The sequence below is a fragment of the Leuresthes tenuis genome, unplaced genomic scaffold (genome assembly GCF_036924035.1).
Source record: "Leuresthes tenuis unplaced genomic scaffold, fLeuTen1.0.hap1 SCAF_12, whole genome shotgun sequence".
Classification (NCBI taxonomy): Eukaryota; Metazoa; Chordata; class Actinopteri; order Atheriniformes; family Atherinopsidae; genus Leuresthes; species Leuresthes tenuis.
Window position 1 is genome coordinate 18,452,520 of NW_027325366.1, and position 131,313 is coordinate 18,583,832.

At 41.1% G+C, this 131,313-nt stretch overlaps 3 protein-coding genes across 6 annotated transcripts; all 3 read right to left on the minus strand.

Annotated features, from left to right (window-relative positions):
* Nucleotides 1-837: 837 nt before the first annotated feature.
* myo16 (myosin XVI) lies at nucleotides 838-98,372 on the minus strand. 3 transcript variants are annotated; one of them, XR_011917948.1, is made up of 36 exons: nucleotides 79,901-80,311; nucleotides 73,871-74,140; nucleotides 63,838-63,908; nucleotides 63,319-63,462; nucleotides 57,906-58,014; nucleotides 56,226-56,350; nucleotides 55,986-56,111; nucleotides 53,202-53,277; nucleotides 50,989-51,139; nucleotides 50,676-50,826; nucleotides 50,370-50,480; nucleotides 45,926-45,991; nucleotides 44,706-44,833; nucleotides 43,163-43,268; nucleotides 41,694-41,811; nucleotides 41,107-41,254; nucleotides 40,749-40,866; nucleotides 38,341-38,458; nucleotides 37,562-37,633; nucleotides 36,676-36,817; nucleotides 35,884-35,956; nucleotides 32,610-32,762; nucleotides 31,911-32,111; nucleotides 31,415-31,490; nucleotides 28,097-28,293; nucleotides 26,995-27,075; nucleotides 25,639-25,844; nucleotides 18,319-18,421; nucleotides 17,549-17,645; nucleotides 17,173-17,446; nucleotides 15,189-15,571; nucleotides 13,814-15,058; nucleotides 11,289-11,441; nucleotides 10,742-10,824; nucleotides 8,519-8,625; nucleotides 4,457-4,546 (listed from the first exon to the last, which is right to left on the minus strand). XR_011917948.1 is itself a non-coding variant. In XM_072396898.1 (35 exons), exons 2-35 carry the CDS (start codon nucleotides 74,103-74,105, stop codon nucleotides 4,376-4,378), a joined length of 5,811 nt encoding a protein of 1,936 aa, XP_072252999.1. In that variant the 5' UTR covers nucleotides 74,106-74,140; nucleotides 98,225-98,372; the 3' UTR covers nucleotides 838-4,375. The 3 variants fall into 3 exon arrangements, 2 of the variants coding, with proteins under 2 accessions (XP_072252999.1, XP_072252998.1); XM_072396898.1 differs by lacking the exons at nucleotides 8,519-8,625; nucleotides 79,901-80,311 and adding an exon at nucleotides 98,225-98,372 and having other exon boundaries at nucleotides 838-4,546; XM_072396897.1 differs by lacking the exon at nucleotides 8,519-8,625 and having other exon boundaries at nucleotides 838-4,546.
* A 5,720-nt stretch (nucleotides 98,373-104,092) lies between these two features.
* Nucleotides 104,093-107,524, minus strand: tnfsf13b (TNF superfamily member 13b). Of its 2 annotated transcripts, none has more exons than XM_072396902.1 (6): nucleotides 106,833-107,524; nucleotides 106,616-106,751; nucleotides 105,754-105,810; nucleotides 105,438-105,562; nucleotides 105,009-105,159; nucleotides 104,093-104,879 (listed from the first exon to the last, which is right to left on the minus strand). In XM_072396902.1, the coding sequence occupies exons 1-6, from the start codon at nucleotides 107,052-107,054 to the stop codon at nucleotides 104,767-104,769; spliced, it is 804 nt and encodes a 267-aa protein (XP_072253003.1). In that variant the 5' UTR covers nucleotides 107,055-107,524; the 3' UTR covers nucleotides 104,093-104,766. The 2 variants fall into 2 exon arrangements, with proteins under 2 accessions (XP_072253003.1, XP_072253004.1); XM_072396903.1 differs by having other exon boundaries at nucleotides 106,616-106,730; nucleotides 106,833-107,523.
* Nucleotides 107,525-108,367: 843 nt separating this feature from the next.
* abhd13 (abhydrolase domain containing 13) lies at nucleotides 108,368-112,704 on the minus strand. The gene is made up of 2 exons (XM_072396904.1): nucleotides 112,492-112,704; nucleotides 108,368-111,129 (listed from the first exon to the last, which is right to left on the minus strand). The coding sequence occupies exon 2, from the start codon at nucleotides 111,093-111,095 to the stop codon at nucleotides 110,040-110,042; it is 1,056 nt and encodes a 351-aa protein (XP_072253005.1). The 5' UTR covers nucleotides 111,096-111,129; nucleotides 112,492-112,704; the 3' UTR covers nucleotides 108,368-110,039.
* Nucleotides 112,705-131,313: the final 18,609 nt, after the last annotated feature.

The window sequence follows — 131,313 nt, forward strand, 5'->3', positions numbered from 1 at the left end:
ATACTTACTCAACAGGCGCCAGTCTCAAGCAAACAGAGTGGGAAAAGTGTGTGTAGAGGCACACAGAACTATGACAGTCTGTATAGGGCAAATCATCAGTCATCTACGGGTCAATATCTTCATAAATCAATCAGTCAATCAGGCAGGAATTCCAATTTTCCTCACTCAGTAATACCAGCCACAGGATCAGGTCCTGTTGATCCTGAGTGGATTAGGAGCTGGTGGTCATGGTGGTGGTTGATGTCCTGTTAAGGGACAAATATTCCTCTCAAATAAGTAGCCTAGAGGTAGCAATTTGACTGCTAAAGTTGGTTAAGTTCCTATTTAAAAGGTCCAATACGTGGCTTTAGACAACCAGTGGGTGTTGCACAACAGTTCAAAACAACTTCAAAACAAAGAGCCAAAATAGAAAGTGGAACCTAATTTAGATCCCCTCAAGCAACTCCTAGATCTTATTATCTCAGGAACATCAGAGCAATGTAGACTCCAGTCTAACCTGTCTTTGTGTGGTGTGCTTTGGGTAGAAAATATAGTTTATTCAGTGGAAACACAACTGAAAATCTGCTCTGGAAAGACTTGTGCGCCAACATGAATATGTGGCCAGTTGGACAGTTACAACACAGAACACATGAGGATGGATTACAAAGCACACAGAGGGAAAAACATCAGAACACCACACAGAAAGTAGCCCTTCGCTGATGTACAGTATTAAGGTTTAACATGTGGAATATCAAGTTTAGAAAAAAAAATAAGCTAAAGATTATTCTGTTCTGAACTCTTTACCCCCCCCCCCCCCCCCCCCCCCCACCCTCTTTCACACATACAGAAGGACTGGCATTGACACAATTGTGCTTTATTGCTGTACAGGTACAGTATTATAAAACATTAGGATCATCATAATTATGAAATATCATCTTTTTTCTTTGCACAAACACATACATATGCAGATTAAAATAGTGTATGTCATGTACAAAAGAAAGACTAGAAAAAAAAAAGACAATGAAAGGCAGTGACATACCTCTTTTTCTTTTTTTAGGTGCAGAAATATCGTGTCTCTCTAAAAAAAAGTATACATGAACTGGTGACAACAGAATGGCCATCCTACACTGGGCTAGAGCACCAGAGAAGCTGATTGCAGAGCAGAGGATTTATAGATTCATGACTTACAAAGATGAATGGCAGTAATCTGCGTACGAGAGTTTGGTATGCTTATGAGAGACTGAGCTAATTCATCAAGGTTTTGTGTTGGCGGGCAGTTTAAGGTGGACAATAAGAAGACAAAGGGGACAGTGCAGTGATTCACAGTGTGGTGGGAAACAGTTCTTCACATTTCATAGCCATGATCTTTTTCCAACACGGGCATGTTATGGAGAGGCCCAACATATTGATCATGCAAGATAAAAAGCACTGATATGTCTTCATTTATGACTTATGGGCATACGAAAAACTGCACGACGAACCAGAACGCTGATCATAATGAATAGCACATGTCGTTTTTTTGAATGGCATCAGCCAGGCTGACTATCTTATATAATCTTTAATCACAGATGAGTTTAAATCCTTCCTTAAAAATGCTTGACATACTTCTCGATTGCAGCTTTCATGCAGTGCTAATCAGAGCACACAAGGCATGAATCATGAAGCAAATCAGTACTTAACCATTAATAAGTTTCTTTGAAATGAACTGTATACATAACTTCTGAAGACATTATTCACATTATGCAGTTAGGTACTTTCTAGATACAAGCGCATGTTCCAGTAAGAAGCTACAAAGTGATTCAATGATACCGACAGGTAGTGGAATAAAAGTTTGCATTTATACATTCAGGCAAAAATTCAGCTCAGCTCGTGCACCATGAATTCTGTTCATATCCTAATTCCTCTCGAGTATTTGTGCATCTTCACGCACAGACACACCGGCTGAGATTGATTCTGTGATAGTGTTGCTAATTTGCAGGGCTCAATCAATCAGACACATCGTGGGTGATCAGTGGGAATGAGAAATCAATTAGAGCCATTGATACTTTGTGGCTCTAACAATTTAGACCAATCTTCAAAGATCAAACAGCTTGCCGTGACACACCCAGCCATTACAGAGGTCAACACAACACCACGTAAACATTGTGCAATAAAACAACCGTATACATTAAAAACATCTGGTTTGCATCAGGAGAACGATACAACGGGGTTGAAAGGGAGATCAGCAAATAATATTAAATAGAATATAAAGAATTTCAAAGCTGTGGACAGTCAATCTGAAAAAAAAAAAAATCAAAACATTCACATTTAAAATAAACCTCTTCTCTTCTCCATCATTGCATCAAACCCAAAAAACATTCTTAAATCTCGTTTTCACCATCACAGACAGTATTATCTCACCTCTTCTTCGTCCTTTGTCTCTCATTTCAATCTCATGTGCTCTTCTGCTATAATGAAACCCAGGACTTACAACACCAGTAACTATTTACATCGTGGTTACCATGGAAACACCCGTAAAGCCGGTTTTATCCATTGGGGCAGAGGGGCGACGGACCAGGTGGGGAAAAAGGTCTTTTTGTTGGGGTCAAACGAGGAAAAGGAGAGATGACTGTGAGGACACGCCCACAATGGAAGAGTCTGTACAAGAGTCAAGTTCATCTGTGTGTGAGCTCTTCTGAGCAACAAGCACACACACCAGTTCAGACACAATGAGTTAAATTGCTACTTTCTAAGTTTAGTGTGTTTTCCTTATTTGCAACATATACTTCTGATCTATTCAGAAATAGTCCATAGAATCACCACTGAAGTGAAGTAACAGCTATGATTTGGTCATTTATATCAGCCTCTACACAAGAAGACCACTGTATACATCAGTTTTATAACTAGTTTTGTTGTATCACTTTGGCACAGAGTTTCATTTTCACCACGTCAACTTACGATATTTCCTCAAATAAAAACCAGGTTTCATTTAAAAGCTCATTTGAATGTGGGGCTGACAAAGCCGTGATTCATGCTCGCCCAATTGGCCACTGGGCGAGCAAATGGAGCCACCACTTTATTCAACTTTCTAACACAGTGCAGTTTCTCTCTGCAACCAACAGCAAAAGCTAAGCTTTTCCAACGTCCTCCAGGCAAATTCTGGAGGCAAAATAAGCAAAAACAAAACAATGGTGAGGTTTTTCCTACCTACCTGGATTAAATGGACTTCGGTTGACTCAAAGTCCATTCAATCACATACACAAAGGTATGAGGAAACATTAAAATCAGCCACTGTAAGAAAATATGATGTCATTCTTATAATGATGCTCATTAGCAATAAATGCCTGCCTCTAACACAGGCCTAGTACCCTAAGTGGTTGAAGTAAATAAAGACCTTGGCTTCTATTTGAGGAAATACGGTACACATCTGTTTAGATAAAGCTTTGTTAATTTAGCTTTACATTTGTACCTTCGACCAAAGCAGGCTTGTTTGTTGGATTCGTTAGATCCCCTTCTCATTGTAAAGGTATGTGCAGTAGTTTGGAATTTGGCCAGAGGGTTTTGTTCCTCAAAGGCTGGTGGTAACAAGGAGGAAGAGAAGTGCACCTTGGGATGATACTGAGGTTACCCTGACCCCTGGTTGCTCGTTGCCAGGGCTGCGGTAGCACTTAGAGCCTAGAGATGAGTGGTTAAAGTAACCGCTGGGTCATAGCCAGTACACTAATGCTAAAACCTGGAGGATTCCAAAGGCGTTGGTTTGCTTGTAAACTTCAAAAGTCTGAGACTCCGGTGTGAACATGTAAGAACTTGTGGGAACATCACAGGACAACATGTCAAGTATTATCAGCACCATGTTTTCAAGGGGAGACTCGTACGTGTGCAGCAGCACATCATAACTGGCTTGATAAGAAGTCCAGTCAATATCTGATGACCATAAAACGCTGCTGTTTTACTCTTAAATTCAGCCTCCCATTAAACGACATCATATATCTTTATCTCAGAAGCACTGAAAATAAATAGTCATGTGATATACATTAATCATATATTTGTCTCTTTTTGTTAATAAAATATTTGACCACAAAATAACGCCCACCTCCACAGGAACCTCTGTCAGCTTTTCACACATTCTTCACATGTCAGTGTCACATTGTGCACATTGAGATTCTTTCATATAGGTTGGGACATCTTTCACAGTCAAGTGCAAAGCAGAGAGGCAGGATCCTCAGCCCAGGGACTAGGCTCATCCTTCAGGGCTCGGAGAGTCAATGTAGCCAAAGGATGACGAGATCATTGGCCTACATTCAAAATAAGAAGAAAACAAAACAAATGCATTAAAAAGCAAATGCGAGTGTGGCTGAGGACAGGAGGGGGAACTTAGAACATAGTTCCTTAATTTGAGGGTAACACAGAAGCTCTGTCACGGAGAGGCCTTTCTGTTGGTCCAGAGCAGTGTGGGGGGCAGGGGTGGGGACTGAGGCGGACGGTGCTTCCAGTCACTCCTCCCCTCACACTGCATTCGCCGCCAGCGCAGAAGCTCTCCCAGGGCAGCGCTCTCCTCCCCGTTAGACAGACGTAACCGCTGGAAGACCTGGGGTGTCGATGGAAAAAAAAAAAAAAGGAGGAAGGATTAGAAAGAAAAGTGGAGAAACACACATGGAATAATCACATTTGCCTTCAGTGACACTAATATGATGAAGCTATGACTCATGAAATGAAGCGATGAAAAACAGGGTTTTTTTTATGAGGTAAACCACGCTAAATTCAAACTTGTTCTGACTTAGCAACATAAAAATGGCAGGGAAAATCTTAAAATATGTTCTTATGTTCCCTTTAGGGATGACCACTTGCAGTTTTGTCTGAGTCATCAACTACTCTAAGATCTTGTGAATTACAGTGCGCAGGAAGCAGCTTTTAGAGGCTCTTCCATTTTCTCAGACTCACAGTTTAAAACCACAGAGCTTTTCACACATGCACAACAGCCTGTATAGAGGACATCAGTCATCTGCGAGTCAATAACCGAGTAAATCAATCAGACAGGATTTCCAATCAGAAGAGGGCTGAGCCTTGATGATCCAGACCAGATTAGAAAAGGAAGGAAGATATTTAACTTTCTGCCTGCTAAATTATTCTGCATACATATACAACATAATTAACATTCTGGTTGTAGAAACCAGATTGCTCAGGTAAAGGCACATCGGTTGACTGGCTGGTCACTCAGAATGGCTCATAGGGCACATCTGCCCTCACACTGCTAAAAGCAAAGTCATCCACCAATCAGAAGGTTGGTGGTTTAATCCTTGACTTTCTCCAGTCCACAAGTGTCCCTGAGAAAGATACTGAAAAGATACTTAGGTCCCTACTCCAATGTGCTCAACACTCATAAATACACTTAATCCTTTAAAGTGCTTTTTTAATGGTCAGACTAGAAAAGGGCTATTCGAATGCAGTTTCACGTTAAATCCCCTCACTAAAAATGCATGTTGATGTAGACAAAAGTGAAGCCAACGGCCTCTCATTGCACAGAATTTCCTACATTATACATGTATTACCATAAAAATAAGAAATAGTTATTCAACATTATTCATTATGATTTTCAAACAAGGACATGTTGTGTCCCAGCTGTCATCTAACATTTTCAGCACTGACATGGACAGTGGCCACGCAGCAGGCTTAAGCCAGGGGGACACTTCGTTCTAATCACATGTTCACATGCATATCATGGCTGCCGCATGTAAGCTGCATCTGTCAATAGCATTGGTTGTTGAAATTAATGCTCCACATTAACAAGAATCAGTACATAAGTGAACAGTAGGGGCAAGTAAGACTGAATGTTCAATGTTTTTGAACAAATTCGGCTCAAAAGAGTCCCAGAAAATTGTGTTTGGGACTGCTCTACCATATCTAACTGAGTGGCTTGTTGATGCACTTTCCATAACATTTCGGATACCAACGGAGGATTAAACCAAATTTCTGTTTGTTTTAATCTATGCCGAATTGCAGTTCCTTCACCTGCCCACAGTCCAAAACAAAAACACACACAATTCACCCATGACATAATAACATAAATGGAGTACGTGCATTTATGTGGAGAAACCGATACCTGTGAGCAACTGCATGCTCGCTCTCACACATTACATACACACACACCCACACACACACACACACACACGCACACACACAGACTGATTGCCTGCCCAAGCACAATACTCTAGAATCTAATCCATAATTTACACCTCCCTGCCAAGCTATTCTCTGCACTGGCGCCAGCCAAGAACACCAGCTACTAGAACTGTAGACAAGAGGGAACGCCATGTCCTTCTGCAATGCATGACTGTACATGGACAGACAAACACACACACACACACACACACCCACACACACCCAAACATAAAGTGCAGTGAGCACCAGATACAGTCTGACGATTAATACGTTTGAGAGACTCATAGTGTATGGCTTTTATGCCGAAATGTACAACTTTTGAATGAATCATCTTAAAAAGGTCATTATGATAATATATGATGGAGCATTTAGAAGCCGCGGAAAAAAAAAAAAAAATCTGATAGGAAACCAAACCAAACACTGAGCTTGAACACACCGGGAAACAATCCATATCCTTATCAGGATTGTTGGATTGGTAACATTGTGGTGATCATAAAATAATATAAAATAATCAGGGGTCTTTTTACACTGTCACTCACAGAATAGCTTTCCTGAGACACAAGATGTGTCAACAATCTCAAAGGTTTTTTTTTTTTTTTCTACATTTTACACAAAAACAACATGTCTTTCTCATTGATCCCTTTGATAATGCCTATAAATTTGGCTATTGTCCATTTTTACAAACACTTCCAAGAACCAAACAAAAAAAGTGTTTTTCCAATCAACAGCTTGGATTTTTAGAGTTTTTTTTTCCTCCAGACTGATGGAGGTTAGATGGAGTACAAAGAGAAGAAAAAGAGCGAAGAAAGAGAAGAACAGCTCATATGACCACTGACGACCTATGCATGAGCTTTTTTTCCACGACATTTTCTTTAATAGATGGATTCTTGCACACACAGTCTTTTTCTGTCTTTCATTCTGATACATGTAAATAATGAAGAGTGTGACTGAGAAGCACTCCTACTTTAAATGTCATCGCCTCTGCTTAGACATTGTCTGAGGGGATAAACAGAACTATCAATCTTTGGATGATTCAGTCATTTAACTGTCTGTCAATTTGTTATATAATTAGTCTAGACTGCTGTTGTCTGCTCACTACAGGGAAAACAAACAAACCACTCCATTCATTCCTTAACCAGCTGGTTTCTTCATCTTCCATCATTTGTTCATTTATCCCAATAATTCCCAGAATCCTATAAAAACAGAATCTGGAATGTAGAAAATTGAAACACATGTCGCATTTCATGGTAATAAATAAACCCCATGATGATGAAGCTGCTACAAAGTAAAGAGCAAAGATAAATGTCTTATCTTTGCCAGTAGTAACACTTTGCCTGTAAGACCTCTGTGGCGATGATCTTAGACGGCACAAGGATCTGAAATGTATGGGTGTATGAGGCGGGATTCCTGGAAACGCAGGCTTTTCATGCATTTGAATGGCATAGTGCTCTGTACAGCTGAACTGGATTGTACGTAATTTTTTCAGCACTCCTTTGTGGTGATCAAACTCATAAAAGTCTGAAACTTTTCAAGCAACGATGGAGGTGACAGCCAATCAAACCATGTGGCTTTTGCTAAGATTCCAAATGTCAGCGACGGTCACAAAAAGAAGTTAAAACATTGCGCACACGTAAATCCTGCCTAACCAATAATTGCATGTAACAGCAGTGACGATGATGCTGGTAAAAGAGAGTAAAGACGGTAAGGAAGAGAGATCAAATGATAGCTTCAACATAAAATCTCAGCAGATGAAAAAGCAAGAACGAAAAACTGCAGCTTGAGTACCAGTGACTCTTCGCAGTAAATACAAATGTTTAAATATCAGTATCCATGCTTATCTGTTACATTTGCTGAACCAATGACAGCATCACATAAAAAAATTGTTAATTACCATCCATACACAATATATGTGTGTACGGATGAAGAGAGTCCTCCCCAAGCCAAGAGCTGCAGTTTCTTTTCAGAAATAAGGATAAAAATGGTGGAAAGCGTCGATGACCGTCTCAGCAGGTGGAGCAGATCAATTGGAGATGATGTCCTGTAAAAGCAGTGCTTTTCAGAAATTCTTCCGCAGTGGCCCATGGTTTCAGAGGAATTGACGCTTTTGATTAAAACTATTTTTTTGGCATAAAAACGCCTCTGTCTTTTTTTTCTGCCATGAATACTTGTAAATACATATTTTGATCTCCGTAAAGAAGCAAAAGAGAGATTCTTTAAAGCCATCTGCATCAGAAAGTCTGTCCCAACCCCAAAAGTTACTTTTGGGTTGTTTTAAATTAGACTTGAATTCAGACAAACTTACAAACTGGGTATCACTGCTGTCATGACTGTACACAGCGTCTATGAAAAACACTGCTACCTCTATAAGGGTGGAGAGCAACATGGCATGACATACACTCACCACATCCCTATATATGGAAAGGGCTTCCAGTGAGCCCCCCCAGCCCCCCCCTCACTGTTTTAGAGGGCAGCCCCTGCACCAAATGGAGAAAAGTTGAGATGCCCCCTCTGGAAAATAAGGGAGGGAAGGAGAGAGAGTAAAAGGCAAGCTCATTAAAATAAAAGAAGTGAGAATAACGTCATTAGGTGCTAGCATGTGCATAAGACTTGTGTAATTGCTGTGATGAAGAAGTCCGGCACATATGTATTTAATTCACATCCACAAACAAGCTTCAAAAGGGAGCATAAAGTGAACTCAACCAAGCTGCGAATGCAGGGGCAAAACATTTTATGGACCTGAGGATTACAAAGAGGGAACACAGCATGCTCTCGGATCTCTTTTAAAAGGTGTGCTCCAAGCTCCTTCCGGAACACCGTGTCCTTTGCTCTTTCTTTTCCTCAATTCCCCACTGACAGTGACAATCACTCACTAAAACAGTCTGTGATGAATCTCAATTACTTTCCATGCACAGGGGAGAACATCCTGGAATATGAACTCTAGTGTGCACTGCACCCCTTTAATTGAAAACTTTCACCTCATAGAATAAAATGGCTAAAATGGCAATAACCGTTAAAAAGTTCACATTTTGCATCTCTGTGGAAACTTTAGCTCTGTGAATTGGAGCCTTAGGAATGCAGTTTGCATGTCCTCCTCGGTTTGCATGTGGCTTTTCTTCATGTTCTACAGTATAGCTGATAGATGGATGCTATAACTCCTTTTAAATGTCAGTTTAGCCAATCACACGGCACAGCTGCTGCCATTGCCTTATATTTGTGCCTGACAATGTTGTGATAAGAAAATTATGCTTTAATTTATGGCCTATCAGCTTAGTGACTGCAGGTCAGCATAGCATCTATGACCCGCTTTTCTTAATCTATGTTGTTAGTTACAAAAGTAAAACAATAGTCTTGAACAAATCAAATACAAAATTAAAAGTTGATGCAGAAATTCAGAGGTAAATTTCATACTTTGGAGACAAAAGCTAATTTTGCAAAAAACATTCCTCATACTGAGGTGAACAAGTAAAAGGGGTTGCATGATGTTCAGAGTCTATAGAACCTGGACTCATGTCTCCTGCAGGTGTCATGAATCTGGATGTGAATAAACCACAGTGAGATACAGCTGAATGCAGTGGACCTTAGTAATTAGTGAAAAGTGTGTTTATCATTGATAATCAAATCTTATGCTCCCCAGGGCCTGTGGATTTCTTATCAGATTGTAAAATTCAGTGTGAATTGCTTGAAACCATTTAGAAAGGAAATTCTGGGGAGTTACTGGGTGGATGAATAGTATTCTCAGAATGTTGTGGCTCTTGAATTATTTCTGATTAAATCTCTCCATTAACCACAGGGTCAGTTTTCCATTTAATGATTGATAATTAAGATGAAAGATGGCACAGATCACAAGATAATTTGACTTTGGTCATGAAAGATAAAAGGAAGATTTTACTGGGTGTTTTTGCCTGAGGTGACGGTACAAGCACATGATAACCATTATGAAGGCTGGCTCTCCTTGTGGACATCTTGTATGCTGTGTTGATCATCATGTGAGTGTGACTGCACTTGGTAAGCATTTTTATTGCTGTATTTGTAGGCTCTCAAACATATATGCCATCAGTTTGTGGTGCGTGTCGGTTTTCAAGAATCTTTCAATCAAAATAGCCTTAAGTTTGTCATTGGAGATTTATCAGTTTCATATGCTGTGTGTGCATCTGTGTAGGTGTGTGCATACAAGCACGTGCGTGAGCTTGGGTGCAAGCGCACAGGACGATAAATTCAATCCTGTAACCGAACACCTGCCTGGAGAGCTAGAAAAAGCTCATGTGTCACGAGGGATACAATGTTGTTCAAAAGAGGTCACTTTCTTCCTCCACTTTGTCAACTAACCCAAACACAATACAGTCCTTATATATGGAGTTGTGCTGTAATTATGCGCAAGTGCATGAGTGTGAGAATATGTGTGTTAACCTACGTGTCCAGTCCAGTTGCGGGTTTTAAGCAAACAGATCTCAAACAGAAGGCCAGCGTTTCACAAAGTTGGTATAAAATATCTAACAATTGCAACATATATCTAAGTGAATTCAAGATTAGTACATTACTCACATACTCTATGTATATTTACTGCATTTGCACTTAACACAACAGACGTATGTTAATGTATTTAAAGGTTTGTCTGTGTGAATACCTGGGTGTGATGGCTGTCCATGTGCCTGTGCAGAGAGGTGGTGCTGGAGTTTGGCTTGCTGTGACTCTCATCCTCCAGTGACCCTGACCACACAAAGTCAGAAACATTTGGCAAAACATATGTGTATACTTCTACTTTTTTTTTTCCCCTAAACATGAGGCCTTTTAGCGGTTTCCAGTTAAACTGTGAATTATAAAACAGATGCCCATTGCCCAAAGCTGGTTCTCAACATAGCAGCACTCCGCTGCATACTTGAACCATCCGAAACATTTTGTACGAGTTCTCCTGGAAATATTACTCTGATACAGAATCAGCTTCACAGCAGATGGGTTCCACATCCTCAAGGCAAGAAATGCAGAGGTAAAACATTGATATATCATTGGATAAGTATGCATCAATATCTGTAAAACAAGACTTAATGTCCTCAAATTATTACGACTCTCTGTTGGACATTTTCCTAACCGTGTTCTCAAAAAAAAGTGTTCTTGAAAACTGCATGTTCAGGACTTGAACTCCGAGTGCAAAATGTAGAGTGTTGGGTTGTTACCATTGGAGATCTGGTTGCCGTTCTCTACAGAGACAGGGCTTGGGGAGTGTAGAGAGTGGTTGTTGGCATTTTTATCTTGCAGCTGTAGAGATGGAGAGGTGGGAGCAGAGCCACAGTCTTCCCTTCCTGGCAGATTGATATTAGAATTGAATCCTGGAAGGAATATAATCAGAGGAAAAGCACACCACATATCTGTACATGTTCTATGAAAGAAAATAAGATACTTTTGGATTCCATCATGTGCAATATTACTGGAGTACTTCTGGGGTAGAGCAAACTTTAAGGCATCTTGTTTTGACATATGCATAAAAGAAGATTTTAATATTTTCAAATCTTAAAGAAAATTTTGTGGGTTTTTTTTCTGCTCATGTGAATTTCCAGTATCTTTACACCACTTGGTGCCACCCCTATTGGTATGTATATTCTGGCCTTTCAGACAATTTTCATTCAGACCTCTTGTAGAGTGACTCCACAAGGCGCTGCCTCTGCAGCTCCTCCGGGTTCACATGCTTTCGCATACTGCATGAGTTAGTGACTGTGTTCAGATATGTGTGTGGCAGTGTGAATGGGAATTCACCAGCTGCTGTCCCACACTTAGAATGTGCGCCTTCTGGTTTCCCCCATGGTCACAAGATGCCCAAATATAAGCTTAGCAAACTCTACTATGTTATATGTCCCATGTAATAGGTTCAGATTTAAGAGGGACAAAAGACCAGGTACCGAAACAGAGCCAAGTGAGACTGTATGGACTAAAATTTTAAAAAACTGCTCTTTAGTTTTAGAGTTTTGTATGTTGCCGTTGAAGTATGAGATGTCTTGTGACACTGATTTGCTGGACCCTGCCAAGACCACCTGCCCTCTTTCCCTGGCATTCCTGTGGTTTTGTCATTCCCAAAAGATGAGGAAGGGTGGTGGGGAGCAGTCAGCTGCTCTTCACAGAGATGTCTGGGATAGCAACTGTAACCTCTGGCCACTCCCCAAGCGTCAGGTATCACATTCAGTCACTAAGCCACCAAGAGGGAACGGAAGTGGGTTGTCCTGTTAAGCCCATCGGCATCCCTCTGTGCTGAGATCTAAGAGGACCGCCTTGGTTTGCCTGCTCAAAATACCCTGGTGCCTGCCCCCCCCCCCCGTCACACACATCGTTTCCATGATGCCAGCGCTTTCCTGCGCAGGTCCAGGTGCTGACGCAGAGTCAAGTGCGCTATGTCACGTGGGGTAAATGCGTAAGCATACGGACTTGCTTGCATACCGTCTCATATAAGGAGTTCAGTCCCCTGCCCCTGTCATACTTCTATAATTATTACAATTATAGAAGTATGACACAATAGTCTGTTACACAAATCGAGCGGCTCCACAATATGGCTCTAAGATGACAAATTATTGACAGTAATGCTTTCACTAAATATTACTAATACTTTGTAATTTCATAACTTGTCCACTAGCTAGTTGGTCCAGGTTGAGCTGTTCACTGAAGCTGGGCAGTCACATTACCTTCAGTAGAACATGAGTGAGTTGTTTAATATTTGATGCCTAATCCTCATCGTTCTACTGCTTATGTATTATTAACCGAGCCACAAGTAATACACTTTGAGGAAACAGAGACTGAGATAAAAACACAGAGGGATAACAGAGTTTCTGAGAGGCTCATGCATTGCCAAGATGGCCTGTCAATTGAATATTTACTGTCATAAGAGCACTGCAAAGTGATCTCTTTGTGGGTTTGAAAACTCTGACCTAGGAACCCCCCATGTCACTGCTTGTGTGTGACAAATATGTTTGACCTGGTTTTGCAAAGGTCAGTGTTTGCATCAGTGTCACGTGCTTTGCACTAAATGGAGTGCACTAAGCTACAGCACATAATAACCCAGTGAGAACATACTTACAGTGCAGGTAATATCACTAGCCTGCTTATTAGCCAACATGCTAGCAAGCAGTTGCAGCAGCCAAAGGGCACCACACTGGAGACTGTAACAAATGGGCGGTGGCAAGTAGGCCAGCAACGGTGGCAAGTTACAACAGCTGAATTGATATGACAGGCTGTAGCTTCTGGTGAATCTCAACCCTTACTATTCAAATACACGATATGTATCGCACAGATCTATATCAACATATAAGACAAGGTAATTACATGTACATAGCCCACTTTACCCCAGTTGTACAAAAGCTAATCAACCTGAATACAATTAATCAACCAGGACAGACCAGGGTGAGCCTTTGATCATTAACCATTACAATCGACAACACATAATGAGCATTTGATCTTCTGCAAAAATGGAATCAAACACAGATAAAGCGCATCTGCACCATTTACAAAACAACAAAAAGGAATAGTTATCTTCCCAATTCCAACAAACAAAAAGATCATGTGGTGGTTGGGCTCGGCCTATCAAGATTATCTCTACAGAGAGAAGATAAACCATTAATGTAGATGCACCGAGAAACAATGATTGGATTAAAAGGCAAAAACTATTGAGGGATTATACTTGACTGGGTGGATATGTGTGTGAGCAATACTGACAGACCTCCATCTTTCATCTTCCGGCCAGATGTCGACTTCCTCAGCAGGCTGCGACCAGAGCTGAACAGAGTGTTGAGCTCATCCAGGGGACTGGTCAGGGGTCTACCATTGGCTGGGTTAAACAGCAAGGGAGATGATGAGCATGAATGGGCTCTACGTGGTTCAGGACGTGACATCCTCACAGGTGAGTATGGAGGTGGCTTTCCAAGTGGTTCCCCACCTGCCCTTTGTGAGGATGTTTTGGGGGAATCTGAACTCCCAGTAACAGATGCCGCTCGAGTAAGAGCCAAGAAGTTGGCCTCAGGTGGGAAGGGGAAGTGTGATGGGGGTCTGTAGGGAGGAGGCGGGGCACTTGGGGGAGGAGGTGGAGGTGGAGGAGTGAGTGGAGGTGTAGACTTCTTTTCTGGCATGAGGACAGTGAGGCTAGGAGAAGAGTCAGCCCTCTGGCGGGCAAACTGTGGGGACAGAGGGCTGTCTGGGCCAGTGGCATAGTTTAGGTTTGTCTCAAACACCGGCAGCTTCTTGACCTCTAGAGGGGTGAGGGGTGACTCATCTGAAGCAGGAGAACAGGTGACAGGGGAGGGGGGAAACACTAGGAGAGGTGGGCGGTGTGGGAGCAAGTTAGGGAAGGGAGCAGGAATGTCACAGCTTCCATCTTTGCCAGGCTGAGTTTTGAGAGCTCCACTATTACACATATTCTGTGACTGAGCTATATCCAGAGCAGCAGTCAACCCCATAGTTATTCGTTTGGTGTCCCCACTTCGAGATGTCTCAAACCCCACCAGGCCCAATGTTAGAGCCTCCAGTCTGGCTGCCTTGGTGATAGCAGCAGGAGTTCCACCATCTTCATGAGGGAGGTACTTCATCTCCTCATAAACAGCTTCCAAGTCTGCCTGCTCAGGGCTATCAGGGGGCTCCTGGAGACTCCGAGCCCGTGGCTGGGACCCCATCATCTCAATGTATACGTCTTCTTCATCGCGACCCTTATATAGGCTTAATGCTACCCCTTGTGGAGCATCTATAGAGGCTGCTCTCTGCATCAAGCCTCCAAACCCTCCAAATACCCCACCGCGGGAAAGCAAGGCCAGCTTTACATCAGCGGGGCGCAGCTGGTGGAGATGGGGTGCTGCGGCATTAATCTCCTCATACGAGCCTGTCAGCTTAGTGTTGGGGCTGCGCTTAGGTTTGGGGGGTGGTACCTTTCTCATGGTTGTGTAGTCATCACTGTGGGGACGAGGCTTGGACGAGGCTGAGAAAATGAAAAAATAAAAAAACGCAGTAAACACAGAGGAATACAATGAAATATGTAAAAGCAGTAAGGCACAAAAAAATAGAAAACAGTCCCTTGGATACTCTGAAGATAAGAAGAGGAGATGTACCTGCTGGGTCAGTGGGGGACAGTTGGGATTTAGGGGGACTTCCAGCTGGTGAACTGTACCCCTCTGGTGTAGAGCTCTCTTTGACAGCCATTGCTAACCCTGCACTAACTGCTTCATAAGATGCACTCAGGCGGGTGTTAGGGTCCCTCTTTGGTTTGGGAGGAGGTTGTTTCCGAGGAGAGGACAGATTTCCGCTGCCTGCTCCGTCTTCATTGGTTTGGGCTACCTGCTGCAAGGCTGGTTTGATGGATGGACTGGCAGAGAACTTCACCATGTTCTCCACAGCGAGGGGGATGGGTACGGAGCTGGAACGAAAGTGGCGAATAACTCGACTCCCCCCGTTGACAGGGCCCTCGTGGACTTTTCCACTTTTCTCCACCATCCTAAAAAAAAATAAAGCAAATAGTTATAAGGAATGATTTGGTCTGAGAAATGTTTATTTCAAACAAAGACTTTCTTGTGTCTGACCATGTGTACAATCTCCAACATTTGTGTTTGAAAAATTCTTCTTCCCAAAGACGGATAAATGCCCTTTTTCATCAAAATATTTGTCTGATCCAGACCGAGTTGATGATATGTTTATATCATCAGTAAACTGAAAACCATATGCTCGCTTCATGGATCATGCCAAAAAAATTTGAGCTGAAGGGGGCAGTGTGACGAACACAACCAAAGAGATTATGCTTTAAATATAATCTCCTTGCAGTAATTGGATAACATCCAGTTTGATATTTCCTTGGATAATCTGGGTTACCCATCTGTTACTTCCGTGAAAGCAGGCGGGGGGTAACTGAGCATGTGTGGAGGGGATCAGGGAATGCATTTAAGAAACAAGCAAAGTAACTGGCTGAGTAGAAGAGAATGCAGGCATGCCATTGCCTTTTAATTCCCATTTACAATTCTTAAATAGTTAAAATGTTGATTCCTATCCCAGTATAAATCAACACAAATAATTTGGTCATGTTTTGTCTGCAAAGGGAGCAAGGTAACATTGAAATAATAAATGCATTTATGATGCATTAGAATAGGCATAGAATAGGCACACACTTTTGGACTTACTGGTTGTGAAATTAGAAGTTTACCTTTCAAAATGAAGGTCATTTATATCGCACCATCTCCGAATGAGCTTCTTATTACCCCATTTTTACATTCTTTTTTTTTTTTTTCCAATTCAGACCCTCGGGCCTATTCCATTTCCTCCAAGGGTAATATGCTATATTAGAATGAGGTGGAGACTGAAACTGTATTCCATAGGTGCAACACTATACAATCTGATAACGCAGCTCATTATCTGACTATCCATCATGAAGCTTACAATTAAAAGTCCCCAGCACACAGGTATAGAATGACATCATTAATCACGAAACGCATGCTGCGTAGACACTGGCACACGCATGTTTAGAAAGGCAAATGATTCTTTCATATAGTCATAAATCTTGTGAATGACAGAAATTGTCGGTTGCTTGTTACTCTCCAAGGCCGAATGATAGTACAGTTACCTTAAGGTCATAGCATTTACAAATACCACAATGTAAGTCAGTATCAAAAGCGCTATTCAAGGAGGAGTGTGGTTTTGACTCATTATAGATTTATAACATTTTATTACAGCTTAAAGATGAGTTTGCCTGTTATTTGCTTAATAATCAGATTTCTTTGTGTGTAAAATGTCAGAAAACAGCAAATGAGGCGGGCTTGAAATTTTTCAAAACCAAAGATAAGTTATTCAAATTGGTTTTACTCAACCAAGAGACAAACTTTTGATCAGCTCATTTTTTTTAATCTAATTTCTCGATTATCAAAGTTTTTTTCTTATCAATTTTCTGTTGGCTGACTACTTGATTTATGGACAATTTGATGCAGCCCTACTTATTGAAATGATGGAAATCTATTTTTAATCAATTAAAAAAACTTGACAAAAGCTACCTAAAACCTAAAGAGTTATTACAGCAAATCATGAATTTCTGCGGTGGATTTTCTAATTTACCTCCTGACCGGCTGATCCTCCTCCTTGCCCACTGGTTCGGGCCTCTCCCCGAGCGGTGGGCTGCTACCGAGGGTGTTGAGCAGGCTGTTGCCATAGCAGCGCAGACGGTCGCTCTCTCTCGCAATGTCAGATGCATTTTGGATGACCAGCTGGTCGTAGGTTCGCAGCCCCATGTCTTCCGCTCCCTGCAGGAAACGCTGCACACTACACTCCTCTTTGTGCTGTGACGACAACCTGCGATGGACCCGCTGTCTGGCCAGCCAGCCGCGAACCACTGAGTCGTCAGAAGTAGATGAAGACGAAAGCATCATCAGTGTCAGAAAACAAGACAAACCATAAAAGAACACGCTGGCTGTTGGTTTACTTTGGATATTACCTTTCTGACAAGTGATGATCTTTTTATGAAGCTGGTAGCAGCGGTCGTTGAGTTGGTCTGCCTGCCAGTATCTTAGAAACACTTTACTGCTCCCCATCTAACCATTCACGCACAAACAAAAAAGTAATCTGTTCAACATATGTATACATATGATTTTTCATTACACTTCCATTATCATCAGTTTCAACAAGTAGAAATCAGGCCCCGTGAAGATGTCTTCAGTTGGAAATCTCAGAAGTGTGTGGTGGTTTAGGCGTGCGAGGCTAATGATGTAGAAATAATTTATGATAATAGGTGGGTGTGGAGTTTTAACAGGGTGTGGATTTGCATATTGGCAATCCATTCATTTTCTGGGCTTAAAGGTCATTTGGGGGGTGGGCAACAGAGGTCACGCTAAACAAGGTGCATGGAACTGTGAAGGTGACATACCTCTACTGATTGCACCATTCACAGCAACAGAAGCTACATGTGGAGGGAGAGTGTGTGTAAAACAGGGCTGCGTGAAAACTGTCTGCAGGGCATTGTGTGGGAGTGTGTATGCGTGTGTGACCTGCAGGGTCATGCATTCAGACACAACAGCAGTCGGGCAGACAGGACAGAAAGGGGGGTGGAGGGGTCCATGCTGTGTGTGTGTGTTTGTGTGAGCAGAATTATGATGAAGCTGGACAGCTGGAACGAGCTGTCAAGATTCCATGGGATCTTTCAAACAGAAGGTCAGGGATTATTTCATTTGGCAAATCTTTTGTTACTGATGGAGGAAACAAACACACCTGCCATCCTTGGAGTTTTGACTGCTGAAGAACTGAGCGACATTTCTCCTCTGCTGACAATTTCTTCTTGTCTCCTAAAGTCGGGACCACAAGGTCTTTATATCTGAGGACAACAAAGAAAACAAACAGACATTAGAGTTGCAGAGATAAACCTGCTGAGTTGAGAAATTCAGATGAGACGCCTCTTTTGGAAACAATGGGTTCAAAGGTCGCTGGGGTTATATAGCCAAACAGCATCTGTTCCTATTGGCGTTGTTCTGGGCAATGCTTGCTATGAATAGTCAGCTGGATTGAGTCGGAGGTTTGTTTGTGATTGGATGATGGAAGAGAAGCAAATGATGAGGTACATAGCTTTTTATATCCCGAACTGCGGATGTTTTTGTGCCAAATGTTAGCGCTGATGGGTATTCATGGACAAATGAAGAGTGTCAGTGTGACAGCAGATGGCTTTTGAGGAAAAAACTTCCTTACTTACTTTCCTTATTTGAACACCTTGACTGGTTAAAGAAAATGTAACTGAAGTATAGAAAAATAAAAAATAGAATAAAATTCTCTCACTCAAAAGTGCATCATTTTAAAGGGCTGGTTGATTAACCACATACCTGTAAGTGTAATTATAACGGCCGAAAATTCAGCAGATGAAATCAATATGACAAATGTGCTAAAATGGAATGTAATTAGGAGCCAAAAACATTGTTTGGTTGGTGGAACTGATGTGGGTGTGTTGTAAATGTTCAACCGTGATCGCTTAAAGCATTACTACAACCAGCTGCCAAATCTTTTGTTCAGAGATCAACAGCTGTAATTATAATTGTGAAAAGAAAATACAAACGAAAGAATTGTGCAGTGCCTACATTACTATTAATACTATAACCTTTATTAGTGATTTAAACAAAGATGGAGTCGGAGTTGCCATATAAATAGACAATTTTTTATTTTTTTCCCCTCAGCTTGACCTGCCTGCCTGCATTACTGATATCATTAATGGCTTCTCATTACACCTGTAAGCCATGAAAGTGAGCTGCACGAAAACAACAGGACTGTGTAGCTGAAATGGAATAGTGAAATGTATTTTTTTCCATCATGGACACCTGTGGTTCTGCTATTGTGAGAATGTTCGTACGTAAAATGGCTTTACACTATGTATGAAGAAATATAACATAGAAATGCACGGAAATGCTTTCATCCATAAAATATTAGACGTGATCAAGTGCTCCTGAATGTTACTACAATTATATACTTATACTTTTCATGAAAGGTAGAAGTATATGGGTATGCATGAAAGGCACACATATGAAAGATCATTCAGAAAGGGGGGATGGAAACATACTGAGGGGTGTTTGGGAAAGGTAACAGTTTATTCTGAAAGATCGCCAGTAATAATGACCTTTTCTAAATTAGACTGAAATATCGGAGAAAAACAAAACACTGTTCACAAATCCCATTTTGTCGACGAGTGCTCCGTGCGCTCTGCTGTCCACGAGGCAGAGCCAGCTGATGATGTCACACATGTGATGAGGCAAACATAACAAGCAGGTGGCTGGAAACATAAACCACTTGTGTTGTCAATAGTGAGTAAGTGAGCTCACGTGAATGCTGGATATGTTTGATTTGCTGAACTGGGGTCTGTCTGAACTCTGCCTAACCCTTTTTTCTTTATGGTAATACCAGCCCAGCAGACAACTCACGCTGTCCCCTTGAGCCCATAAAACACAAAAGAACTCTGTAAACCCGTGGCCTCTCCTATGAGGATATGAAAACTATCGATGGTCCCTCGTTTTACAAGACCCAAGGGGCTTCGTGTGGACTCAAGGAAGCGAAATAACCCTTTTGATACAAGTTTAAATGGAGGGCTACGCAGCGCCAACATCATTCACTGTGACCAAATAGCCATCATTGGTCACTATATTGGTCACTATAACTGAACAAATGTGGTATTGGCAATATAGCTGCGATTCAAACACTCACTTCCTTTCTGAAGATGCTCTCGGACAAACCCATATGTGCTATTTCCTTATAACCTATAAGCATTGTTTAGTCATGGGTTTTAAGACAGAGTAGTCAGGACTGAATTATGCATACAATCTACAGATAATTTAATAACCCCAAAATCAAATGAACATAATAAGAACTCGCAAATAAAAAAGGCAAATAAAAATATGACCTATATGCATGTGATTGATGTTGCTGACATGCTCTTCAAATACAGTCTTTCGCAAACTTCCGTTTCATTGAGGACACACACCGGAAGGCTTGGATTTGAAGAAAAACTAAGTTCAAGTGGCTGTATTTGACCTTACACATTGGCAGAAAGATAAACCCGGTCACAAAACACATAGAGTATCATAAAAGCAACAGTGAAATAGACTTCCACATAAATCACTCTGGTTACCAGGACACTAATGTAATTCGCTTCAGGCAGCCACTATGACTTACTGAAGAGGCCTGCGTGGCTCCCGGGTGCAAGTGTATTTGTGTACACACACTGGTGTACTCACTTTTATGTTCAAGAGCATATAGCAACGTCAAAGATTAATAGTTGATATATAGGCCTGTCATTTCGATTAGTCAAGGGCCAGGACCTGTTTTGAATGAGTGACAAGATGAAAGACAGAACAAAAAGGAAGAAAAAAAAATTCAATCGGTCTGTCCACGTGAGGGAAAAAATACACGGGGGAGAAAAACTGAAATAAAAAAAAAAAGTGAAAGAAACGGAGAATAACAGGATCTGAAAGAGATGCAAAGCAAGGGAGATGAAAGAGAAGAAAAAAAACGGTAGTTCAGAAAAGAGGATGTGAGGAAGGGATCCAAATTTAAGCGTGAAAGAGCTCTGTGAGGACAGCAGAGGAGTCCAGCCCCGCTCCCTTGGCTAAAGCTTTGTTGGTTTATTGGCTCTGTCTGTGCTGAGCCCAGTGGAGGAGAGACAGAGAGAGATGTATGACACTTGGACCGGGTGTTACTGGTGTCTCTGTGAGCTGTAGTCACTTAATGTACAGGCAGCAGTGCAGAGGCTCCCAACAGTCCCTCCCAAAAGCCTCATATTTGATGCACAATGACATTAAAACGGCCTTGAATTGATGTCATGTCATCTTGGCTGGCTCAAACTGGACAGAAAAATGTGTTGACCTGAGAGTTGCCAAGTGATAGCCTAACTAGTCATTTCTGCAACTGAACTACCAGCAATTTAAATATTTTTCATCATACAATGAAACAATAAAATGTATTTATTTATTAATAATAATAAATTATTAAGACCGATACATAAAGTGAGGTATATTTCCTTCTTTGAGTGATAGAAATGGAAAGCATATAATTGCAGCATTATGTCACATATAACATAACGCTTTCTCAAATCAAAACAGGAGACTTTTGAACAAAAGTAACTTGATTTGTTTACATCACTATGGGGTTTATATTGAGTTTAGGGTCTTATTAACCAATTCTGATATAGTTTTTATAATAAAAACAAGTCTTTGCAGCTTTAGGAGGGGGATGAGTGGAGGCCAGTACTCACCACTTCAGATCGGCTGTTATCCAAAGTGCATTTTGGGCTATGGTGAATAATATTCTTCATGAAATTCTAGGTTAATCTTTGTCCTGATTGCTAAAGCAGTCACTACTTCCATATTACTTCCTTTAACACCCCTCTCACATTTTCTCCGAGTTGCATTTTGCATCCATGTCCGTTTGTTATGTATGTTGTCATAAGTAGCATGTGAAGACTTGGAGTTAAAACATATTTTGTGAGGTTGTTTGAGCCAGACTAAATCAAATTTATTTAAGTGTCACATTTATGAGAGCGGGATTAATGTGAACCCTTGACAACTCATCCTTGAACCCAAATGGACATTTGTGCCAAGTATGTAGAAATTTCAGTTAAGGACAAAAATGTGTACAGTGACTATTAAAATCTAATCAGTTTATCCTCAAATTTGAGTGATTATTTGCATCAGACCAGATTAAATTTTGTGGCATACTAAAATATCAAGTTTCATCGATGTATGATTCAAACTTTTGGCAATGACTTTCGGCCTGTGCATTGCAATAGTGTAATTAAATTCACCTCAACCCATTTCTGACTGGTTCATAGAAAAAACACACATTCTCTCATATTGGTGTCACGCCGTCAGCATTCCCCCTCACCCATCGAGTACAGAAACGTTTGCATTTCTTGCTGGAAAACCATTGGCCTTTTTGATGATAGATTATCTGATTGTCACACATGCTACTAGAGGAGATGATCCTCCAACACATGGTTGCCTGAAACTGTATCAAAGACTCGCATACAGTACTGGACAGGCACAACCATATGCCCACATCCACATGAGTCTCAAGAAATGGGGCCAAAAAATTTTACCCAGGCATCTCTCAAATACAGCTTAGAATAAATACATAAATAACTTGTTTAATTTCTGATTGGGCTGTCTCTCTTAGGAGAGCACATTAGGCTTTTATAGTGTATATGTTTAAATAAAGAGAGTATAGACATTATTTGCACATTATAATGTGTCTGGGTAGCTACTTTCAACAACTGCCAAGTCCTCTCATTGAAAACGACTTGGAAACCAACTTGTCCAACTCTATCTGTCTCCCTTGAGCACAGATGGCATTTAACAAGTTGCCAGAAAAACTAAATGGAATACATTTTGTTTCTCTAACCAATGATCACTTTATGGGTGGAGGATGTAGTTTGACCTGTAGGATCATTGATAGAATGAAGCAGGTCAAAATAAAACAGCACCACAACCTGAAGCCGCCTGAATGAACACACATTTGAGTCAGTAAGTTATGCAGAACTAAGGTTATAAATCAGATAGGCCATTTAATTGGACTACTCTCTTTGCCCCGATATACAAGCACAGGAGTTTTGGATTTATTGACTTAAGTTTATGAATCTCTGCTGTGACAGATGGCAAAATGTCCCCTTTCAGCTTGTTAGCGTTGAACTTGTTCCGGTTGATCCTTCCAGATTGCTACAGACCAAACAAACTTACAAACAATTCAGCCGGTGACGAATCGGTACTGTGGTGAGCAGCAAATTGGTTACATTGGTTAAAATTAGTTACATCCCTATACATTTTTTGCGTTCCTCCGTCAAAGTCGGGGACAGGAACTGTGGAGTATTCACAGAGCACCTAGACCAGTTTGAGTCCAACACACACACGCAGGAGTAATTTCTCAACCACATTATGTGGGTGGTAGTCCGACTATGAGGAATTCCTTTTAGCATGATGTCGTGTTTACATGTATCTTAAAAGTCCGGTTTTAGTTGAACGAACACAATAGTTTTCTAACATCTAAGTTAGTTTAGAGGTATTTAAAAAAAAATTGACTATCAGTTTAAAAAGTGAAATATTATGACCTTCATGAAGCTAAGATTTACTCCTAGTTACTCCTACTAGTTTCAACTTGTTCCAAACAAACAATATGTTTGGTAAGGCCGATGGGTTTTTTATTTCTTAGTGTCACGTCAGTTCATTTGGACTTCCTTTCGTAAATCAGCTCACTTGTTTCCCCCAAAGGTTGGGCACAAAGCTGGTTTCTTTTTAATCCATTAACTTATTAAGTATTACTTACAAGTCCACTTCAAAAATAATTCAGGACTACATACCAAATAAGAATGTGAATTATAGTCTTTGTTTAGAAGCAACACTTCCCCACCTTAAAAATCTTTAGTAGTGAAACATCCTTGTCTTCTTTTCACTGAACTTTGGTAGATGAGGAAGTGGCATTTAGAGGCCAGTTATGATGTGTGTGTGCGCGTGTGTGTGTGAGTGCGTGCGTGTGTGTGGTGATGTGATAATATTTACAGCAGAGTAGTGGAAACTTTTGGGGGATTGAGGGGGTCATTTGACCAGCTTTGTCCTCTCTTATTATCTTGCAGGAATGTTCATGTTAATCCCTTTATCCTCAAAAAGAGAGGGACTGAAAAAGAGAGACACAAAAGAGACTTAAAGTGAAATCCTGTCAGTGCTGCACTGGTTCTCAGAAACACTAGAACAAGGAGCGAAAAACCAAGAGTCGCCATTTTCACACACGCACTGGAGCCTTGAAATGTTGTAAAGACGCTCCGATGCAGCAGCTTGAAGTAGAACGCAAACGTCCACAGCATTTGCTCCAGACCCCTTGATGACATTTTCCACCCAGTCCACAAGTAAAATCTCTGGAACATCAGTTGGGGAGACAATGTATGAGCGTGTCAGGGAAAAATCGGACAGGTTTGCTATAGAGATTTATTTTTTTGAGAGTTTGTCCTTTTACTGCTGCCCTGCACACTGCTTTCCTCTCGCTCCCCACTTTGTGGATACGTGCAGATGCGTGCAGTAGTCAAAACAACTCAAGAAGGATCCTCACCTGCTGTTCCCAACTTTTTAATCAAAGAGAACACAACTATTTCCTCGGCTTCATTTCTGTTTCACGTACGGTCTCCTGCGTCTTATAAACAGCCGTTTCCCCACACTCACTCTGTCGCAATTCCAGGGAAGGAGAGCGCTTCTCCAGCAGAAAGCCCCCACTGGGCTTTGTGATGTGCGAGTATGAAAAGCAAGTGTGGAAAAAGTCTGGACCAAAGAAAAATCTCCAATATTCACATGTACAAATAGATTGTGAGGGGCTGTAAGTGAGATAGAAAAATGGTGGAAAAGTGAATTGACAAAAAAAAAAAGAGAGAGGACAACCAGACACACCAAATGGGCTACATGGGATTGTGCTCTTAGCCAAAGATGCAGTAAGATAGTAAACCTATTAAGAAAGCAGCTCATGGGGAGTAAGAGTTTCAAAAACTCAAGTCTAGAACATCGTGACCTTACACACAACTGAATGGTAAACTCTTGTGTGTCAGGCTGCCTTAGGAAATGTGAGACTGACATTTATCAGAAGTAATGGTCTCGCATAATAGTCAAAAAAGACATTCTAAGTCAAACTGCACCTCGAAATGAAAAAGGCTGCTGTAACTTTTCATTGTATCCGTCTGCGTGCGAGTGCTTGGTCCTGTATAATATGCTCACGCATTCAACGGTAGATGGAGAGACGGCACATGCTGTCAAACATTCAGCTTGCTTTGACCCCGCTGGCCCTGTCATACCTAACGTGACAGAGACCACAGTGACCTGCTGGGAGCATAATGTATCTGAATGACTGAGAGGAGGGGGACAGACCAAATGAAGAAGCAGTGCAATCAATCATCTTTAAGACTGTTTCTTTAAAGAAGGTGCCAGGAGAGAGGACGCGATGAATCACACAGAGACAGAACTGGACTTTAAGAGGACAAGTTTTGACAGTTGCTGCACTCTTTATTACGCGACATGTTCAGGGACTCACCTGCTGAGGAAGCCTGGAAAGGACAGGCGGACAGGGTATCCATAACGGATCACGCGCACCATCTCAAGTACTCCAATGTACTGCAGCCGGGCAGACACATGGAAGCTGTCAAAACTGTCGGGCTGACCACTGGAATTGGGGCACACACACTCCACAAAGTGGGGAGTACAAGTCTGCAGTTTACTCATCAATTCTGACAGCGAGTTCTAAAGGAGGGAAGAAAGAAAGGAAGTACAATCAGTGGCACTGATTGGTGATTTTATAACAGAATAAGCAAGAATGCTACCCATGAACCTATATTAGCCTATAGCAAGCACAACAGAAGGAAAGGAAAGGCCCATGTTGCATTTCTATTGAGTCAGATTACACTGCAGTTAGTGACAAAGTGGTCTGACTTTTGGGTGTGCGTCTTTCCTCTGGAGGCAGCAAAACACAAAGAGCTCTTTTCTTTATCTGAGGGTGTGTGAGAGAGCTTTTCTTCAAACCCTGAATTCAAAGACACCGCATGCAAGGTCATGCCGACATGTGCGTAAACACTTACATCTGTGTTTTTGCCTCTCCTTAAAATGACATCAGTCCACAGATTGATCTGTTTAGCCTTAGTCACAATACTCAATATGTAACCCTTCATCTCTGAAAACCACAATCAGCATTCACATTACCATCCTCTCTCCAAATGCACGCATACACACACACAAACGCATGCACACAGAACACAGTAGCTGTTGTTCATTGTTCATTCATTCATTCATGTGGAGGGGCTTCATGTTTGGCTTGGTACAGCATCATTCTTCAGCCCACTTTCTCTTTTGCTGCCATTCCCTGAGGGACTCTTTGACCACAAATCCACAACTGATTGTGCAACACACTGGTTTCATTCAGACCAAAGGTACTGCTTCTCTGAACCACATTTCAGCCCTCTTGCGTCACTAGCAGACACCGAACTGCTTTCTGCTAAGTGACTATTATTGTTGCTTTATATAGTTATGAAATCACAGCACCCTACACTGAGTAACTCTTAGGGTTCCACTGTTGCAAAGGCTGTGAGGACTACTATGAGTGATACAGTAACTACAGTGATTGCTCGAGATAAGAATTAAATGAAACACAAATAAATCAGAGCCTCAACAAACAGAATGTTTTCATAAATGTAAGATTAGACCCAGATGCCTGGAGTTAACTAAGGAAACATATTCAAAATAATGTCCAGGGCAACGCAAACACGCTGGTTTTGCCTCTTTCGTAACAGTAAACTGCAGCTTTATGCAGATGGCATGCATACACAAAAAGTAAGGACCATAAAGCCAGAAGATTTGGAAGTTTTCCATTATTCGTATAATTGGGAGTAGTTCATACTCTCAGCTGGACGCCAACTGTGATGGGTCCACAGCGCTCCAGTCGTTGGAGGAAAGAGCTCGAGCCTTTTTTTTTCAACATCTGGCAATGAAAGAAGAAAGAAAAAAATCATTATCATGCTGAGCATCTTACTCCAAGTAGCCACAGAGGAATATAGAAAATGATCTACACACATTATTATCAAATTTGGCTGTGGCATTAGGTGGAAGTGGTATCTTGGATTCTGTGTGGGGCATTTGTAGTTACAATAAACAGTCCCACGGGAAAATGTAGGTCTTGGTTCAGTTTTTTTTCTACTTTAAAGCATGGCGTTTTAGTGTGTTATAATGGTGTATTTACAGTCTTACACAACTATGTAGCAATATTACCAAATGTTGCCGTATAAGGCTGCTGGGACAGATCAGGGAGGTGAAAGGGGCCTTATGTAAGCCGCTGCTCTAGATGGCTAATGAGCCACACAGACAGCAGAAAGGAGCTCCTGGAGGTTACACAACCAGACAGGCTTCTCACTCACATATGTGCACAACTACACTGTATTTTCCAAGACGCTAAAGATAAAAGGAAGAGTGAGGGACAAAGAAGTGGATGAAACACCAAAGAAGGGAACTGGTCAAGATAACTGTTTTTTGGTATGTCGTTTGTTTTGATGATTAAGAAAGTGTACAGGCACACTCATTCCCTAACTCAATATGCATGTGTGTGCATTGTTGTGAGTTTTTTGTTTTTTTCTTTCTGATATGATTGTACAAATACATGCATTTCCTAGAGGTCTATTTATAGATGTGCGGTGGGAAGTAGCTTAAAGTAGACATGTTTTTTTCTAAAAATACTGTCCCAGTCTTGCCATTGATGGTCACAGCAGTCAGTTGGCAGTTGGAACAGAAAGCTCCTGACTGCTCTGTCAGATATTTGTTCAGCTTCCACAACAGTCTGATCAATGAACTTATGAGCAAATGTTTAACTAAAATCTGCTGGCCGAGTGCTGAAAATGTTTTCATTGGACAAAAAAAAAAAAAAAAACTTGTCCTGAAGTTGGATGACGGTACTGAATGTGCAGTTCAACAGCAGACTGCAGCAGCCTACAGTGAACAACATACTTTACCTTAGTAAGATCACGATACCTCCGGGGCTGTTGGGGGATAGAGGTGGCATTGACAAGGGAGGCTGATGGCATCCTGTGGAGCAACAAGGCTGCTTTGGGCCCTCTCAGCCCTATGCGGCCCTGGGCTGCTGACACCAGAGAACCGGTCTGAGTCAGCTTGGACTGGAAAAGCTGCTGGAGTAACACGCTTTCACTGGCTGCTGGGCACAAAGCACACACATGCACAGAGGGAAGAAAATAAGGGTAATAGAAGGAACGGCATTGGTGGAGAAAGAGGGAGGAGGACAATTTGCAGAAGAAGAATGAAAAGAAAAAAGGAAAAAGGAACAAAAAGGAGGATGTAACCAAGCAGGGAAAGAGGGATGACGAGGAGTGGGAGCAGGAAAGATGCATAGAGTTAGTTAGGCTGCATGTAAACAATCAGCGAGGCAACAAGAGGGGGTGGACCATGTCACTCTACAACACGTGGAGCAGTCCACAACAACAATGAGCTCATTCAGAGAGTCAAACAACATGTGTGTGAAAGTGGGTGAGTGTTTCTCATAGAAAAGGCTAAGAGAGAAAAAAAAAAGACTGGATGATGGCAGGTAGGCAGAGTATCAAAAGAAAAACAACATGACTCCAGAACTTATTTTAACACTTCACTACCCACAGCTGCAAGGGTGACTGTCTTTTCATTTTAAGCCATCAGTGGTGCAAATGTTTATGACAGTGGAGTTGTTTTGATTCTTAATCGTTCAAAAATAACACCATGGAGGTGTCTGATTGGACCCAACATGACAACATACATAGCATGACACAAAGAATGATCTACAGTAGGTGTCGGAAACAATTCTACTTGAATGCTGTGAGTAGTTAAATACTTGATAGCGTAGTCGATCAATTTTGAAATTATGCAAATTCATGGCATGATTTTTAAAACGATACCCACTATTACTTTAAAATGTCAAGTGTTTTAGTTGTCTTGTCTGTCATGAAACAGAAAGAAATGTGAATATAGTGGTGTTACTGCCACAAAGACTTCCACTCAGCAATCCAGACACTTTTCAAAAAACACTAGGAAACATTCTGCAAGAGTTTTAAGAGTTGAAGAGAGGAAACCAAAAAACTGAGGTCAGAGCTTGGTAAAAGCAAACACTATAGATAGACTTTGAAATGACATGGATTGGCCAAAGATATGAGACGGATGGTAGGCGATGTTGGTGGAAATGCTGCTCTTAGGACCCCACAGATCTGCCTCAGTTCCTCTCAGGCACCTCCGCCACACAGTCTATTAGGAGGGCCATGACAGCACATTTCTGCATTTCAGCACCGTGTGTTTGTTGGCCATAAAGTGGCTAATGTTTCTATTACCTGTCCATTTGAGAGATGGCAAATTCTGTTTTTTATTTTTGCATTTACTGGCTGCTCCTTGATGTGTTCTAAGTAAGGGTGAAAAGTGGCCTTCTTGTGTAAATAAAAGGTGAATTTCCTTCGGAAATTTCCTCAGGAAGCACTTTCACTTGAGTGATAAAATTCTAAAAGGGCAGTGGGGAGATTTTACTGTAGTCATGACACCAACCGTGCTGCTAGAATCCATTCTGCTAGTGGTCCAGAGAGAATCTGAAAAAAGACCATCCATTCATTTCTCTTGTTTCTGTATTGAATTGAGTTTTGAATAAGCCGTTAAGATTATGATGTAATGTCCAAACCAGATTGGCGCTGCCACCTTGCTGACAAAACTTTTGTTATTTCCTCAGTAGAGCGGTTTAGCTAACTCAAAAATGATTAATGTATGTGTAAAGCAAGCCAAATCACGTGTTGCTGGCAGCAAGAATGTAGGCAAAAATAATTAGGCACAAATAGAGGCCAGTGAAACCAAAGACCCACTTTATTACTTTGTGATATAAATAACCCCACAAAAATAGTAAAACCCTTGTTTGTTTGGCAGTTGCACATTGCAAGACTATTATAGCTAATTCTAGCATTAGCTTTTATTAAGAATGCATAATCCAGAGCTGTGTGGATTGAAATGCTGCAGAATCATCAGAAATTCAGTTCAATTTAAGAGCATTTTGAAACCAATAAGCATGGACTGGCTTACTGTAAGTGTTTCAACGTGTCATTTGTACAGATTCAGACCCTATGTTCTCTCTCTGGCCGGCTGATTTTGCTGGGAACTTGTCCTCTAGATCCAGGATTTACCTTTTTTTGATCTCATGATCTGCTCTTCATCTTGTTAAAGTCGCCTCTCATTGTGTTGCTCCCTGGCTGGAGCAAATCTCTGTAAACAGGTGGTTTACAGGACCGTCCATGACTAAGAAGCTGCTGAATATTCAGAAACATTTTCATTCAGGACCGATATTTAAAGGTTTTTGAAAAAAATTTAATTCACAACGCTATGTATGAACATAAGAAAATGGGGATGTATTTAGTACACGTTTAGACATATTACTTTAAAGAGAATCAGAGAAGTTCGATAACATGTACTGATAGTCTTTCAGTCATGTTTCACATTCATTTTTAGAATCTTAGTAAGATAATGAATTTTTTCAATCTATAAAACAATGTAAAAATTAAAGAGAAGTGGTCACAGAAACTATGATTCTTATTTCTCAACTTTTACTTATTTAAAAAAATTTTTTTTATCATAATGACTGAACACAATATATATTTGTCCTAATTTCATTTGTTTTTTCATACTTCATCTAATATTCACACTTTACATTTTGCCCTTATCTGCTCCCTTGTGTATTTGTTGGTGCCTGATGTCAGCATATGAACATTTTCTATTAAATGAAACTATAAAAAGTTGTAAATCTGCATTATGGTGTAATGTGCATTTTCCCACAGTTCTCCTTTTGGCCTAAAACAAGTGAGTGTGTGTGTGGGGGGGTACCATGAGAGGAAAAAACAAAACAAAACAAAAACAAACAAACACTGTATATGTCTGTGTATGGATGAAAGGCAGCGATGCATCGACCTGTCAGACAGAGGGATAACAGCCAAGCATGAGTGAAGGGCTAGCCTTTAGATGATTAGCTTCATCATGGAAATTATAGCAATTAGGCTGCTCGACACAAGACCAGGCTGGCAGTGACACAACGGCTGCTTGTGTCCTGCTAGCCACAACACCCCACATCTGGCAGCTTCTATAGACAATATACACACAGACGGTGTCTGCTGCATATGGCGTGAAACACACATACAAACCCAACCATACTTAGACAAGAAGCGATTTTGTGTGCTGCTCGTTCTGAGACAAGAGTGCATCTTTGTGTTCGAGTGTGCTGTGACGCCACAATGCGGTCATATGTGTGTAACTCATTGAATACTTACACTTCATTGTAAACAGGAGATTCTGAGGAAGGGAGTCCTTGTTTTTTGTCAGAGATCCTGTGAGGTCATATGAAATCTGGTAGGAAAACAAATCCCACAAAGACACTCACAGTTATAATTCGCAAAAATGGTCAAAATACAAATTTACTTTATAAATACACAATTAGAGCTGCGTTATGTGGAAAATGTTTACAACATCTTCAAGCACGAGGCTGCTGACCTGACAACGGAGGTGCGAATTTCAAAGATTTTTTTTGTTATTTTCACTTGCTGTCACGACAAATCTTTCAATAAATGAGAAATTCTGCCAACGAGTATCATAAAAAAAACATTGATACTTCATGTCTGTATTTTATGATATATACATTTGGTATTATCTTGTGGGCCAAATATAACTACACTACGGGCCACATCTGGCCTATGAAGATGTCCTATTCTGTGCTTCCATCCCTCTAACCAAATATGTATGGAAATGTTTGCCTTATTTGACACAAACCTGTCCTGCATAGTGGCTGACAATAAATGCTGGGCCTTGGTCTTTGGGTGGGGGGTTGCCGTTGCCATCCTTGGTAGTGAAGGAAAGCCCATGAATCGGACTGGAGTCTAGCTGGGCTGACAGCCTCTTGTACAGCGTCTGCTCCACGGGCCTCAAGCTCTGGCTCTCCTCATCTAACACGAAAAGGAGTCCCTGAGGCTTCTGGTGCAGGAACAAACAGATGTTCACGTTATTTATGTTGGTCATATTTACAAAGCACATTTGATCCTAGTAATACATTATTCTGTGTGACATTTGTATTGATCCCATAGGGTAGAGCTCTCCCTCTGATATAAAGTAGATTCAGTCATATTAATTTGTTTCAGTGCTTTTTGGGTCGATACTGATATAGATCATACAAACAGAAGAATGGTCCAGATGCTGGATGGGGAGGGGGTCCCTTGCCTCAGTAAACTAACATGTTGTTGCTATGTGGTACATCTTTACCACACTGTACAGCTTTCCCTCCTGGCTTTGTCTGCATCATCTTTACATTCCTCATATTAGTTGATGATTATAGCTTCTTCTTGGAAAAAAAATCTGTTAAATGAACTTGGCTGTGACTTTAAACCTTTGGCACTTAAAGGGCTTGAAGCATTGAATCACATAAAGAGTGCAATTCAAACTGGATCAGACTGGTCAAAACCAGAGACATACAACCTGCAGAAAGAAGTCCAAAACGGCAGGGTGATTGGTGGGGGAGCGGGGGATCTCCATGGCGATGCCCTCCTGCAGACTCTCTGCCTGCTCTTGCTGGAATAGCACCTCAGAGACGTACTGCCTCAGCCGCTCATTGGTCATGTTCACGCACAGCTGGAAAGCACACAGTACAGCTCTTGATTACAGATCAATACACATGAAAACACTGCCTTCTGTCAAAACAATATCTTGGAAAATGGAGTCAACATTTGTAGAAGAGGGAAGGTCTCATAGGAGAGCCAGAGACCGGATCAAGCAGCAGAGCACGGCTCTTGTTACCATGAAGATTTAAAAGAAGGTGTAATTTCAGGTTTAAATCATTTGATAGTTTCATTTCAATACCATATTGCATTTGTTAATTACTTCCTTCCAAAACCTTTGCACCTGTTAAGCGTTCCAGAGGGAAAGACTAAAGTTAGAGAGGTCTTACATCCACAGATGGAATTTGAGCTACACAATATTTATTGGAATTTACAATTATCATTTGCAAACAAACAATTTCTTGCCAGGTTTGCTGGCTGGCTATGTCAGCAGCATTTCTAAAGTTCTTGTATTTGTTGAAAATGATGGCTTCTTCTTCTTGTGTGAAATATGCAGCTGTTGATGTGCCAGTGTTTGCAACTGGTCATCTGATGCAAGCGTCTTTTGCATGAACACAGAATGACTTAGCGAGTTGATAATCACTGTTGCATGTGTGTCAGATACTCTGGGTATGCCTAGCAACCCGGCACAGGCTTAAGCTTGCACTTAAACCATTTATTTTCCTCCACCTGTCCATTTTCCTCATTTATTTAGGGACACACTGCAAACTTTGGCAGGATATGTCAAGTTTTCAAATGATAGCTCGTGTGAATCACCTTGTTGGTCCAAAACTACTGTCTATCAAACTGTGTTGGCACTTTCTGTAGATACAACAAAAGAAATGCTATGTATCCTGGGGTTAAGTGTTAGATGCCTTTTTTATTCTTGAATGAGTCATAGTTCACTGTTAAGTGGCTTTAAAAAAAAAAAAAGGAACAAAAAACACTTTGAAGGACCTTCAGAAAGGCTCGAGAACTATTGCTCAATATCCTTTTAAAGATTACAAATAATCTGACTCATTGGAAGTATAATATGAGAACCTGAGAGCTGGATCAAGACTTTTCCCATTTTTAACCAGCACAGCCAGACAGAGCAGCTGCACTCACAGCCAGGAGCTACATACTGTCATCATTTGGCCTTTTAAGAGGAGTAATGAGGAATACATGCATGTGAAGCTCATGTAAAGTGTCACATCAGCCCTCCCTTTGGTAGTTTTATGACTGGAGCAATTCAATAACTGTTTCCATTGAATGCGCTTATTGCGAGAGAACACAAAAGAAGATCAGAAACACCACCATGACCCTCTACAGCTCTATTTAAAATATGGTTTGCTGAGTGACAACCAGTCATTTGTAGGGCTGATTTTTTTTTTCTTTCCTTTTTTTAGCTGTCGTGTAATTGTGTCACAACAGTGCCGTGACCCACATCTTGGGTCCCTGATTGACTGAGAAGTGTTGATCTACAGTAGGCGTGATTATTTCATGGTGGTAGCGGCTATGGTCATGTTTTTCTTTCATCAGTGCTTGTCTATTGTTTATCTCTTAGCTAGTCTAGCCCATTAAAAGCTTAGTCCCAGCAGGTGGTTGATTGAGTTAGCTCATTAGCAAAGTGCTGAGCAGGTACAACACAACCCGACAAACACTGTTCTAATTAACAAACTAATAACCCTGATCATGCTGCGCATGTGAAGCGCGCTTGTGTGCGTTTTTGTACACGTGCACATCAGAGCATAAACAAGTCGGAGCTTGTTCATCACCAATGTGTCGTATTTACTCTACCGAAGTGCCACTATTTGTTTATCCAGAACATGCTCCTCTGGTGCTATAAGAAGCCATTTCTGAATGGAGAATACATTGATTTTGCTGGCTTTGTCAGTTATCCTTCTAGATTATTTCATTTTCTGGCACTTTCAACGACCAGAAAGGAAGAGATTAGATAAACCCTTCCATCCGCTTGAATCTAAAATATCTAGATGAGTAAAGCCACTTATCTTAATGCCACACAAGCACACGCATGAAAGTCACACACGCTGCAAAAAGCAAAGACAAACACACGCACAACGCCCTTAATAAAAGCCGGGAGAACCCAGAAGCTCCTCCGGGAGGAAGTGTAAGTTTTGAATGGCAGAAATAAACACTTAAGTCTCTTGAGGACTACAAATTACACACACAAACGCAGAAAAACTTGTCTGTCTGATCCTCGCAAGACAAAATTAATTAAAAAAAAAAAACATTTAAGAGTTTCTAACGTCTAAAAAATAATTACCTCTACAGTGTAGAATGTTATTTCTTTAGTGGAGAAGGTGAGAAAAATGAAGAATGAGAAAACAATCTCAACCAACCTAATTCCGATTTAACTGTAGATTGGCTGGATATTGTGCACCAACCATCAAAGAATAGAATAACTTAAAATTTGATCCCATCTGCTGCTGAAGCTAACTAATTTTGATTGAATTTACTGTTTGACCAAACAAACTGTTTTTCTAGCAGTGCATAAATACGTTGGCATTAAGCCTTGAAGCAAATGTTAACTTTTGCTTGTATGAAAACATAAAGGGCAGAAAATGAGCAATAATCTGGATTGATATTTGCACTGAAGTGTGGCCCTCGGCTGCAACACGTGACAGCAATAGGACTGAAAACACAACTTATGAAAAAGCAGGAAATAAGAATATCTATCACAATAAAATGTTATTTTCTAAAATTGTTGTTGGGTGTACTGCCTTGTCATGTTTCAGATCCCCTTCCGTTTTGGTTGTTACATACTGGTTTGTATTAAAAATCTTATAACACCCGTCCTCAACTCACACACAAACGGTTCCATGCTGCCCACATCTTGCACTCAGACAATCAGTGTGTCAGTCGTCAGTTCATCTGAGGACAGCTGAAGATCACGCCACAGCTAGCCACAGACCACCACCCCATTCATAACAATTACAGACAAAAATGCCAGGCTACAAAAGACAAGACCTCAAAATATTTCAGCAATTTGATTAGGATCTGTTTGAAACTACAATGGCATACATTATATTCACGAAATATCTGTAGCTCAGGACAGCCACAAGAATTCCATTGAAGCGAAGAACAATGTCACACTGTTTTTTGTTTGTTCTTTTTAAATGACTAATATCTAAAGAAAGAAATCGCCATCCCACCTGCTCAAAACCATTCCTTTGAAATTCTTCAAACCCAAATATGTCCAAGATCCCAATTTCCATGGCAGGATCGCTGTGAGAAACAAACAAAGACAAACTTCTTAGAAACACATTATATCACGTTTTTTTTTTTTATATCACAACTATCACATATTTTCAAGGATCAGTATGAGAGCTGTGCTACTCTGACAACAATTATCTTGCCTGTGTGTGTGTGTGTGTGTGTTTGTGTGTACAAAAACATCTGAGAGGGGTGTGTCGTGAGTGTGTGGTGGATAAATTTATTACATTCTGGGATTGCCGTCTAAATAAGGCAAAGCACAAACACATTCCAGAGGTTGTAGCATGGGTTATCTGTCAAAGTGCGATAAGACTCCATAACATCAACAACACCAAGGATCCCATGACCTTCACCTGGGAGTGTGTGTATTTAAGTTTTTTTGTGTGTTTTTGAGTCTTCCATATAATCCTCGGGTGTGTCCTCCATCTCTGCCCCTGTCATATTTCAGTGCACATGCTTAAACGCCCATGTCATGCTATGTAAACTATTAAAAAGCTCCACTTCAAACTATGAGTCACGGTACAGAATCGGTGTTAAAGATGCCGCAGGCCTTGAGCGAGTCATTGCTTGTGTGCAATGACGAATGTACTTCAATGGTGTTGTTTGAGATAACAGGTATCAAGTTATTTTCTTGTACTTTTCTCATGGTTTACTTTCCAGTGAAAACATGCCTTGTCACAGATCAACACACACACACACACACACACACACACACACACATTTAGCCATACCCAATGCATTCGTCTTGTCCCTGAAGGTAGTCATTGATACCGTTGATCAAATAGCTGAAGAGGCGTCCGTAGATGGCTTTTGCAAGCTGGTCTTTGTACTGCTCTGACATCTCTACTGTGTGGCGTCGGGTGATCGCTTCACCTGACACAAAGGGAATATGCAAACACACCGTTTTTTTTCTGCTGCAAGAAAATGAGCAAAGACGCTTTTCAATGACAGACCTCCATCCTTTCATCAATTCACTGCTAAAGTTGGCCAAACAGAGATAGCTTGGAAATCCCTCGTTACAGTATTGAATCTCCAGAATTATCGGTCTACACGGGGTGTCAGAAACGTAGGATACTCTTTCAACAATGATTGACAATTGGTGTTACTAATAATTTCAAAACAATATTGTTATGTGTAAAAGAACATAGCAAAAATTAGCCATCAAATCTGTGGCTGAGGATACCTGCTTTGTGCGAGGTCAGACAGCTTGCATGTGCCATCTAACGGCCAAACCTGACTGCTAGCGTAGGTGTTGTGAAGAACTTATGAAATGAGAAGCTAGCTCAAGTTGGAGAGAGCCAACTCACAACAGCTTTCAACCAGCCAAGCAGGGAGCCAGCTGGCAGGTGCATTTATAATATTGTCGAAAGTGCTACAAAGTGAATACACTATCAGTCTGATACTTGAAGTTGTATGCGAACATGAACATTTTAACTTTTTCAAGTTGAGAATTTATACGGCTGAATTACCAGTTGTTAAAACTGGTAATTCCCTATAATAAACATAAGCTATGATTTTATCCATATATGAAATCTAAGATTTTTTCCTCTGCACGTCTTTGCAGTTAAAAAAAAAAAAAAAGAAGAAAAAAAAGCATTGGTAAAGGCCTGTAAGTACCTTTAATGTACTGGACATCAGATGTGAGAGCAGAACTTAAGTCACTGGAGGACACCTGCAACAATCCGGAAACTATGGCAAGGAAGACAGAGAGAAACAGACGTAAGAAAGAGTGTGTGGCATGATGACAAACATCAAAATAACAGCATTAAACATTAAGCAAGCATCCGTGAGGTAGTGCTGATGACATGACAGAGCTTTGCTTGTCTGCTTGGCACTGGTCCGATGATGACATCACGCTGTCAGCACAACAAACTGAACTCTGCCACATTGATTCCTGCTTAACTGATTGGCAGAGCTGGCAGCAGTTAGTCATCGCTGGACTTCTGAGCAGAGTCCATAAACAAGCAGCAAAAAAAGGTGATGGCAACCCAGAAACCCTTAGCTGACATCACCAGCCATGACATTACATCTCCCTGACAACGGCTGGCTCTTTCCCGTTCGGGCACTGATGTCATCTGTTTACCATTTTACAAAAGGTCGGGGGTCACACAAGCACACAAAGTGGGTGCGCAATGACAGAACAAGGCAGAGAAGAGAAAACACTCACCCCAACAGTGGGGAGTGTGTCGGTGACTCTCCTCACCATGGTTACGTTTTGGCAGAAAACTCTGCTTACCAAACAGGTGACTCAAGCTATTGCCGGCAAGCTGGGGGAGAGTGAACGAGGAGCTAAAGGAACGTGGTAAAGAAGAAGAGGGGCTCTGCTCCCCCCCCCCGTTTCAGTACCACTTCCACAAAGGTGAGGATTTGGGCCCAGCTGTGACGGGGGCACTGACCTCTCTCCAGCAGCTGCAGGTCAGAAGGGAAGGCCGTATTAGCATCTGTCAGTGCAGTAAAACGTAGGTCACCAATATGGAGCACAGCAGATAGCAGCGTAAACACAGAGTCGACCTCCTAGCAGAGAGAAAACAGAAAAAAGAAAAAAACAGGGGTCTACATTACAGGGAAAGTAAAGTAGTACATTTAGAAATGTACCAGAAATGTACCAGAAATGGCTTTATCTCATCAAGGAAACACACTGACCCAGTTTGCACTTTTTTTCCTTCTCACAAATTCCTTATTATTTCTTAATACTTCATTTTTGAGACTTTACGTAATCATTCATTTGTATAGATGTAGGATATTTATCCAGGTAAATTTGCCATTGTAATCTTTAGGAATATCAACATTTTATCTATCTTCAGATCATTACAATTTTGATTTTTATTATTTGTTGAATTTCAGAACATTTGAGCTTTTTCTCATAAATTTGCAAGTTTGTGGCAGCAAAATTAACTTAAATCACTTTAACGATTACTTCCTATTGATCCTTTTTTGCATACATTTATAAGCTCATAATTTCAGAGAACATTCAAGTACTTGTTGAGGTTTTTGGGTGTAACTTTGCCACTTTCAAAATCACAGGAGAGCCTTATAGAGTTTTACTCTGAATATTGATAATATTGATCTGTCTCTTCTCCAAGCCCCGTCATTTATTTTTTACCTGTACTGACGCACTAATTTGTCATACTTACAATACATGAAAGACGAATAATTTTATGCAATGTTAAATCCAACTTCTTTAAAAAAAAAAAAAAAGAAAGACAGGCTATATTTCATATTTGTCTAGACAGCCTCGGTTTAAACAAATAGTTTGAGCAAAAGCAGTTACACAAAGCGCTTCACGGTGTTCTTATTCCTCCATTTGAACTCTCTGAGACGATGGAGAGTGCTGGCCTGCATTTGGGATCTACCCCCTGGGTCACACCACAGCTTGAAGTCACAGATTTGTTGATGTCAACAAACCAAAAACTAATCGTACTTACTGAATAGCCTTTCTATAACAAGCCTTCATAGCCAAAGCTTTGTAGTCAAAGCCTTATTAAGTTTAGTCCTCTTTGCTATGGACTGGTCACAAGCGACCTCGGGTTGACACTTTCGGCCAGATCACGTTATTATCCCGACCCTGAAGTTTATTTCATATTAATCCCACATGCATCCTGGTACTTAAAGTACTGGTACTGAGTGTGACTGCCAAAGATGTTGGACAGCAATGAAGGAAGGGACACTAAATTCTTGAAATGCACAGTAATCACAGCAACATCATCTTGCAATACATAGCAAAAACAATAAAAAGAAAAGGACTGTCCGCCATCCTCTCCCCATTCGCCCCCTTCTCTTCTTCTTCCTCTCCTTTCCCCTGTGCCCTTCAGTAGGGGACACTTAATGGAATATCCCAATATACCTCAGTTCTGAATCTCTGAGGGGGATGTCTGAGTTTGAGAATGTGTGCTTGTGGGAATATGTGTGCTCGCTCTCTTAAGGCAGGATATTGGAGCTGATATCTGGGAGATAAACACAAGCATTAGTCTCTGTCTGACACTCTATACACAGAGCGACCCCCCCTCGCTTAGGGAGGAGAAGGATGGGAGGGAGAGAGAGAGAGGAGAAGCGATAGGGAGCGTTAATGACGATTGACCTTTGGGTCTGGACTGGGAGTCGTCTCCTGATGAGAGCTTAGACAGAGACCAATGGGTGGTCCATCACTTCCACTAACACTCTCCCACCCCCTTCTTTGTACCTTGGTCTCTTATCCAGTGGACGGTAGTGTCCTCTGATAATACCACTATCGTTTGCTCTGTTCCTCAGTCCCTTATGCTTTCCTGCATGTAATGGCTGCTGCTGGATTAAAAGGTGAGATGGTCACTTACTGCTGACAGATGCTGACTGGGTATCTCAGAATAGAACCTGATAATAGGCTGGGAACATAGCTGATGGTGAACATGATGAACTATACACCAATGCACATTACAGACATGCTATTTTAAATATCCTCCTTCATTTGATCATACCTTTCAGAACTTTACATGCTGTAGACGAAACACCTGTTGTGCTCAGTATCCTCTCATCCGTCTTTCAAAGGTTAGTTATTTAGAAGCAGATTTGGGAATTTAGTATTCAGGTATACAGGTATTCCTGTATAATTCTGGTAATAAAAGTCTTAATAATTTGCTTTTATTGCAGATAGGCTCATGGTTCAGTCTGCTGTTTAAAGCACTTTGGACTCAGAGACCCAAGAAAAATGTGTGGTAAACTCATCTATGACCTAATTAGGGGCTTGTGACTTCAGGGTCTTTGACGTCAATGCTTTCCCATCTCTCTCCTGTCAGTATCATTTGACCAAGCAGAACGTGTCAATCAATACCTGCTTGTTGAAGCCCAGGGCCCGCAAGGCCTGTTTGACTGCCGCCAGAAGTTCCCTGCTTTGGGTAGAGGCTGTGGCCACTGGAGGGGTCTCTCCTGGAAGTCCTCCACTAAGGTATCTGGCATAAAAAGGCAGAAGCGGCAAACTTTAACAAATCTGTTAGACAGCTGCAAAAGTGTAATAAGTATAGAGAGCAAGGCGAGTCCTGGCCTGGAGGGATTTAGAAACAAAATATTGATGAGGGGGCTATTTTCCAAAGTTTCTAGTCCAAGAATCATGTCTGGGCAAGAGGAAACAGGCAAGCCAGGTTTTGAAGCAGTGATTTACTCAACTATTCATATACTTGACAGCCTCATACCTATGAGCCAGGACATTGTTGAGGTAAAGAGCACTCTTCTCCTCGGGTGAAAGGCCCTCAGCCATTAGGTAGAAGATCCTGAAGTTGTGTTGTTGAGGAGGCAGGTGTACTAGACGAGACTTCTCCAGCATGTAGGTGCACACACGGGCTTAAACATCAAACATTTTTTGAGTTACAAGTGAGTGAATTACATTTTCCACAGGCTAATAACAGTAGTAGCAAACATTTCAATTGTGTGTGTGTGTTTTTTTTTTAATCAATTGCTAGTGCTGGGTGATCCAATTAGCTGGAGGTAAAAGAAGTATAAAAGTGGATGCATGGGCTTTTACTGCCCTCTGCTGGCGTTTTACTGCATAGCACCTGATCATACTATTAACTACATCAGTGCAGAACTAAGCAAATGTGTTACAAGAAGAATGTGTGGTTTGGTTTTACTGTCATTTAATGTACAGCAAAATTAAAGCAGAATATAAACATTCTGAAAAATTAAGTATTTTGTTTTGTGTGTTGCAAGTCATGTCCCTCAACTATAATTTTTTAAAATTACTTTAAAGTTCCAGTGCAATAGAGACAGAAGTGCAGACTACCTCTCAGCACTGATCTCCTCTTTTCACAGTATTGGATGGTCAGCAGCTTGATAAAGCGACTTGAGTTGCTGTTCCTTGGAGTTTTTGCATGACCAAAGGCTTCCAGAATACAGCTTACCTGAACATTCCACAGGGAAACAGGAACTGTTACCAACGCTTGCAGTGTCTTTTGAAAAACGGCTTTTACAATAGCTTAAATTTTTCTTCTTCTCCAAAATAATACAATAAATGTACACAAAGTATCCCACTTACAAAACTGAAACAATTTCTAATCTTTACTCTATTCAAAGTTCTACCACTAGATGTCAGTGCACATCCATTACCTGAGCGTTAATTTTTGTGTCCCAGAATGATGAGCTGACCCAGATATCGACTACATAACGATGACTTCATGTGAACACAGCACCGCACATTGCTTCATTTACACATCCCAGTGGTTTACTAAAAATATGGACCAACTGTAAAGCGGGTAAATGTTGCGGTGCAAAGGAAAATACCTAAACCACAGCTGGAACACTAAGAGAAGAAGAAGGCAACCTGAATGACTTCTGTAGTTCCAGACTCACGATGTCTTTTCCTTTTTCACATTTAATGAAAAGCAAAAAATTAGAAAATATAGCTATATTTCTCTGTACCACCCCTGATTCTGAAGAAAATATGTCATAAAGGGGATGAGGGCATTGCTGATCTTTTGTATGTATAATCATCTTTCTCTAAACTCACCTTTTAGGCTGTAAACACAAACGATGTAATCAAAAAGAGTATAAATGATCCAATCAAAAAAAGCTCCAATGGTGAATCTTATAAATGAACAATTATTATGCAGCGGAAAAGAGGACTTCAGGAAATTTGACATTGTGACCTATACAAATTCACACATCGACTCTCTCCACCTCAGTAGGACACATTCACACAGCTATAATGACTGGCTCACTGCACCGTGTGCAGCCTGATGCTTTGATCATTGAGACCGCAGGGAGAAAAATAAATAAATAGCACAGTGAGAAATACTGTAAGCACAAGGTGACAAAACCCAACTCAGCTTTTATTGTCATTCTGCTACATACGGGGTATGTAGATGAGCGAAACGTTGTTCTGTGTGGACCCGGGTGCAACACACACAATACTGATAAAAAAAAGATAAAAAAAAAAATAAAAATACATGCAAGGTTCACATATCAGGTCAGGATACAAACAAGTGTGAGACAGACAGACAGAAACTGAAACAAGCACGTATCATTGAGTTTGTCAATGAGGGCTAATGGGAAAAAAAGCAAAAAAAAAAGTGTATTTTGCCTCTGAGAGCAAAAAAAAATTTTTAAAAAAATAAATAAAAAAAAGAGAATCCAGGAATCAAGCGAAGGATGTACAGACATCGCATCAATCATGAGAACAGTCAGGAGCCCCTGCCCACCGACTGAAATGCAAATAAAGACAAACACCTTGCAAACAGACACATTTAGACTTACATGTTTCATTCTGGGCTCTAGCAAAAAGCCTTTGGGGCTGGAGCGGGCTGTCAGGTGTCTCACGATGTGCTTACATGCCTCAGTTTTCCCAGAGCCACTCTCACCACTGAAGAGACACAGACGCAGATTCAGGTCACGTTATTATTGTTGTACATGTTGTTGTGACAGTTGCTATTATTTCAGTTGATAATGTGTCAGTCTTTAATACTTCTGAGATGTTAAATTATCATTAATGTGAGCCATGCTGTTGTAACGTTGTAATGATGCGTCGGTGTAATGTTAAACCATTACAATATATGATTTCTGGTAACAAATATCAAGTATCAAAGTCATTTTATGAGGATTATTATACTTTATGAGCTTTATTTCTTTTTAACGTTTTAAGAAACGCGTCGAAAACAAAACACATGAAGGAGAGCTCGATCTCTTCGTGTGTCTCTGAAGAGTAGGTGGGCTGCGTTAGTCATCAGGGTGTTTCAAACATCCGTTAAATATCTCCACCCACCTGACATCACCCCTTCAGGGACCTCCGCCCATTAAATTCATAATCTAATCCTCGTGACATCGATGACTGCTCCACTGACCACCGCTTTTCGCACACCGTTTTTAATTTTCTGTTAAGTGGATTTTAAGGCTGACATAAGGTGCCTCTCCAGTACATGCTCTGACACTCGCTGACATGCGGAGAGTTGAGACCTGCATATTAACACCAAGCAGATGGCTTCAGAAGGTCAGAAGCCCTAACTAATGACCGCAGCGTGTTGTGGTGCGCTGTTTGTCTGTGTGTACGTATTTTGCTACATTTCCTACTAAAAGCCCTGCTGAGTGTGAAGTCAAGAGGTCTTTCTACTGTCTTTTCATTTGCTGGTTTTTATTAGATTTCAAGGGCATTTTGCTAAAGCACTTGCCTCAGGGGGGCTCAGGGCTACTGATTGCCTTTAAACGTGTAGGAGGGAGTGTGTGTGTGTGTGTGTGTGTGCACGTCTGGGCTTTTGTGTGTGTGTGAGGGAGGGAGGCGATGCATGGTGTAACAGCAAGCCCAAAGTAAAGCAAAACAAGAAAGGGAATGATAAAGTGCAAGCAAAAGACTGAAGAAACAAGAACGTGTGTACATGTCAGTGCACAATACAATGTCACTGTGTTTGTGTGTGTGTGTGTGTGTGAATGAGATGAATAGCCTGTGGCCAGGGTGTATTAACTCTCTGCCAGATTGGTTACGACTCAGTGGGAATGTCACTGGAGAGCCGGAACAGGATTTAATTGCAATCAGGGAGTTGCTTCAGTCCGGTCGAGGACAAAGAGTAAGATGCCGCAGCGCTCCCAGCAAACATCCATCTCTGTGTGAACGCTGAACAGGTCTGCAGGTCGGCTCAGGCTGAGAGCCATTAATCTCTCAAGAAGTGTTTAACAGGTGTGTGGCCAAGGGGCGTGAACAAACCTGGTGGCCAGTGTGGCAATCACTCACAATTATTCCACTATAAAAATGACTCACAATCCTTAATCATAAAGTTCGGTGGCCGAGAGGGTGAGTGTGACTCTTCACCTCAAGATGAAACACTGCGGACGTCTCTCCTGCTGCATCATGTGGTAAGCTCTCTCTGCCGAGGAGAAGATGTGAGGTGGCAGAGAGGAGCACAGACGACCGGTGGAGCTCAGGTACAACTGACTCACCTGAGAAAGAGAGGCAGACATTATGTAACCTGGGCTGGGAAACACGAGATGAAGTTTCACAAAGAAGTGAAACCCAACCAGGTATCACTCTCTATGAGTGCTTGTCCAAATGACTTTTTTTTGCTAGCCATCACCTAGAGCTATCGCAGATCTCAGCTGCTTTAAATCAAGCTGCAAAAACAGAATCGTGAAAGCAGTTTTGAAGATGGTTATTCAAAGGAACCCTGAAATCACACGCTGCACAATTCATAACCGAGACTAATAAATAAGAAATGTCCTATGTTCGTCCCATTCAAAGTGTACAGAATCAGTGAAGAGTCTATTGTGTATCATACTGAACTGCGAGACTACAACATCCCTGTGTGGCCAGTCTAGCAGACATGTGCCAGTGTTGTATTTGTAGCTGTAGAGAAGAGAAAGAAGGATGGCTTGTGAATCACCACACCAGAGTGGTTGACTGTCTGCCAGCAGACCACACATGTTGCGACATATGTCCCTCTCACACCGTCTCCTCCTTGCTCCCCTACACAACTTCTCTGTTGGGCATTTATGCCCGGATCGGGTCCAGACAGAGGCTGGGATGGTACAACTTGGCTTCATTTGATCAAAGCAGGAGAAGATGCCTCCTCCTACAAGTCCCAGCCTCCAATTGGCACCAGCTCAGCTATTTTAAAAACACTCTTGACTGCTGCAACACTAAACTAAAGATAATAAAAGTGAGAGTCTGTCAGTCACTAGCCATCAGGATCTCATTCATCTTTTATTTGTTCTGCTGTGCAACAAATTTCTAGTTGAGCGGTATCGCAGCAGATTCTGTCCGAGTCAAGGAATGAGTGTGAGTGGTGTGTATCTTTGCCACGGCTGATCTTGTGTCTGCCTTATGCTGTGTATCACTAACAGGAAGACTGCATTATTTATCAACTAAAAAGGTCCATTTCATCTGTTCCTGCTCTGGTTATTACACAGTACACATGTCTCATTTAGATAACACATAGCTGAACAAAGAAGCCTTTGCTTTTTAGGAATGGATATTGGATAAATTCAATATTTTGATTACTAAGCGCAACTTATCTAATTCAAATGTATGCTTACCAAAGTGGAGTAGATGGGCAGTTCTTTGTTTGGATTGACCAAAAGCAGGATGTGTCCAATGTAAGTCTAAAAAACGGGCAGAAAAAACATCAGTCATTAAGATACATTTTAGATACATTTATTTCTCATTACACAACACAAGATTGCATAAGAAAATTGCAGACAAATGAACAATCTTGGAATAAATACGGCAGGATCCTTTCAATCAGCTGAGAGTAGGCTGGTAAGAGATACAAAGGATCGTGATTCCAATACACCAAAACGAGTATGTGGGAGGGCGTTTTTTTATTAGTTGCCAGGAATGTCCAGATTATTTCTTCCTCTGCAACATATAATATCAGAATTATAAAACCTATATCTAATTGGAGGAGAGGCATGAGGTGGCACGGTTCTTAATCAACAGTCAATTTTGGCAAAAACAGGCCGAAGCTGGGTTAAAATTACTCATGATTGCCGAAAGCCAACACTGACCTGGAAACAGAGGTGCTGTCCCACTCAGTGTTACAAGCTAATGCTCAGAGTGCTGGCAATTTGGTGCAATATGGTGATGTGATGGAGAAAAACGACAAAGAGGGACAGCCAATGATTAAACTGAGTAATGACCTTTCCCTGACAAAGACAACAAATCTGCTGTTCAACAGACATAGCTTTCGGCCACTAAGACTTCTAAGTACAAGTAATTGACTAACTCAAAATTTCTGACCCTTTCCACCGAACCACGAACCCTCTGCCTCTCACAAAGAGCCCTGAAGGCTTTCTGGGAGCTAAACACTGTTACCCCTGGGAGAGCACAAGCTTTGCAAACATTCTGTATCGTGCCACTCTGTCTTTAGACACCGGCTCAAGGTTAATGACGTGAACAAATTCCCACTGCTTGCAGACCAGGAACAAAATGGCTTTCTTCGTGGTTGCTCTTCTGAAAATCAGTGAGGATTTGTTCAATCCCATGACTTGTCACCGATCCAGCCATCATCACTGTCTTGTGTTGCATCCTTTCCCAGTTCCCTACTCTGTCCTTGGGGGTTTGGTGGAGGACTGGTCTTTCTGTTCAGGCAGAAGGTAGCGACCGCTCATGAAAGTCGCTTCGTTGACTACCCTGCTGGGAACATATGGGATATTTTTGCCTTTTTTCCTCCCCCTATTCATGCCCTTCATCATATCTCTACTCAAAAAGTGAAGCACGTTAGGCACATGGAAAGATAAAGAAGAGGAATTTGGCAAAATTTTTGTTCATATTTGATGGAAATTACGGTATGCTGCTTACTTCATGTTTAGGCAAAGCAATCATTTGTTTATATGGCATTTGTTTAAAAATGCACCAGCTTTAAACAAAAAGCAACACAATTGAAGACTTTTTCACTTTCCATCTTAATGTTGTAGATTATTACATCAGGCATACTGTGGTATCCCCATGACAGCTGTAACTCTTTTCACCACTCCCTCCAAATGGACCACACCTCTTCTATCGAGCTTCATCATTCAGAATTCTAATCGTTTCTCTTTTCTTGATTCACCACTTGCCCTTCCTTTCATTTTTATCTCCTTATCTTAGTCTCCCGCTGTGGCTAACCCCGCTGTCAGTCGCCCATCTGGGCTCCTGTAATCACAGACTATTAGTGGCTCCTCACAGAGGACAGTGTACCGACAGCTCTACATTGATCCGGTTCCCATCTTTATAGACTTTCATTCCTACGGAGTGAGACTTGAGTGTGGGAGGAAGGGAGGAAAAAAGGAGATATGAAGTGCACCAACAGTTCGAGATGAAAGCTTTTCACTTCAGAATATAGTTGTAGTTTTTTCTTTCCATTCATTCAAAACTGTATTTATTTTGTAAATTTCACTTGTGTAAGTGTGTGCGTGTTCAAATTAGGACCCACTTTTAGGCAAGTCAGCAAGATGAAACAGAGAGGAGACTGGTAAAAAAAAGCACCTACTATTATGTACAGACTACAGAGACTGATCAAAACTTACAGGTTGAGACTCGTGCTTCCTCCATTTTATGAAGGAACTGGTTCAAGTCTTTTCTCGAGGACAGGAAGTATTTTGTTGAAACTGGTAACTGTCAGTGTGGTGACATGCGGGCCATCGGATCGGATTAATGGCTAAATTACAATAAGATTGAGTTATTCAGTTCATGTAAATACCTTAATCTGACAAGAAATCGAATCGGATCGGGTTACTTGCTATCGAATTAAGACCCCGAGATAACTTGATCCAAATGCCCACTGAACGTGCATGTAGACGACAGTGGATCGGATCGAGCGTTCTGCGCATGCTCGAGATTTTTTCCCGCGATCGGCACCCGGAAGTCGAAGGAGACGATATTACTTTTCATGTCGCCGCCGTCAGAAAGAAACAAACAACGCGATGGGGAATGTGCCGTTGTGCATCGCGTTTGTGCCATAACCAGCTCATCACAAATGTAGAGGGACGTAACTTAATCTTGCTCTTCGTTCGCAATCTTTCTCAAATGCCTTCGTTTTGTTGTTGTTGGTTGTGAAGATGTCAACCGGAAGTGGCTCAATTAGCGATAGTTGAAATGGGTATGGCGTCACCTATCGTACTGGGGTTTGGCATGCTTTGTGCCAGTGATTCGATTCATTCGCCGCCATATATCCAAGGATAATTACCCTTGCTCAGATAAGGAGCATAACCCAACTATAGCTATAATCGAGTTAATCTCATCATGTAGACCCACTGTGTGTCTCTGACCAAATGGCTATGACCTTTGGAGTTTCCCAAAGTTCAATCCTGGGACCCCTATAGTTCAATCTGTACATGCTTCTATTAGGCCAGCTAATATGCAACTATAATGTGTCCTACCACAACTATGCAGATGACAGTCTACGTGTCACTGATGGCAGAAGAACACTGGCCTGTAGATAAATTGTGTCACTGCATCAAACAGATCAGTGTGTGGATGCAAAACAATTTTCTCCAGCTAAACTCAGACAAAACTGAAATCATTGTCTGTGGCCCACAGAAACAAAGAGAAAGTGTTATCAGTCACCTTGAGACTCTCTCTCTAAAACCTAATAATCAGGGTCGAAATCTAGGGGTAATATTGGACTCATACCTGAACTTTAACAGCCACATTAAATCAATAACATCGGCAGCTTTTTACCATCTAAAAAACCTTGCCAGAATCAAAGGAATAGTGTCTAAACCAGACTGGGAAAGATTACTCCATGTATTTGTCTATAGCCCCGGTTCCTGAGAATACTGCAACGGCCTGACTAGAACTGGGAAATAAGAACATATTAATCCAGTGCTCAGGTCTCTGCACTGGCTTCCTGTCAGAAGCTCTGCTTGTGTACAAGTCTCTTCGTGGTGTAGCGTAAAGTACATCTCTGACATGTTAGAGCCAAATGAACAAACCAGGACTCTGAAAACCTAACCAAGGGGTCTTCTGCTGGTGCCCAGAGTCAGGACTAAACAAGGTGAGGCTGCGCATCAGTTTTATGCTCCTAAAATCTGGAACAACCTTCCAGAAGATGCGAGACAGGTCTCAACTCTGACAATGTTAAATCCAGGCTGAAAACAGTTCTTTTTGGCTTTGCATATGACAACTGAAAGTATTTTATCTGCACCCTTTGATTTTGATTTAAATCAATTAATGATTATTTTCATGTTTTATGGAATGATTTTATTTATCTTCTTGTGATTTTATGTAGCTATAAAGCCCTTTGAATTGCCTTGTGTACAAATTGTGCTCTACAAATAAACCTGCCTTTATAATGTGCTATTCAAAGAACAAAACCAACAATGTTTTAGCTGATTAATCAATACCTCCAAGCTTTTTTAGATTTTTTTTATAACAAATTTTACTCAAACTAAAATGAATACTGTTTTTGTTCTCAGTTACTTATTTAATAGGACAACATGCATAGAATAGCCTCATGAAAATAGAGCGCCCTTATGCTTCTTACATTGAAGGAAAATTTAGCTTTTCAGTGTTTTTTTCACACAATGCCTGATTTGGTTTTATTCCTTGTAGTAGCCTTGTAAGAAGACACAGAATTTTGCCTAAAATATCGACCTTTTTTACAACATTAAGTTAAATAACAGTCAAATGTAACATATATGAATATAACACATGAATATAATATTCATCACAGTCCTCAGAACAATATGTCAACACTGGATTTGTGATGCACTGAGCGTGTGTGTACTTCAGTACCCTTGATGTAAATATGCTGGAGGGAAACACACCATAATGTGGACCTCATGGGTAGGAAGAATGTGTGATGTGATCCAAACATCACACACTGATATTCCCAGACCTCGAACAACACTCCGCTGTAAACAACTGTGCTGCCAGAGCTGTGCCCACCAGACAATCTTTCATATTTCTCTGTGTTTTATGTGTCCTCTAGGTTTTACTGCATGTTTGATGCTGTGTGGGGTTCTTTGTGAAAGTGGCACAAGGGCAGTGGAGTCTTACATAGATTTGGTCATTGCCAAAGCGTTTTTGCATCTCATAGAGCAGGCTGCTGTCAGTCAGCTCACTGAGGGACGCCAGGTCATCGTTGGGCGCTGGAGGCATCAGTTTGACCTGAAGACATAAAGTCAGCTTCATTTAACCTATGAGATAACAATGTCTGTAATAATTTTGCTCAAAAATCAAACATTTCAACATGTGATTCTTTCAATTAGCCCGACTTCTATTCAAGATTAAAACCACAGTATTCGGAGGCGAATATACTGTAAGAATTATTTCCTCTTGTGTGAGCCCCTCGAGAAAAGGTACCTGCTCCAATTTGTTGGGTCCAGAGCTAAAGGGGCCATCCAGGCCATTATCCTGAGAGGGCTGTCGGCTCAGTGCTCCACCTGCCTCTCTGAACATGGCACACTTCTCCAGCAGACTGTCCCGCTTAGAGATGGGGAGACCAAGGGGGTTTCTGTAAAATAGATGGATAGTTGAAAATGGAGAGTGAAAAGACACATTAGAAGTTTGGAGAAGGAGCAGATTTGGTTAAATAGAGACAGAAAAAAAATAAATAAATCACAAAGTATGGCGTAAACGTAAGGCTATGTTTAAGCATACAAAACTGTTAACGCACAAGTTCTTGAGAGGAGTGTTGAGGTCATGAGAACCGCCATCATAGCGTTGGTCAGTAGAAGGAAGAGGAGCAGAGGGGTCCTTCAGTCTCTGCAGCCAGCTCTCCTCTGCACTCAGCAGCATGGCAGCTATGGGCTCTGACACAGCATTATCTAATGACATGATACAAAAACATGGGCTAATCAGTGAAGCAATTAGCTATGATATGGAACATCCTCAGATGCAAGCTATGTTTGATGCACATGAAATCTTCAATTTATCAAATGTTGATCTTCAACAAAGATTTTGTCGCCACTCTTCTTCCCTCAAATAATTGGATGTATCGTAAAGACAATGGTGAAAAGACGGGTGGTAAAATTGTAAGGGAGAGACCATAATACCCTTGATGGCACGAGTGCACCTTGCTGTTCCTTTGTCATGCCAAACCTCCCTAACAATTCAAGCCGATGAGCCTGCAATTGTGGAGAATGTGAATCCCACTGTGGATCAATCCACAACGTGGAAGAGGAAGGGGGAGTTAAGATCCCCCTGTCTGTAATGAGGTCTAAGAGGGCCCAAGGGAGGGGAATGGCTTCATCCTGTCTTCTTATTTCCATGTGACAGACAGGGCCCTTGACACCCATCTCTTGCCCTGTCTTTCTTTCATCATTTGGCTGCTAAAAGAAGAGCGCAGAGCTCCAAGTGAAAAAGAGGGGGGATTGTCTTTGCCTGTAAGGGCTTGTCTCACATCTTTTTTAAGTCTACATTCAAGAAGGGGCTATTGATTAGGGACAGAGTGAGGCAGTCAAAGGCTCGATTAAACCATGAGAGTAAATGGTGAGAGGCAGCGATGACATTTCATCCCACAATAGGGGGGTTAGAAAGTAAATCCAAAGCTGCAGTTTATGACACATTTCATCACTTTCACATGAGATGAAGCAAGTTCTACACTTTGTTTGTTTGACAATGACAACATTCGTAACATGTATCATGGTCACTAGCTGCTAATGGCTCTCTTCACTATATATTTATGTCACTGAAATTCTGAAACTACACTGGCTACATTCTTGACGGCTTTAGTTGTAGGTATTTGCTATGTTTAGAGTGTGTTATAAATGGAAATGATTTCAGCCCTGACTTGTCAGCTGGTCTGCCGCTTTGATATATTATGACTATAGCGCACAAAAAAAATGTAATTACAGCCTCGCTATTCTGCACAAAATTGTACAAAGCACTGTACACTTTCTTCTTAAGTGTGACAATTAAGGCTTAATCTCGCCTTTCGCTGAAGGATTAACTTAAAGGAGAATTCAATCCTTGTGAAGTGGGGTTGTGTGAAGTAGTTGAGCGTTTTCAGTGCCATACCTGCAGGAGACGGCAGTCTCCGAGTTTAGAGAAACAGAAGGTTTCCTAACAGGTGAGCTAAACTCAAAGATACTCAGAGGGGTTCATAGAAAGAAAAAAATTCTCATTATCTACAGCTACCAAAAAGTTACATGGACTGGGTCCACATAATGCGGCCCATGTTAACACATGGTGGTGCAACCCGGACAGTGACGCTCATCGATTACTGAATGGAAAGACCTTGTAGCATAAGAATAAAGAGTGAGCATAAACTGGGAAGTCCTGTCAAACCTTGACCACATATAAATGAATGAGGGGGGGATGTGAAGGGGATCTATAATCATAATTACGCATCAAGATTTGCCATTACAATCAGTTCGTATCACTGATCAGGATCTTTCCAGAGGTCTGGCTGGCTACTAGTCAAAACAAGAGCAGATGTCTTAGACATTCATGAGCACACATGTAGCACAACACCATCTTAATTTTAGTGTCTTCTGTTGCTCTTCTATTACTGAAAAACAATACATGTGTTTGGATAATGACCTTTTACCGTCACGCTCATCAGTAAATATTTCAAAACAGCCTCTTGGAAAGACTGCTTACCCCCAAATTCAATCATAGCATGTGTGTTCATGGGTTTACACCATGAGTGAGGTGTTTGTATGCATTTGTCACCTGCAGATATACTCGCATATGCACAAAAAGCCTCTTCTGTGATTTACGGTATCACATTGATTTTCCTTACATTTGAATTTGCTCAGAAAATTAATTTCTCTATTTTCTGCTTCATTACCTCCCACTTGCTAAACTACATTTGGCCTTTCCAGCTGCAGTGTTTCTGTACATTTCTGTGTACCTTTGTGTCAATGTGTACAGTAAATGTGTTACCAGATGGCTTGTCTTGGTTGCAGTTCAGCAAAGTCGGGTTTGCTCCGTGCCTAAGGAGCTGGCTAACGATGCTCACCTGTAAGAGATAGTAGAAACGTTGACAAAAAAAAACGTAAGAACAGAACATTTATTGTTTTAGAAAATCACCCTCAGCATTGTCACGGCAAATAAGGCTACAGCTACAGAGAAAGATAGATATGGAAATGTGATATCTTCAATTTTTCAACCCTTTCAACATGCAGCAGCAGGTTGTCAGCTCTGTTCCCTATTGTTCTGTCAAAGGCTTCCTCTCAGAGCAACACTTTTTTCAGGTCTCCTTTCTTCCTCAATACACCATAACTTTCTGCCAAAATATGTCATTCAGCCACACTTGTTTCTGAGCATTGAGCTATGAAGTGCAGTGTACTACGTGTGTGAGCATTGTGATTGAAGTCAACAAAATCCCAACACATTATCATCCCCAGCTCGTCTCAAACCAACGCTTGGTGAAGAGCCTTTCGTGTCACTTTTTTAACTTTTAACGGTCCTTTTAACTGCTCTTTTTACATTCGTCCCATCTTTATCTTCACCTCCTTCAGTCTACTCCTCTATTACTGTGGTAAGCGTTAAAGGTACTTGTTTAAAAGATGCGGAAAGTGTCCAAGTAATGCTTTGGGGGAACCCTGCGCATCCAAAACCAACGCAGCGGGCTCCAGACCAAGCAGAAAAGAACAGGTTAGATAACAAATGAGAATCTTGATTATTTTTCAATAGGAAAAATTGAATCAACTGAAATTTAAGACAGCTACAGACACTTAAAACCTGTCCGGCAGGCTCTAATTCTCACTACAGACAATGTTGAAATATCATCTGAGCATTATACTCAGCACACAAACGGCAATAAGCTATATAATTACACTTCAGCTAGATTACCATTCCATAAATGCAACATGTTTATGCCTTTTAATTAGAACAAACCAATTCAGTGTATAAGAGAAAAATAAAATCAGTCCCACTTCAGTAAGACCCATTTAGATCACACAATCAATAAATAATCACTCTTCTTTCAAACATCAAGGCAATTTCACTCAGTCAGTGGCAATGTTACCTGCATCATTCTTTATAGGCATCAGCTTCACATGTGTTGTAATGCAGTGCAGTAATGAAACATCAGTGTAATTCAGGGGGAAGTGACATAGCACATTAAGAAGACTAGCCATGAACCATGCCAACAGCTGTTCAGTTATGAGGCCCACGGCATCTCAACACAACAACACTGACACTCTATATATACATTCAACACGTCGGTGACACCATAAGATCTGAACTCTTCAGCAGGTCAAAGTTTGAAAGAGGGTACAGGAAAGGTTATGAGTTCATGGGAATCGGCAGGTACAAATCAGCTGTTTTTTGTGATAGAAAGATAGAACTGTTTTCAGTCGGGGCCAATTAAAAGTAAGCCTTTAAATGTTTGTCAGATGTAAAACCTACTCTTGAGATTAACATTAAAGTTCCTCAGAAAATTAAACAATATAAATCTTAATGTTGCTTGATGGCCAACTAAATCAATTAATTCAATCCAAGCAGGGTGGTATCTTAATACATTATTATCTGAAAATTTAACATAAAATTATATAATTTTTTTTCTCTCTGGGGAAGGGCAGCCAGGAGGCAGGGTCAAACTTATCACAGGACAAGAGAGGTAAACTTAATTAGCAGCAGTAATAGGGCCATAAATCTTCTTAAAGGGTAGGACTAGTACGTTTGCCTCCAAGCACAAAGGGTCGTCGGGGTTTTAATGTACCAGCTGGGGCTACAGTTGCTTCCAAGCATTTCCGAGAAATGGTTAGTTTCCATCTCATATTAATAAAACACATGTGCCAAAAGTGATTTACAGGGCTGGATGCATGCAAACATCTGAAACAACATCCCGAGTTACTGTGGGAAGAACAATATAAAAAAAGAAGGTGATGTAAGGAGTAGTTTGTATGCAGAAGGCAATTCACTGGCACTAGTACAGAGCAGGCAACGAGGTGATTTAGCACTTGCAAAGAAAACCCAATCAATTCTCCAATCCTAAAGACTAACACTGTTAAGTCTGATACACTTACATAGTGTACACACACACACACACACACACACACACACATGCACACAGATGCTGTGTAATAATGTATGAGATATAAGAAGGTTCAAATCCATTTGTGGTCTGGATTTGTGCATGTAGCTCTACTCATTAATTATCAACTGACCATCTAACAACTGAAGGAACTAACTGTGTAAGAGCAGAGAGAGAAAATAAAGGCAGAAGATCCCGATAAATTAAACAGAAAAAACCCAACATTGCTTTAGGGCAGATAAACCAAATTCTGAATGAATACATCTTCTGCCAGCAAACGCACAGCCCAAAGACTAATTATATAGAGAGTTGGGTCAGCAACATCTGAATGTGATCACTTCCTTCTGTTGATAGCTGGAACTCTCCAAAACTATCAGATCCTACTTCCATTCTTTTCCAATAGTTCATCTTGAAACCAGCCCCCTCTATTCTGAGAGAAACCACTGAACTGCTAATTTAAAATTATACAGTGTGGCTATGTGCCGGAAGTTTTACGGTTTCCGATCATTAGGCGAAAAAAAAATGTGCAGCTTATCAGATAAGTGGAACCATGTTCCTCTGAGCATCTATTCATTGTCCATTGATACTTTCCTCATCATTTCACTAATGGCTGCTCTCACACTAGATTAGGGGTCTGCTAAAAATGTGAAAAACATTCAGACACTTTTGTGCAGCTTGTAAGTTACCTGCCCATATTTAGCTGCCAAATGGAGGGGGGTCCAAAAGTTGTTGTCAACTGGATGAGGGTCAGCTCCATTCTCCAGTAGCACAGATGCCACCTCTCTGTAACCACTGGCACTTGCAATATGGAGCTTCAGAGTGAAGAAAAAAGCAAAAAGAGAGTTGTATTAAGAAAAAAAAAAGAAGAAATCTGTAACAAGACACAAGTGAAGACACCACTGACACACACATGAGGATATATTTACCAGAGTAACGCCATCGTCATTGGGCTGGTTGAGGCTTCCCGCTGTGGCAACAAGCTGTTTAACATCAGATAACATGGTGCTGGGTCTCTGCGTCTTCATGGCATGCATGGCTGACACATCTACACCTAAAAAACACCAACACTAACATGACTCGAGCCACAAGAGGGAAATATTTAGCTCAGGTTTGATTTCGCAAACTAGAAGCAGATGCGAATGCTGTTCTAAACTGAAGAACATACGGTACTCAAGAGTGATGGTCACATATTATAATAAGTTACAATCAAGTACAGGGTTCCATCTGGGTTTACAGTTCAAAATTAGCAATTTTTAAGAACCAATATGCTCTGTTTTCTAGGGCAGCCACTTTCTTTAAAAAAAATTCAAGGGTAGAATGAAGTGCAACTGGGAATTTTTGTTTGTTGTCATCTGGCACAGGGATTGCTGGAGCTGAGCAGTCAGCCACATTGGAACTCACGTTCTGGGCCAACACAGAGAAGCTGAGGTCTACAAGGGCGCCTGCTCCAAGTTACGGAGATCAATGCACGACTCCATGATCACACGCACACCATGAATCTAACTTTGGTAGCCTTAATAGCATAGATTGATTATCAATCAGCCTATATGTAACTCAGATAGGTTGCTGACTTCTAACTAATGAGACTTTTCCAAACACATTGGTTGAATTAGTGAATCAATAAGTTTGCCATTACAAAGAGTTGAAAGCCTCGGAATCTAGAGGTATTTAAGACATACTAACAGGAGCAATACCACATCAGACTAGCTGAGAATTACCAGTTTCCACAGAGCCATGACTTGAATGAAACTAGTGCAGCATGCAAAGCAAGGGACTCAGCGAGCACACTGAGAAGAAACTGGGCAATTTAAAGGACATTCACACTCCACCCCCTGTTCCTGATGTAGAGACTCATGGACAGTCTGTCTTTCCCACAACCATATAAACTTGATAAGGATAGAGAGCATGCAACCGTGTTACTATGGCAACAAAGGCTGAGAGAGCCCATGTGAGTAAGAGTATGTTTCATGGTGGTAAAACCCAGTGGGAAGGGGGTGGGTTTCAGATATAACCACTGAGGCTGGCAGACAGAAGACGACAATCAGTGACTGGGGAATCATTATGTGTGTGTGTGTGTGTGTTTCTGTGTAGGGTGGTCTGAGCTCGATAAGTTAGCTGTCCTAATTTAGAAGCTGACACTTGTCATATGATGTCTGGCAGATGGATGAGGAAAAACCCTCCATCATTGTCTGTATCTGTTTCTGACGAGCTTTGCCAGCATGATTCCTGTTCCTCTTTCACTGTGTGTTTCTTTGGCACCTTTCTTGCTTCTCCCTCTGTCATTCCTCTTTTGCTTTTTACTCCCTCTGCCTCCATCTCTCTTATTCTCAGCTTCAGTGATCTCTTTTCCCTGTGGGACCCCATTGGCCCTATCACAATCTGACATTATTAGGCCTGTGGGTATACTTCACCTTCACACAGGCACACATTCACAGATGGACCACCTCATGCTTACCATTCATATCATCCCGTTGCTTCCTAATTTAAACATGAATAGAAGCGTTCACCCAATTTTTCTCTTTCAACATGTTTGTGAGACACCAAATGTGACTGAGAAGAACTCATAATCAACGTGGAAATGTCAAAGTTGCCACCAGGGCTTTTACCATTTTCCTCCAGGTATTTTCGGAGGATATAGCTGCTCTCTGTACCCTCGAAGGTGTAGTCCAGAGGAATGTTTCCGTTGATGTCCTGCAGCAGAATGTTGACTCCAGCCTTTCAGAAGCAGAAAAAAGTGGAAAAGACACAATCTGCGTTTTAGCTTGGGTCATTTATCTGACTTGAATCAATAATTAAGTGGGAGTAATTATCTCGTCTTCCCGGTGACATATATCTGAACAGAATCATGGAGATGTTAAGAGATAATACAGTGAATTAAAGAACTCATTAGATAACTGCAGGGGGCTGTAAAGAGTTGGGGGCACTGGTTACCATCACTTGGAGGTGTGTGTGTGTGTGTGTGTGACAAGATTAATGTGTGCACTCAACATGGACCCTGTCACTGCGGCCTCTGTAACATGAGATAACACAAGAGGCCTTTCCCTCTTCTTTAATGACTCTTACTTTGATGACAGCACAGTAGTTGGTTACAATATTGTAGGAAAGTTTGTAGGAAAAAAAAACAACTACAGGGACAGAGCCTTCGTGTTGTCTTTTTCATTTTTATCATCCCCTCTCCAGGTTATGATACTGAAAGTAACAGACAAGTGGCAATCGTAACAATCTGAGCCATAAATTACTTCCTGTTGTTTGACCAAACCATAAAAGAGAGGCCTGTGTAACGATCATAGCTGGACGAGGTCTGATAAGAGGGATGGGGACTGTAAGTGAGGGTCCTTGTTTAATATTTACAGCTAATAGAATTCTAACAACACAGTTGCAGTGTGGCAATGAGATTTATGACCCAGTCCTCAGGCAGGCAAAGAAAGAAGGGGTAGAGGAAGTAAAAAATAAAATAAAATGGGAAGACGAGGGTTGAAAATGCAGCCGAAGAGCAAGCTGACGGAACAGCATGAAATCCGTTCAACTCCGACAACCAGTTCATCTTAAATCCTGAAAGCAGCCTGGAGCTGTCCAACTGATTTTTAATTCAAACCGATTTTTTTTTTTATAAGGGTTAATTAGGGGTTAACAAAAAGAATGAATTAACATTAATAATTATCAGCTGCCGCTTCATGACTATTCATGAAAAGCAGGAAACCTTATCACAACGTGAAGCAGCGGTGAAGAGCAGCAGCTGAAATCATGAGTGAGTCAGAGGGAGAACATATGAGGAAAGAACCGTTACATCTAAGCAGCAAACCCACCTGACATTCAGAACAACACTCTGCTCTACACCCTTATCCTGCTCATGACCTATTTGTACTCCTTCCATAAAACAGCATATCATTAATATCTGTGCTCACAAAACCCCCTTTAGAGCTTAAGGGCTCCTCTCAGGGTGCCATGGTTAAGTGTATGATTTTGTCTGCGTATGCTTCTGTGTGTAAAACAGTGGGGAGTGAAGAAGTGTGCCAGCCCATTCAATTCCCTTCAAGGTCCAGCAACAGTCAATAGAAGTCTAGCTGGATTAAGTTATAACTTGGCAGACAAATCTATCTTGCTTGGCCAGGAGGCCACTCTCATCACTCATCACCTTCACTTACAGCTCTACAAAAAGCAGAAGGATTAAACTAAGGAAAGAAGTTGTGGCAAAGGAAGTACACAATGTTCACTCTTAAGGTTTTAAATATCCCGACATAATAGTTTTTTTTAAACCACATCTTAAACTTTAGTACAACTTCAGATAAAAAACAACTGATGGGATACACTGTGTCGTTTATCTACCATAACTAAAGCAACATGCAGCACATCAGTCTGGGAAGGACGATGAGGCCAATTCCAAATAATTTGGAGATTTGATTATTCACTCTTGTCAATCTTCCCAACAAGTTCCCATTCAAGATCAGGTGGTCTACATTTCCCAACTTTGGGGAACCACAATATGATGGATCCACCCAGGACGTTCCAAAGATGGATATCAGTTAATATCCCATTCCCTGAGTTTCAGTTGTTTAACACGGTGACCACAAGCAATCGATAACAACAAGCAGAGGTTTCCTGAAAAGCTGTCCCTGGGGGAAGTGACTGCTCAGCTGGACACTTTTATTGGGGACATTTAACCAGTTTAAAATGGCTTGCATACACTGAGACATCTGTCTCATAAATGTCTGATGATAGACTTGTATTCAATACAGCTGTCTAAACAGCTGGTGTGATTGGTCAAATGTGATGTGTACTTTATGCACCTGTGTGGCTGCGATCTGAAGCTGCAAAACCCATTTTCTCCCACATGCTTAACTACAGGGATTATGATGCATCAAGCTTAGGGTCTCTTAAGAAGGAGTTACGGTAATTATGTTTAGAGTAGACACAGTTGGAGTACCTTGCCGTAGCTCCTGCTTTGCTAAACATGTAAACACTGGAAGATTTGGGTGAGTCAAAAGTGTAGAAACGGCACCATGGACTGTCAAACTATCACTTGTTTTGCAAATAACTGTGGCTTCCATGTTATCACGTTGCCTGCTGGAGAAAGTACGTTATGATTCCCATTTTTATTTTCTCCCCCGTTTTCTTGATATCAAGTTCTTGCAGATACCGCCAGAAAAAGAAAACATATATATATACATGTGTGTGTATATGCACACACACAACTATACAAAATATTCAACTAAACACCAGCAAATCAGTGTTACTACATTTAACCTTTAGTTTGTTCACAGGATTATGGTGAGCAACTTTGGGTCTTAAAACAGGTTATATATAGATGATAGGACTGTACAAAAAGTGTGTAATGAACAATTATCAAGTTTGGGGTAGAGAGCATAATATTATTAGCGAGAAAACCAAAAAAGTACTTTAAACGACACGAAGTGGAGCTCAGCACAGCCGGAGGCTTGCCGTTAATGATTTCACTTCAAAAGTCTCAGAGTTCAGTTTTAAATTCTTCATTTACAAGCATGGAAAGTGGGTCAATTCCACAACTTTACCTCCGCTTCATTTTGAACTGCGAGACAGTGTTTTGGAACAGAAACAGAGGAGATTATTCTCTCTGGAGCACACAGCTACAGTCTACATTTGCACAATTTCAGAGATTACAAGGAATCACTTGCATCAGAGTAGGATTTGACAGAGAGAACAACAAAGACGATCGCTGACAAACAAAAATTAATTGGTGGTCAAAATTCTTTTCATCGTTATCCACTCTGTGCCAAAAGGTGGCAAATTCAAGCAGAAACTGACAAAGAATGAGGCTAAGCGTGCAATCGACATTAACTGCTTACCACGTCTTTTTTCTGCAGCTTTTTTTCTGCAGAGATGAAATGAGCAAGTCATAATTGACTTCTTATCAAATATGACTTCACAAGTATCCCATGGGCTGTGCCTCTGATTAAAAGTCAAACCTCACAGAACTCACATAGCATAGGATTTTTGTCGATGTTCGTGCATGGGACAAGTTTAAAATATCCTAGCCACCAAAATCAACAAAATCCATATTAAAAGAAAGATTGTTTGTTTTTATTCTTTTATTAATCAGAATATTTCACTCAATTCATCATACTAACACGGCTACTTTACATGAGCATCTATAAAGACTACACACCCTTCTGCTAAATACTATCAACTGAGACTTGCTGCTCGTTCCCACCAGCATCACTAATGACAAACATTAACCAAAAATAGAGTTAAATGGGTTTAGGAATGGCTTGGAAATAATAGAGTTTAGAAATGGCCTGCTTCCCTGCTGTTTGGAAGCAAGAGATAAGAGAATTATTGTTGTCGGTCCGGATGCAGAGCAGCAATGCACACAGACTTCTCATCAGCCCCCCTTCTTTGCCCATAAGACAAGATTGGTAACATCTCTGTCAGCAAAAACCACTCTGTTCCTCTGTGTGTAAACTGGATATAGGAAATCAAGGACAGACATGCAGAGGACATGGAAAGGGGAACCTATTTTCAGAATATTCCTTCCTTTGCCAATCAAAGATAAGGATGGCATAATTAAGCTCCAGTAAGACCCATTGTTCCCATTAAAATGTGAACCTTTTCAATTCTGGGTGCAGATCTCCCACTTGCAGCTCTGATGTGGGAGCGGTACGGGAACAGGGCCGAGTGACTGAGCAGTGTCTGGGTCTGCGGCGGTGGGGTAGATGGGTGCCAAAATTAATAAGAAAGGAGTACAAGGACATTGCATCTTTATCGGAAATAGGCTGCGCAAAAGCTATTTTTAAGATGGCAAACCATCTTCCCATGTCAAGTATACCAGAAATCCTATCCTGAAGAGAAAAGTGCATCTCCACACACATTTTTTTCCTCTTTTTTTGGAAAATGAAGTGTTGTCTTACCAGGCCAGACACTGACCCAAATGTTGTCACAGTCACACAAGCACACAAAAGGTCACACACACACTCACACACATTCATAAATAGGGGTATAAATAAATAAATAAACCTTTGCGCTTTGAAAGCTGAAAAATGTCTTAGTTTTGGTAGACTGGGAACATGTTTGAACTCCACTTTTCTCTCTTTACCTTTCTCTGTAGTCAATTGGAAGCACTCTCTCCTATGGAGCAACATCAAATCTACCTCTCTCATAGTTTGACCATCATAATGCGTAACTCACTGGATTAAAATGCATTTGGAATAACTATATGGTGCTTTCATCAAACTAGCCAGCCTGCGGGACTCTCTGCTCGGAGAGAAATTAAATACATGCAAATACATAGACATTCAACACATACATGAACCCAGAGGCCTTACAATAATGTCTGACATTTATTCTGCACATGATTTGCCCGGGAGCTCTTCAAACATATCCGTCCCTTTGAGGATCATCTCTTTTCTGCCTCACAGAAAGGCACCAGCAATCACTCAGGACCCAATCAAAAGAACCGGGTTGCACGGGATTCTGCAGAGCTTTTGACTGCAGTCAACCCTCCCTGGGTCTAATCAACACCAGCAGAGCAGTCGCGGTCCACTGAGTGACTCGCTGGATGTGCATGCCCTCCCCCTGCAGCTGGCACAACTCTCGTTATGGACCTAATCAGTACAACCACAGCTCTTGTCAAGACATCCTCTACAGAATAGGCCTCCGCTTTGATATCATGCTAATGCAGAATGTCTAAAATCTTCTCATTTTCAGGGATTCTGCCGGGTTTTTGAGGAAAGGACCGTCAGCAACACACAAACACACTAATCAATGAAAGATGCTCCACTTGGATGAAAAATTGTTAATGACTAACGCGGACAGAGCCACCGGTGCAAAGCTAATTCACAACGAAACTTGAACACCAACCAAATCCAAAACGCTAATCTTATTTGTAGCTGACACACTCAGAATTGAGGGCTCTCAGGAAAAAAAATATGTAGCTGCATCCAAAGAAGTGCAACCTCATACATATATTCGTATGTCTGTTTTTGTGAAACTGAATAACTCCTCTCAATATACTGCATGGTTCATGCTTGCGTGTGATTTTCTCACCAGTAGCAGCAGCAGGACCACGTCTGCATGGTCGCACGCACAAGCTACATGCAGGGCTGTCCACAGGTCCTCGTCCTGCCGGTTGACATTCAGGCCTCGCTCAATTAGAAGCTCTGCCGCGAACACGTTGTCGTGGCGAGCGCACTGCGGGGAGCACAAACAGTAAATTACCATATCTACTAGTTTGAAGAACGAGTGGTTTTAGAGGCACTGCTGACTATAAACGGCACACAAGATATATGTTTCAGTGCATATGGCGTGGTGATTAATGCATGTGAAAATCTATTGCGCATAATTATCAGTGGTGGTAATTATATTCTTGTACAGCCACAGGGGAATTTGCAAAATTATAATGATTAAGGCACTCAAGATGGTTAATAGCACATATCCGTGTTGGGGGAGTGACAACACTGCTGCTGGGAAAAATAACAATCATGGATGTTTGGCTTTATGGTTAGTCAAGCTGTAAAGTAGGAATTACGGGGGAAAATGTCACTCGTTCCTTAGAGTGTATCTTACCAGGTGCAGCAAGGATCCTCCAGAGGGAATGGTGGTGTTGGGGTCCGCGCCCTCCTTGAGGAGACGCAACACTGCAACACAATAAACATCCCCGTGTTAACACCTGTAATGTGTGCAGACAGGCGGTGTGCTACACAGACACATATAGAGGCATAAACACACTGATCTCTGCCTCTATAACTGTCAAACTCAATAAGCGAAGGGCGTCCCATAACTGTGTTTGAAGCGTCACTGTGGATCAGTGTTAAGACGAGCGTGCGTGTTTGGTAGGTCTTTCCCCCTGGAGCAGGTGAGAAAGCCACAGAGTTGCACGCATTCACATCGCATACTATAAGCCCACAGCCCACTAACACACTGACACGGATCCGCTGAAGAAAACACAAGCCGCTAAGAACAAGTTTGCGCAGTCAGCCATAAACAGACGAGCAGAGAGTAGCCGTCTAAAGAAGGTCAAAGTTATTTTACTACACAACTAATATATTTTTCATGGGAATCAGTGCGAACGCAGCACACAGAGAGCAAGAGGGGTGGGAGGGGGGTGGAGGTGGACAACGAGAGAAAGTTCACAAGAGCTTTTGAGCAAAACCAGCTGCTATGACGGCAGACACTCTTGTGATTCTATGTAATTAACCCTGATGATGACCCTCCTCCCCCTTGAGGTCATTTCACTTGCACGAACGAGCTTAAATAATATAATTGAGCTCAGTCACATACGCACTCTAAAGACAGATCAGTCATGTTTTAAAACCATAGGTGGAGCTGAAAATTCTGCTCTATCTAAAGAAAACTCACAAACCTACAGAATAGATTAAGTGGAATACAGGAAATGAAGATATAGAGAAGCACATTACAATATTAAGCAATGCAATACATAAACAAAAAATGTCCAGAATTGCTAAGCTAATTTAGACCGACCCTACATTTCCACACTCTATAACATCTTAACAAGTGCCTCATTTATGACTCATTAACCTTGATTAACAAGCTACAGCTGTATTCCAGATAGAGGACAGATGAAAAGGACCAAAATCTGTTCTGCACTATCCAACAAATGTTCAATCACTGCTGAAAGGTCACATCGACATGAGTATGGTGCCAAAGTACTCATAGATTTCATAGAGCAGCTCTGCCATTAGTGCTGCCTCACATGCATCTATGCATTTCTGTATAAAACCTGTGCTTATGCAATTCAAAAGCACCTAAATTACAGCCTCAAAAATGTGTATGTGTCCATACTGTATGTGAAAAAAAAGAAAAAGAAAAGAGGTTTCCCCGCAACGTACTTACAGAATATTTCAGAAACACAGACAAGCATGTTCTACCAGTAAACACTCACAGAGGCATTTGCAGTCCTCACCTACTCCACCCCCATATCAGCAAATACAGAACATCACGGCCTACAGCGAGCGTATTTCTAGAGCTGAAATAATTCACGATCAGTTGAATCAGCCAGTTACTTTAACCTATTTAGACCTGAAACAACACACTGCATTCCTCACATTCAGAGGGCACCTTGGGTGCTAATGGGTTAAGGTGTTCAAGTTAAAAAAAAAACATAAATAACAAAACATCGAAGAAGGTGTGAGAATGTTTTGTCGCTCTTCTAACCAACTCATCATTTTTTGAAAACTCTACACACACTGGCATCTGTTTGAGGCATTTGCACACGTGTTTCAACTCCGTCCGAACTTAATTTTTGGAGAGAGTGACAGCTGTAACATGCATACCAAACAGGCCGAACGAGAGCAGTGAAGACACATTTGTCTCGTCCTCCGTTAGTTTAAAGTGCATAATGGTCTTTAAATGGTGGATGAGAAACAAACTGACCGAGCCTGGAGCCAAACTGCACAATCATCTCCTCGTTTTCAATATTGTGAAAGAGCTCAGGACTGTAAAGCACCAATTAAGGCTCATCTTCTGTAATGCTCAAGTAGTTACCAGGGACTAGATAATGCTTTTTCATTTATGTTCATCAATCGAATTTATAGCCCCACAGTGAAAGCAGAGCTGCAGTCCGCAGTCTTCATGATTTGCATCTTAATGCGGATTAACTTTGATTTTTAAGTTTGGGGAGTGGCACTGGTCACAACAACATGTATTCATATCCTGTGTATAAGAAGTGGAAGTAGCTACCAACGCCACGTGGTGTGAAGAATGCCTCTCAGGTGACTCAAATTCAGACTCAAGCTCAGTCGTCTTTTTTGTTTTGGAGCCAGATGTGACCACATTTGAATAAGAGGGTGAGACTAGTAGCTGAATGTACAAAGATACTGCTCCCCGATTCTAAATATTCTTAATCATGGAGCTATTCTTAGCACACTGATCAGAGAGACGGTGTAATTTGCTGATAACACTGTAATTACTGGGAAAATACATTCCTGATTGAATATTTCCTGAGAGAAGTAGACTGTGTTTGAATGGGAGTCTTTTGGAGACAGTGGCTAAAAAGAGCCCCAAGAGTCTGTCAGTGCAGTATGACACAGAGGCACATCAACTTCGGTTTTGTGTTACAGCCACCCGACGACTCAGTCTAGTGTATAAAACATCCCCTCTGTTACAGCTAGTTGGTGTGAAATAAAAACCTGTCTGATTTTATGGAACGTTATTGGATGTGTGCAAAGGAAGGTGAAGGGTTAAGAGGTACACATTGACCCTCATGCAGTAAAAGGAAAAAAAGGCAGCCATTAGTAATCAATAGTACTGTTTTACCATTTGGCAGGTTTCTCTAGACAAGCATGTCCAATTGATATTTTCATTACTGTGACGGGTACCAGCAGTATTAAACGTGTTTTAACGAAGATTAAATCCTTTAAAGAATTTGTTTTAATGTCTGCCTCAAAACGACAGTCATTCATTGTTATTAGAAAAGAAGAGGGAGGGAATTTCATTACATTCAAATATAATCTGTGACTTTGTGTGGTTAACTAAGATAAAATGACCTAATTCTATAATTTGCTGAAGTTTTACCCACATGAATGATATCTAAATGCAAATATGATCCACACAGTATACAAATGTCCTATTACGGCCAACACATCTTGTGTTACAGTAGTTTTGTGCTTAGCTTGAATGCACAGGCTGGATGAACTGCTGTGAAATCTCAACTCACTCATTCGATAAGTAGAGGGTGATCTCTTCTTCTTGACTTGTCTGGCAGCCGGCAAGCAATTTTGTGGTGCATTATTACCATCTAAATGTAGTCTTTACCTTATCCAATACGCTGTCATTTTTTTACTGTGTTAAAAAAACAATTACTTTAGTGCATCATCACGTAAACTCCGACAGCCCTAAAGTCATAGCTTGATGGTAGAAACTGGCTCTGATCCAATAAGTCCATCAAAAATCCCAGGCCAAAGGGTTTTAATCACAAAGACAGAAACATGTTTTAAAGTCAATACCAGAAAGGATAAAAATCTTTCTTGTCCTAAAGCTGCTGGAAATGCCAACCGGCCTTATTGGCTTATGATGAATTTCATATAAATCGCAGAGATTTGCAAAGGCACGGTGGAAGAGTGAAAAGATTTCTCACAGCAACAACAGTCATTCTCTAAGTTAAACCTTCATTAGTCAGTTAGTGCTTGATTACAATGAATGCTGATCTTCAGGCTTAAGTCTTGAATGTGTGTGTGTGTGTGTGTGAGTGTATGGGGAGAGGAGGAGCCTTTACTAGAAGGTTTGATTTGACACAAGGATATATATCAGAGCTTATGGTCCTAGTTTGTGCTGTTATATACACATTGTACCTTTAAACACCTCTCTAGGATCTCTTGTAAAATAAAAAAAATACACCTCTCCATGCAGGACAACTTTTATATTTGGGTCCTAAGATAGAACATGTCTACACTCCAAGGACCGTGACATTCTATGAATCTGATTAAATCCCTATAATACAAGCTCTATTAAACCCATCTTACAGCATTATTGCTTTTTTTCCCCCCCTTCTCCTTATAATAACCAGACACGCACTCCCCAGGTGAAACATCATTCCTTGGCAGCACAATATGAGATTCTGTTCAGAGCCATCATCCATATAAATACTGGTGTATTTCTGGTCCTTATCACACAGTCATGGACAAAAGAAAGGCCGTCTCACTTCACTGCTCAATGTTTTCGAAATGAGCTTCCTTTCGTTTCTATCCAAATAGATAAAACATTACTTAACTCTGAACGCAGATTATCTAACAACAAGTTATGGGAGATGGAACAGGTCTCTACAAGTGGGCAGTGTGATTTTATGGATTTTAGTTTATATAACAACACCATACATCCCAATACAGCAGGGTGTAATACAATTTCACACCAGAACGCATTTGTATTGAGGCATAAAATAAAGCATTTAATCAATTAAAACACCTCTGTAAATGTGATTTTTTTTAGATTCCCGTTCTTCCAGGTCATGGTAATCTTAAGAGCTGGAATAAGGGCAACTAGACTTCTTTTTTCGTGATTCTTGGAAGATTTCACCTCTCATCCAAAAGGCTTCTTCAGTTCCGTACCAGTTGCTGGGGGAGTTTCGGCTTATTAGTAATTGAAAGACCGCTCACGCTTGGTGGGTCAGTAAGGTCACGTGTGTGTGGCTGACTGCGATCAGCGGCTCTCTCGTATGCGACTTCGGTTTAGATGTGAAGAGGCCTTTGGGACGAAGGGTGAAAAGTCTTCAAGAAAAAAGAAAAAGAAGTCAAGTTGCCCTCATTCAAGCTCCCAGGACCTTTGTAAGTGTTAGCTTACAACTTTGTGTAATGTGCTTCACTGGTGTCTATATAATCAAAAACATAAAATAGAACACGTGAAAACATAAAGTAAAGATTTGTGTTGCAAATTTGCAATAAAAGGTCTGATACACAATGAAATCCGCCTTCTTTTGTAGCTAACTGCATACTGTAGATTTTAATGTAGTACCGTTGTGCGCTGTTTCTATTTGCCATTAAGAAGTTAATGCTTGTCATAAATCCAGCTTAAACATTAATTAGCAAAATAAAACTGCTTGTGAGCAGTAAGGGGAAAATGGCACAGCAAACTCAATGCAACTTATCAATTTTCCTGCCTGGCCATACCTGTGGGGAAATCTTACAAATGTCCACATTTGCATAAGGTAAGTTAAAATAAACGACCAAATAGAGCATTTAAACCAACATTCAGACTGTCCGCAAAGTATTTTCAGTTTTCATCCAGTGCAGGATGGAGCTTAAGGAGCTCCGATTAAACAAATTAAACAATAATTAAATAAACCGCAAGTGGATATTTGAAGCTAAAACAAACTGCCTGATGATACTATGGTGGTTTTAAAACAGAATTGCAGTAACAGACACCATGACATATTTTTCCTACCGACTCTGTGGGTGTAGGCCCCGTTCTGTCAACAGCATGACAGACGTCTGACGTACCTTTTCATCCCAGCATCGTGTATATCTGACAAATATCAGCGTGCTACCCCACCTTGCATATTCCCCTTATCTTGCTCTTTCCTCTCCTCTGGCTCTGATTTGAGTTTTATCATCTGGAGAGATTTCAGATAACCAGAAGGCTAACTGATAAATAACTTAAAGTAAAATGCCAGGAGTTTGACAACATTACAGCATGACACGAGATTGGTTCACAGATTTTCATCTTCTGCTGCGATGATGCTCAGCGTGTCGACTAAAATAACAGCTGGCCTCTGTGCAATATCTATTTTAAAAACTGCACAATATCTAACAGCATACCAACATATGGTATTTTTGTCACTTTGCATGGAGTTGGTCAAAAGGTATTTACTGAAGGTGCATAAGTCAAAGAGACTGTTCAAAGTTTGCGAAGAGGCGTTACAGCACTGATCTCAATCAACACAAACTACAATGTACCACCGCACGCGGCACATCGTGCACAGCCTTCTTATTTTTATTTAATGCAAGGTATGTTTCAGTTTTTACAACTGTGTCTAAAGCACTGCTGCAAAGCACCACGACTGAAAGCCATTACCTCTGCTTGCTTCACTTCCTCGGTGTGGAGAACTGATTGGAGTCTGAGAATGTGTGCTGCGCCTGCACGATGGATTTACACACAATCAATAACAGAAAGTGCGGCCAACTCTTTGTGTATGTGCATACTCTCTGAAGCACAAAGACACAAACTGCACCGCGCCACACGCACAGCAATTGCACTTTCAGAAAACGCACACTGAACAGACGGGAAACACGAGCAGAGTGGAAAAGCATTGTGTAATTAATGCAGGGACCCGGGTACAATCCCACCAAGAATACCTATTGCTGTGTTTGCTTCGCCCCCTGAAGGGAACAGCAACGCTTTTGGTTGTGTTGTAGGGGTGGTTTCTTCAGCCCGAAGGGAAATGTTTTAGGTTTAACTTGAAGAAGCTTGAAGTGCCAGATAAAAAAATGGAAGGAGCGTCAAAAAAGACATTAGGATTCTCTCTGTGGGGAGAACGTACATCTTTTATAACTATCATTCAAATGGATGTTGAGATCATTTCCTTCTGGGCCAAAGTGACTGATGGTGTTCTAGAGCAGAGATGTGAAAGCAGCTTACACACACACACACATACGGACAGATGAACACACAGACAAAAGTGACAAAATGATACATTCATAATATTCAAACTAAATGATTTTGAAAGCCGGGATAAATGCACCAGAGGAATCAGGGTCTAAATCCAAGAGAAAGCTGCACAGGACCTGCTGATGTGTCAGTATTCAAGAGCACACTGACAAATAGATTTTACTTGATTTTATGTAACTGATGATAAAATCTAAGTTTGAAAAGATCCTAAAGTCATTAACGCCGATGCAAACCTATTCAAAAGACCTGACTTATAAACCGGTGCAGAGATTTTTCACATTGTGTTTTACTGGTTAAAGCCACGGACACAGAGCATCAGTACATAGTATTCTCTTGAAAAAGCAAGATGTAAAAAAAAAAAAAGTTAACCCAGCGTAGGTTACATGGTTACAAGGGCAACAGCTGCTGCTGTTCTTCTCCTGCCTGGCTTTGACGCATTTAAGAGATTGGTTTGGGAAAAGCAATTTCACCAAATGTCAAAATGTAACCGAGCCAGATGTTTGCATGTGACGGATAGAGATGGAGAAGGGAGATGAGGTGTACTACTCAGCCATAGGGCTGTGTGTTATTGATAATTTCCACGTTGACCCCAGAATATTCCTCCAAACCTCATGCCTCCTTTTCTTGCTGCTTTTCAATTTCTTCCATTCTCTAGTTTTTCTTGAACCTCCCCACTTCCCTCTCTGCCGTGCTTCTCTTTATCTCATTCCCCTTGATCTTACTTTCTGTACATGGCAAAAGATAAGAAAATCAATCACTTTGTGACTGTGTGTGTGAGAGACATACGGTTGTAATTACCCACCTGCCACGTCAGCAGACAACGTTTCTACAGTTTTTTAGCTAAAAACAGGTCTATCCAATCTTTAGTCGAGTCTTATTTGCTAATCTTTTTCTCTCTTGCGAAGTCACAACTTTTCAAATGAGTCACCAAAATGCCTCTCCATCGTTTTATCATTAATCATCACAATATGGAAGACACGGTGCTGATAATTATGAATTGTTTATGCAAGATAAAAGCAATGTTAGGGAAATGACTATCTGTCTATCAGCTAAATAGCGCTTATTTTTCTGAACCCATTTTGTCACAGTCTATCAATCTCCTTTCGCACTTCAGTCTGAGGGGCTCCATGAAATGAGAGCTTAATGAGAAACACCGACAGCAGAAAGCAATCAAGAAATTGACTTTTTTTTGCGAGTCATATCGGATTTAGAAATGAAGAAACAGCTTGAATCTAAAAGTTAGCAATCACATCTTTGTGCTCAATAATCCCTGTGTTCTCCAGGCAAAGGACTAACCGTTACCCTGACATTGTTTATGGGCGATTAGTACAAACTCTTTTCTTTTAAAATGTCTCTGTAGTACAGTGAAAAGATCGAGAAATGAGCCACATGATTCTGTTCTGGTCTGAGACAAAACCCTATCATTATTTACAGACAGGACATGAGCCAAGTCGAGCAGCAATCCTAAGAAAAACATGCCACTCAGAGCGCTGATACCGCCAAATAATACTTAAGAAACCATTGTAAAGATGTTGCAAAAGTTCATCCAATAACCTCCAAGTGGTTTGGTTGGATGTGCAAGTCAGCAGAAAGAAACAGAAACAGAAACAAATAAGATTTCCCACCACTCGGGGAGTCTGCTCGCAGTGAATTTGTCCCTCATGCAGGGACCTCTGTATATGAATTTTCCACTTCGTTTGAGCTCGATTCATTTCTTGCCTTGAACTCCATTAAGAGGTCAGAAGACCTTCAGAGAGCAAAGAAAACCGTACTAGTCCTGTACCACAGTGGAGTGTGGGCAACTAAACAGGGGTAACCAATTCATGTTGAGCCAAGAAACCCTGTTTTCAGTCCAACTGTTGCAGTGGTTCACCGGCTGCTCTCAGAGGCCCCAGCTGAATCTCAGAGGCAGCCAGGGAGCAGAGATTAACACATTGACCTGATGGGTCTGGCACAGATATGACCGGACAGTTGGGTAAATGACTGGCGGTCATGGTCATAAACAAAAGGAAAGGCCGTGAGGTTGGACGAAAATCAATTCCCCGTAGTGTGTGAAGTCCTTTTAAATTTCATGAGCTTATTGACAAAATGATGTAAAAAAAACAGCATTGAGCACATTTTTACTGGGCACTTGAGTGTAATCCTTACACCCAAGGGCTGCAGGGATGATAGGATTTATAGTCTGTCTGACAAAAGCTGGTAGAGCCTTTTTCCTCCAAATGACCCTGGATAAATGGACAAATGTGCACTGCCTGCTGGAGTTTGGAACAAAACTTTGAACTTCTTCTGGCAGAATTAGAGGGCAGATTTATGTTAAACGAAATGATGCATTTATCTAAGGGAGCACTTAGAAGGATATGTGTTGGAGAAAGACCGATAAACAGATAACTCAGCAGACTGAGGTCATTTGCAGTCTTAGAAGTGACCACCCATCAGAAAACTTTGCTTGCCAAAAACTGATTTTCTATTTTTGGAGCCCTCTTACTGACTCTCCAATACCTCGTAAACCCCGAAATCTGAAGCACTCAACAGCAAAACAAGACTAAATGATGCCTTCGGTGCTAAAACGGAGGAGTCTAAGCAAAGTAATAAAAAAAAAAAAAAGGGCGAAGCACTGGAAAAAGTTTAGAATAGCCAGATATAGGCAGACAGTGACACTTCTCAATAACAGCAGTTAAAATCATCTTCAAGTCAAACTAAAACGCTACGCTGGCTGTACAGATTGTGTTTGTCAAGTGATTTTCATTTAGTGACAACAAAATTCGTTCCAATACCAAATTCTTTGTAGAGTCAAGAATCAATAACAATTATTAGTCATTGTTGAAAAAAATAAAAAAGGGTCATTGTGTATAGAGTTATTTCTGTGGGCAGGAATCGCGTCTGAAGCTGAAGAGTCTCTCACTGAGAACACTTCAATGTTTGTTGTTTCAAAAGACCGAACGATTGAAGCAAAGCCCAGTTTTCTTGGCTCCTGGGCTAACATTACAATATAATAACGTGTTTCGGTTCATTTCTTGTGTTTGTGTCACAAATATATAATTAAAACAATGTAATATTAATGATTTAACCAACAGCAGTGAGGTCTAGAAACCAAATAAACCATATATATATATATATAAAACCACACATATAGCCTTTTTTTTCTAGCATTTGTTTATCTTTGAAGAATGCAGATTCTAACAGTGTAGGTGGCAGAAAGCAAAGCAATTGGGCTTGCTTTTTCTGCTGAGTAAAGTAACAAGAAACGTCTTTTCTTTTGAATTACAGACACCATCTCTGTCGATGTATTTTGGTCCTAGAAGAGAGTCTGAATTTTCTCTGCTCTCCTCGGTGGAGCGGCCAGCCTCCAGCACAGCTGCAGTGAGCAGCACCGTTTCGGCAACATCTGTGTACACACCGGCCTGCTGTCACTCTCTTATGTTAACTGTCTACACCAAACCAAAAACAGACACGCAGCCTCACACATATACGCCACAAGCACCTTCTTTGTCATCGTGATGAATGATGGCATCTTGTATGGCATCGGCAAGGCGGAAGCGGACGCGGTGTTTCTTGCGGTGGGTGGACGGCGCTCGAACCTTGATGCCACCTTGCTGGCGCGGAAGGTTCTTCTCCCTCTCGTAGTACGCCCTTATTTGGTCACAGCGCATCCTCCTGACCAGCCGCTGGCGCTGGCCTATGGGGAGAGACTCCAGCAGACACTGGTCTATCTCCATGTTCTGACGAAAGACGTTACATAGCTGGAAACAACCTAGAGAGAAAGGGAGAATGATAGACAAGGAGAAATAATGATAATGATTATGGGGGAGGACAAACAAATGCCAATCTTATTTATACCTCATCTATTTTGATTCGGTCTCTGATGAAGAGTGAGGAAGGTCATTCGGTAAAAACTCCACAGTCCGTAGTGTTTGCTCAAAAGCCTGATACTGAGCTAATGAGGCAAGGCTCATGTGATGAAACACACTAACGCTGTTAGTGTCACCTTCAGGTGCAACTGTGCATCTGTATTATTGTTTTGTGTGCTCCTATGTCTGCGTCAGCAGTTTGCCCTGTTGTGTTTGGGCAACAATTTAGCATATTTACTGTGGAAAGCACTTGCTGTCTGTTTAGCCCTGAGGTGGGTTGAGTGAGGGCTCGCAGCGTTTTAGGAGTCGTTTTCTCAAGTCCCGACAGACTGGAGCAACTCTCCTGACTGCGCGTAATCGCCCTGCCGCTCAGTGGAACTTAGCCAAACAGAAGTCATCACGAGGCAGCTGCTGAGCCTATGATGGTCTGCCTGGATGATTAGGATGTTCAGTGCTCGTGCGGCAGGTGGGCCAAGAATGAGATCACAACGAAAGAAAGAAAAAAAAAAGTCAAGAGAGGCCGAATTTACAGGGAAAATGATTGCTTTGAGTCGGCTTAAAGCTGATGTGGAACTGATAGTCCAAGTGACTTGACAAACTCAGCCCAGAGGACAAGCAAGATACAAGGACGAAGATTCATTTGCAAAGATGTGTCAGACGTGTTTTTCTTTGTCACACACCAACTTGTGTCTCTTTGGCTCTACTGTCATTTCCTTTATCAATCTCATCTTTGCTATTCTTTTTTTTTTTTCGCTCTGCTGGTGTAATACTTCCCTCCTTGGAGCGTTTTTCTCTTGTGGGTCTCGCAGTGAAAGCTCCAATGTAGCACTTTCGGTGTGTTTGTCACATGAACACTTTTGTTCAACCAACTTATCATAAAAGGGGTGAGTGATTTTTAATTCTTATACATCCCTTATTAAAACTTTTACTGGTTGTGTGCTATTTTTTTTTCAATGGGAAAATAACATTAACTTTAAATCTTCTCCAGGGGAAATGTTGAAGTTTTGCCTCGGAGTTTGTTTTGTGTTGTTGACAGAATGTAATCTAATTTCTGGAATAAACAGTGTTACACTTTATCGTACATGTCTCTTCCTGGGTTTGATTATAACAACATATCTTATAGTAAAAAATGTTATACCACCAAGTTTGGCAATAGTGCTTCCCTCAGAGGTACCTGCTGGCACCAGTGCTTCTAGTGTTATTCCAAAGCTCTGCTTTGAAAACTGTTCACATTCAGGAGTAAAAAGCTGGACATACAGTATTCCCAACAGATGCAAATGTACTGTTGTGACTTTGAGTCCGCTTTACACAGTGTGCAGCTGTTTTTAATCTATAAAGGCTGGAGGGGTGTTTGGATGAGATCTTTATCAGGGAGAAACAAAGACGTGAGCAGAAAAAAAAAAAAAAAAAGAGCTGCGGTGCTTCTGTGTCCTTATTTTCCTGTCTGATATACATCTACACATTCATTCAAACACCTGCTACTTCAACCCCAGTTTGACACACACACACACACACCCTGGACAATACATCAGTGCCATCTGCTCTGGTGAGACATGTGAAAAACAGCTCTTTTGTATGGAGGCTCCAGGCAGGGTGGGGGGGGGGCTCATTATCCCACTGTTCATGCCAGGTGCCTCAACTGTATCTTTTTTTAGGAACTTGGCTGCCACTTGAGCCGACACACACACACACATACTGTAAATCCCCCAGAACACAGACAACCTACCGCTTTATATCATTGCTCAATTTTGCCTCAGCCTGCAGTTATTGCCTCATTTTTGTCATTATCTCACATGGTGGCGACTTCATTTTCTGACGACCTCGTTGGCATGTTACTTGCAACAGTGGCGATGATGTTTGTTCAGCCTGTGCTCATAACAAACAGACACCTATTGAAGATGAGCGCACTGGTATTCTCAGCATGAACTCTTCTGTCATGACACATACATGCACTGTATCTCACTGCAAAGTCAGATAACAACTCAGACGTTTAAGAGCACAACAGTCCGGATGCATTACACTTAAATGGAGGTACAACAGAAGCGGACAGTGTCATTTGTTTGCTCGATGAAATTCTCACAGTTGGTCATCTGTATATGTGCTAATTGGCATACATTCTGTCGACATTTGAGTAAAAGCTGTTGATTATCATCATTTTTTTTTTTTTTTCTTACAGTCGATAATTCAAATTCCTGTCAGTATTCTCAGAAACCAACTTTTGCTTTCATTATTAAAAATCAGAGCTGTACAAATCAGGGTATGAATGAAATATGAACAACCCCTACTGTAAAGACCTTATTCAAATTTAAAGAGACCACACCTGCAACAAATGGCATAGACTCAGCGTCAGTAGACCTGACACGTTGTTTTCTTGATGGAAATGACCACGAGCTCATCGATCCAGCTTCTAGTAGAATAGCTGTGCCACACGCAGGTTAACATGATGTTACTTGCTTATCAGTGTAATTTCCTTTCTCTTATTTTACCACTTCCATGTACTCATTTCTAACTAAGATATGCGTCAGTCAAGCTAGCAGCGCTTCACCTGAAAGTGGTCGAATGGGAAGTTTTCCTGAGTTGCAGTCTGCATCCTTGGCACCCAGAGCCACGTATGTGATTTCATATGAACATGAGTGTTTATGTGTTTATGTTTAAGGGGCTTTAATCCAAAATGACTTACACGGATATCAAATCCCAGGTAGGCATAGTGTAAGGGGTCTTGCCAAATGACCCCTACTGGAGGGAGTACCTTTTCATGGTGGTGTCTGAACCTGGGGAAACCCACATGAAAGGCAGCAATCTTACCACTGAAATGGAAAATGTGCATGTGATATCAAATATGTTAAAAGTTCTCATGGAATTTTGCTTAAAGTTTTTATATTTGTGTTTGTCACATGAGGCTGCAGATAAAGCACTGGATGACTTATTTTCTGTGCATATGTGCTTTGTAATCAAAAATAATTTGACCCAGTTTTTACAGTGTACATGAAAGTATTTAAACACCATGTCGCAACCCTGTTAAGAAATCATGTATCTTTATTCAGTAGTTTTCAAATTCCCATTAAAGGATGTCGTCTCTTATTGATGCCAAGAGCAAACAATAGATGTTATTACCAGCAAACATTTTGGCTTGTTAAAACAGGCCACAGCACAGCTCTGGGAGTCTGTTTTGTAAAGTCCACCAGAGGTCACTGGGGACAGGAAATGGAACGGAGTCATCGATGACAAAGTTTGCCTCATCGGTGCTACTTGTCAAAATATCTGCTGTTAAAAAAAGTTTTAAAAAAACATTTACAAAAAAAAATAAAATAAAAAATCCAAAATCGTTCAGGAAAATATATGCACCAGCTGCTCAATAATAAAAACTGTGTTCAATAACTTGTCAATCAGTTGTCAATATTTAAATGGTAACTTGACAGAACCTTCAGTGAAACGACAAACGGGTGCTGACAAGATTACAGGATTTCATCCAGGTTCTATCTTCAGTGATAGTTCTGTCACAAACTATCAAAGTATGAGGGCAAGATGCATCTTCCAGACTAAAATAATAAATAATAGATCAGTGCCCCCCCTTTAACAGTCTCCTCTCCATTACTTGGCCAGTAGTCTGATGAACACTAAGTGCTGCAATAAAGACAAATCCCAAACACACTGTCTCACTGTTTTGTCAAACAGTGATGTGCAGTGAAGGCAGTATTTCTGCCTTTGCGGCACTGTTCCTTGGTTTGGTCTCATATACTGCACTTATTCTTCACTTCTGTTAGTCACGCGCATCCATCCTCCATTGAACTTACCTTCAAGGCTACAGCCACATAATCCCATAGACTCCCTGCACATGACAAACGTCATATGAGATGACACACTGGTGCAGACGTGACTCACAAACAAGACAGTGCTACAGTGTAGACACTATGTCATGGAGGAAGGTGCGTAAGGTTGAAGCACCAAACAAGAAAAGCTGAAACGTAAGGAAAAAGTTCAGGTCTTGTGACATAAATCTATTCATTTACAGCAGAGGTCGTGGCACGTTATCAGTTTCTACTGATTTGTCATGACCTGCTTTCAACAAGAGGCTAAATAGTGTGGGTTGACACATTTTTCCTGAATATATTCAATTCTGATTTACAAGGTCTCATTTGACTCTATTGCATTAGATTTTGACTGGATATGAAAGAAGAACAAATTGCTTTTGTTCTGCAAGACTAATGAAAACGAGGCTTCATGCACAAGGAAAAGGCATACATGAAATTTAGATCTTAGGATCTTTTGACTAGATATTAATGTGAATCATTCAAATTAAGGTTGAAATGGGACAATGTATTATTCAAACCCAGTTGATGAATCCTAAAATAATGATCGGTTGATCAGAAGATTCCAAGGGGCAGTTACTTATTCATATTCCAGTTTTCAAAAGACATAAAAATCTAAGAAGAAAGAATCACAATTCACTGAATTACTACTTCATTTGCATATAGTTTTTAAGAAACCACACCTACTTAATACTGCAAATCGTTTTCATTACATTTTCTTGTCTGGGAACAACGTTTGCACTTAACAGGCACACAGTGGTCACTCCTAGTGTGTGATAAATGGGTGAGAACTAATAAATGGAAAGTGAATGAAAGTAGGAAAAGACAGTAGCTCTGATGGGAAATGCGGCTGAAAGATTCTGAGTGAAATGGAAAGAGCGGTGAGACAGAGACAGAAAGCATGGGCTTTATTCTCCTGCCATCCCTCTCCAGGCTATCAGTTATTGATTGAATGTAGAATATCCCATGCGGGCTCCAGCTAATAACACTGACAGCACAGCAGGAGCTTGTAATTTAGAAAATAGCTTGTATACTCATACTCATACACACACACACACACACACACATGCACACACACACACGATTAAAACTGCAGATGCTATAAATATACAGAAAAGGGATAGGGGTGGACTGAGGGGGCAGACAGATACAGTTCTCTGAGTCATAGGCAGACTTTGATGTCCTGCATCCCCTTTATTAAAGAACTCACTCATCTGCCCTTTTATGCTCCCATGCTCCTTTTTTTCTTGCCATTGCCGCACCGGCATCTTTCTCACCCATTCCTCTGAGTCTGCTCGTCCCTCTTTGCAACACTTGGCCACGTTCCTCATATGTCACTCATTCCATCATCACATTTTCCAATACTGCCATTTCCTCCATCTCTCGGTTGCTCCTCCAAATCACCCTCAGTTTCTCTCCATCTGTCCCTCTCTCTCCGAAATGGCTCTCTTTATGTTGGTCTGCCGGTGCATTATGAACATGCCAGACATTCGTGGGATGTGCATCTTTGCGGCTTCGTTTAATCTTTTTTTTTTTTCTTTCCCCTTTGCTGCTACCTGCCGCATTCACCGGTCAACTTCACACATCTGCAGCAGCTCTCTGCAGCAAGCACACACACCCACTTATTGCACACACAAGTGCACAAAAATGTCCATTTTAAGTTTAGACTCTCTGTGTGTGTGCAGCATACAAATTGAATTATTAAATATGGGATTCATACACTAAGACATTCAGCATATATGTACAGAGAGAGTAAATGCTAATATAGCTGGCACATACCTACTATTGAGGTAGGTACAACTACAGTACTATGCAAAAAAAAAGAAAAAAAAGAGTGGCTGAATGGCTACTTACAACATTTGATGAAATGGTAGTGAGACATGTTCTGGGTAAGTCAGACAGTCTGCCAGGCAGGCACAGAGATAGGCGGGAAGTCAGTCAGTCAGGCGGGCGGGCAGGCAGGTAGTAGGCAGCTACAGGTTCCAGAAAAACTAACCAATGCAGAGCTCGTAACTGGCAAGATGCATTATTAATCTGGCTCCCTGCATGCTATCCAAACTCCGTTCCCTCTGCATTATTCAACACCAGCAGTTGAAGCTCCGGTTGCAGCTCATGCAGCTTCTACATGCACACAGTCCCAGACTCACACACATCCTCGCACTCACTCACAGACATGCACTCTCTCGGCCAACCCGTCAGCAACGGGGAGCTGCGGATGTTTCAAGCTCCTGTCGCCCACAGCCAGATAACCGCTGCACAACGTCTTCCCAGCCATAGCCGACACACGTGCTCCTCTGGCGTCATGACTGACAGCCGGCTCATCCCTCCTCCTGCTCAACACACCCCCATGACGCAATGCTCCTCACTGCCTTACACACCCCCCTCCTGCTCTCATTTTCCCACAAATACACGCACATATGAAAAGACGCATGCTATTGCATGCTTATCAGGTCTACCCTCTACCTTCACAGCCAAAGAAAAAAACAAAAAGAGGCAGGAGTGGGAAGGTTCTACGGATTTAAATGAGAGGAAAACCGAGATAGTAAGGGAGGTTGCTTCAGAAAACAGAGATGTTCAAATAAAAGATTTGAACATAGAGGAAAGGCAGATACAGCAGGGGGAGCAAGAGAAAGATAAATAACCAAGAGACAGGGAGAGAGGGGGCGCTTTATATTTGATAGAAGGACATCTAGCAAAGGAGAGAGGAGAAGCTGCTGCAGTGCGGCTTTTGATGCGGTGACAGGTTAAATGCTAATCAACGCTCTTAAAATGGCTCAAAATTAACTACTGATAAGTACAGTTTACGACACTGGTGCACACACTCACTGACACACACACACAGTGACACAATGTAAATGATGTGCTTGCACTGCTACCGTGTCTGCAGGGAAAAACTCTGGTTTAAGGCAGATTTGCACAAATGAATAAGTTATCCTTGCATCAAAAAGAGCGTTTGAACAAGAACGGTAAGAATTCAAGTATGAATGAGGTGAGAGTAAGTGACTAAGAATGAAAGGTGGGAGGAGTAAGAATGTCATTGAAGAGAGACTCAACAGAGCATGCAGCATGCGACTAAAGCAGGATTTAGAAATCTGCGGCACGTGGCTCGCACATCTACAGGTATCACAGCCTGCTCAGTCGTCTGTGAGAGAATCTGAGCCATTATTTCACCACTGCTGTCAAACATGGGCATGTGGCGGTGGAATAAAAGAACACGAGAAGCTGGTGAGATTCAGTCTGTGATGCCTGCAAAACGCGGTGAGCTCGAAAGGAAACGTGAGGAAGACAACCCGGGGAGCTGGATGTGTGTATGCGTGTCAGATGTGTGCCTGGATGCTCGAGTAATTTCTGTCACAGGAAATCAGGTCAGAGAAACTTCTTGTTGCGTTTAGCGCAAGTCTGTGCTTTTACTCAAACATTTACTGGGGGAAAAAAAAAAAAATCAGTTGCCCGCTTCATGAATACCATGAATGCCATGAATGTGTGCGTGTGTGTTTGTAGTTGTGCGAACATCTGCTCTAAAATTTCACAACAGTGAGGCAATGATATGTCACACAGCTTAATGCATTTACACATGCAAACAATTCACACATTCTCTCCTTTGGTGCTCTCGGTAACTGGGTAAAGTACTATTTTTAGTGAAGGATAATACATTGAATGTCACATTAATGCTTCCCCCGTGACATACAAACTGAAAATGGGACTGAAAAATACAATGCTTTTCCATTTAGATGCCATTCAGCATTAACGCCTTGTGAAATCCTGTTATCTGTTCCAGCAGCAGGACACCATTTAGATGGTGGTGACTTGCTGGACCAATGAGACAACAGGTAAAATATGGTCTCAATGCGACGCATCGTGATAGCAGGCAAGTGCTTTCTGATGTTATAACAGCAGAATAACGGCTTGAACACATTCACAGTGTCTACCTCTGCAGTGACAACTGGGTCAAGCACCTAAACACTGAGGCTGATGGAGGGCACAAACAGAGTGAAGACATGGTGCACGACAGCTCTTCTAATGAGGAAAACCAGCAAATACTAATGATGAACTTTTGCAAAGAGAAAGTCATTGACAGTGTTTACAATGCTTAGATCAGAACAGTCCCAATGTCTGAACTCAGTTCAGCCTGTTCCAAGTATGACCTTCAACGGTCAACGTGATCAGAAAGCACTGTTCACATGGCCGTGTGGTTCAGAGTTACCATCAGAGTATTACCGTCCATTTAAACGTACCCACTGACCGTGTCTAGACATTTCCTCTTGCCCTTGTCTGTCAGTAATTTCTGCCACACTTATGCTATGAGATCAATCTCATACGTTTGAAGGAGTTGTGTTTTTTCAAGTTCTCTTCAGAAATTAACAAAAAATAACCCTGACAGCCCTACTTGATGCAGTATAGGCTACACGCTGAAACTACCGCTCCATACAGCTTCAGGTGAGATCTTTTTTATTTTTAGACCTCTTGCTGGGTGTTTTCTTCCACAACCCAGACCAACTTTTTGCAGACTTTTCTCTTTGCGTCTCTTATGTCCCGTCTTTGAAGTTACATTGGTGGGAAACTTCTTAAGAATATTACACTGTTAAAACAGGGACTTCAGGATCGTTGATGGTTGCCTTGAAGCTATTGGAGTAGCTTTGTTTTTCTGCACGTCTTTCTAACGTTTTCATATAATTGTCTCGTCTTCTGCAAAAATAACCTGGAAATAATATAAAAATTAACTGGAGCAACACAGCAAATATAGTTTATATAGTGATATAGTTTTCTGATAAAGTCTGACAAGGTTGCCTTGCCTGCAGAACATGTGGGTCACCATTTCTTTAACTTCTTATGTTCATACTATGAGTTCGCATTCAGTTCAAACTCAAGGTTGCGAGCATTTCTAGCCAGTACTGTAGCGCATGCTGTCATTGAGATTGTGCCTCTCTCTCCTTCTGTAAAGCGCCGATAAAGTTCACACTGTTGCAACTTCTGACCCACAGAAGGTGGAAAAAACAAGATTCTTTTTAACGCAGCTGTCACTCTGCCCTCTTAATCTTCAGCCGTCAATCAATAATCCAAACATGTACCGCCAACATTTCCATCATGCGTGTGCAGGCGAGTTCTTCCATGCGATCTAATTAATTGACGCCAACATTTCAGGATGCCTGATGCAGGAATGGTTCCCTGATTAGGGCACAGCCAAAGGCACTTGGAATGTTTTGGCGATGATGCATTATATATGAAAGGAGACTTCTTTGAATTATGAATGAATAATTTGTGATATATTTACACAAACTAGTATTTATGTTCCTAAACAAATTAAAAACATAGAACACTACTTGCATGAATTAATGATTGCTCAGTATGATCATACAAATATAAACCTTGTGTACTGGCTGTACTATATGATCACAATCTCTTACTGAGTCTCTCATCGCCCACACACACCGACTCTGAAAACCATCCAGGCTAATCCAGATCTACTCATCTACGTGTTAGCACCTATTTGTCTATGTTTTCTTCCCTTTTCTACCTGCATTGTCAAAGTAATTTCATTCCAATTTGGTGACTTCCAAGCAGCATTAGCAAGTTAATAGATGAGAAAATTCATGAGAAAACGTGATTTCGTCTACAATGGAGACATGAAAGATGACAGAAATCCTGTATTGTGCTGAGAAAAGCAAACAGGATTGGTGTGGTATTGGTGTGGTAAAGAAATGCAACACAAAAGGCAACATCACGAGATACTTGCAAAAGGACAAGAAGCATTCTGTAATATCTATAGCCGATAGTATTTTGCGTGTGTGTAGTTGTCCCCCACCAACACACACACACAGACATAAAGCTCTGAACTCGGATATCCCTGGTGACAGTTACAACTGCTCTGTGGCAGGATTTTAAATTCCTCCATCATGTCACCAATGCTTTCCTCAGTACACATGATGGAACTGGAGCCACACTACGGTTTACAGTTACATCCTAAGTGCCTGAAACCCCTCTTACAAAACAATAACGATGGGTCCCGCATATTTGCTTTTAAATCTTGCCATCTTGTTGGTGATGGCATTTTTAAGAGCCTCTGGCAAGAAACATGCTTTAGTCCAGACTGATCAGATAACATTTAACTCTCTGGATGCCGGGTTAGCAGTAGTACTACAGCTGTTTTATTATCTTTGCTCATTTTAGTATAATTTACAGTGTAAAAGATTATTTGGTGTCATAATTTTTCCTGTTAGGGTGGCTTTGCTTGCAAGTTTCCTTCATTTTTGTAGCAACTTCGCCAGCAAAATCAGTTTATTTTTATGTTAAGAAGTTACCAATGTAAGTATTATGTTAAGCCTTTACTGGAGCGCCTTCTGTTGGATCACAAAGCAAACTACTTCGAATGGACTGAAGAACATAGAATATATATATTTTTTATTTCAAACGAGGAACTTGACCTCCAAAGGTTCCACACATTTAAACAGATACATGCCTGGCCATTTGTCCCATTTGTTTTTATGTGTGCACTGTTTAGAATCACTTCAATTTAACAGCTGTAACACCAGTATACAAATGATTATAAGTATCTACAATTTTTATTTTTCAATAATATTATCATTGTGTTGCTCTCAAAGCATTATGTTATAGTTTATTTATCATTTATTTATGGAAGCCGCTGCAGCTACAGCTTGATGTGGATATCCTTTAAATGTTAACTTGGTGTTGACTGCAAAAGAGTTCAGCATAAAGAGTCACGTGGTTAGAGTGACGTGGAAAAGAAAAATAAATGGGAAAAGTGCTGGACAGTGAACAAAGACACAGGGGGTGGATTACATGACAGCTATGGATGCATCGTCACTGAAGCTAACTCCAGGGAAAGTAAATGTAAGCTAGCTGAAATGAGAATGGTGAAATAACTTTGCCAACCATACGTTAATTACTCTTAACTTAATGAATTACTCTCTCAATTACTGCGCGCAGTCACGATGCGGCTTCAGGCTCTTAGCAAAGCTGAAACCCCTTGTTTTGGAAGCTTAGTAACATACAAGAAATGACTAGGTTTCATATCATCTTACTATGCACATTGGTGCAGACAGTCCAAACGATAAGCATGATAACCTGGATAATTTGTGACCAAATGGTACAAAACAACTGAACAAAAGTCCTATTCAACTGCTCAAAAGTGTGTAATGGAACATCCATGTGGTTACAATAAACTGACCTTCTGACTGCTGCACACTGCAAGTGTTATGCTCGTCTTCTTATTTCGCTCTTGAGGTTACGGGAGTCATGTACTCATGTCTGATTACACCTGCTGTCGTCTCACAACACCAGACAGTCAACCCAGTGTTTGCTTTCCTTCTAAGTCTTCGTGTCTAAGAGGAGCAAGGCACTGATATCATATCACAGGCAAATATGTATGTACAAATGTTTAATTGATAGCATGAACAAATCAGAGTTGCACCAACTCATTCATTTTGAATGGACTGATTAGACCTGTCCAATTTTTTGACTGGCACTGTATATATGAATAAACATTCAAGATGAAGCTGCTAACCAGTCTGTTCTCATTTGTAAGTCACTCTGGATAAAAGAATCTACTGAATGAATAATGCAATCTTCCTATCAGTCCATTATGGCATTATGGTAGCCAGCTTTGTGGCAAGGGAATAAGCAGCAGACAGATAACCCCTGTATTCCTGTCATTTTATTGTTCGAGACTCCTGAAGGCTGAAGGAATGACTGAGAGGGAACACCGGTGTCATCTTCCGAATTATAGATGGCTGGAAGATCGGCAGACTGACTCAGCTTGTTATGATTGCTGGACAAGAAGAAGGAAAGGACATAGTAGCGTCAGGACTTTGGGAAGAGAAGCTGTCATTGTCAAGGCAACTTCAAAGACAAATGAAGGGAATTAGTGCACGACAAAGACAGGAGAAACAGAGGGGAGAAATTGACAACTTATGAGTCAGTTTCTCTCCTTTCATCCTTTATGGCATTCAATGTGCATCACTTTTTCTGCCCATATTTTACATGTTCATCTCACAATCATCTTCTCTCACCTCAAATCCCTCAAATTGGAAGAGAGTCCAGCTTTTGCTCTGCCTTTGTCTATCCTTTGCCTCCCTCACCCTGAGCTCCCAGTGCCAAGCAGCCGGCATAATGGACAACACTGGAACATAAAGGATGCGCGCGAGCCTCAGCGAGAGGCAATCAATACCCCAACAAACAAAAGGAAAGCACAAGCCAGCATGTAACAGCTCTAACTCGAGCTGCATTCAATGAAGACACAGCGTCCTCCTCTTCCCTCTATTGTGTCCCCCGATGGCTGAGGATGAAACCAATGACCACTGCCTGACACACAAACACAGTTCTAAAGAGTCGCAGGAAGCTAACAGAGTTGGCTTCAACCATTAAGCCACATCGCCACACAGCTTATGTTATCATGCTACAGTCGGAGTGGTTCAAACTCATATACCTGCTGTTCATGTCATCAAATGTGCACAAACAAACCAAAAAAATCTCTCAAAACATGCATCACTACATTTAGTCAGCTGTTGGTAAAGTCGAGGTAGCCTGTTGCAAAAAAAAAAAGAAAAAAAAGACATGAAGTCATGAAAGGGAATGAAGAAGACAAACCTATCTAATTGCTGAATTAGCAATTACACAATTGAAATCCTCTTTTCTCAAGTTTTTTTGGCACCTAACTACTTCAACATACTTTTCAGCAACCGAAACACCAAAATATTCAGCTCACACAGGAAATGGGTGCCTACATCTATGACGATGACAAATATATCAAGCTTTCTTTTTTTGTTTAAAACTCAACTTCAAAATGTACTTCCCTGCACATGCGTTCACTTAGAGACACAATTCAATCTTTGCACAGTTTAGAAAGCATGGCGCTCTTGAACTGGCATTCAGACGCTTATTATCGTCAACTGTCTGAACAAAAGTCACACTCAAAATTTGATGGCCCATTCAGCTAAATTCAAAGTTTATAATGAGCCTCTGTGGGAGTTAAATTAGGAAGCTACAGAGGAGCAGTTCACTGAAGGAGTGACGGGGGGTAAAAAATAATTCTCTTAAACCTGTTGCTGTGACTTCAGCATCGAAATGTGGGGGGCATCTGTCTTCTCTTTGACTTGATACCCAAATGGACTTAGACTTCTTGTCCCAGAGGCCTCTGAATCACATGCAACTGACCAGATGAAGTCGATACAAACTGATGAAAGGCTTTTTGCTCTATTTTCAACTTTTTTTTTTTTAAATCGTAGAAACATAAATTACCCATTAACGTGTTCAGCAAATCATTGTTCTCCCTACTGTAGCAAACCATTTTCAAAAGGCCCATGGACTGAGATGCACTGACACAGATCTCACCGGAAATACTATAACTTCACAGTGAGTTATGCAAGTTGGTGGCTGGTCAGTTGAAAATGATTTGGCAGACAGGCAGCAACACACAAACAGACACATGCACTTACACAATAATACACTAATGCATAGGAGGCCGCACATACAGACCACGCAGCACACGAATACCTGAGCACAAGTCATGAAATATATATATACATAATCTCCAATCTTACTCATACAAAGAAAACACAAACACCTCCTCAAGTAATCCCAAACGTTTGTCTTCTCAGCTCTTCAGGTCACATTTTATCCATTTTTTTTTTATTTTTTTTTTTTAAATACTACATGGGTTAGAGATGTTTCTTGAAGTGGTTCTGCCGAATTGCATTTTACTTCCTTTATGCAGCAGCATATAAGCTTCAACTTCTGGCACTACTAATATCGCAGGACATTCAGCATACTCGTACATTTCCATTCAGGTCTTTAAAAGCTTCTTTGAAATTTCTACTCTTCCAGCAAGTTAAACGAAGATCATACAGTTCGCCGAATCCAGCAGTCAGCTCGCACATCTTTTTCACAGTAATAGCATTCTCTGGGTAAATAAACTTCTAGCAATGTTTCCGTCGTGTTCAAAGTGTGTGTGTATGTGTGTTTTCTTAATACAAAGACAATCAACAAGAGCAGAGGTGAAAATGAAGACGAAAGCTGCTTTCACGCATGAGCTCTTAACACGGTCTGCCGAATCAAGTCAGGACATTGCAGGTAATAGAAGAAACAACCATTGTAAGCACTTTTCTTTTTTTAAATGTCTGGACAATTAACTTTTCTGTTCACACATGGGTTCATTCAGCCTTTACCAGCACTTTGTACTAGATAGCTGCCATGCTAAGGTATGTCAAGATGTCTTCTTTGACCTATTTGGATACTTGTCTTCTCACATTGGACTGTAACAGGCCACACACCTACAGTCTACAACTGCGCTGACACACAGGGTCTCAATTCTATTACATTCTATTACAATGTAAATTCTTCAATTAAAGATAAAAACATGTTGCCAAACAGCAACAATTTTACATTAAATTAGACAAATGCAGCTAAAAAAAAAGAATTTGAAAAAAAAGATCATAGCCCGCTATAGTGATACGTTTTGTGTCTTATATCCTCATTTACACACAAATGAGCTAAATAACACTGATGTTACAGCGGTAAGAATGCAGCTAAAGGTGATCCTAAATATAGCCCCTTCCTGTAACAGTGTTTGTAGTGACAGAGGCTTCAAAAAAGATGCACAATCAAAGAGTCACTCACACACACGTCGCTCCTGATTAGTAAAACAGTGTCCTGAAGATGATTCAGCCATAAACTGCAGGGTTGTTATTGTTCAGTCATTAAACTGAAAAGAATTCAGTTTAATTGTATCCAATCAATCTGTACTGTCATCTGCCAATGATGCTGGCTGTTGAAAGTAAAGGATTTACACTATGAAGGCAGAGGTAAGTAAATCATCATGTGCTGTGGATGTAAAGCTGCTCTCTGTCTCATTTTGTTAGTTACATGGATTAATATCAGAAATCAATCATCTACATCTACCTCAAGATGAAAATCAACACTCCACTTATGTTATCCAACAATTTAGCAAACAAGAGAGTGAATTCAGCTTCTCCACTCCTTTCTGCTTTGCGGTGGTGATCATACGGAGCAGCGGTGTTAGGTGAACCCAAAGGTTCGGCTCAGTGATTGGACGGGCTTACGGGAGTCACTGAAGAGAGAGAGAGTGTTAAAGTGCGGAACAAAGTGGCACAGACACTGGGTGAAATTGTGAAAATATTCCTCCCGCTTTGTCGAAGACAGCAAAGACAGCTTTGCCTCGAAATGGTGGGGAGGAATTCCATGCAATTTCAAATTCATTTAAACTTCAAATGGAAAAAAGGGACGGCCCCGCAAACTACGCACACATGCAAGATTGCAGATATTATATGTGATCAATATTGTATAGGCACAACTCATCTTGTCACCAAGTAACCACTCTGAGACGGTGCCTCATCTCTCCTATGACAGAAAGAAGAGAGTGAAGGTATATCGAGTCAAACTGAAACCCGCTGCGTAACCAACTCACACATGGAGAGATGCAGAATCAGAGGCCCAAAGTGGAATGGCCTAGATCCGGCATTCGATTTACTTGCAACGCTGGGGAAGAAGAAAACAAACAGAAAAGAAAACTACATCGGGTTGTGTTTTGCTGCAGGGCAGGTTTGTTCTCGAAGTAGAACAAAGAGAGATTGGAGATCTTGCATGGCTGTCTGCTACTGACCCACTTGTGTCCCCAACCATGCTATCCAAAAAGCTGGCAGACTCATGGACTCAGCTGAGCTTTTAAACTGACTCAGAGGTCGTGCCAGCCAGGCTTTATATTATCTGCACGGGAGCCCTTTAAACACCCACACCCGTTCCACCTAATAACACCTACCATCAGCCAAGAGTTTCTCATAAAAGAAACTGGATACACAGAAATGCACTGCAGCCCACACCTGCAGTGCAGTTTGTTTCTGAAATTAAGTTGTCAGAAACAGCCTCATGCATATTCATCCACTTTCATATTAATAATTGATGCCCTGAGCCGTCCAACTGAGCTGAGGCCGGACACAGCGATTACCCTGAGAGTAATATTTCTCCTGCTGTGTTTAAAACTTAATATTCCGCCTTTTGCTGCCGATTCTCAGTTATTACCATCTTATCAGTCTGAAGTCATGTGCTGAATAAAACAGGATCATCTGGCTCAGATAACAGCTATGTGACCTCATGCTAATTCTGCTGTTCACATTAATCACTTTGCTTGCTCTAAACCCATCAGAAATAAGAACCAATTGATCGTCCTAGTAAAGGATAATGCTTTGCAAATAACAAAAATGTTAATCCTTTGACCGCTAATGTAATCCGTTACATCCCCGTCCTCCGTCTACACACTGAAAGCTAGGACTGACTTTGCAGCGTTATCCCATCCTTCCTCTGAAACCCTTTCGTCCTACAGGGGTCAATGTGGGTCAGCTTCTCCATTAATCAGAGAGGAAAGTAAACGGCACAAGCGTTGCCAATGAACTCGTCACGGAACAGCGATGCACTGAAAAGGAAAATGCGACCCTAAATCCATGGAGTCAAGTTCAGAGCTCAACGGTGAAAAAGGCTGCTCTAACATTAAAAAACAAACAAAAAAAAAAACAAAGAAGTGGCAATAAGGGAAAAAAAAAGAAATCAAGTTGTTTAACAGCTACACCACCACTAGATCTCTCTCCTCTAAACTGAAGCCCCAACATGTGGCAATAAACACTTTTACGACAATTAACTTAAAAGCACGGATTTTGGACACAGACATCTGCCTTCCACAGTCAGCTGTTCATTCCAAGCCAGAAACACACACATTCTTCCGCAATAAGCGTCTCTGTTATATTTAGACCCATGACAACTGCATGGCACATCTGCCTCTCCTTCCATTCCCAATGACACGCCGGGAGCGCCTCATGAAACACACGGACACACGATCTCCCTCCATGCCCGACCCGCACGCTGCTAAGACCTGGGGAGAGTTTTATGAGAAGAAATAAAACAACAAAAGAAATCCCTCTCACAGCCACCGTCACTCATTATCAACCTCCACTGTAAGAAAGAAGCAGAGAAAAAAAAATAGCCGAGCCTTACCAGAGAAAGACACTTCAACGGCAGACGCCAGTGTTGTACGGAGGGGAGAGAAATGTGTCGCGAGAGTCGTCCCCCCCCCCGTGCTCCACCACCAAATCAATTTCACACTCCCTCACCTCCCCACCACTCTGATGTCATTCATTCATCCCCTTCACGTAGCCATGGAAACTCTTACTCCGCTTGTAGCTGTAAATTCTTGTACATCTGTCTTTTTTTTTTTTTCTACATCCCTCCCCCCTCTCCAGACTCTGGTGAGCCCAACCCACTTACTCCATATGAGGGGTGCAGTTAAACCCCTGGACTCAAAAGCATCCGCCCCCTCTCAGTCCTCTCCACTATCAGATTGAGGAGCTTTTTACAAAAAAAAAATCAAAACAAAAAAAAAACAGACCCCCCCCCACCCCCAGAAATGTAGGAGGAGTCTGTATTCACCTCATGTAGCCTGCATGTTGTGATAAGTTTGAGGTCATATGTGTGCTGAGTTTGTGAAGGCAACCCAATGACAAGCAAATAAAGAGAGACGCAATGGCGCCCGAAGAAGTTCGCAAAGACATCCCCTCGTTTAGATGTGAGCCATTCCTTCTGCACACAGATAAAAACGCCACAACAAAAATAAATGCGTGCTAAAGGCAGACGTACAGATGTCTGTGTCTGTTAGCACTTACTGCACACAAGCCCAAACCCTGTAGCGTAGAGTGCCGTGATGAATAGTTAATGACTACCACCATCATTAGTATGGCGCTTCACTGCTGATAAATCCTATTCTGACCTTGGCGGAGCGGAAGAAAAACCTGACCATCATCACATTCTTTATTCGATTAAAAGCCAACGTCTCCACCAGTGCGCCTGCAATCTAAGCCACTTCTTTACAACATCCACAAACTTAAGCTGTTCATCTATACTCTAGTTCAATAAGTCGTACCTTTTACCACATCTCTGTGTCCACATATCTGAAACGTTATATTTTTTATATAAACACACACACACATATGTAGAGGAACAGATGATAAAAACTATGACAGTAATGTCACTATCCATATCCACTTCTCAGTGATAGAGGAAATTATCATCATAACAATTAGATTTTTTTTTTTACAGAAATACTAAAGTAAGACAGTGAAGGGCACCTCTGGAAAATGGATTTCTTCTTTGTTGCCTATAATGTGTTTTTTTTTAATGAGCCTCCTGTGCTTTCTTCCTGGAAAATCTGTCCATCTGTCTGCATCAGTGCTAAAGCATCAACTCTTCATATCTCTTTGTTTGTCACATAATTACTGGTGGTCCTATGCAAACTGCATATGCATGTTGTACTGTTCTGGAAATAATCAACAACTGGTCATGAGGGGACAAAAAAATACAATCAAAATGAACATATACAAATGATATATAAGAAATGGTAGATTTCTTTTTAATCCAAATATGGGAGAATTTATCTTAAATCTAACAGCGTTACTCAGACTTAGACTTTCTGGGCTGTAAGCCTCGAAATGACAAGAATATATAACCAAATGTCCCATGCATTCCAGTATAGAATGGGAGTAGGGTTTTCAGCGAATATTAGAGGTGTCTGTTTTTAACTCGTTTCTATTTCTTCACGTTGCACTCCGTAAACACAAATCTCCCACTAACGTTCGAAAAAGCCCCGCTGCGCTCATGGAGGCACCAAAGTGTGAAAAGGAGTTGCAATTGTTTCTTTAGATATCAGAGCTTCGAGACAGAGTTCGAGTGAATTTTCAGTCAGAGTGACAGAACGTTGCAATTAACATCACCATGGCAACTCCAACTCTGACTTAAAACTCGCAGCTGCTGGACATTTGGTAATCAACAGCTTCTCGGATCAGTTTTAAATTATTTTAATCAATTTAGCCTAAATTATTTGGCATCAGTACCACCGCAACTTCTCCCTTCACCCTGGTTAGCAGTGAATCATGTTTGAATTCATTACTTAAACAGACCTCAATTGTCGGCTATGCTAATTAGTATTTCCAGTGATTTTGACTTAAAAATAGCCCACTTGACTTCTCAGCATGGCAAAAACACTACACGTGCTAATATGGCATCACATTTTACACTGTTGTCTTACCTCCCTATTGTCCACTTTTTTTTAACCCACCATTTCCACTTTTCATTTAAAAAAAAATAAATTAAATAAAATCTTCCAGGTAGCACAATTTTCTCAACTGGAACAAAAAAAAGTCTGGCTCTAAAACCAGCGGTTAATTCTTGTAGTGAAACCCCACTCTCGCCCGTAGTATACCAACAATATATTCCCGTGGGCGGTGTTTGCGTGGACGATTTGAGCGTGACACGAGCGGCTGTGCGACTCAACACTGAGATGACCGAGGGAATGGCAGAAATACAATTCCGTGGGGTCACATTTCCAGTTTCTCGTCAACCTTCCTGAGTTGCTGCTTATAGCGCCTGCTCTTTGGATGAACGTCTTACAGTTGTTCTGAATACTTGCTCTGTGAGCAGCTATAATGATGATGACAGAGCAGACGAGAGGAAATTAATTCAGCAAACTGCAGGAAAAAAAAGTAATACATTTGGCAGTTACTCTACACTGTAGAGTCTACAGTCTATTTTACCACAGCTGGTAACCATAGCAACTGGAACAATCCGCCGTGTACAATGATGAGTTTTGATTTTTGAGGTCAGTTCAGGAGGTTTACAAAGTTATAGATTTGTGTGTCATACAACGTTTCATATGCCACACAATCCATAAATCTCCCTTTATGAGTTTTATTATAGACTGTGGGCGATGATGATATTGAAACGACTTAAATGTGAATCTGTTACTCATTCTTCATCAGATTCATTTCTGAATTATATAACACACAATATGTAATTGAACACATATAAGGAAATATTTTGGATGCGTGCTCACTGCATTAGATTTAGTTTTCATCTCATTAATTTGCTCATCATTTCTCCTATTTTGCCATAAAGAACTGGTTTAGGAATTTACTGAACTAATCGTTCTAATGACCAGCAGCTGTGACTGTCTTGGGGTGTCACTGCAAATATTCAACACCAGGGTGTCATAATGAACCTATACTTTTGCAGTCAAGAGATCAGTCGATGAAGATTTGAGTTCATCACACTTACTCTTATTTACCAACCCTTTCCTGCACCTCTATTGCCTGCTGTCCCAGACTTTAGCCATGGCCCTGGTTGAGCGTAACGCCATCCACTCTGCATTAAGGTCAACTGGCAAACGTAAGCACGATCCACGGTAGTAGAGGAGCGAGACGAGATAAAAGTATAAAGAGATGGTTGGGTCTCAAGTCCAGTAGGAGCATGAAATTACCAGACTAGTGGGATCCTGGGTGAGAACCTATAATCTAAAGTAGAAGTGATTCCGTCCAGAGTAGGGTCTGAGAATAAGCTTTACCTTGAAATTATTCCTTGCTTCAGAACTTCTTCCTGACCAGAGATTATCACAAGACTCTGTCACCACTACCTCCACACCTTCCTTCTTGACATCACTTGCATATTCCTGCACCTTAGAACCTCTTACCTTCGCTTTACCATGATCCATCATCTATCCAGCTACGCTGTAGGTCGTTTCTTAAAAATCTGGCTAACACTCTTTTCATCTTTCCTCACCATGGACAACATTTTTGACATCTGCAGATCTGCAGGAGGAAATTGGAATAGATCATAACATTGACAGGCGTAGGATATCATTCCCCATTAGGTGCTTGCTTAATTTAATTGAGGTTAAATGTGAAAGATGACATGTTTGAAATCAGGCACGCAAACATCACAGTCAGACGTTATCTTTCATCTCAGTATAAACTCCCCCCCATGGCCTCTCGACTACATCAAAGCAGTCTTTTTAAAGGGAATGCTTAACCGATCCTGTTCAAAATCATTTGCATAGCTCTGCAGCTGGGATCACACTCTGCACTCTAATGCATGCTGTCTGGCTACAAGCAAAATAACCTCGTAGGTGGACAAGTAACTGTGTGCAAGAGGGAGGGCCAGTGTGTTAGACACTTAGTGGCGATGGGAGCAGTGAAGCGGCTACATTTCATACACCTGCCTGTGTATGCATTCCAGAAAAGTGAGAGAACCAGCTGCCCTCTCTCATTCCCTCCTCTCTTTTTCTGTTTCCATCCAGCCTCTTCCCTCTTTCTCAGAACAGATTTTTGTATTTTTTTTCCACACTTCGTGGACAAATTTTACCCAGTCTAAATTTTTACACAAATTGCATCTTCCCCCATCCCGTTATCCAACAAGTGAAAGGGAATATGTGTCGACACGTACGTAAAAAAACATGCCACAGCAAGCCCTGACACCCTAGCATTGATGTCCCTGTTAGTGACAGAGTGTGCAATGATAGCTTTGGAAGGGAAACAAAGTTACTGAGGCCACCTGTCACATGGCAGCAGCAGCAGGCCAGTATTAATAAGAGGAAGTCGTCTATAGAAAAATGAGGTCATATGGGGAGCAGCCTCCCTCTCCTCTGACAAACACAACCATCACATTGGGCTTGGTCAACCTTCATGTCAGCTGCTCCACCTGTTTAGTCCTGAAGCCTTGCACACAGATTTAATGACAACATTTCATCAGATGGAGAGGGGGAAACTTAGACCAAAGGTTTGTGTTTAATCTTAGCCTGCTGGAAGGGTTCCACGACCAGATAACATGTTGTGGCTGCTGCCAGCAGTGCTTCTAACCACCTGTCATTAGCTTAGCTGCTGTTTGAGTCAACCAACTGTCCACTCCCATGGGCCTTGCTTGAAGGAACAGTCTGGATCTCATCCTATGCAGACATCAACCCATATAGACATTTGAGATGCTATTTAAGAAGAAGAAAAATCCAGATGAGAAAGTAATGGATTACTACATATTAGCTGCTTTGAAGACAATACCCAAATACCCGACTTAACAGTCAGTGTTGCATTGTGGGTGACGTAGGCACAAGGTTTTGACAAGGACGATATCTCTGTAGGAGGGCTGCGAATTTTTTTCATGCATTTACGGTAGAAATAGTTTTCAGGCTTTAAACAATATGCGTGGTTTCTATTCAAATCTACATTTCAAATATTTTAGATGTTATATGATTTCTGTTAATATCGAAAAATCGCAAATATCCATCTCAACTCATACAATTCTAAAGGGCACATCTTGCCATGGATTACAGTTTGCACTAATCAGATTCAAAGGTGAGATAAAACTATGGCTTTCCCTCCAGATTAACGGTAACCCCCCCCCATAATCTCATTTTACCTCCTCCTTTGTCTGCTTCTTTCAGCTGTCTGCCTTCTGACGTCAGGCAAATGAAATGCATCTATCTGCTTGGGGTTTGTGCGTATGTGTGTGTGTGTGTGTGTGTGTGCGCACGCAGGAGCCTTTTTCTTGCTGTGGGCTTACTGAGAGGCTGTCTGTCACGGGAGCTGGGAAGGAAATCCAGCATCCAGTCCAATCTAAGAATAGATAAACTGGTGGACAGAGCAAGAAAAATGTAGACAAAAGCTTTTACCGGCAGTATCCCCTTGGTTTTAAGTGAAGGAAAATCTGGGATTTTGAGCAAAAAAAGAAAAAAACCTTGAGTGTGCAGCATTGACATTTACTGTAGAATCAAGCAACCCTCTGCTACTAACAAGTATTCCCCTCATTATTTATGTAAGAAAGATTTTGTTCAAGTCTTGCCAGAGCCACAGGACTTCAGAATTGAAACACAGTTGGTGAGCTGCTTTACATGAGTGAAACATTGGGGGGTGGGCTGGGGTACTCCAGTACCTCTTGAGTTGAGACAGCAACATAACCATCAAAAACCTCTCTTGCAAAGAAAAGTCACAGAAAGCACAGTTAACCCAACTCCCAGATTCTACTCTCTGCAATCGTTCTCTCCAGCCCATAAATCAACCCATGATTATCAGGGAGGGTGGTGACTAACTCTTGAGGCCATGTGGCTCAACAGCTGACCACAGCACAGGGGACTGGGCGTCCTGACACAGCCCAACAGACTACAGATTTCAGCTCTGAGCTTCTCGCCACCGACGCTCAATGATATCAGCAGATCCGACGGTGAAAACAGAAATATATAGGAGAAGGAAGAAGAAAAAAAAGCTGAGGTCACAGGGCATGGTCAGCCTGCACACTGTGCCCCTGGATCAGATGAGGTCAAGGGCCATACTCAAGGACCAACAGTGGCAGCTTGGCAGCGGCGATGAAAGCTGAGCCGCTGATGTCCTCGCTGACCCACCGCACCACCGGTGAAAATGGCCTTTTTGAAGTGGCGTGGTGGTGCTAATCTTTTCAGCTTAAGAAAAGAATGAGACGTCGCTCCGCGCATTGCTGCCAGACACAGAGGCCCGCAGTCCGGCTGAGCATGGGGACAGATGGGTTTCGCGCATACGCAGGCACACAAACACATCCCGTTTGACTCAAGGCTGTAACCAAAAAGGCTGATCCTCCCTTTACATCGCGACTGATTTTTTTCCACTGTGTTTAACAACTCTGAATCATCTCATCCCGAAGGTTTAACATCAACAAGTTCAACCCTCATGCGCTCAGTCTCTCTCTGTTTCTCTCACACACGCAGAGTGTGTGTAGATGGCGAGTCTGAATGAGGCCATCTGTGAGCCCCTGTGAAACAAAAGAGTTTTTTTGGGGGAGACACAGCCAGACTTATGTTCTTTTCCCTGATACTCCACTATTTTCTGTCACACGAGGAGAAAGCCTTACAGACCATTAAATCTTTTCACCTCACAGCAGTTTTTGCTTGCCCACTTCTACCATGCTTCTGTTTGGATATTCCTCCCTTTTCTTTTCTTCAAACACCAACACATACAGTAGGCTCACACTCTAGACATCATCCAACCACACAGTGCCAAAGATCCTAAGAAACTGGGATTATTCCCAACTGGCATAGATTGTCTCAGAGGTTTTTTTTGTAAGAGTGTGTGTTTGGGTGTAGAGTCAGCAAGCCAACAAACCTGATTCCTTTTCTCTGCACTGCTAGTTGACACAAATGTGATATATTGGGGCAAACAAAAGCATATAAAAGGGAAAAATGAAACAAAAGCCTTTCTTTACAAAGAAATTGGCATGAAAAAAAAGGGCTTTCGTTCTTTGATAGATATACAAACATTGTCACACACAGTTTAACAAAAAACACAGGCAAGCAGGAGACGGTTTGCACCATACCTCACAGGAGCATTTCGTCTTAGTTCTTAGTGTTTTCTTTCCAGTTTGGGAAATAAAATCCTGAGACAGCCTGGTCCCCTTTGCAGAGATCTAAGACCCTCAAAGAGATCAAGCCGGAGAAATATCGACTCCCAGCTCCCTCTACATCTACACCAGTGGGCTACAATCCTCCTCTGACATCCCAGCAGAGAGACGGAGACTTAAAGGGAGAAGGAGGGAGAGAGGGGGGAGTGTGCCAGTTTGGGGGAATAAAGGGGAGCAGTTGAAAGGGAGAGAGAGCATGAGTCAGTGAGCGTACGACAGAGAGAGAGGGAGAGAGAGTGATTTAGGTTTACTAGTGAGGGAGAGTGTGTGGTTGAGAGAAACAGAAAGAGAGTGAGGCAGGAGTTTAAATCTCTGATTACAGCTGCTGATCACAAGCTCATAAGCAGATGGTGGGACTGACTGACACACAACTTCATACACGCTGCACTTCATCACATCTGTATTGTGTGAGTGTGTTTGTGTACCCTGCAGTGTACAAGGGGAGGGGTACTGAAAACTCAGACAAAACAGCGAAAACAGATGGACGAAAGAGCAGCAAAGAGCAGATGTGCCATAAGGTCAGCTGCCGCACACTCTCCTTCTTTCCTAACCTCAACTCACCCCTTTCTTTTCCAGCCGAGAGTTACCGGTTCAGGACCGGGCAGCGGGAACTAAACACACTGAGACAGAGATTCTGCTATTTCTTAGCAATTTTATCCATCCTCATATCGTGATACATTCTTTGTGGCTCATTGTTTATCTCTTTATTCCAGACCGAATTCTCTCAGCACCTACGGGGTGGATTTCCATCACATTTTGTGCACACATTCCTATTCCCTCCGGCCTGAATTGCAATGACTTTGGCAGTTCCTTGGATTTTCTTTTAGCATCATCAGCATAATCTCTGTTTATACAGTGCTTTGACTTCTAAGAAAATACCTGAATGCGAGATATGTACAGCCACTATGGCTTCAGCCATTTGTGGAATGCTGCTTCAGCTGAAAGAAGTAAGATTGTCATTTAGTGCCGGAGGTAGCGTGCAAGAGCTGAAACTCAATGAGGACCTGAACAATTTTAGGGACGCACAATTTTAAGAGTAAATGTTTTACAGTTATATTAAAATTCACCCCTTGTACAGCTATCTTGAAATATAAAAGGGAATTGTTAAGTGCCTTTACATAATATCTTCGCTGGGAGTAACAGCTTTTTTTGTACAAGGGATTAACACGTGGACTTTATTTGGTGAGGAATTCACGCACTGGACTGGGATCAAAATGAAAACTGACAGCTGTTAAAGACGCACCAGCGATAAAGTAGGATAGAGTAGAAGGATCTGCCATTTCTCCTTTAACGACGTGCACTGTTACTCATTCTTGTGTCCTGTATTGTTTGGCTCTCTCGCATATTGTTTGTGTTTGTCTCTCTAAATGGTCATTTTAAAAAAAATTTTTGCTGTAAAAAAGCCCATTTGGGGATGGACATTGCAGATTAGCTAAGGCTATGAATGCCATGGTGTGTGGCATTTGTTAACGTTAAGCACTTGTCACAATACAACTAAACATTCATGAAATAAATCACTGACCCAAATATACTACCTCTGCTCATATTCCTGCACGCCGCAAACTACGTCTTTGTACCAACTGGAAGCACTTTGCATAAGTTTAAGAACTTCATGGGCAGTTCAGTGGTGGTTCTGTGTAAGATCTACTATCCAACAGGCTGATGTTGTGCATAAATCTGATCCCATACAAAATATGCCCCATTTTATGGCTTCGGTAATAAATTCCGTAATAAAATCAATAATATCCATTTTAAATACATTCAGCAAAGTATTCTTTTATATGGAGTGAGTGAGACAGCCTTGATGCTTGTGGGATCTTTAGAAAATAGTACATAAACAAACCCAATTACCAAAGATTCTTTCGACCTAATGTCAACTTCATTTCGTCAAAGTCTTGTAAAAGAAGCCTTTCAAAAGAATACACGTAATAAAAAAAGTTTTAAAAAAAACAGTAGTCTAGGCTTTATTGAGCCTGTGTGTGATGGAGAAAACACGTTATATTCAGTTTTCCTCTTGGAAGTGCAAATGTGAACAGCAAAATGTTGCCGAGGGTATTTCAGTGGAGCTTCTATGTTAACAGTGAGTCCGACTATATGATTATTGCTGAATAATATCAATGACCGCTGTCTGACTGATATGCGAGAACTAAGAGAACTTATATAACAAGAGAACGAAGAGAACTAAAAAGCAGTAAGCGGGGACAAAATAAATAATGAATTAATATGTGACGAAATACATGATGAAGGAATCAGGATGAATTATCAGAAGAGTTTAACAGAGAACACATATTACACAAACTGCTCACTCCAAGCAACACAGACATATCTGTGTGTAGAAACAAATTTTGGTGGCTGTCTGCAAGACTTCTAAAACATTATATTTCAGAGCGTTTAAGCGGAGAAGAGATTTGGAGTCAGGAAAAGGGTGATGAGGGAAGAGTGGCTTTCTCTATGCACTCATCCATTTGATGTTTTTTTCCCCTTTACTGTGTAATGATCTTGTGTCCTTGGAAAAAAAACATGCCTCAAAGAAAGCAGAAAATTCATCAAGATGAACTTGAACAGAGACAACTTTGAGATCTGTTCTTACTTTCTTTGCACAGACTGTACCCCTGCTGTTTTATTCGTGGTTTGTTTTCTGACAGCGGCAGAACAATATGAATTATAGATCAGATTATGTTCAAGCCCGATCTTAAGTAGTCAGGGGAGGAAAACAAAAAGAGAACAAATGGTAACGCTGCTAAAGACAAACAAACCTCTTTCTCTGCAGGGCCAAGGCCCATTTTTCAGATCAAAAACAATTAGTGTCTCTGCTAGCTGAATCAAAAAGAAAAGAAATAAATAACTACAACATGACAAGCTCAGAACATGGTGTTTAGACTTTGGAGCAACTGATGGCACAATCCAGTTTGTCGATAAACCAAATCCTCACTTAAATGAGAAATCCAGGCAGCTCTGCTGCCTCTTCAGCTGGGAGGCACTGGATCAGCCTGATTACTGTGGGCTGACTGCAGCAAATCGAACTAATCCCCAAATACTACATAAGTATGTACATGGAACAAGCATGTAGCAAATTAAAGCCCAGTCAGACATGCAAGTGCAGCACATTTTGGAAGGGCAGCAAAAGGTGAATGTTTGCATACATGCAAAATGAGAACTTTTGCATAGTGTAAGCTGCAGTGTGTGAACTTGTGCGTTAGTGTGGTGATTCGTTGCAGAAAAGGAGCATGCTGGCTTTTATAATCAGGATTCAGGATCACCTTTAGTCTCTGTCATCAGTCAGACCTGTCTGAAAGCTACCAAACAGGGAGAGGGGAGAAGGGAGGATATATGGGGACAGAGAAATGTTGAGCTCCATCAGGGATGCAGGTCGTAAAATCAAACACTGCAAGGAGACTAGCTTTAACAAACTGAAGCTCCTTTGAATTCAGCTGTTTAGATTTGCTTTGCTTTTCAAATTTTGTGTCCTCGTCTTGTTCTTTTCTGATGAAGCCACAACCAGAAGCTCTTTGAGTCACAAAAAGGACGGCGACGTGGAAAAATTGCAAGCCCGCCTCTATTTCTACATGTTTTTTGTACATGTTGAACATGACACTGTAGGTGTCTAGCAGGATATTTCTGTGAAGCTAAAATACAGACTTCACAGATTTCGCGAGCGGTATCCGCTCATAATCTCCAGCCAGAAAGTGAATAGCCTGTTTTTCTACACGTCAAACCTTTTCCTTTCATGGATGTTTGGGATATCGGCTGTTTTTTGTGTTTGAAGTGTGAGCGTATAGCGTGTGAACTACACACAGTGCCAGCATGTGTACACAGCAGGTCCCATTTCCTGATTCCCCGGTCAGACGCTGGTTTCTCTTTTGAGAGCCGAGCCCACAATGACATCAGCTTCCGCAAACACACAAGCCGTCACCATGGCATCACACAAAGACATTTCTGGCCTGAAGGAAGGAGGAGCATCATGCTTGACACATTTATCGGAGAGGTCTTCTTTTATACCCTCCTACTTCTTCTTTTTCTCAATTGCTGCTTGTTCAGCCGGCTGCTCTGGTAAACAGACCCGGCGGCTCATCAAAGAGCCTATGTGACTTCTTTGGGTCAGCGCGCCTGGCCTGCTCTACTCGTGGGTTTTGGCTTCATAGTGGATTCTTTTTTTTTTCTCTCCCACAAGTAGTTACTGCCATCCATTAAGCCCATTTTAAATTTGCCTCGTTGTACTCCCATTTTAGTCCGTCTTCTCCCCTCCTCCTCATTTGGTTTGAGTTCTAGTCATACGGAATCACGACACAAGGGGCAATGTGCCTGGTGAAGAAGTGACCACCCACTAGGTTTTGACTAAATCCTCATCCTAAATGACAGAAAGCCTGAAAAGGTTTGAATGTGTATGTGTGTGTGAGCTCGTTACACAGGAAGACAGGGCAGAATGTGAGAGGTGGGAGGGAAGAATAACTCGTGGTGTATTCAGCATCTCCAATGAGACAATTTAGAAGAAAAACAACAAAAAAAACACCACCTGAGATAATTGATTTTTTGGTTGTTTTATATATAAAAAATGGTGTTTAAAGGGATTTGGCTTGAAACAAACTCAAATAAAGTTCTGAATGAAAAAAAAAAAAACACTTGGGTTTCCGGTGGGTATGCATGATTTGGTGGTTTTCTTTTGTTCCCTGACAACCAGACAGCAACCAGTTGTTTTCCATGTCGATAATCTGTGTTTTTCTAAATATCGAAACACTTATGGTGTGTAACAATGCCGGAGATGACTATGATTTTAATGCTCTTCTATTCTGAGAATTTCTATCATGATATGCCATGAAATAAAGACAATTCTCACTTTGAATGCAGTTTAGATGCACTGATTGTTGGTATCTGGGCTGAACCAACACAAACGTTAAGGAGAATAACTTGGCTATTAGCAGATGATAATAGTTTTTGTCCTTCATTTTACCTTTAATTCCAGAGAAATTATGAAATATGCATTACAAAAACTCAATGACTAACAATATTCCTTTTTTTTTTCAACCCAACACAATTAAATGCAACGAAATCATGTCAGCTTCAGCACAAAGTTAATGTTACACGACCAGGTTGCACCAGATAAAAAGCGGCCACTGCTATTAGAACACATTGGTATCGGCACAACCCTGTTAAGAGGTATTCCAGTGTTCTACAGGAGAACCTCTTCAATTCTAAAAGAACAAAACTCTAAATGAATTATGTTGTTCAGTGTTTGGCTCTAACCAGAGAACCTGCCAGCTCTCACAGGTAATGTTATCTGAACTGAGGTCACAAATGAAGCTGGGGTCTGAAATGCAGCATCATCCACTAGTTTATAAATGATGTCGCAGCAGGCCTTTTGATCAATTTGCTACAGGAAAACTGACCGTTTCTCACAAGAACAGGAACCTACCCCCAAAATGAGAGCAGCACTCAACAGAACATCCACAGCTCTTAGTATGCCAGAAAATCATCTGCCGGTTTTAAGGTTGTACAGATCAGAAGCGGACGCGATATATTAAGAAAATGCAGGTGAAGGCTTTTTGAGTGATTAGTGATATTTCCTTTGATTCATATACCTCTATGCAATCTGACATGATCCGATTTGAATCAAATTTGACAGAAAAATGTATGTGAAAGGGCTGTAAATGGTATCGGTTAGTGATGATTTGTAACTCGTCCTCACTGCTCGTAGCTTATTAGAAACTGAAGCACCATCCACTGAAGAGATTCCACTGATTCTCAGTTCCTTTTAAAGTGCAGACATGATTTGCCAACAGTTTTGCCAGAAGCTAAAAATATGCTCTCGTGCTTGATTTTCACTGTCACTGCTCACCCTGAGCGTGACGTTTCTCTGTTGTCTTGCCACACTAAAGACTTCTGTTCTTGTGACCAAATGTGGAACAGCAATCTACACCCAGACTCTTGTTTTCTTTTTTCTTAATAGCACTTGTAACTTTATTGCAACAGAATTACTCAGTTTAACACACAAACTTAATTTCAAATGATGGCCTGATGATGAGAAATCATGAAAAAAGCATATGCAAGCGAGAACCATTTTCGTATGTGAAAATATATCACTGATTCAAACAGTATAAGAGCAATTTGACATAGCTAATCTCTTGTAAGTTGAACCTTGCTATGGTTGTGATTATATAAAGAAAACAGGATTGATTCTGACAGTTTTAGCAATAGTTGAAACTAACAGGGGGGGGGTGTTACAAATGAACATAAGAAAGCTGAAGATCTACTTCTGATCTTTTTCATGGCAAGTCAAACCGTACAGGAGCCACGCAGTCTGTCAATCAGCCGATGGAGGAATAGCTGTTTCCTGTAAATTTTCTCACAACACCAAAGGTCAGGCATGGTCACCACAACTGCTGTGCCGTTCCCTTTCCTCCAACTACGGCACCTCTCTCCAGCAGCAACATCCCTTTTCCGTCGGCGTGAGGTGACACACTTTAAGCGAGTTTTAAAGCACCCAGAAAGGTGGAATCGCCCTCCAGAGACACGTGGGCCATAGACCGGGGGATCAGAAGCTCCAAGTAGTCTCCCACCTCCAGCTTCACGATTCCTGGGGGATTCAAATGTCCACTTAAGACTCTGAAGTTGCATTTACTTCAAGCAACAGAAATCGATCACCCTGACCCAGCTGTTAGCACACATTGAAAATAAAAACCCGGCTGGAGACAAGCGCGCTCACCTCCTGTGTAGCACGTGTTGAACGGGTGGACGGGGTCCATGCTCTGGATGCAGCGGAAGAGATGAACGTCCTGATGCTCGTTTCCCACAACGTACCTCTTCCATCGGATCACCACGTGGCCCATTGTAAAGGTGCTGTCCATGTAGAAGACCTGCACACATCAGAACTACTGGGTTACATCTATGAAACACAGCGCTTATGTGGGCGGTGGAGCGTGTGATATTGTGCATGTTTCATTTGTATTCTTTCTTTTTTACATGACCTTTTCTTCAAGGTCTATCAACCAACTATACTTAAACTGTGCTCAACCCCCCCCACACCTCCCCTGCACTGTGTGCAGAGAGAAAAAAGAAAGAAAAATGGAGATTTGTAATAGAGTAACAGCAGCCCCTTGTGGACAAAAGACAAAACAACAGCAAACTGACCTACCTGACTGTATACAAAGTAGAAGCCCTCCTCTCTGACTTCGATGCGGTCACTGACTGCCTCGAGGGCAGAGCCTCTCCTCAGCCCAGCCTGCCAAGGGATACCTGTGTACGAGCCTGAGGCAAGTTCTGATTGAAGATGCAACGTCTTATTAGAAAGCCTGTAAGTGAACTTCAAGTGAACATGCAAGCATGTTTCTATCAGCTTCAGTGGGAGGCGTATGTTGCATCTGTAACTCTGGCGTGATTAATATCAGTTAAATGGGGAAGAAAGCTTAGTAAATATACATGAGATCAACTTATAAAATACGCGTATGTACCTTTATTGAAGGTTTTTCTGCTGTTGTTAGCCAACAGCTGCAGGCAGGGCTGAGAAACTGAGACAAAAAAAAAAAAAAGCACACATATAGTCTTTAGTTAAAAAAATATATATATATATATAACACAACCATTTAAGAAACACTCCATTCAGTAAAACCCCATAAGTATGAGTTAAACATGCAGTCAACATACTAAAGTGAAAGAGGTTTGGTCTGTCAGGCTGATATATAAAGCACACGAGCAGCTTCTTTCAGTTCTGAAACACTTTGACACCTCGATCAGAAGTGGAACAAAATACATGGTTCGGGTCATGGGATGACTGGTGAAAGCAGGAAAAGTGAGTGGAAACAAACCGCCGTCGCACAAATCTATTTTGATGGAAAAAATGTGAGACCATAAAAGGGAAATGTCATCATTTTTTTAGAAGAGTAATTCTTAGACATGTGGAATTGGCCTTAATCTGGACTTTTTTCCGTCACTTTTTTGCTGTAAGACAACAGAAGCCAAATAAAATAAAATAAAAAGATCAAAATAAATAAATATATATATATTATTCGAACTCTTATTGTATAACCCGCTACGTAATGAGATGGTGAGACGAACACGCAACGCAACGGAGGTTTTCAGTTAAATGTGGTGGAGCAGAATGTACAATACACATTGAATTTGCTCTGAAGCACAATACTTGAAGCAAATGTATACAGTTGCTTTTGATCCCTGCAAAAAAATCTACCGTGTGTGTGTGTGTCTGTCGGCATGAAACAGCAGAAGAGATACTGGATTGTTAGAACGTGCACATATTTGTAAAAACACAATTTCATACAGTATGTGATCACTGAGCTTCCTCCGCCACCGTCTTACCTAACATCTCTGTTCCAGGCACCATTCTCTTCTTCCTCATTAGGTTGAAGGCATGTTGAGACCCGGGCTGCTGCAGAGGTTCTTGGCTGCTTCTCCTGCTGCTGATATTTTCTGTCTGCACAGACATGACCCGATCCTTAGAAACACAGCGAGGCCACACGGACTTACACGTTTCACAAGTGGTTTCCCATTTGGGCGCCGATCGCCGTCGTCTCACCTGACCTCGCTGTCCGACCTCTTGCCCCTCTTCTCTCCTGCGACTGATGTCCGATTTGAGTCCCTCCACTTCAGCTCTGAGAGCCACCAGTTGGTACAGGGACAAAGCTGAAAGAGAGGAGGAGGTGACAGCAGCGAGTGTCAGCAGGAAAACTGGCCAGGACAGCCTTCTTTCACCAGCACCTTGTCCAGTTCCCGGCTCCACACTGGCCAGAGCTGCCATTGCAGGTGAACATTAAACCCTGACAGAGCTCACACTGGCAGCATGACCAGTCTAAACATCCGACCTCCTGAACCGCTTCTGTTTTGACAGATCCTGGAATGGCGGATGTTTTTTTTTAGTTAGTTTTGCTAAAGAGGCTCTGGCTTTACTGTAGCTTATTCCTTTCTGTAAGAAAGACGGACTTCCTTAGCTCTCGTTTCTGCCATGCAGTCGTCTGATCTATAGCCGTCTGAAGGACTGCGCAGAACAAATACTGTAGAGAAAAAAAAAAAAAGGGCAACCAGCTTCCCCTCTATTGTTCCGCTCAGCTAACCACATTCGCAGCTTCCTGCCTGACCAGAAGCCACCAGAAATCTCTCTCAACCATCCTCCTTCACCACGACCGAACACATCTCAGCTTCCTCGCGTTTCGAACAAACTAAAACCCAAAGTCTGCCCAGGAGAGGAGAGCCGAGCAGCAACCTGGCAGTGAAATAGGCACAACGCTCTCCGACTGAGAAGGAGAAACGAACGTTATCATCGACACCTCACGCGTCGGAATTTGAAACAGACTGAAAAAAAAAAAAAAAGGAAGTGCAGAAAATGACTTCAACTTTGAATTCCCAGAATAAAAAATGCGAAGTGACACAAAGTCGCAACGAATCGTTTATGAATATGAATCAAACACCCAAAAGGGAAAGGAAAAAAGAAGAAGAAGAAAAGACGTTTCAATGTATCAATTTATTGCATGTTACAGTACAGAAAATAGAAAGTGAAAATGTGTGCTTACAAAAGAAGTTGACAGAGAGTTTCGGAATAGAAAACAACTTTCTTCTTTTTAAAATGGAAAAAAAAAAAAAAAGAAGCAAAAATCAGTCAAACCATCTGGTTCACACCGACGATAAGAACAAGTCATTCGGGCGTCTGTTTGGGCTGATACCTCGTCGCCGTTTCCTCAAAGCAAAAGTCACGATGGAGCTCATGGTGCATGAAAAACCAGGCATTTCAACAGTCATTACACGAGTACGCCAGCTCAAAGCAGTCACATGCCGGCTCGTCAATCCCAAATAACGCCAACGGTGTTCATTCCAATCTATGCGGACAAATGAACACATGAAAATATGTTCCACGTTGAATTTGGACACCTGGCAGGTACATCCACTATTTTAATTTTTAAAAAAAATATATCAAAAAGTCACACAAATGGGAGAAAGTATTATCAGGACCACCACTTACATTCATAGTGACCTTTTTCAAGTTGTGATTACAGTGACACACACAGATTTGGTCTTTCGATGCCGTCAATCGTGGTTTTTTCCCGTTTTTTTCCCCTCTAAAATCAAATATGGCTAAAGAGATCTTTTAAATGCATTCGAATGGCTTCCAAAGCACTGCAGTGCAGCGCAGCGTGCTGCATTTAGACAAAGCAGGAGCGGAGAACAATGTTCTCAGTCGTCAGGCTCTGCTCCATCCCGTGGAAGACATGCAAGAAAGGTTAATTAGCTCATTAAAAGCCCTCCAAGAGAGTATCCTCCAATTAACAATTACAAGGCTGACAATAACAGTTAGTAAATAATCACAACATTTGATTAAAATCTTTCACACTTTATTCCTACTTCCTGACAGGTTCATTTTTGTCTTTACAAAGCTAACTCGGTACAGAGCTCACATTGGCATATACTGTATATGTAGGCTGAAAGAACAACTGTTCAAGGTAGTTCTTCAGAACAAACCTCCCGGGGGAACAAGCCTATGAGACCGGGGACAAAACCCAGACTCCGGTCCAAGTTAACATAAAGTCTGACTTGAGCTGATAATATCTTTTACAGTTTGTTAAAAATCCCCTTCTGGAATCTATCTTCTCGTTTGTTCGTGACATTTGTCTTACTCAGACTACTGAGGCCTCAATCTTAGTCGCACAAGATCAAATTTTGGACGAAATCATAGCTTTCGATTGGGTGCCGACGCGCCTCCATCCAACATAGTCCTCTGACAGCCAAGTAGAAAGATAGAGTTGAACAAAACCAAACCTGTCCGTGTATAGCAAACCACATAAATGCTCCTTACCAAATTATAGAAGCCAGAGTTGCTCGGTGACGACCGAAGCCCGTTTCATAAAGAACACCCATCCTGTGTCTTTAACAGGAGGCGGCACTCGTTCAGCAGCTTTTCCTAATCTTAACCAAACAGATGTTCAGAGTTCAAAAGGTTTTTTCCCCCAAGTTTTTTATCTTTTATTCAGGCAGCGTGTAAAACAAGTCACCTTACGTTTGTGACCACATCAACTCAGCGAGGTTGAACATAGTCGTGAAAGGGGGCTTCGACAGAGAAACTCCTCAAAATGTGTGAAAATAAATATTTATCACTAGAATGCCAAACTGCAGCATAGACATGTCTGATGTTTAATGCCTAAAGGGAAGGAGACCCCCCCCCCCAACTGCAATAAAATAAAAAAACAAAAAAAAACACATCCTCATGCTTCTTAAAGTATTGCTCAGATGTTAGCCCACATAATCAAACACTTGGTTTTAAATCTAAACAGAAAAGTGCAAATTATTAACAAAGATATATACATTTACAGCCCGCTCCGACAGGTTACCGCAACTCACAAATTTAGCTACCGAGACGTCTAATTTTGATTCCTGTAACTCTCAGATTTCCGATACTACGTGAACCCGTTGGACTGGTTTCAGCGGACTCGGCGGCAAATCTGTCAGCGGTGGCGAAAGGTGTGCTGCGGCGCGGATCCGCCGGCTTCGACCGGAAAAGGTCGTAAATGCATGCGTTCGCCGCTGCGACGCGAAAGCCCCGGCGGAGGACGCCGTTCCCATCTCGTAAAACTTTAAAATTGTGAAAACACCGTAAACATATCAAATGTACAGAAAAAGTAAAAAGAGAACCCAAACGAAAAGCATAGGAACGAACAAACGAAAAACAAACGCGTACATTCTTTCCCCAAAGTCAGTTCAGTCCCTTCTGCGGACACAGTCAGTCCTGACCGTTTCATCAGATAATGGTGACGCTAGCTGAGGGCTGAGCGCTCTCTTCGTGGGCATGGCTCTTCAGCAAGTCTTTCATGAACTGCTCCAAAGCAGCAAAGTAGCCCTGACACTGCCACGTGTCATTGTGCGTGCCCTCTGGAAAGATAGCCAGCCGTTTAGTCCGTGCAGGAGAAAGCTCGTACAGTTGCTTCATCATGACTGGCGGGATGAGCTGGTCCGACAGACCTGACACGAACAGCGAAGGCATGCGGCACTGCGCCACTTGCCGATAGGACAGGAACTGATTCCTATAGCACCATAAGGGCAGCAGGCGCATGGGCAAGAAGGAGAAGAGGGTTGCAGCCATGTGTGGGATGCTTAAGAAGGTGTTTTCAACGATGATGGCTGCTACACGGTGAGGGTTGACTGATGCCAAGCGCACTGCCACAGCACCTCCTAATGAACGACCAAAGAGTACCACCTTTGTCTTGTCCAGATCAGGGCGGGTCATAATGTAGTCCAAAGTGGCCTCAGCATCCAGGTACAGCCCATCCTCGCTGGGCTCTCCTTCGCTTTTTCCGTAGCCACGGTAGTCCACGAGCACCACGTTTGCTTTCAGGTTGACGAGCATCAGAAGAGCGTTTGGCACCCTGTGACCAATGTTACCTGCATTACCATGGAAATAAAGGATTGTAGGTGGAGCAGAGGAAGTGGGGCTGCCTTGACTTCCTGAGGTAACTCCAGGAGGTGCGTCCCCTCCTGTGTAACGAAGCAGTATGAGGTTGAGCTTCACACCGTCTTTGGTGCGAATGTACACATTCTCATGTGGGATTCCGGTTGGCATCGGAACGTAAAGGCGGGAGGAGGATGGCTGGTCAGGGAAGTACAGGAGAACGTCCTGAAATTTGTAGAGAATTCCCGCCACAGATGCCAGAATGAGCGCAAGGAGAAAAAAACCTCCGTATAAGTGGAAGGTGAGGATGAGGGCCAAAAGGGAGACTCGACAGGCGCCCCAGGACCAGGAGACCAGCGTCAGGGTACAACACTCCATTGCCCCCCACAGCCTCCAGGGCTTCTCCATGGCTACACACGATCTGAGTCACAAGACACACACCCTGCAAACACAGAGAGCCAAAGAGAAGGGGTATGTTCAGGTACTCTGTACAGAAATGGCCACTCAGTTTAAAACAATAAATAATATACAAGGGTATATAATACATAAAATACCAGGATATATTATACATATATTATGTATATTAGTATACCAATGTACTATAATGCACAAGAGATTTGCAAACAAACTGGGGAAATACTGTTTAGTTTAGTTTAATGACTATAATAATGTAGGGAAATTTGACAGTTGTTTGCTGATGCTGTTGTGTTGAGTTTTGCTCGACTAAAACACATTTTTGTTTTTAATTTGTACCTTTATTCTGTTTTAGTGGTTTAACTGGAAATTATCACATTAAAAAAATGTGATTAAAGGGTTAATCAGTTAATTTAAAGCTATTATAAGCGTTACATTAGTTGTATCAACACGTTTGACAGCCACCTTTTTGCTATAAATCCAGGCTATTGCATTCTCCCACAAGGCTCTTCTTTTGCTTTACTGCAAAACAATTGTGTCCGAGACCAAAAACACAACTACCTTTTAGGGAAGGATTAAACAACCACCAATCTATTCTTAGGAAGCAATTGGGTTTGTGGAACGCACTCAACTTGTGGACACAGTTTTGGAAAATTGACACGCAAAACAAAAAGGGATTAAACGAAGCCTGTCAAGCATTTCATGAGAGCAAAAACGCCGACGCGGTGGCTGTTAAAAGCTCGACGGTTTTACTCCTCGCATCAACTGTCATTAAAAAACATTCAGCAATTGAAACCGGCACTATAAATTCCCTTAATGATAATGGTAAAATACCAAAAAAATGCCATGCGACTGATTCGCAGAGGTGACCACAAATGCAACCTGTTTCAGGCATCCCATGTCTGTAACAAGCTGACATAACTCGTCTAGGAGAGCCCCCGCGTCGCATGTTTGTCAAATGTAATGTACATATAATATGGGGCTTCTTCGGGGAAGTCAGCGACAACTTCAGCGTTGCTGGGTGCAAAGTGAATGTGGATTCAAGAATTAAAAATGCCTCGACCCCACCCACAAGGAAGAGATGGTGACAGCTGCTGCCTGAAAAAAAAAAAGGCTCATAGGACTGTCGTCAAGAGAGCTTTCACAAGTAGCTGTCCAACATGAACTAACGTTAGCGGCAGTCACCGTTTATATGGTAAAACGTGGCCTAAATCCAAAAGAAATCGACGCTAGCTTCAAACGAGTTAGCCCAATGACAAGAATGCTAACCATTAAGCTTTCCTTTGCTAGCATTACCTCGCCTGGTGCTGTTAGCACGGCTGCAATTAGCTTTTTAAGTTAGCTACCTAGCTATCTCATCAAATGGATGGCTAGGCAGCCACCTACTCACCCTTCTCTCATTTTAGCGTCACAGCTGCATGGAATCTTTACTGAACAGAGGCACGCAGACAGCGAAATCGCTGTCATTAAGCTCCGTAGCGGTTTGCAAAATTCTACTTTATGCAAAAAGGAAACTGACTGACAGCAACAACCGGCGAAGCTACACAGTAGATTAGCATTACTAGTGTAACTCTATTGAGTTCCGTGTACAGTTCGAAATAAGAACCGCAGTTCCGGTACATTTATGGTCCGTATAGATTAATTTATACAGCGTTACAGCGTATTACAATTCCAAGAGAGCGTAGCAGCTACTGATAATATCGATAAAATATCATGTATAACCTGTATTGCATAACACAATACTACGCTCTTGGGATATTGACAACAGTGACTTAATGTAAAGTTCCCTTGTCACCACTATACAAACAGTCTTGTGTTATTCGCTTTTTGTCCACCAGGTGCTGCTCTTACAAAGAATATTTTCTTGATAACCCAAAATCAATTTCAGATCTGAAGATCCTTCATAAAAAAGAAAAAAAAAGGGGGGGGGGGGGGGGTGTTATCAATGTAATGCTTAATTGTACGGAAAAGCTGCTACTTTAATATGCTTTTCATGATATAGTATTTTGGCATGTGCTTGATCTTGACCAAGGCATTTACAAATCATTAGTAACCACTAAAAGGCTGCTTTTCTGATGGTCCCTTTTTTACTCTTTTACTTACAGCGCTGCTAGTGAATCAATTTTCAACCTTAGCCTAACACTAACCACTCACCATTGACTTTACACTATGTGAAAGGGGTAAATTATTAAGGGGGGGTTGAGTTCAGCAAGAAAAAAGGTTATACTGATAGATTCACTATACATGTAAACCTTCTAATAAATGATTACTTAAAAAAAAACTAAACACTTGAAACAAGTTTTACATGCTGGCAAAATCAGTAGGAACACTTACAATGTCAGGCGCTAATGGAAATGTCTTTGAACAAAGTTTCCCCAGTAAAAGAGCAGGTTGGATTTCATCCTGCAAACAATCTTAATCTCAGTTCCTGTTTACCTGGGACAACAGCTCAATAGGCCCCGTCAGCTGCTATTAAAAGGTCAGGTCAAGAAAATGAGAATAGATGAAGTAATTGAGGAATTTACCCGACTGATGGAATTAAATGTTCTCTCGCACAGTCGCACCTAATTATCTGGTGATCCATAAACTAGTTTAAAAAAATATAACTGCAATGGAGAATGCAACGATCAATACAAGACATAGCTTAAATGAAATTCAGATAGTAGTGTATATGTTGAGATTTACCCTGTCTGTGTTGGTTGCTCATTGGTCTTGCTGTGTTTAACATCTTGCTTCTGCTCAGTGTGACCTTGCAGCAGACAGATAGATTACGTGCCGACCAGAGCAGCTGTTGGCTCCTCAGCTCTGTCCTTGAGGTTCGCTGATTTGATTCTGCGTTGATCAAGTCAGCATCAGAAACATGTACATGTACTGTTCCATTCTGCTGGTTAAAACTTAGAAAGTTATGTCAGAATACTGTGAACTAAAAACATATTCAGCACATGACAACGCATAGTTTTTGCATTAATTAACATAAATAAGTTAATTAACATTGCTTAACTGTGTATTATTAACAAGCTTAAAGTTGAAACATTGAGGTCGTTGAGAAGAAGTTTGGTATACATTACTGTGGAGAAAATAGGTTAAGATATAGTCACTCATACGCTATAATGATGTGCAGTGTGTTAGCAACGTCAATGATGTATCTGCCTGATTACTGTGTACAGTGGCTGAACGTATTGTTACAAAAAAATTGTAGCTCGTGTGTACATGCCTTTTTTTTTATGTCTTGCAGAATCTTGACATCAGTGGCTGTCGTCTTTTGGAACAACAGTCGATGAGCTCTTTTCCTCATATCACAACAGTGCGATTCCCAAAAGAGATTATAAACTATCTGTACAGAAGCAGAGCATTTCCTATTGATAAAAATGCTCCCCCGTGCTCCACTTTAAGTAAGATTCCCCTGGAAAACAGCGCCTGGAGGGAGAGTGACTTTGCTAAAATCAACCACCCAGACTTGAAAGAGGATGAGCCACCATATTTTTTCATCTTGAACTGATTCGTTTTAGCATGTTTTCGTTCAAAGTACATTTATGATTTAGTATGGTTGTTAAAAAGTATTACGTTTTTAAGACGAGACTTAAAACTTGCCTTTTTGAATGAGATTTTTGGTAATTCAGTATTTTCGTGCACTTTGGTATTTATTTTTAATCCTTTTTTTCTCAAATGCCTGATTTCACAGCTGTTCGTATGAGTATTTATTGTTGTAGTTGTTTGCAAACTGCTTTAATTAGTGTTCACGCTTCAACTTCTGCATTTCGCTTTTACTATATGGCCGTGTCTTTTCAGTGGTAGTGTTTTTGCTCTGTAAAGCTCTCTTGGCTGCATTTGTTTGCTCGATAAGGTGGAACACAAATAAAGCTGAGTTGAGTTAAAAGCTACAATCACACTGCAGTGTGTGGTTTCAAATCATGTGGCAACAAAGAGGTCAGGACACATCCATCTTATGGAAAAAAATATGTTTTTCTCCCCAAAAAATACTTAAAAACTGTCAATGTTATTTGATATAATTGAATAAAGTGCATTGAAATACCCATGATGATTATAGATGCAAAAAGATGGATTGGAAAGTTTTGAAAGATTGGGTCACCCCCCTCTGAGTCCTCAGGCAGTTTGATCAGCGAGCACAGTAGCTCTCAAAAGATGTGTGAAAAAAATAATTACTTCAAGAAACCCACAATTCACAAGGGCTCTTAAATGTCATTCCAGGCATGCAAAAGAAGGAATTCAAGCACTCAGGTCTCGATGGTCAAAGTGATTGTAATAAGCAACAGATGAAACAGACAGTTAATAATAAAGTGAACGAATATGCTCGCTTAAGTGAGAAGTGCAACATGGCTACTGTAACATTACCTGACTGGTATAAACATAACTAATACAGAAAAAAAAGGGACCCAGTCAAACAAGTTTAAATTAGACTACATTTAATTTTTTTAGTTAAATAATAGTGCACAAAGTATTCGTGTTGTTAGCTTTTTTTTCTTACTGTGAATAAGGTAGCCGCAGCTCAGTAATTCTGTTAATACATTTTGAAATAAAGACTTAGTTTACAAAAATAGAAATAATCACAACATACTTAATTAGTATTAAGTGATTTCCTTACTGATTTCATAGCATTTTGGTCTTTGAACCTTATTGGTTCAGTTGAGCTCAGTTAAGCTTCTTCTTCAACTCTGTGTGCAGTGTGTACTTGTCAGGAAGCCAAGTTCGTGGAAATAACAGAGAAACAGAGAAATAGGAGAGAAGTAGAGACATCCGGTCATTTTTCTGGGAATCAATACAGTAAGTTAAAAGAATGTTCCTGTTTCTATGTGGATGTGCTGATGAAAATGTTTCATAAAGGTGTCATCAGAAGGAAGCAACGCAGAGAACAGAGCTGGGCTCAGTCAGAAAGAAACTATCAGAGAGAAACAGGGTGTTTGCATTAAGAAAAGCAAAAAAAACTATGTTGTGCTGCACAGTGTGTACTTTAGCTCACAGCTATTCTATGAAGAAGAGAGATGGAAAGACCAAGAAGAAAGCCCGAGAAGTCAAAATACAGCACAAGGGCAGTTGCTTGTTGAATAATGATGAAATAATTGTCATCAAAGTGTTTCCCTCAGCATTTGTTCTTCAGAATTTTTTCTGGTTGTCGCCCCTCCCCCGAAACACTGAAATGAAATTCCTGTCCATGGTACAGTCTTTGGCACAGGATGTTCCGAATAGAAGACATTTCATTCAATGCATGCATTAGAATGAATGGAGGGCAAATGCACAAATAGGAAAAAAAAATGATGATCTGCCACCAAAGAGCTCCAAAGTACACACAAACACACACTCACACATCTGCACACTCATACCTGTCTGTTTGGTTTAAAGGAAGTGTTGCTTTCTGATAGATTCAGTTTATAAGTGACTGACAGCTGGCAAATTCGCTCTTTCTTACCTGTAACTCAATTACTTTTGACATGATAGTCAAAACATATATAATGCATACAGACACACGTGCACAAACTCGCGCTCTGCGTCTGCACTTTCAGTCCCACTCAATTACTTGAAATATAGCTCTCTAAACAGCTGGAGGGCCCAAGCTCAATAACACAAACTCAGAGCTGCTATAGGACGAGGAGTGACTGTGATGACCTGGCAGAGAATATCATAGCATCGGGCCAAGTAGAATGCTTATCATTCACCTCACACCATGCTCCTCGGGACAAAAGAGCGGTAGAATACAATTCTACAAAGCACCCATGGTTCCCTCTGATTACATGAGAAAGTGCGCACAGCTTTTATGCAGAATCCTGACTGATATTTCTATCAGGCAGCCCCTTTTGTGACTGATGCTGTGACTTTAACACCTCGTAAGTTGCATTGTTTGTTGGGTATTATGAAAGACATACTTGAATCTGTATGACATTATCTCAATTAAGGCCTCTTTGACTTGCAGCTCACTGAATATCTGTACGTAAGGTGATAGATGTTGGTGTCCATGGCTACAATTTAGATGTGTTGTCACCTTGGAGACAGAGCATTGCTCAGAATCAGCGAGGATGGCCACATGGCAACTCGTTTTAAACACAACACTGCATTTTTTAGTGATGTATGTCAAACAGTGATGGCCTACCTGCCACTGTGACAATGCATAAAAGAGCGACCTATACTCTTTGCCTGCCAGGAATGAATTAGGTGGAAATTGTTGAATATCTCAAGCAGCAATTAGGAGGCCCCCTGTGGTGAAGAGGTAGACATTAATTAAAGGCTACATTTTCCTCATTTCACTTGCAAATAAACCTTCCTTCATACCCTTGATGATATATATCAGTATAATTAACCTGTCTATAGGTTTGTGCGTTCACGTGTTCACGAGTGTGCTCTCCAGCGTGAAATATGGTTCTCATTTTGCTAAACTGCAAGAACTGGGGATGCAGCTGAAAAAAAATGACAATTCAATAAAGTAATGATGAGCTATACACAAGGCAATTGCAAAGGGAAAAGGGCATGGTTTCATAAATAGGTTGGATTGTAATGTAAAGCTGTGGGTTTTCTGTAATGATGAGTGGGTCATGGCAGTCACTCCTGACTGTTCATATAGTATAATCTCCATGACAAGAGGGCCATTGACAAAGAATGGTCGCCATTTTCCATAAAGGCTCCTATCAGATCGTCACTATCTTTAGAGTGTGAGTGATTTAATTTAGTATTCGTCTCTTTTGTGGTCTTTGCCCCACCTCGTCTGATGACAGGAATAGAAAATTAGGAACATGCAGCCATTGTGCCAAAAATAAAGCTGAAAAGAACACTTTCAGTGAAAGCTTTCTTTGACTTCTCAGACCCCTCCAGAGCGGCATCACTACTTACCATAGCTGTTAGATAAAGCAGCTTTCAAGTGTTTTATTTATTCACCCATCCAGGTATGCTTCCTGCTCATTTATCTGAGACAAGTAAAAATGCCAGTATTCAGTTATTTGACATTAGCTGGACCAACTAAGAGCGTTAAAGAAACTGAGGAAACAAAACATGGATCAGGATATGAAACAAAGACCAAACACAAACTAAATCAACTAATACAGAAAACTTGAAGTCCCAAATCCAAAGGAAGACAACCAAAAACCTCAGAACAACCCACAGACCATGAGACATGGACGAATATTTGTAAAATCTAATCAAAACTCTCCTGGTTAGAGATACAAACTGTTTCCAGAACACTGAATAAGGAGTTCTGAAAAGTTTATTGTTTTCAAGCTCCAAATGATTTAATCAGAATTCTGCTCACTGGAAACTCATCTCCTTCTCTTATTCCTGTGTGGTCTGAAAATACACAGAAAGAACACATTTATTCCAATCAGAGAGAAACAGTCAGATTAAGTGTATGCATGGCAATACTTTCCCGTTGCTCAGATTATCAAAAAGGTTTACACGACTCTTCTCAATCTAATTGAAAATGATTTCTGATTGAGCCTGATCGGATAAGAGGTGTTTACATTAGACATTTCATTCTGATTGGACTGTTAATCTGATTCAAGGTGGTCTGTGTAAGAGCAGTTATCGATGCCTCTTTCATGCCTGTGCTTCACACAAGAAGGCTAAGGTCAGGAGATAGTTCGTTTAGCTTTACATACAGATTGGAATCTGCTGGCAACAGTTAGTTTGGCTCTATCCATAGTTAAAAGGTATGACAATCAAAACCTTTTTTTACATTTGCAGAGCTAGTCTCGCTCTTTCCCCTGCATTTAAAGTCTTTATGTCAAACCTATTAACAGCTGTTTAGAGTTTAGTGTGCTACTCTAAGTCAGAGGAACACATGGAAGAATAAAAGGGACAAAATTAAGATCGCTGACAAGCTATCCTTCCGTTTTCTATACCCTCTTAATCCAGTTCAGGGTTGTGGGGGATTTGAATCAGGAACAGCACCACACCACCTTGCAGCCACTGGTAGTGGAGGCCATATTGTTGAAGCCAGCTATTAGTCTGTACAATAATAAGATCATGCTTTAATAGGCAAGTGGTGGAATATGAGATGGTGATAATTCATGTCATATCCAGGCTTTCATTTGCCACTGCCCATCATTAAGGATATAGCCTTGGCTGACCTTGCAGAAGTCTTTAATTTTGTCCCTTTTACTGTGCCATAGCACTAAAGCAAATAATTGTTTTCCATCAAAGATCCAATTATTCTTCTGAGATAATAACCCCCTCAGTTGCCACCAGTTAGTCCGTAAAGTAAAATTAGTTTTTTGGTTAGAATTGGATAGTTTGAAAGTGTAGTCTATGTAAACTATAAGAAGTAAAGCGAGTAAATATCATGAATAATGGAAATGTTGATGAATCATTGTTACCCCCCGTTCATGGTTAACCTAACTACCTGTGCTGAAGAACAGAAATTGATGATGTATACAGTCATTTTCATCTCTGACTGCCATCACCTATTGATACACAAATTCTTAATCCCATGTGCAATATGTGCTGCCTAGTGCTCATCAGCTTTGGAGAAAACCAAAATGTACCTCTCTGTGAGGGGAATTCTCCATTAGAGGGACAAGCAGCCATAAAATCGTGTCAGCAGTGAGGCCATTTTGAAAAAGTGCCATATCAAGGGCAGGCTGTAATTACAGTGTGTTCGATTTAGCCTGTGGAGACTCTGCACCGTGGTAGAATCTACTGTCCTTGAAAAATATAGCCAAGTTGTCCAAGTGAAGTCAAGAGGTTTGTAGAGGGTAATCTGTGGGCATCTTTGGACACATAGGCTCACATTTGTAATCGCTTTTCACTCAGAGAGCAAATTCATTCAATTTAGAGAAAGCTCTGTCACTTTGTGAAGGTCAGTCAGACCGCTAATAAGTGATGGTTTGAGTTGTTTTGGGCGATCAATCCTGATAAAGCTGATACCAGAAGACATGCAGAGTCTAGTTTCTATTAGAAACGGATAGGGTTGTGGTCCAGATTAAAGGTTACTGTTTCATCCCGTGGGGACGGAAAAGGCCATCTTTCATTTCTCATTTAATAAGTGTGAGTGTGTTTGTGCACCGGAGTGTGGGTTGCATGCTTCCGTGGGTAGGAGTGTACATTTATTGAAAAAGAAGATGGGTTCTAAAGGCAGGCTTAAGTAACTGTTGCTCAGTTTTTGAGTTTTTAACCATTGATAACTGATACTCACCTGATAAATAGGATTGCTGAATGACAAAATGTAAAAATAGGAAATGATGCCTCTGTAATTTCAAGGTTGACCACGTTTGGTCACATTTGCAACATTGTATCTTTAGAAAGGCAAAATTTGACAATTCCTTGACTCCCTCTTGACTGAAAATTGCACAAGAGAGTCCCTTTACATGTGTTCCAGCAGAATGCGGACTGTTGGTAGTATCAACAATATAATTAGCTAGAATAGGGTTGTGCCTAGAAAGTAATGTTTTTTTATGATGTAAGTAGAAGGGAAAGGTACTTATTCATCAGAGCATGTCAGCAGGCCATGCTGCACTGGGTTGCAAATAATTTAACAGTTCAGCTGGAGGCTACCTGACATTCTCTGTTAACAATTAGATATCCACTCAAAACCCTTAAGCAATGCATTGAATCCAATGACCAGATACACAATTAATGTCCTTGAGGTACAAAGAAAACCACAGAGTGCCAGTCCTGGTCGAACAGTTCATTCAGCGGAAGTTGAAGAAGTTTAAGATTCTTCTCAACACTTAATCTTCTCCTTGTTCGCTGTCACCTTCAGGGAAGACAAAGAAAAGCAAATTTCAGAGCTTTATCAACAGTCTTTCATCTTAAACCTTGCTCTAAAAATTAGCAGCTGCTACTGCTTCCTCTGTAAGCAGTTGCCTCACACCATGAAATTTAAAGTAATTAATGCTAATTGGGGGGGGGGATAATTTTCAGGTTACCATTTCATCATGATGAAAAAGAAAAATGTGATTAAGAAATGGAAGTTAACAAGAATGATGCAGGTCAAGGTAATGTCTGGAAGACCATGAAGCCGCAGAGAGAACTGTCAAGTTTCCATGACAAGACATTACCACCTTACATTTCTAGAAACCAAAAATATGTGTAATCTATAAGTTTTGGACCATTCCCTGCATAGATATTTTGTCTTTTTCAAACCAACAGGGAAAGACCGATAAATTAAAATACAAGACAATTTTTTGAGCAAACGACAGACTGTAAAAAAGTTCAAGTCTGCTATAACAGAATGATCCAAAACACACATGAGCCAAACACCCAAATCCACAGTGGATGACTCAGTAGCGCAATGCAAGCAAGACAGCACAAGAATTTCAGAAAACTAAGACTAACAGGTGGAATTAAACAGAAATCCCTGCAAATAATCGGAGCCGTTAAATACATCTCTGCTAATGAGGTGTTTGTAAGACTATCATTTCCCTTTTATTGGTAAATGGACTTGTACTTGTATAGCGCTTTTCTAGTCTAACTGACCACTCAAAGCGCTTCACTACATGCAGCATTCACCCCACTCACACACACTCATACAGCACGTCTTAAGATTCATAACTACGTGCTTTTTCTAATCATTCATACACACATCCGTACCCCCAATAATACACTGGGGGGGGGCAACGTGGGGTTCAGTGTCTTGCCCAAGGACGCTTCGACATGTATTCTGGGGAAGCCAGAGTCAAACCACCGCCCTTCCGATTGGTGGGTGACTGCTCTTCCTCCTGAGCTACAGTCACCATTATTAAGTTTTCAAAAATGTAAAAGGGGGAAGTTAAAAAAAGATTGTTGTCTAAAATATTGAAAAATATGTCATCTTTCACTTTGTGCTTCTTGGAAATGTTCCCACTGTAACTTGCCTGGTTATTCACACATTAGTCACACAGCTATTAACAGTAGCAGAAGCTTTGCCCAGCATGCTACTGTATTTAATTGCACTCAGTCCTCCATCTTGAAATGGTTGCATGAAGAATGCTGTGTGAAAATGGTCCTCAGTGAACTAGAGGAAAGATCAACAAACAAGTCCATGCAGTGATGTACGTAGACCCAACTGCCTTTTTAAGTAATGTGACCCTGCTGTAAGTCAGTGCATATAGCCTTTGCTCCGGCAGTCTTGTGATTTCAAGGCAGGAGTTTCAGAATCTTGCCAATATATCACTGCCTCCTCCCCCCATCTTTTCCTCTTTATTTCTACATTGTTTCAAGCATTTCTCTCTATATTCGCACAGAAACACAGACACTTATATTGGCGCAGGTACACACCGCCAAGCACCTTGCTTCCCCCCCTGAGGCCCACACAATAAGAGCTTAATGAAAAGGTACTTTACACTGGCAGTTGTACACTGGGGAGACACCTTTAAACACAACTGTTAATGGCTGGAATTAACAGAGAGCTGACTGTTCTATGTCTTTGTGCGAACACGTGCATCCTAAATACAATATTTGATACCTGCTTAAATGAGTCACAGGACCTTTGTCCTACATTGCGGACAAAGGTGTGTGTGTGAGTTAGCGCACCACCCAGCAGTATATAGCTGCAGTTCATCTGGATGATTTATGCTCCCCTGGTCTCAGTGCTCTGGATCCCACCTTGATTACAGTGTATCACTGCAACCAAAGCCATGGCCCCCCTGCGACCCCATAAATTAGACCCTCCCTTTGACAGGAGCTCTCAGAATCAGATGACACTGATCCACTTGAGCTGATTGATTTAACTACAGACATCATTTTAGTGTATTATTTATGCTGCCCAGGTCTTCTGCCTTTAAATGGAACATCTGAGTGGTGCAATGCATCACAGCTCCAGTGAGAATAGAGGGCTGATGTTATCCAATGCATTAGACGTGAGAGCGTCTCTTGATGACCAAAGTTAGGGTTTACATGCTTGATCGAAACAAATGTTGACAAAGCAGGCCTTAAACTCTGGTTTTACGCAGAGACACAGTGGACGGTGTCAAAGCAGAATTGATCACTTTTGACCTTTTCCTGAACTTTACTCTGTCTGTGGCAGATATTTACAGAGCCTTGCAGAGAGGAGAGCAGCTGATGGAGAGAGAGGAATAAATGTCCACGAGAGAGAAGAGGATGGCCGTTTAAGTAGAGAGAAGTCGTGATTGTGATTGTGAGGAAGGAAAACATCCTTCATGTCAAAGGAGTGTGCTAGGAGAGCTGCAAATGGGCAGATAACACAATTTACAGTCACACAGTCCTTACACTTAACCCCATGGAGGCATAATTTTAAGTGGTGTATCATAGATAAATAAAGATATAGATAAACAAATGAGAACAAGGTGTGAACTGTTGCTAATGGAGGGCACTCCTTTGATTTTCTTCACTTGGGCTTAGATTTCAGATAGCCCCAGCGAAGCACAGCTGTATGATGTGATCAGAAGTAGAGCAAGCCACCACCAGGGGAGAGGGAGAGATGTGCACGTGACTGTAGACTGCAGAGTGTGTCTGCAAAGTCATCTGAGGTCGGTTGGTCTGTGTGATGAGATAGATGACGCAGAACAAGGGCCCAGGCTGAGAACAGCGCAGTGCCACACGTGCGACATAGAATGTCATGTCATGACTGACCCTTGGTTTTATTTACAAAGAAGCAACAATCACAGAGAGAACATTTACACCACCGCAACAGGAGATAAATTGTAGCTATGGTGGATACTTGCGTAAATCAATGTGTGCAACGACACTGTTTGGTAGAAACGATAGGCAGAAATGGCAGCTAGTGTTTTTTCCACAAAGTAGATATTTGGAATATACTCCATATGGCCAGGAGGGGATGACTGCTGTCAGGTTGTGTTGGTGTCTGTTAAAAAATAAATCTATTTATAACATTTTTGATCTAACATTGATCTATTCTCCTTCATAAATGTTTTCTTAAAGAGTTTGGTGTCATTTGAGTCTGTGATCTGCTTCAACAAGATTTATTCATCAATGTATCTTCTTGAGAGCAAAGACAACATTAAGGACTTTAATAAAAAAAAACTTTTTCACATATTTACATCAACTACAAATCCACCTTGTGTTACACAACAAGAGTAAAACGATATGGCCCTTGAGCACCTCTGCGAGAGTGTGCATGCTGATCTAATAGATGTTTGACCATGTGAACCATAATCGTTTAAAATGTTGACATCATGCTGTTGTTGTAGTTGCCTTTCACTCGAAACTTAAAAGTTGAACATCCTGATCATTCCAGAGCAGATAAGAAAAGATCAAAGATAGAATAAAGAAATTTAAAAAAACAACAACATTAAAATCTTTGGGATTTATTGGCTTGGAGCAATATGAATGTAGCTGTAATTTGTGCATATAAATAAAACTGAAGAACTATGGAAAAGCTGAGGGACAACCACAGGATTCAGTGGAGGATCTGCTGACTGACTGTCAGACTCCAGGAATACAGGCAGATACAGCTAGCATGGTTGAAAATTTAAACTTTAAATGGTTTTATATCATATGCATGTTCCTAAACCCAATTCCTATCATATGTTTTCCTATAAGAACCCAATTTCTCTGGCACATGACATTCTTTTTTTTTAAAAAATAATTTAAATCCTAACAGGGTGTTTAGTTTTCTCAAGTGAGGTTTGAAGTGTATGCTTAACTAGAAAATAATTTAGAAAAGGAGGAACACATGAGAAACAATAATTACCACAAACAGTAATACCTAAGACCAAAGATTTTTTTCACACTGGTGAAAGTAGAATGTTTTAGAATTACAGGTCACCCCTCCTGTCCCCTAATAAGTGCTTGTTTGTTTCTTAATAAAGCTAAAACTAGCGTGGGACCCTAAAGTTGGTGAATATTACATTGTCAATCAAACAAAACAAGAGATAAAATAGCTAATAAGGAATGAAAACATTGTACGTGATTGTGTCTCGCTCTGTAAGCGATGTATACACATAGTGTGAGACTAAGGAAACAACAAAGAAATCTGTGGGACTGCAGCAGAGCAACAGTGGCTTCTTTCCAAACACAACACATGTCTAACCTGCAAGTTTATTGTTGTGAACATATAACTCCTGACTCTGGACCCCATTTATATTCCATGTTGTCCACGATTTGCTCCCAGTCCTTCAGAAGCTGAAATATACTTTTTTCTCTTTCCACTCGAATCCGGTGCCTGCCTGTATGTTCCAGAAGGTACTTTTCTCTGACTGCATAGATTAGTGAGAGGCAAATGCATTTAAAGACGCCAGCCTCATTTTCTGTGCTCTCACATTGAGGCTTTACCAAGCTTTAAATAATTTTTCAAAAAATAGGTTCATCCAGGGTCTTCTATGTGTTGCTCCATTGCTTATGAAAATGTGTACGCTCTCTTCACAAAAGAATATTGAATTAATTTGATGCCAACAGCTCTGTGCAGGTGCTGACGAACAGCCACTTCAAATCGGTTTGATCTCTCTTATGTAATCCCAATTTAATTTGAAGAGACAGGACCAGCAGGTGACAACTAATAGAAAGATTGGAGAGCAAATGAGGTATGCTAGGTCCAGCTCAGGTCACTGACAACAGTAGGGATGCTTGGTGACATAAACACTTTAGTCTGGGCGTCAGCTTTCTCAGCTGGAGTGTAGAGCCTCAGTCTCAGCTCTGGAGTTCCTGTAAACTCTGCCGTCTGTTGTTTACACTCGGCCTGACACTCATCTGAGTGTAGGATCTTTTCAGAAATGTGTACATATCTCTGGACTGATCAAACACAGCAAATGGAAATGTTCTGCTAAAGCCTCTGTTTATGACATTTATTTATGATAGGTACGACCCTGCTGTAAAGTCAAGCCTACGGCCATCCTGGCGTCATTTTGAAGCTCTGCTTGGAACTGATATCGACTTGAGTGCACTAAAGCCAACGTGATATTAAGCAAGCATCTTTATGCTATCTCAGCACATTCACGTAAAGAGGAGGATAAACTAAAGCAAAAGACGACTTGGACTTGGAAAAGTCAGGGTTTAACCAAAACAGTGAGGATTCCTGGGCTGGAGATCACAGTTCAATCACAATACAACCAACGAAATAGACCCACACTTTTATTTTTAGTGATCATATTCACATTATATTATATTACATATTACATTATATTCACACAGAGAAGTCAATGTGGAGTTAACCACATATTGAATTATTGACTAGAAACAGTGAACACCAAACTTACAAACCCTCAGCCAACTCCCATTCGAATGACTTCCAAACAAAGAGGAGAACATATTTTCTTTCAGCCACATATAACTGGTCACTGCTGTGAAAGAATCAGAACGTTCCTGTAAATGGAGGACAAACTCATGCAAAGAGGAAGATGAGATTGCTGTCATACTGACACAGCGTCACCTTTCAAATAAAAGCTCACATTCTTCTGACTCTGAGAGTATTTGGTTACATGGTAAAATACTCAAGGAACTAAAAAAAAATTTCCATTCAGAATAGATATGTTTCTAAAAAAGCATTACCATGTGTCTTCATGGTAAATAGGTAGAAGAATTATTGTTTTTTTATATCATGGCATGTGACAAGGCCAAGCATTCTTTTTTTCTTTATTACCTTGGCCTGTCCAGTATCACGGCAAACAGAATTGTAATCTGAATACCGTGTTATGCCAAACACATTTGTTTTGCCAAGGGAGGCTTTATGAATATAAAGTTCCCCTTGATGCCCAAGTACTGCTTATTTATTAATTTTGTTAAGATGCTTTATACACATCAATATTGAACCTGATGGGGGGACAAGGGAAGAGGGAGAGCAAAGAAAAAAAAAGGGAAATGAGACAGAGATACAAAGAAATTATATGAGAAGACTAGACAAAAACTGAACTAGCTGCTTCATCTGTAGAAAGACAAAACAGAAAACATGCTACGGCCTCTGTGGGGTAACCAGGCAAAGAATTATCAGGACCACCTGCAGGACGACAGAGAAAAAATAAATGGACAAACAAACAAAAAAGAACACAAGCAGCAGCAACACCAGCAGCAAGTACATGGAACATAACTGTGGATACTGATAGCTTGATCAGAAGCAGTCAGAGAGGGCCCCAACACCTTGGCATGGAGCACAGAACTAAGGCAGCCCACTGCAGGAACAACCACACATCCACCCAGAGGACAGCAGAGGAAGGCCCTGGACGGAGACCCCATGCCCACAGGGTGGAGGCCCCCCAGGAACCAGCGGCAACAGTCCACCGGCCACAGCTGCACAGGCATGGGTTGAGCACAGGACCCTGCCAGCTGGTAAAAAAGAAAGAGAAAGATTAGTATATATTGTTGTTGACAACAGTTTGGATGATCCTTTTGGTCTCACGTGGCTTCTCTAAGAGAGATCTTGAATATTGATTGGTTTGTTTGCGAGCCCAATAAAGTCAGTGCACCCTCTGAACAAGGTTATGATGCTTCATTTTCGCTCAGCCAAGTCTATACTCATATTTGTAAATGCACTTAACCCTGTATTGTAGTGCTTAAAAAAGTATCCCACAATAACCCTTGGCCCATGTGGGTGTATCATAAAGATATCGTCTAGATTCTTTAGCCATCTTTGCTCCCTCAAACATTCAGTCCTTTATGGATATTTTCCTTTGTACCTCATCATGATTTAAATTACTTGCTGGCAAAACCCTCTTGAAATAACTTTTCTTTTACCCTTCAAGGAACAATTAAACACAAGATCATAGGTAAAGTCATCCTCATCACTTCTGTGAAAGTGTCATATACAAAGAAACATTTTCAGTTAATAAGTGGAAGGATTTTGTATTTTGTGAAACACATCTTAAAGAGTCAAAGTCTTTGATGGTCTTAGAATAAAGATTAAAAAACCAAAACTGTTAGGTCCTCTGTGTGATCATTGCTTCCGCTGCTGGTCCTTTCCCTGAGAGAGCAATCACACCCCATAAAATGTGTAGAGATGCAGAGCATCTGGATACGGACTCAGGCCATCAGTGACGCAACATCAGAGTAACAGCAGATGAAAACAAACCCACACCCTCACTTATAAACATCTATGTAATCATATAATTTGCACATTCAAGCATGTTTTAATGAATAGAACTGTTGCAAACTAGTACTATTGTGACACCAGATGCTTTAGCTATAATATTTGGAATATATTTGACCTTTTAAAATGTAGATGCATGCCATAAAGTAGGCTAAAGGGAATATAAATGATGGTTGCATGATACTGATAATACATACAATAATGCAAATAGCAACATTAACAAAGCTCCCCCACTATGTCTTTGTATTCTATATCTTTTTCTTCTTAGGGTGAAAGCTTTCTTCTCTGACAGGTATTTCCTTTGAAGCTACAGGCTGCCTGAGAACAGACATCCAGACTGCACAATGGGAATATACAGTTGGTCAGGAATACAGGATCATGATGGGAATGGGCACTGTCCTTGGGAAAGTGCGCTGCATTGATAAGCCCCTCTGAGGTTCCTGGAATGGAAATAGGGTGAGGCAATCGATCATGAGAGTAAAACTGCAAGGTTGAGCAGGGGTGGTGCTGAGTGAGGATTATGCTTGAAGTACACAGTTACATCTCCATCACTGCTTTAATCCCTCATGAGTGTAATTATGGAGTGATAGCAGTTTGTAAAAAGAAAATAAGAAAAAAACTAAGAAACCCAGAAAAATGTAAAACAGTAAGAAAAACTGAGGAGACATTAAAATGAATAGATAAATCTAGAAAAACTGACTGCATACAAGATTCGCCAGACACTTCGGAAGGCTGCCTCACAATCTACTTCCTGTCTTCAGTGCCAAAAGAGCTGGTTTTGACCTGCTTTATTATGGCAGTGTTGCAGAAAATACTGATGAGAAACTTCAGCTGTGGGTGTATCCCAGGGATTAAAGGGACTGACTTGTAGAGAGAAGACTGCTCATTCAAGACCACATGCTGGTATCTCACATTTCTGACCAGGGGGGAAAGCAAAAGCAATGAGAAAAAGAGAAAAGAGAACAAAGAAAATGAAAAATTTATTTATTTCTTTTTCTTTTTTTTTTTATACATACAATCAGGTAATTCAATGTCAAAATTAATTGACATGCTTGAGAATAATTGTATTTGTCACTGGAAACCATCTTTTCACATCTCTTCATTCTATTATTTTTCTAATTCTTATTTTCTAATTAATCATTTGTTCATCTTTTATATATATATATGTCCTAGTCTCTATTTTCTTGAGTACTTCAGCAATGTACACTTATTTTACCAACGGATCTATTGAATGGTGACTCTGTCACGGTAGAAAAATTATAGGTGGGACTACTATTATACTATTATAGGTTAGAGTCCCTGGAAGCTTTTGTAGTGAACCACTGTGCATAAGAGTACACAAGCCATTAGATAAACCAATTAACCACGTTAACAATGAAAAGTCAAAATACATTGGAAAAACGCCATCATTCAAACACATAGATCCATAACAGTCACTCTGGATATCTAATTCCAAAAATGACATGCCTTTCCTTTGCAAATCTATTCTAAATAGACTGATGTACTATAATGTTCATTCACCCTCGTATGCTCATAATTATCTTTGAGTGTTATGAGTATTTCTTTGCTGGCTTGCTTTGCATATGTGTATTTTCCCCTCAAAGTTATTGTTTAGCTGAAGCACGGCGGTGATGACTTTATATTTGTATAAATATATATTAGTATATTTGTGCAAAGATTGTTGTAAGATGAAACTTAAAGAATATTTTGATTAATTTTCACTCTCTTCAGGTATGAATTAAAGTCAATGGCTGCATAAGACAGTATGAGACAGGCTGGTGCAACAATCCTATGACAAATAGTTTCAATAAATGTGCAAATGATTCAGTTACATGGGGACATCAGCAGAAATATACCAATTCAGTGATACAGTGTGTTCGTCATTTGGATTGGTATGTTGTACTGCACTACATTACATATGTATTAAGATGCGTTTTTAAACCCATTTGGACTAAAGATTTAAATCAAAAAGGCTCCTAAAATCAGAGATTTTCCTTGAAATCGTAAACCTCTCCACTGAAAGCTTTTTTCTCCATGCCTAAAGACACTAGAAACATGAAGTAAAGCTATATGAGAAGTCAAATTTGGCTTTTAATGTAACTGAATGACTTTGCACCATATGTTTATCAGCAATTGTGCTTCTTGAAAAGGATAATGCGATGTAAACATCACACAATCATAAAAGGACGCCAGTGTTGCATCAAGTCTGAATGGATTAACTCACTGTGGTTCCCACTTGTATACATGAAAGATTAGAATAGCAGATACACTTAAATAAATAAACAAACAAACAAATAAATAAATAAATAAATATCCTGCTGTGACAAGAGCTGAAAAAACTGTGTTTACTGCAGCAGACAGTGAAATGATGTTTCTTTTAACTAATTAGTTTTTATGCTCGAATGATAATCATGTTTGATTAATCGATATTAAAAGATGATAGACCAATGTTCCCGGTGGAGCTTATATCACACTTGTACTGCCAATTTGCAACATCCAAGCTGGGGCATCGAGTCTGCTGAGGGTGTTGTCTCTTCCAACCAATCCGCAATGCTCAGCCTGCCTCTTTCTCCTCTCTGACGTCAGACAGATGAAAGCCTAAAGAAGAGAGGGAAAAGGAAGAGGGGTTAGCGATGAGTGAGAAAAGTGGAAGAAATATTCAAGTCCAAGTCAGGGGGGAATTAAGGATGTATGGAGATAGTGCCATCAGAAGGAGGAAAAAATCTAAACAGATCTTTACAACGAGGAAGAAAACAAAGAACTGAATATAGAAGAGATAACCATGAAAGGGAGAACATGATGTTACCTGTTTCTTTTCTCTGACCTTGTTCTCTGCTTCCGGCACTTAAAAACAAGTACAAACTTGTACACTTAGCTAGTTTTTATTTGTTTTTCTTTGAAAACTGACACTTACATGTAGATTTCTGTGCTTCATCTGAATGACATAAACAGACATACAAGTGCCTTTGACAAGCCAGACCATTATTTCCTTCTGTTGTATTCCCGGAAACTCAAAATTAAAATGAGGCAAAGCAATAAAATCTACAAATTATGTGTCATTGAGCATGAGCTATTACTACAGTGGGACAGTACAATCAATTCAACGCATGTTGTTTCAAAGGGGATAGCGGATGAGTCATGTCTCCCAGCCCATACTGTTACTGTGATGGCTCCAGATTTGAGGGCCAGCAATCTGCATTCATCTCACAGGTGCTCTACCTTTCTCTTTCCCTCTCCCCTCTTCTTTCTCTCTACTCAGCCCCTCTTGCCCTCACACTACCTGCATCTCCTTCACAC

Bases quoted from the DNA above. Each gene is read 5' to 3' on its own strand.
- tnfsf13b (XM_072396902.1), bottom strand. From the start codon at position 107,054: ATGGCAGCTCTGGCCAGTGTGGAGCCGGGAACTGGACAAGGTGCTGGT. The intron at 106,752-106,832 runs GTGAGACGACGG...TGTGTTTCTAAG, and splicing joins AGGTCGGACAGCGAGGTCAG to GATCGGGTCATGTCTGTGCA. The intron at 105,563-105,753 runs GTACATACGCGT...ATCTTCAATCAG, and splicing joins CAGAAAAACCTTCAATAAAG to AACTTGCCTCAGGCTCGTAC.
- abhd13 (XM_072396904.1), bottom strand. From the start codon at position 111,095: ATGGAGAAGCCCTGGAGGCTGTGGGGGGCAATGGAGTGTTGTACCCTG.
- myo16 (XM_072396897.1), bottom strand. From the start codon at position 79,928: ATGTCTCACTACCATTTCATCAAATGTT. The intron at 10,825-11,288 runs GTAACAACCCAA...TTGTGTGGTCAG, and splicing joins CGGCAACCAGATCTCCAATG to GGTCACTGGAGGATGAGAGT. The intron at 4,547-10,741 runs GTATTCACACAG...TCGACACCCCAG, and splicing joins TGGACAGCCATCACACCCAG to GTCTTCCAGCGGTTACGTCT.